At 40.2% G+C, this 127,919-nt stretch overlaps 2 protein-coding genes across 19 annotated transcripts; one reads left to right on the forward strand and one right to left on the reverse strand.

Moving 5' to 3' along the window:
- The first annotated feature begins 6,373 nt into the window (after positions 1-6,373).
- On the forward strand, positions 6,374-57,079 carry CEP162 (centrosomal protein 162). Of its 16 annotated transcripts, XM_074819638.1 has the most exons (32): positions 6,414-6,616; positions 7,131-7,210; positions 7,616-7,701; positions 8,518-8,621; positions 11,525-11,605; positions 13,523-13,658; positions 18,001-18,111; positions 20,148-20,297; positions 23,029-23,181; positions 23,473-23,659; positions 24,602-24,654; positions 26,773-26,888; positions 27,845-27,875; positions 28,255-28,377; positions 29,029-29,220; positions 29,391-29,472; positions 30,324-30,588; positions 31,773-32,040; positions 33,710-33,843; positions 34,644-34,871; positions 35,531-35,668; positions 36,604-36,716; positions 37,486-37,591; positions 39,174-39,300; positions 39,647-39,810; positions 41,321-41,425; positions 42,494-42,715; positions 43,860-44,530; positions 45,374-45,515; positions 48,250-48,348; positions 51,845-51,979; positions 54,721-57,079. In XM_074819638.1, exons 7-32 carry the CDS (start codon positions 18,045-18,047, stop codon positions 54,937-54,939), a joined length of 4,290 nt encoding a protein of 1,429 aa, XP_074675739.1. In that variant the 5' UTR covers positions 6,414-6,616; positions 7,131-7,210; positions 7,616-7,701; positions 8,518-8,621; positions 11,525-11,605; positions 13,523-13,658; positions 18,001-18,044; the 3' UTR covers positions 54,940-57,079. The 16 variants fall into 16 exon arrangements, with proteins under 16 accessions (XP_074675733.1, XP_074675739.1, XP_074675732.1 ...); XM_074819631.1 differs by lacking the exon at positions 11,525-11,605; XM_074819634.1 differs by lacking the exon at positions 11,525-11,605 and having other exon boundaries at positions 13,523-13,655.
- Positions 57,080-58,079: 1,000 nt separating this feature from the next.
- On the reverse strand, positions 58,080-86,559 carry MRAP2 (melanocortin 2 receptor accessory protein 2). 3 transcript variants are annotated; one of them, XM_074819651.1, is made up of 7 exons: positions 86,509-86,559; positions 80,763-80,860; positions 76,911-77,015; positions 75,590-75,745; positions 67,464-67,563; positions 61,913-62,324; positions 58,080-61,665 (listed from the first exon to the last, which is right to left on the reverse strand). In XM_074819651.1, the coding sequence occupies exons 4-6, from the start codon at positions 75,714-75,716 to the stop codon at positions 61,931-61,933; spliced, it is 621 nt and encodes a 206-aa protein (XP_074675752.1). In that variant the 5' UTR covers positions 75,717-75,745; positions 76,911-77,015; positions 80,763-80,860; positions 86,509-86,559; the 3' UTR covers positions 58,080-61,665; positions 61,913-61,930. The 3 variants fall into 3 exon arrangements, with proteins under 3 accessions (XP_074675752.1, XP_074675749.1, XP_074675750.1); XM_074819648.1 differs by having other exon boundaries at positions 58,080-62,324; XM_074819649.1 differs by lacking the exons at positions 80,763-80,860; positions 86,509-86,559 and having other exon boundaries at positions 58,080-62,324; positions 76,911-78,232.
- Positions 86,560-127,919: the final 41,360 nt, after the last annotated feature.

Here is a 127,919-nt window from a genome sequence, read left to right on the forward strand (position 1 = left end):
TCGACAAACACGTGAACTTGCTTCGCACAGAGAACAGACTTGAAATAGTCACCCTGTCCCCCTCCCCATCAATACTGATTAACACATCCCAGAGTTTTTGTTACTATGTGTGGACTTGAGTTCTGAGGGGTTTATTCCTTCACTGGCCAAAGACAAAAAAGGGTATATGCACTCATTTACCTTTTTTTCCATTCACTGGAGGAAAAGGTCTTCCTATGCATTCACCTGGGCAGTCCATGGATCAGCCAGTGGAACAGAACTTGTAAAGGCATGAATTCCTGGCAAGCAACTGATTTTGTACCCTCAGCTTTTAAGACCTGATGCTCAGTTCCATGTGCAGGAATGTCAGACTGAACCTCACAGCATGATTTCAAAGCAAATAAAAAGTGTGGAGCAGATTAGCTTAGGATAAAATTATAATGAGAAAAAAAGCTTCAGGAAAAAGGTAATTGGGATAAATTTCACACTTCAGCTCTCCTGTCCAAATGCTGACTATAACTATCTTTAGTCTGCTGAAAATGGAATAGAAATAACCACTGACAAGCCACTTGGTTCACAGGAATACTGTTCATAGCAGACATGAAGTCAGGAAAACTGTGGAATACATTACTGGTTAAAAAGTCAAATCAAACTCCTGGCAAATAAATTAATGATCATTCCAAATTTTCTTTCTAAAAATGTAAGCTAGTGTACAGCAAAGCAAGTGATCCATTAACAAAGTAATGACCTTTCAAACCAGAAGACAATCTTGTCCAGTAACTAGCTGCTTAATGAAATTATTACCTCAGCAGCATAATGACAACAAACCTTTTGCCAGAAGCCACAAAGAGTTGAGTAGACCCTGCACATCAAGCTTGAACTCTGGCGCTTACAGCTCCAACCACCCCACTTCAGTGCAAAGAGCCATGCAGGCGTGCCGAACACTCCCAGCCCGGTGGGGGGGGCTGAACCACTGGAGCAAGGCAAACTGGTATCGGATTGGCATTAGCTATCATACATGTATGCACCTGACGCTATGCCCCATGTCTTTCCTCGGGAAGACAGACCTAGTTACCAGAGAAATGCCACCAGTTACACACAGGTAAAGAACAGGCTGGAGGGACTGCTGTCATATGCCTCCATACGAGGAACAAACACCACGTTCCTCAGATGCAGCCATCACTGGTGTGGGGCACACTGAGCGGTGGGCTTCAAACAGATAATGCTCCCGGACTTTAACAGAGACAAATCTCAACATTGTGGATGCATGGCAGTTTGAGAATATTCTGACTGATTTTCCTGAGAAGGTGCACAAATCTTTCTTTCTACCTCTTCAGCAGAGACTCCAACCCAAAATAAGAATCCTAATAAGAATCCTGCACTGAAAGCAGGGAAGTATGATCCTTGGCCAAGTGGGTGTTCCAGGTTCCCACCACTCCAATAACAGATCGTTTTTAAATAAACCCCCAAAAAACCTGAAGACCTCCCAGTTGTACTAAACACAACAGTTTGATCCTTTTTTGGCCAGTAGCATAAAATGTGATGTTATGACTAGATGTTTTTTAGGGAGAAATCTCCTGTGACAATCCTAAAGCTACCTTACAGAGAAAAATGCTGAAAATTGCAAACCATCACTTAAGATCTTATGCTGTTTCTGTACCAACAAATGAAATTGCACTTGCCATACTGCGCTTTTTTGGATACTTATCTGCAGAGAAATTATGTTCCCCTAAATTAGCTTTTTAAGATAAACACACATGCATATGCTGTTTATTGTACTTTAAAAATAAAAAAAAAAAAAAGTTGAGGCCAGAGAAAATTCTTCAAACTGCATTTGGAGAGTGACCTAAGATGTGGGAAAGTTGTCTATTGCTTATGTTATTTTTTCACCCACTTTTGAGTGCTTTGAGGCTACATTTCCCCTGAGTTATGACAGATATTGCCACCCACCTTAGTTCTTCCTGCCTCTGCCCTAACAGAACCTCTTTGTTGTTTTATCTAATCAGATTCAGAGGCCCTGCTAGAGTTGGCTCTTTCAGACTGTTCAAAGCGGTTATATTTCTTATTTCCCAGGCTTCAGAAGAACTAAAAATAACTAAGTGAAAATCTGAAATGCAAAGCTAATATTCTTGCCAGTGTTAAGCAGATATGTTGTGAGGATTAACAAGGGATTTTACAGATTTGAAAAATTTGAATAAATCAGAACATTAATTTTTCTTTGCTGAGTTTTCTGAGTTTAATCTTTCTTAAGCCACTTAGAATTTTTAATGAAAATATTTACCTTATTTTTTTCTGAATTGAAGATATGTGGTGTGTCTTTGTGCAAAGAGAAAAATTTATTACAAAACTTTCTGTATACGAAAGAGAATATTCATGACAGATGAGGGTTTGCAGTTCAAATTACTTTGGGGTGAAAGTGACCCAAGTTCTTTTGCCAGTCCCCATGGAGAGTATGAGTCATAGGTGTTTTGCCTAGTCCCAAGTACCGAGAATTTTCACTGACAAAAGAGGACTTGCAGTAGGCATAGGGCAGGATCATTAGGCTATTTCAAACGTAGTATTGTTGGTCACTGCAGACATCTTTGTATCTATCTTTGCACAATAATTTTCCCAGGATTTCTCAAAAGCAAAAGCTCTCAACAGGAGGGATTCTGCTCCACTGGCTGGACTACACAGTAGAGCAATGTTTCCCAACAAGTTTATAGAGAATTGGGAAATGGTAGAAAAAGCAGTGTTAAATGTTGGCAGATGCACTTCTTTTAAGTTGAGAGAGTGAGAAGCAGCTATTATTACTGACTGCAAACATTCACCCTCTTGAAGGAACCTTTAACTGTTTACATTTGCTGGCAGTAGCATAGTTTTCCCTATGATGGGGAAGGGTTTACTCCTGCAGCCAGTAATTACATCAACTTTGCGCTCCCCTTCTTCCAGAGGAACCAAAAAGCTGGCAGCACAGGGCACAGCATTAAGGCAACTAAGCATTTACACAAATGAGCCTAAAGGGAGGATCCGTTTTGAAAAAGTCTGAAAAACGGTGCATGTCTGCTAGCTTCCAGAAACCGGGAAATGACCAGCAGTGTGACAGTCCAGCTTCTAAACCTGCAGCTCAGTTCAAGGGACACACACATGAAGAAGAAATAAGACTAGTGAGTGGTCTAAGCTCTGGAACAATTTGAAACATGATGCAGTATTTCTCAGACTGTGGAGAAACTGCATGATGGAAAAGAGGCGGCAGGTGAGATGTTAAGCTGAATTCAGGGTAGCTACCATAATGTCACTGACCATAAATCTGGCCCTTGGGATCTGAGGACTATGGTTAATCAGTGGCAGAACAAAATAAGACCTGCAGTGAAAAAAAAGTAATAAAAATAATTTTTTAAATTTAAATTATAGTTAGGTGAGCTACTTTGTAACTAATCCCAATTTAACAATGCCAGACTACTGTTTTCTCTTGCACAAAATACAGTTCCACATAATTTTTCCATTTTCTGTGCAACTTGTACTTTTATGGAAGGCTTTTCTTTTTCCTGATGCATATACGGGAAAGGGGTTTTATTGCATAGTCATGTAAGGAAGTATTATTGCAGTGGGCATGCACAGAGAATGCAGTTTTAACTTCTTAATTCACCACTGTTTGTTTGCTTTTCATTCAGTATGAAACTGTTAACCTTTAAAAAAACATAACCAAGAATATGGCTAAATATTTATTATCATAATCTCATATTTCACATATTTGCAAGTTCAGTACTGAAATACTATCTAATGCAATGCCTCAGCCAAAGTGGACGTGGCAGACGTTTTGTTTCTTTTTTATTTGATGTCTTTTTCCCCATTGACATTTATGTATGATACCAATCTGAAATTAGACGTGCAAAAACATAAGTACGGATATTTTATCCCTTTTAATTTTACCATTAATTGCTTGAAATTATTATACTAATACGTAAAGCCTTATATTTTAGCAATCTGGAGAAAAAAAATTCCGTTAAGTGTATATATGCCACACATTCAAATGAGAAGCCAGTGACTACAGAGGCAAAATCTGGTTCCACAGAAGTCAACAAAGGCTTCCCAACCATGTCAGCAGAGCCAGAATTTTACGTTATGATTTGGGGCTCTGTCCAGCAGGATCCATTTCAGAATTTGTGACCACCCTTCTGCTTTATTAGCATTGCTGCCCAAATTGCCACATTCCTGGCTGAAATTCATTGCTAGTCCTGCTCTCTGTTTTTTAAGCTCCACTGTTAAGAGCTCTTGAGAAAACTGCTCCAACTGGTTGGCATTAGAAGGAAATGAAAATCTTTTAAGTGGCTATTGTGCATGTTATTTGAATGCACTGGATGACATTTCAACACCAGGCAATGCCTCCTCTCCACCACAGTCATCAAGAGTGGTTTGGTTTTTTTCCCTTCCCATATGGGCACTGAGGTTTCCAAGAGCATTGATCCCTCTGCACATTTTTCTACACTTTGTACAGGCCTCTTTGAACATATTTCTGCAAACAGAAAGGCTTCAATGTGCAACAGTTTTTTAGCAGCTTGCAGGACTGAGCCCTTGATGTGATTATTTGATTATATATGAAGTAACTCTTATGATCAACGAATGATGTCACGGCTATCACTTTGAAGTTAACAGCAAAATTTGCATTGGCTTAAATCTGAGCAGGATCAAGGCATGCAGCATCAGACTGACATCCCTTAATTAACTTCCATATTTCTCTTTAAATGCTCATGCCTCACTCCATGCTTTTTCATAAGACAAGAGAAAAGAACAAACGCTGGAAACTGATGTTTTCACCAGCAGTAGGCTGTCACGCTTAACAAATTGTTCTAGTATATTAGTTTATGTGGGCATCCTGTCCTTGATCAGCTTCCACATTTCCCATAGACAGCAGCAGAAGTTGCACACAAAGACAAAATAAATGACCGATATTTTGCAAATGGAAATATAATATCCCATCTGCAGACAAAAGGCCTGATTTAAAGAAGTGCTGCAGCACCTTTAGCGAAATAATTCCTATAGACTGGGGTGGAAAATACAGAGCCCATACTTCTTTGCTTCTTTGAATTTAAACTATAATTTTTTATACTTGCATAAAAAAATCTGGGATACATAAAGGCCATATTGGAAGCACAGTCTTTACCTCTCAAGCTAACAGGAAATGAGAGACAGTAATGGGATTTTAACTAGTTTCTCACTTGCGATGAGTATCCAACACTCGCCGAAGAAAACTTCCTTTCAAAATCTTTTCATTCCAAGTCTGCTCAGCAGACAATCAAAACGTGTGTGTGTGAACAATGTTCATTTGTATTCTTAAGTGAGCTTGTTTTATTTTGCCATTTACTAAATGCTGGCGTGAAAATTCCTAAAGCAACGTGACTCTCACAACAAACACAACTGACAGACCCTAGCTGGAGAGCACATGCAAGCACAGACTGCAATTGTTCTGCGGTTATTTGAGAGACAGTGGCCAGGGAAACAGGGGTCATTAATTTCTCTGCATATTTTAAACATTTCCAGAGATGTGCTAAAATATATTAAAAGCACAGCAGCCGACATCTAAGGCTGAAACATTAGAAAAGCTTTAGAAGGGAATTTGTGTGTAAGAGCAAGAAGGGATGGTTTAGTTTTAACCTTTGCATTAGGGAAAGCAACACACTTTTAACTCTTTCCATCTTGCTTTTCCAAAAGATCAGCTGAACGACTTCAGGAGAAGTGCATCCCTTCGAAACTTGAGGAAGAGATCTTGGCTGCAGGTGGCAACAGCGTTAGCCCCACGCGCTTTGTGAGCGGGAACAAAGGCGGTCGTCCTCTGCACCGGCCTGGCATCGCCACCGAATGAAGAAATAAACTGAATCTCGGTTTAATTCCCCCGCTTTATCAGCAGGCTCCTGCGCAGCTCCTAGAGCGCAGAAAACTGAAACAACTTGAGCAGCAAGCTCAGAGGAACCGGCAGCCGAGGGCGGGGGGAGCAAAGCCACGTCCCGTATCTCGGCTCCCGCCGCCGGCAGCCCGGGGGTGGATGGCCAGAGGGCCCCGAGGCCGTCCCTGCGGCGGGGACGGAGCAGCCCCCGGGGCCGGCACCGGCCTCCCGCCGCCAAGCCCCCTCTCGCTCGCAGCCCCCGCTCGCCGGAGGCAGGTGCGCGGGCAGGCCTCGCCGGCTCGGCGGGCAGCGGCCGGGGGCTGCTGCGTTATCCTGGCGTGACCTCTCATGGTGGAAGCGGCGAGCGGCGGCGGCGCTGCCCGGCCCCTCTCTGTGCCCCGCGCCGGTCCCCACCGGCGCTGCCCTCCTGCCGCCCAGCAGGCGGCGCTGCTCCGCGCGCGCGCGCGCCGCCGCCGCCTCACGTCACCGCGCGGCGACTTCCGCCTCCAGCCGCGCGGGCCGGGCGGGGCCGCGGCGAGGCGGCCTTGCAACGGTAGTAATGGCTGCTGGGGACCGCGCTCTCCCGTCACGTGCCTCCCACGCGCGGCGGCGGCGGGGCGGGGGAGAGGAAAGCCGGCGGGTTTGGCGGGGTCACGTGACACGCCACCCCGCGGTCTCTTTTGGCGGGCGGTACGGTGGCCGGGAGGGTTTCCCAGGCAACTGCACCGCCGGCGAGAGAGACGACCTGGCCGGGAGGGGCCCGACGCGGCCCAGGTACGCTCCCGGCGCCGGGCAGCTGGCGGGCCGCCCGCCCTGGGGGCAGCGCTCGGCTCTGAGCCGTGTCCTCTCCTGTCCCCCTCCGCTCTCTGGAGCGCCCCTCGGGCGGCGGAGCTCAGCCCTGCCCGCCGGCTCAGCCTGGCGCTGCCCCATCGGGAGCTGCGCTTCTCCCTCATCCCGCCTAGCTCGGAGTCCCCGCGCTGCCGGGGGCTGTCGCACCCTTTCGCCAGCACTCGCTAGGCCCAGGGTGGGAGAGGCCGGGGCCGGAGGAGAGCCGCAGAGTTTCAGCTGGGGCTGGGAGGAGCACGGCCCGCCGGCCCCAGAGCTGCTGCCCGGCCGCCGCCGTGGGCCAGCTCTGCATGTGCTTTAGGGGAAGCTGGAGGAGGAGGATCAGGTCACGGCTGGTCCTAGTGTTGGGATGATTAAAAGGTCACGTGAAATGTGTTAGGCTGTTTAAGCTTTCCTTCATCCCTATGGTTTAGCAATACCTTCCCAAAACTTCTGCTTTCAGCACTGTGTTATAGCGTATATCCCAGGAAGTGACTTCTTTGTTTTATGTACGAAGTCATTTGTGAACCTGCAATTCTAAAGGTATGGCTGTAAAGTATATTTGCTAAGGGTAATGTTTGTCTGTAATCTTCTATGTCCTTTTGAAAAATAAAGTTTTATATTGTTTTTATAAAACCTGTAATTATAGGGTAGACAGAAGTAGAGAGAATGTCAGAAGAATCAGTTTGTTTTTCTGGCAAGGCTGGAATTAAGTATTTTTCACTTGCTGAAGTAGTTGGCACAGCTAGTAAACTACTAAAGCATCTAATGTTTAGCATCTTTGATGTAAAAGTGTAAAATAATACTTGGTTATGTGAGAGGTAACATTCTTAATCTTCTTACCATGTTTTCAGAGATACTGTCCAAGTGCTTACATAAGGATATTTTATTCAATTCAGAGTCTGGGCAGTCTGCTATAACTTTTTTTTTTTTTTTTAACTGTGAAAGCCAAAGTGTCGGGTGGTCTGTCAATGAATAAGGAGCGAAAGCAGGAAGCAGTTGTCACAACTCGCCTGTCAAAATCAATTTACTAGGTAGGTAACAGTCCTGTGTACTGAGAAGGCTCCATATTGGGAGAAGTTTTATTTAATGGTAAAAACATTTCTGCAAATATTTAGCCCTTTTATGTTTACATAGCACTTCTCAGCCTGGAAGATCCGAGGGTAGTTTAATGGTGCTATACATATGCAGTTTTTGAAGGTAGCCATATGTTTTGAGCAGTGGGGAACATTTTATACCTGAGAAGCCAACACAGACTTTTGGGAATGGGAGGGGGACAAGTGCCATTGGCTTTCTGTGTCAGGGCAGATCAAACCAAATGTCATCCTCTAGTCTTAGAAGACTTTCATGTATTTATTCTTTACTGAGTCCTAAGCACAGCAGAGACCATGAAACAAAACTTATAATGCCAGATGTCTCCAGTTTTGGAGAAGAGACATAGAAAGGAATTAAAAGCCCTTAAAATGGATGGGAAGTATTACTGCAGTGGATTCTTGTTTGATTATTGACAAAATGCTTAATTATGGGTAGCTAAGAGGTCTGCCTTTTGAAGAAAAATATAAAGAAGATGAAGAGAATCATATTTTATTTATCACTCAGAGTTTAAATGCTGAAACTGTTGCTTTGGAAATTAGTATTTTGATTATAAGGAATTTGGGTAATCCAGGCATGTTTGTATTGATTATCTTATTCAGTAAATAATTTAGATTTGGGGTGGGAGGAATGAGATTTGGCATCTCTCTTGAGATTTTTTTTTTTTTATTTTGCTTATAGCTCTCTATGAAAGCAGCAAATCACTACGCTACCTGTAATTTCAGAATGCTTTTAATTAACTTTATTTTAAATCTTAGTTTTTAAACTCAGTTGTTTGGAAGGTAACATCCAGTTGCACATTATGGCTCATCGATTTTCAAAAGAAGAATTAGATGAGCAGTTTGAAGAGTTTCTGAAAGAGGTATGTTTCAGAGCAAGGTCACATCCCTTTTTCTTTATTAAACTACAGGGGGAAAATTGAGCATGAAAGAATATGAAATGGAAGATACAGCTGTGCTTTTATCACCTAATTCACATAGCTGTCTCATGTGTGGGTCTTTGCAAGGTCTTAACTTCATTGCTAAACTTAATTCATGCTATTTTGCTGTATTGAAATCAAGAGAACAGTTTTGTGATTAAATAAATACTTTGTCACTGCTAGGTTGTGTCTTCAGAAAGAACCCTTATTTCTTTATTTTTGTTTCAATTTAATTCTGTTATTTAGTTGCAGAAGCTTCAAATTGATATGTAACTGAAAATGCAATAAAAAGCTTCTCCTGTATGTAGGCATAAACTACTTCTAAGAATTTACTTATTTTTCTGTGCAGTACCTAATTTCACTGAATTCTATTTAAAAATTCTTGTATTAATCCTAATAAAAAGAAGTATGTTGTAGTGATTAGAAAATTTTAATTTAATTCCTTTTATTCCTTGTGGTGCTTGTTGATTTTGAGTACAGGCAAAATCCTGCAAGACTGTGGGTTATGACTTAAGCTAACAATTATTGCACGTGGTCAAAATGCCCTAACTTGGTATGTTTTTTTCACTGCATATAGACCTGTAATTTAAGAATTTGCCCACTGGTCTATCAGACACACAGTGTGGTAACCCTAAGGTGTAAGTACCGCATATGTAAGGCCTTTACTAGATTCTGTTACTGTATATAAGTGTAGCTAATGATGGCAGAGAATATTCTTGGGGTCTCTGTTATATGTAATGTATGTTTAAAGTTTTTTTTGGTGTAGAGGCTGTGCTACAATTTCATTACTTGTGAAAAATGTAGGTGCTAGATTCTGTAAAAATTACACTTTGTACTGTGTAGTAAAGACTGTTGTAACCAGAGGCGTCTTTTTCAAGAAGATTTTAGCTTTCCCAGGTACGTCTGTAACTCTGCCTTGACCATGCAGCTTGTGAGATGTTTTTACAGATACGGAATAAATGTAACTTCACTGAGCAATACTAAACTGAGAGAATAGAAAACCAAAATGCCATCTGAAAATTAAGATTCACAAATAACTTAAAGGTAGATTTTGGCCTTTAATTTGATGATGTAATTGAGTTAACATTCTTGAATTCACTGAAATTATGAGTTAGTAAAAATAGAAAATTAGGATCTGCATTTCTGTCAAAAGTTCTTATTGTTATGAAGGGAGTTGCTCTGGGGAAGAGAAAGGAGGTTTGTTCTTTTATTTATTTTGCGCGTCTGTCAAAACTCTGCATATGATTGCTTCTAGTATTTTGTTCCTCATTCGACATGCTCTTCTTGCTCTTCAACTATTACCCGCACTGAGAATGCTGAAGTTAGAAAAAAATCAAAATAGATGTATTGAATTATTCCAAGTGGGATTTGGCATGTTCCAGAGAAAGTAACTTTTAACAACTCATGTCTTAATTGTATTTTATTGTTTCAAACTAAAACTGTTTGTAAAGTGTTTAAGCTTTCTTAAACACACATACTGCAAGTCCAGTCATTAAAATATGCATTGGTTTATGTTTTGCCAGCTAGATATAGATCCAAATAACAATGGCATTATCTACTCTGTTACTTTATACGCATGCATCTTCTGTTATGTCCCTCTCTTTGCTTTTGTTTTTTATAAAAAGTGTGCAGCCTTTTAACATTAGAAAGATGAGAAACTGGTGTGCTCCGTTGTTTGAAATCACCATGTAGGTGATGTTTGTGTTGACAGTATAAAGGCGGGGGGGGGAGGAAATAGCAAAAACTGTGTCTTAGTAGTTTGAGGAACACTTAATGTTGTTTAAGCAAATCTTTCGGAGAAGAAAGGGAGCAGGATGCTTTTCCCCTTTTAAATAACTCATAGTGAAGCTACCTTTGTTTAGGAGGGTTGTTACATGTATGTTTGAGATTAAAATATATAAGAAAGACTATACAGTTGGAAGAGTGAAGAGGATTTTCTAGGCTTTTATTGTTTTACAGAAGGAAACACAAATGTATAATAACAATTACTGCATGTAGGATAGGTCTTTTAATTAGTCCTCAGGCTGATCACGCTTATTACCAACCCCTTGCCAGAATGGCCTGTTATCATCCATGATTCTTTTCCTCCTCCTCCACTGTCTGTGTGCTTGTGATCCTTCCACTCCCCACTACCAGAATCTTCCTTTAGTGCGCTTCCCCTATTGTCACTTTAATTTCCGTTAAGCATCATCTGTCATATTGGTATAGCTCCTAGGTTTTCAGAGTGTTGGCTGTGAAGTTCACTTGGGACATGCAACATGAGAAGCTCTTTGTAATACACAGTGCTTCAGTTAATTGCTTTTTTTGATGACACTTCAAGCAAAGCAAAGTTATGAAAAAGCCATTGTCTGCTTCTAGTCTTCTAGGTTGACTTTTGTTCTGCTTGATATTCATGAACAGCTGAGAAGGAAGACTTTCAAAAGGAAAGGCTGTGCCACCTTTATTAGAAAATCTGTAGAATAGTACCTGGAAGATTAACACTACACATTAAATTATGTTTGAAAAACATTTTTAATTTTTATTAAAAGATCAAATATATTAAAATATTATTTTATACTAAAAATATAATTTGGAGTAGACTTGTTCTATTGAAAAAGACTTGTTTCGTGAAATAATTAGGACAACTAGTCATTTAAGTCTGAGTGTTTTAGATCCAATCCTGTATTACCTATCTACTTTATTATGTTCCTTCATGTGCATAGGAGGTGGTAAGCTGATTATGTGCCATGTTGTTGTCCCGGTTCTTAAAGCTGACTCTTGGCATTTACTGAAGTTGAGATTAAACAACTGTCACTTCTGTTTTCTTTATTTTAATTTTTTGTGTGTGTGTGTCTGTTTCTGAAAAGCTGAAGGCTGTTTTATAGAGGAGAGGAAAGAAGAAATCAGTGCCACTTACTGGCACCGAAAAGTGATTACTGGTCCAAAAAGTTAGTTTGTTTATTTATTTATTTGCTTATTTATTTATTTATTTTCAAAGGGAGGAAAAAAATCTCTAAGTTTCACTGTTGAGACAAGTTGGGAAAAATGCACTAGTGTTTTTGTGTCAGCATTTCTTTCCCAGCTGCTGCAACTTTACTGTCTGTAGTTGACAAGATGGCTGGACATAGAAAGTTTCCAGAACTTGAGAACCACCTGTGGGAGTTTCAGTTTCTTTAGTTACAGTACTCTAAGGAGTATGAGCATCACTGAAGTTCTACTTGCAGGGTAGAGGATACTGTTAGTCATAAAAGAAGCAGCAAGCAGTAACAGAGCTTGCATCAAGCACCTGTCAGTACTTCTAGGTAGCAGGAGGCAGTCCGACCTTTGGGGACAATGGCACTAGTACTTGTGACTAGTGTAAGGAAGTTGTTATTTATAGGACATTTATTAAGAATGTAAAGATGTTTTGCTCTATGTCACTGAGCCAACTTAAAGAAATTGCGGTACATCCTGTTGTCTAGCATTTTCATAATTCATTAAAATTGTGTTTTATTAAAGTGCAAGGCTCAGAGCACTTAAATTTTCTTTCTGAGATTTTATTGACAGGCAGAGATATAAGAATATTATTTTCTTACGTTTTTTTTTTCTTAAATGGTAGTTTTGGATAATTGGCATTTGATTTAGGGTTGTTCTTGTTAGGCCCATATGAATTGAGGCGTTAGATATATAGTAAAGGTGGGTTTTCATGGTGGTGCTTTTATGCAGCAGGAATCAGGCAGTGGACAGCAGAGGCTTGTTTTAATAAAACATCCTCTTGTGTTTTACATATTATAAGTACCCACAGTCCTGTTGCCTCTTCTGTTCTGTTTATACTATCACATTTTCTTACTTGTGACTATTACAAAAGTGAAGCTTTTGAAATTTTCCTCTATGATGCATTTCATATGTGAATGTTTCTTACAGTTTATGAATTTTGCTAACTATTCACTGTGTTCTTTAAGACACGTTAGGACAACAGGTTTCAACAATTATGGCTAAAAAGTTAGATAAAAATAAAAAGTATGCTACTCCCCTTAACCCCATGTTTACAAAGTTTAAGCACAAAGATTACATAGCGTGTAAGGTGGCAGTGCGCTAGCTTAATGAATATATTTCCTTGTTCAGTGTCTGGACAGCTGATTGTAGCTGCAGTAAGCCACAAAGAGCTTTATTAAAGGAAAAGAGTGGAGATTCAGGTTGGTTTTTTTGAAAAAAAGCTGCATCACATCAAAAAGGTGTTGTTGTCTGTAGGTCTTTTCCTTTTTGTTACTCTTCAGTAACTTAAATTCATAGGCTGTTCATACTCAGACTTTTTTTTCCATTGATTTAAGTTGTCAGTAAAATTCGACATGGATGGCTAACACATATGAAAGCTTAAAACACAAAGTTGTGTAGGAATGGCTCTGGCATGTCTATTAATTTCCATCAATACAGTATAAAATTAATTTCTGAAATCTGATTTGCTGGCAGCTAGAATGTTGCTTGTGAAACTTTTTTTTTTCAAATATTAATAATGTAAGGCCAAGGCAGAACTGTTTCTGCTCTGCTTCATTATCTTCATGGATGTAGTCAGAATTTTGTTTCTTATATGTTGTAACTAATTGAAAAAATGCTGATTATGCTGTTCATTTGAACATATACTTTACTAAGCAGTTAACTTTTAACATATCCAAATTTTGGCACTGGGGCTATAATACACAGTGTTATACCACATGAATATAGTTATTGTTTCTTACTCAACTTTGTCATGCATATACAAAAAAGACAGACAGTGGGGAGTAAAGAGAGGCATCCGAACTCAAAAGTTCGGAACTGAGTGGCTGAAAGACAGTTAAAAAATACGAAAATGTAAAAGCTGTCTTTAATCTTGTATGCAATCGACTCAGTCTCTTTCAGATGATTCACTTGGAAATTCAAACAAAAAATCCAGCATTCTTGAAACATTGGGACAGCCCAGGAAAAAAACGAAGAAAAAGGATTCAGTGCCGTGGTGGATATCTGAGGAAGATTTGGATGATGGTGGTAAATAATTTAGTTTTTCAATTTTTTGGCCACAGGGGGTCAGGCTAGTTCTTTCTCATACTTCGTGTAGGCCTGGTTTCAGGTTGAGTTGATGCCACTCAAGTGCTTTAAAACATTACAATACAAGTTTGTAAAATAAAAAACTCAAATGTAATTGTATTTTTTTTTTAAGGAACGTATTCAAGCTGTTTTTTCTGTAGCTTTCAAGTTATTAAAACTTTTAAGAGTAAACGCATTATCAATAGTAAGATAAATAGAAGATGTAACTTAATGAATTCTGCTGAAGTATTTGTAGGTGTGTTTTGTAACCGACCTCTTCCTTTATACTGACTTCTTATAGATTTCTGTTTTCAAAACTGGAGAGGAAAAAGACCAATATGGATAATCTTATGCTATTTGCAACATTTTTAATAGGTTGGGGAAGCACAGAAAAACTTCTCAACAGCAGCTGATTCAAAGATGTATGTCTGTCAGCATTCTCAACATTTCCTTTGCCAAGAACCATGGCTCAAGGGCAAAAGGGCTGTGATGACATGATTGCTAGTTCAGTATTGATTTGGTCACATAGTTCTGGTTGAAAATATATTATTGCTTGCGAGCTTTCCACCTCTAGTTTTCCATTTCTCCATTGTTTTCTTATTGGATAGTAAAGCCTACAAGTAGTTAGTTTCCACAGGGTGATTACTTCTTGTTCTTGTAGGAATTGGTGACTTCTTACTTTCATGATTTGTATAACTTACAACTGGAGCTTTACGGAAAGTTCCAGAAATCAGTTTTTCATATTACAGGGTGAAGATACTGCCAGTAGTCTCTGATTTTAAGCATAGCTCTATCCTGTCAGTGTTGTCATAGTTGGGAGTCAAATCTTAGGCAGCAGTTATGCCATTAGGCATAACCCTAATAGGAGTTGTCTGAAGTGCTTATCTGTCTCTGGCCTTTTAAGATGTTGCTGGAAAACTCAGATGGATATGAGAGACTTCCTATCAAGTAGTTATGAGATACTATGATTTACTTACAGCTTTTCAGAAAATGGAAGGACAGACTGTTCTTGCTGGACAAAGTGTGTGAATTAAGCAGTTAGTATGACCTCAGTTTTCTACATAATATCAGAGAAAATTTTCAGGTGACTTTATAAGCTCAGCATTCTTCCATGTTTTTTCTGAGATGCTTGAGGCAACCCATAAAGCACTTTGCTTCTCATGCTACTTAAACCAAAAAACACTGGAATAGGTACTTAAAAGTCAGATTGTTTACAAGTTTTAGAGAACAGTGCTTGTATGAGTTAAGTACAATACAAAGCAGAATCAGAAGAAATAATGTGATTATATCAGGTTGTTCCCATCCAAACCAATTCTACCACTTCTATTTTTTTAAATTAAGAATATCTTATCGGCTGTGTAGTTTAACTAGAGGTAAAGCTATTAGAACTGAAACATGCTTGACCTGCAGTTTATTGACATAAAAAGAGAGATCTGGTAAACTTTTTAAGGTCTCTCGTAAAAAAAAAAAAAAAAAAGCTTCTCCTTTAAAAGGAAAACATTCAGAAGGTGAGCCTACCCAGTTATGCCAGTATGGAATCCATTTACTTGCAAAGGAAGCTAGCCTGTTCATATTCATACTCTTGATGAATCACAGAATCTTCTAGGTTGGAAAAGACCTTGAAGATCACCTAGTCCAACCATTAACCTAACATTGACAGTTCCCAACTACACCATATCCCTCAGCGCTAAGTCAACCTGACTCTTAAACACCTCCAGGGATGGGGACTCCACCACTGCCCTGGGCAGCCCATTCACACACCTAACAACCCGTTCTGTAAAGAAATGCTTCCTAATATCCAGTCTAAACCTTCCCTGGCACAGCTTGAGGCCATTCATTCTTGTCCTATCACTTGTTACTTGGTTAAAGAGACTCATCCCCAGCTCTATGCAGCCTCCTTTCAGGTAGCTGTAGAGGGCGATGAGGTCTCCCCTCAGCCTCCTCTTCTCCAGACTAAACAACCCCAGTTCCCTCAGCCGCTCCTCATACGACATGTGCTCCAGACCCTTCACCAGCTTCGTTGCCCTTCTCTGGACACGCTCGAGTACTTCAATGTCCTTTTTGTAGTGAGGGGCCCAAAACTGAACACAGTAACTGAGGTGCAGCCTCACCAGTGCCGAGTACAGGGGTAAGATCACTTCCCTGTCCCTGCTGGCCACACTATTTCTGATACAAGCCAGGATGCCATTGGCCTTCTTGGCCACCTGGGCACACTGCTGGCTCATGTTCAGCTGGCTGTCAGTCAACAGCCCCAGGTCCCTCTCTGACTGGCAGCTCTCCAGCCACTCCTCCCCAAGCCTGTAGCGCTGCTGGGGATTGTTGTGGCCCAAGTGCAGCACCTGGCATTTGGTCTTATTGAAGCTCATACAGTTGGCCTTAGCCCATCGCTCCAGCCTGTCCAGATCTCTCTGTAGAGATGAGGGACTGGATTTTTTGGAGGGAGTTGGAAGTAAGCCATGTGTAATGCTTTCTGAATCAGGGGTTCAAGATGTCTTGGCAGTTGGACATAATAAAACTAAGCATACAAGAACTTGGGGCAAATATGTTAGATCTGTGCACTGAATTCTTACCCAAGCACCATTTTTGCCAGCCTGATTATTAGTTTTATTTCATCTACACCTCTGTCACCACTCTGCGTAGAATTCCACACTTGTGGGACATATGCAGTAAGCCATATCCCACATAGTACTTTAATACTACCAAACAGAGAGGCCTTTACATTTTTACTGAAGGGTTTTCTAGGTTCTGTCTTGGCAAGAAGAGGATATCTCTGTGGCATGAAGCAGACCTCCTGGTTGTATCATCCCATGAGGAAAAGACTATATTTATCACACTGGACACTTGCAAATGGTAGCAGTTGTATTAACTGTGACAGATTAGGAGCTGTGTAGCACAGAAGCGATCTATACTATGATGAATGCCATTCTAACTGCAGTCTAGTTGTAGGGCAATTAACTTAGAGTCAAAAGAGAGCCATTTGCAGTATAAACTGAGTTTTCCTCTACAGTTGCAAAAGTAGACAATTTTTATGTGGCTATAACGGAGAATAATGAATCCCACACATAAAGGGGGATTTAGACGTGTATGTACACACTACAAACTATGCTATGATTTTAGTTCATGTAGATATACTTGCAGTGTTTTAAAATGACAGGTCAGGTGACTCTAAGGAATTCAGCGTGGATAGGCTTCTAGAACTGCTCCTTTTTTCCTCTGTGTGTCTCTATCTTGCATGCTTCCGAGTACTTTGTCAAATACAATTTTGCCAGATCTAATATTCTTCAGCAGGTGTATGTTGTACAGTATGTTGCTCAGATGTATTAATAATGGATGACGGCACAGCAGCATTGCAATATAAGTTACTGCACAGGATGACTGAGAAGATTTATAGCTTTTTGTAAAATAATTGTCCTGCGAAAAAAAATAATAATATTGCTGTGATGGTAACAAATATGGAAATAAGCTGAATTTAATTTGAGAAGCATAATGTTGGCATGCTTTGAAATTTTGTGGAGATCCTTGTGTATTCTTCTAGCCTTGAATCTCCGTGTTGTTTGCAGATAGGACTTTATTAGCAGGCTGTCAGCTAATGGAATTATTATTTTTAAAGTGTTTTGTCATCATTAATCAAACTTATGTAAATGTACAAATCTTACCTCCACCCACAGTGCAACACTGCAGTAGAAATACATGCTCCATATGTATGAGTTGATGTGTTTGGGTGGCGCTGTATAGAGATATTGTTATATTAAGAGTCAGGCTAATTAGCTCGAGTAAAGCACCAAGCCGATAAATTGTTTCCAGTTTGAGGTTTTCATTTTGAGTTACATTGGTATCTATATCATGCTTTCTTGAAAGACAAAGAGAGATGCCTAGAAGACTAAATATATGCTTTACATTTATTTGTTGTCTGATTGTTTTTTCCAAGGCATCTTGTTACAGAAGTGCCAGGAAATAGGTAGAGATTTAAACTAATAGCCTGTTTTCACTTGGTTTTGTAGATTTATGGTAAACAGCATAGACTATTTCCGTTCACTTGGCTGAGAAGTATAAAGTACATTTTAAAATAACACAACTTGTTATTCCAAGCACGTTTGAACTCTTTGTTCTTCAGCTTTAAACTGAAATGTGCAAATTATGATTCAAGATACTGTCTTTCATATTTGACAGGTTAAAGACCTACCTCTAACTAATGTCCTTTCTACTTGCTTTTGTCGTTTAAATGATAAAAAGAAATTGGATAATAAGAATTCTTGTCCTGTCTTGCTTGCCTGTCTGTTCTTGCTTTGTCTTACTTTTCAAGATTTTCAAGCAAGATTTGTTAAACTGAGAAAAGAGAAGAACCTGATGGAAAATCATGCTGAAATAGTGGAAAACAGTGAACAAAAGAGTCCCCATTCAGATTGCCAGCCTGGTATTTGATTAAATATGTTTTGTTATATTTATTCAATATCAGCCTTGTATTACCAGTGCATTTCCTGTAGAAAATCCTTTGCAAATCATCCATTTGACCATAGTGTTCTCACTGAAAGCAAGCTGCCACTTACTTCATTTGTCATTTCAAGAAGAAACTCATAACTGTGTGAACTTTTGCTCAATTGTCATTACATCATGCATCACTACCTATAGTGATGTAGTAGGATAGACAGTATTTGAATGTAACCTGGTAGGGGTGGGGAATATCTTTGAAAATCTAAACAAAAATCTTCATATTTTAAATTCAAGAAATATTATTACATATAATATTATGTATTATATGTTGTTTAATTTCAAAGACTGTAGTCAGATAAGTACTCTGATTTTCTATTGATGTGATTCTTTTCCCTTTGCTGACCAGTTGGCTGCTGTTTGCATGCTACCCCTGGAATGGAAACAGTACAGTTAGTATAATAATGACAAGCTAAATTGTTTAATCTGCAGGATTATTTTAGTCAGTGTAACTTCAGATTCAACCTTTTATATGAAGTCACTTTTTATGCTCTCTGAAGAGAAACTCCAAAGAATAATTAAGAGTTATAAAAGTTGATCTATGAAATACTTCTGTGTAAATGGCCATAGCAATTAATTTATATGTACTAGTTTAAATGTGGCTTTGGTGTTAAAGTCAAGCAGATCAATAATAATTTGGAGAGCCATGGCAAAGAAATATTTGGCACTTGGTCTTTAGATCATGTCGGTGATCACTGTGTAGCCTATAGAACATTTCCTTGTGTTAGCTTTCTAGAGCATATGTGCTGCCCTGTTTTCGTAAGCCTCATTTGCATAGAATAGCTATAAAGCATCTCGGTCTGGGAGACAAACACTAAAACTGAATCTGTTTCTTGATTAGACTTAATATTTAAAATACGAGCAACAGGAGGACTTTGATAGTTATTTCAAATTACTGTTTTAAAAGGCATCAGATGTTTATATTATTTATAATGGAAGGCATGCTGTCAACACTTTCAGTTTCTCAGTAAATGTGGAAGAATATAAATCTAGAGAAGTGATGCCTTACTAGTGGACATCAGTTGGAGGAACAAAGGACCCATGCATTGTATCGGAATGGATTTCATACCGTTTCTCTTTTTGCACTGCACCTGCCATATGCTCACCAACTTCCTTTAGTGATCTTGGGTGTTTCTGAGTTGTGTTAGCTTCTGGTCACATATCCCCATAGTCCTGTTTTTAGATAGCAGAAGTATTTGGCCTGACCCCCTAGACTACTCTTGCTCTCTCTTGTGTCAGGGTAAAGACCTGTAACTAAGAGTTTTGTCTGAATTAGCCAATTTAGAAGCCCCCTCCACCCTGACAATTTGAACAAGGAAAAGGGCGTCTGTCTAGCCTAAGGTATATAAAGTGTGTAGTGTGGCTATTGTCTAAGTATCACGAGAGAGCATGGTTTTCAGCATAGCTACTGTTATTTAAAACTTAATTCTACTAATGTGAATGGAAGGTGTTTGATTGTATTTGCTGCTAAGCAAGTCCTCACAAGGGTTTGAGCAAACAACTAGCAGTTCTTGTACCTGACAGTGATAAAGACAGTAGTAATTCACATTCATGTACTTATGTTTTTCCACTTTTCTTTGAACCGATCTAGATGCTTGCTTTCAAAATTTGTAGTACAAAACTTCTTTTATTTTTGAAGTAGTTTTACTAGTTTTCTTTGTTTTCAGGTAATATATTGACCTCCTTGAACAGTGTATTTGAATACAAGGTATATGTGGAGCAAGAAGGAATTTGTCTTTTTCTCCTCTTTTTATTTTTAAAAAAGAGTTTTATTCTCAGAGGTTATAAGTATTAACTTTAATTTTTAGTTACAGCTAGAAGATTATAGATTATTCAATATACAAGAAACTGCACTGCATTACTTTTTCAGAAGTGTCAATTTGATTTCTCACATCTTATCTTTCTCTTTATTCCCTGTCCATTATGTATAAAAACTTATAAATGTTTCTGTACACTTAAAAGTAGTTCCCCCTAAACCTTCTTCCAGTGCATCTCGCAGCAAGGCTTTGTCTAAATTCAAAATGTTGGAAACATTTCATAAGGACAAGAAAGATTCATCCTTAAACAAAGAAGAAGGAAGCCTCACTTCTGACAGTCCAGACAATTCTGAGGGTAACAAATCTGTATTTTATGTGATATTAAAAAGGTAAAGTGGCTCAGTTCTGACAGTCCTGGTCAGATTAAGGAGAAAAGAAGTTACTTTTTAAATAGATGTTTGTCATTGTTTGAGGACTCAAGGTTTGAGTCCTTTGTATTTATGTTTTTAGACTCTTCTCTGCAAGTGTGGTGGTTAGAAATATTTTTCTAAGTGAAACTCAGGTTCTTATTTTAACTAATTTCAAGTGGCAGGACTTTAAAAAAGAATGCTGTATATCATTAGCCTTACAAAATACTGCATATGAAGATGTGGGTAGTGAAATATTTGGAGTTCAAGAAAGCTGCTGTTTCAAGAAGTTTTTATGAAAAGTAACAAATGCCCCCCCAAAATAAATCACTCTTGCAAGCCCCACAGAAATCAGTAGGACTGTTCAAAGAGCCAAAAAACACAGTGAAAAGAGACTTTGAAATCCATCCAAGTTGATATTTTTTCCAAGTTTGATAGGTTTCTCAAGATTCAGATTGTGTAGGGTGAGTAAAAAAGATGTTTTTGCCTTCATTAGCAACAGTAGTATCCTCTGTAATCTGGGCTGTGTGTCTGGGAGTTGGGAGTGGCTGAGTTGCAAAACTCAATGGCTGCAAAACGGTATTTGATTTTCAAATTGTTATGGGAGGTGCTTTTTAAAAAAAACTCTGGTCTGACTTGAACTGGCAAAATACTTAAAGAATATTAGCTGACATAAATCCCATGAAACCTTTAAGATCAGTGTAGGTCTGCTCAGAAAGTTCACTGAGTTTGAGATAATTTAAATAAAAAACTCAGGGAAACATTTTTCTCTAAACTGTTAAATGTTCTACTTGTCTTTTTACTGAAGTATATTCCCATCTTCTTTCTTGTAAATCTTACATAGGAGGACAGGGACAATTTATTTTTGATTCTGCTAACATATTCTCATTGAAAAAACAGGGTGTTTGAGGTCTGGTGAGATTATGGCTAGTCTAAAACTCTGCAAAAAACTTGTGATCTGGCTGTAGACTCCTGTTTGTTGTCTTGATAAGTAGAATACAGCACCATCTGGGTAAATTACTTTAAATTACTGCATTTAGCTGCCAGAGAAATGGACTGTTTCACTTCTGTTCAGCACTTTGAGCTTTCCATTTTATGCTTTTCAATGTAGTAGCAGAATGTATTTATTTAGGCATTAACTTTGTATACAGATGGAGCTTGACCTTTAGTCAATGTCTGACATTTACTTGTTGCATGCAAGGCAAGTCAGTCAGACCTCTGTATCGAGAATAGCGCTGGAGTTAAATACAAGAATGTGAAAGTCATTCCCGAGATGTAGAATCTTATGCACTTAGCTTTCTAATAAAACGTGCAAGGGACTTTATCATTGAACTCAAGGAAACAAACCGTTCTACTTCAGAACAGGGAGGCTCTTATAATCAGAATGCACATCCTAAGGGCTGCCCAGTATTGATGGAAAAGGCATTCCAGACTCTTCCTTTCCCCACCCTGCCTCACCCTGGGTACATTTTCAGTACTGAAGGGAGAGGTTTCTCCATTGTCATGATATAGGCAAGTATGGTGTTTCTTAAAGGGTTGGACCTCTACAGAGGACAGAGTAACAGCCCAGAGTTGAAGCACTTGATCAGAAAGTTGAAGACCGGTTTAGTGTTCTTGATGTGAAGGGTTATTGATGTATGCGTCTCCTGCAGTCTTCTGCCAGCAGGAAATGAGCTGTTGTCAGTGTCTTCACCTCCTGGTACATTCAGTACAAGGACGTGGCTACAGTCTAAACATCATTTGGCCAGACAGAACAAAAAATTCTGAGTTTGTTTTACCAACTTGAGATTCATGTTGGAAAAGACAGACATGGGTTTTGTTCCCTTCTGTGAGAACTGTTAAATCGTTTCATGTCCTTGACTAAAAGCAGCTTTTCTCCTATCCCTTCTCCTAAGAGAACCTCTAAAGAATCTAAGTGTAAGTGTGTGTTAGGGGCAGGCAGAAGGGACTTGGTACTGCTTTTTAACTAGTAATGTACTGCAATATTTGGCTTTAGTTTTCTGTAAGGAAGTAGATAAGGCAATGTTCTGTCTGAGGGTAGAATTCACACATCAAGTTGGTAAGGTGATGCTGAACCCTCACAAGAATGAAATTACAGTAAGGAGAGAAACTGCATGTTTGTTTGCATAAACATACAGAATGGAAGAACTGGGTGTGCATCAGTAACTTTGGTTACTATTTTTTTCCTTTAATTTGCAGCAGATTTGCATTTGTGTTTAATTTGCGACAGAGGAAATGTACCTGATAAGCCAACAGCTACAATTTCCAAAAATCTGTGGTGCTTTCTCTGGTGTAGTAGATCAAACAAAATGAACAGGCTTTTAACAAAGAAATGTTAATTTCGGTATCAGGTTTGTGTGTGTGATTGTCTTCCATAAGTGGTATGCTACAGTAAGTTAATTTTTACAGTTGTTATATTTGCCCCATGCTGAACTTTAGGTTTGTGTGCAAATATGAAGGATAGGAAGACAATGTATATAATAGCCTAATTAACTCTAATTAAACAAGATTTACATATCTCAGAAATGGAAGTTAGATGACTATGATTTGTGAGACTGTATATCTTTGCAGTTGCAACATGAGATTAAAATTGGTGGGTCTGGAAGATGACTAAAAGACTGAAGTGTCATACAAGTAGCTTTTAGATGATAGTCAAGAATATTACAACTTTTTTCCTAGGAACGCTTGGAGCCAATGGAAGCTTTGTCAAGATACAGAACACTTCACAACCTATGGGAGAAAATTATGAGAATATGCATGTGGAAAAGATGCAGCTTCAGAAAAGTAATGGGGTTGCTGTCTCCTTAAGTAGAGACAGCCTGGAGACAAATGGTGAGAAATGAGAGCGCAACCATTTCATTAGCTAGACCTAAATAAATAATAAATTAGCTAGACCTAAATAAATTACTATTATAAGCAGTTTACCTTAATTCAATGCGAGTTGGAATTCTTCACTTCTGTCAGCTGCATCTCATGAACTGAAGCCTCCTAGTACTAGTTTGTGATTATTTGAAACTGTTAATATTTTATGAGTCTGTCTATAGTTGTTGTTAAGTATTATGGCTATTCTTTGAGGATGTACAGCACAGACACAGTTAGTTTGTTCTTTGTTTTGAAATTTAGATTCAGTTTTAGCTTCTGGGCCTAATCAAAGTATCGTGGGAGTTGGATTGGATACCTTGGAAGAGCAAGAAGAAAAAGAGATCTTCTTTGCCAAACTTGAACGAGAAGCTTCCTCTACTATCGATTATTCAAGATTAAATAAAGAGCTGGATTCCAATGATTCTGTCATATTAGCACCATTTGTACGGTAATTTAGAAGGAAGAAAAGTTGTGTAAGTGGGCATATGTGACTTGGGTATGGCCACTGAGATTTTGTGAGACAACATCCAGTATGACTTCAGTCAGTTTGTTTGTTTGTTTGTTGTGGTTTGATTTTTTTTTTTTTTTTTTTTTTTTTTCTGAAGACAAGGGCAGAAATGAGCTTAATAAATAAAAGAAAGGAGTAAGGTGAGAGCATGACTTGGGGATGAGTGGACATATCTATAGAGTCTTGTGCACAACTCAATAGTGAGTTGATTTAATGTTTTTAATTATAAGGTGTAACTAAATGAAGAATTAACAACTGATAATAACAAGGAAGTAGATTAAGAAAGATTCTGTGTCCCCTTATAGATGATGTTACAAATGAATCTAGAGGAAAGATGCAAAATCTTCATAGACTAGGGCAATCCATTTATAATCAGTTACATGAAAATAAATTCAAACGTGAGAGAAAGGGATGAAGGGGCAATTCAGGCTGCTGTTGTGAAAAATGCTGAGTGCAGAGGAAACTTCCAATATGAAAACAGTTGGAGGATCAGAATTCTGGAGAGTTTCAGGTAAGGACAAAGGGGAAAGAAAGGAGAGACTTATATTTTTTGATTAATGCGGAATGAGAAGATCAGAACAGAAAGCAAACCTGATGATAAGAATTTCTTTGAGAAGCTAATGTAGATGGAGGGAATGCAGAAAGGGAGTGGTTTTTAAGAGTTGCATTGAGAATTTTAACTATAGACAGTTGTAAAAACTTCAATATTTATTTTAATAATTGCTGACATTTATCCACCTTTCTCACCTATGATTTGATATGATGGACAAATTCAGGTTTTTAATTGTATTGCTAATTGTGAGAAGCATCAAAGCTTGGAGTTAGGAAAATGTATTTATTTGCTGTTCAAGAAGAGAGCTAAATTTTCATTTTGTTTCTCAGAAATGAAGAAACTGAAAAAGGAGAAGAGGAATCTGCACATGAGGAGAAACCTGGTAATACCATCTTTCTAAATAATTCATTTGAGAATTCCTGCATTTTTTTGTTGGTTTTTTTTAATTGCTGTGTGTACATTAAAAATTGTGAGAACCTTATTAAGCAGAATAACAGATATGAAAGCTGTTGATTAGTACTCCAGTTCAAAGAGTCTTCAGAAAACGACACAGCAGGGTATCAGAGAATAGCGTAGGATCTTCATGTTTGTAGTGGGATGTAATTTAAAGGTCTGTAAAGAGGAAACTTGTACAGTCTTGTAGCTTGTTCTATACTCTGTGTTGCCTTTGGGGCTAGTCAGAAAACTTGACTCTTTCTAGGTTTCAGATTCACAAGACAGTCCAGCATCCTCCCTAAACTTTTTTCTTCTGAGTAATATGTAAACCAATTGACTTGGGTTTCCATATCACCCTGACTATTGTGGGTAAAGCTTTTATTTATCTGAAACCTAATGTCATTTTCTTATTAATGGTTTATATTTTTCTGTAGTTCTTACATCAGCCTTTTAGGCTGCCTTTGCATTATGACTGTGCAACTGTTATTCAGACAGAGGGTTTTAGGGGTTTGCTTTTGGTTTTCTGCCTTTAAGTGGATTTTTAATCTATTGTGACCTAAAAGACAAAGAAAAGAAAACACAAAAACCAAAACCCCAATTATCAATCAAAAAATGAAGAAAAAATGACAGTGATGTTGAAATATGTCTTAATGTTTGAGTTACTTAAGTGTCTTAACTGTTATCTGTACTTTTGTACCATCTTTTCATGCCTGAGTTTAATCTCTGCAATCTGTAGTATTACTCTTACCTGATTTTTTCCCCTGAATTTCCATGCTACACTCTTTTCATCTTGCTTATTTCTTTCACTTGTCATCTCTACTGCTAGCATATGATAAACAGTGTATTCCCATAATTTAATCAACAGATTGTATTTTCAAATTTATGTATTTAGCTGAACTTCTGAGAGGTCCTGTTGTCAGACCTCAATTTCCCAAACATAAAGAGTCTGTATTTGTAAACCTTAACCACAGGAAATCTTTTCTCCTTGAAAGCTTGATTGCTCTGTGGACTGCAACAGATCATGATAGTTGTAGCAGAAATACTACAACAATTTTGTAGCCTTTTCCCTAGCAAATCAGTTGAAATTACTGAATGTTCTGGTCAGTTTTGAAATTGACACTTCTGATTTTTAAGAAAACAGTTTCTATGGAATGCCTGGAAGGACCAATATGTGTGTGTGTGTATTGGTTTAGTCTTTATCAATCTGCTATTTCATTAAATAGAAAACGAAATAGTGGATAATATATGTACAGGAATAGTATTAAGTCAGTATGAGAAAGCTATTTTCAACTGATCAGACTTCTTATGGTCCAAAACCAAAGAGAATGCTGAAATAGTGATTTTTTCATAGAGTAGTTTTTGCATATGATTTGGACTCCGTGTCAGTTGTATCGGTGACAAAACACAGAAAGAACACATTATAAACCAGTGTTTTGCAATGCTTGTAGATTTAAACGTTACAGATAATGCAGGCACTGAAGCCGGTAACCACAGGATCTGAGTGGGGGGGGAGAGAGCAACAGGGAATCAGAACTTGTGGAACAATCTAGGTACCTGGAGGAAAAGCATTTGGCTTGCTTGTAAAATTCATTCTCTGACACACTTGTGTTTTTAAATAATGCTTACTCTTGAGAGTGGCTGTTGGGCCACCAAAGCAGGTCAGAGAAAGCAGAATTACAGGTTCTGAGCCTAAAAACTGCTGGAGTTGTCAAGGTGGTTGTGCAGTATACTTTGTCTACTAGGGGGGCAATTGCATCATTTCACCCCTAAGTGAGAGAAAATTATTGAATAAAAGGGGTCAATTCAAGTATGCCTTGAGGAGACAGAGGTAAAGTCTATCTGATTATAAGACAAACTTACTTTGAATTTAGAGGTACTATGTTTGACTTTTACTGTAGTTTTAGTACCACACCCAGTCTTGAAACCTTTCCGTTGCCTTTGTGAAAGGAGTAATAGTGGCAGTAGCTGTTCTGAGATGAGAGATTGGGGAAAAGGAAATAGCTTTCCCTTACTGCTTTATCTTCCTTGAATATTCATTCTATTTGACGTTTATTTTGCTCTTCAGGCAGCTACAGTGAAGATTTTGAAGAAGAAACACATGCTAATCCTGCTTTTAAAACTGAGGGAAGTCAGGTGAATCAAAACATCACGTCAGGAGTTGATTTAAGTCCTCAAGAACAGGTATAACTTACCAGATGTTTATATTACTTGCATGAATTGTAAAAACTCTTCAATGTGTAACTGTAAATATAGTAAACCTTTCTATAATATGTACTATCTGAAAGAAGATAATATAGTGGTCCTGGGACTATATTGTTCTATTAGGGATGTAAACTTTCCTGTGATAAATCACTGAAAGGGTTCTTGAAGTTCTTCACAGGGTTTCCTGCTTACTACTCCTTTGAATTAAGAACTCTGGATCGTCGTGCACAAATGATGAGCTCAGGTTGGAGCCTCAGAAGGGGTAGTGATTAATCTCTCTCTTGAAACTATTAAGGTGGCATCTACATGAACAAGTGGCACAGACTGAGGGAAGTAGTTCTGTACAGAGAAGCAGTTTGGACAGAGGACCCAAAATCTACGCTGTATGAGCTTTGGGGGTATTACTGTCAACTAGCTTAGTCAGGTCTTTTGATGTGGAGCATATTTGGCTGGAGCACATCAGGTGCATTCCTAGACCACATGTTCTAATTTGGTTTTTTATGAAAGGAGTCCATAGAGCATCACGTGTTCATCTATAATAGATGTTTTTTTTAAATTCTTTTTATTTGTAATATTTCTAATAAATGTTTGTAAAGAACAAATAGAATGGAAGTATAATGTACTTACTACTACATTATTTTCTTTTATCAAATTACAACATTAAAAAACTAGGGAGGTGCGAAAATATTATTCCATTTATGCAGAGTAGCGTTTAGTTTCTGGTCACTTGTGAGAGGGTTCATAGAGTACAGGATGTTGAAGACCTTTTGGCATCCTAAGGAGAGAGGTGCATATTCTTGGAGTGCCAAGAACTGCTTAGTTCTAATTTCTAAGAACTGTTCTTAGGTTTTGGACCAACTGTTAAAGTCCATCCAGATTTTTTTTTTTTTTCCTGAAATTCAAAAAGTAGTATTTTGTTTCTTTCTTTTTGTTAGGAAGAAGGAAACACTGGCATGCTGGCTAAAGGTAAAACATAAACTTTGATCAGTATGAGAATACTAAATGTAACTTTTTGAAACTTTCTTACCGGATTTTTACTATTTTGCTATTTTTCACCTGATTTTTTTATTGTCATCTACTGGAAGTCTGTTGGACTGAAATGCTTAAAAATTAATCTACATGGTAGCACTTCAAAGTGATCATCAATGTAATTTTTTACTACATCTAGTTAGTACTCAGATTTTGATGCTTACAATCAGAGTCAATCAGTTTATCATTAATGACATTAAAATAATCTCTGTAGCATTTTTTGCATGACAAGATTTGGTATACTTCTAATTCCAATGTAGACAGAGTATAAATAAGAGAATTGTGTTTTCTTTAACATTTATTTTCTTGGTTTTAGTTGTATTACTTGATTCACAAGATTCAACTACAGAACTTCAGAAGGCTGTTGAAACATCAGGAGTAGCTCTAGGTGAACATTATCTGCCTGAAGAAGTCAGTGGAATTGAAATGAATGAAGCAGGTAAGGGTTGCTTTAAAAAAAAACAACCACCAAAACACAGAACAAAACTCAAACCCCAAAATCTTACTTTAGTAGAATAGGTGGCTCTGATGTCTTCATTTGTTAATAGGTTATCAGTGACCATGAAACACTTGGCTTTTAGTAACACATCTTGATAGAAAGAGGAATTATTTCAGGAAAAAGTAATGTTTCTACTAAAAAGACACCTTTTTACAGTTGTTTATTGTAAAGTTGCTTTTGACATTGCAGTTTGTTTTTTAAATACCATCTCCTTTGGTTATTCATCATAACCAAAATTTGACAGCATTGTCTTATCAAACTGTACAGCAGTGTATGCCAGTGTATCCAGAGTATGGCTCTGATGGCATCTGTTAAAATAGTTATGTCACATAGGGTGTTAGTTTGAGTACTGATAAAATATTGAGGGAGAGGCATGCAAACTGTAGATGAGACTATTTAATATGTACTAATTAACTTGACAACTGTTTATTTTATAGGAAAAATGAGATTTTAAAATATTTTTTTCATAACTGAAATCACTGTTCTCACCACATAGTAGACCAAGCCAGTAACTTAAACACAGGCTCCAGTGGGATGCTTTCCAAACCAGAAAATCTTGTAGTGTCTCTTCTGAGCCTGCATTTTTCACAGGCACTTCCTATGGACAAACCACCAGCGACATTGAAGCGTTACACCAAGCATACCATCATATTGATCAGTCTTTGGGGGACACTGATGAGCAAAAACTGCACAATTCTGCAGTGGCAGACTCGGAATGCTTAGTGCAAGGTGTTTCACAAAATAATGACATCTATTCTAAAAACATGTCAACTATTGAATCAGGTAAATACCTCAAAGGAAGGCATGTATTGTTCAAGCATGTAAAATGAGTGAACTAGTAATATCTTTAATACTCCATTAATGAAACATTTTTAAATGTTGTGCTTTTTACAAAAATTTTTTCTAAGTTTTGGGGGGTTTTTAATTATTTTTTTTTATTTTACATTGATTAGATTTGCCTACTGTGGAAGAATTGATGAAACCAATTAAAGGACATTCATGTAATATCAGAAATTTTGATGTGGAGCCTGAAAGGTATTTATTTCATAATGCATTTTAAGAATTGTAATAACTTAAGTCTATTAACTATTTGTGAACAACAGCTTACTAAACTCAGCTATCTTTTTCCTTAATTAAATGCTGAAATTTCATTATGTCTTGCACTGGCATTATGGCATATGCAGTGAACTGTAAAATGAATATACAGGGTTAATTGGTTTAGACCAGGGGTTCCCAAACTTTGTTTGAGTGGTAAGCAGCAATGTTTGCCAAATCACTTGGAATGTTTCTTACTCTCACAGCTACCACAGCTAGGATCTCTGCTTTCCCAGTCTTCTGCTCTCTCCCCTCTACTGTACATGGATTTCAGCCCACATCCTATCCTAGCCTCCAATCTCCATAATCTAAGATCAAATCCTCTTATTCTGCTTACTCTCATGATTCTTCCTAACCTGCACTTCATACCTCCTTCTGGTTTGCTCCAGCTGTTGTGTCTGGAGCAGAACACACAGGCCTTGGAACTGTCAGAAATAGGTTAAACTTAGCAAATGAGTTTTGGGAGCCTATTGTAGCTGCACCCAGCAGAAAGTACCGTTCATTGTTTTATTAGCATCAATTGCATCCTTGCAGGTGTTCATCCTGTGGCCAAGTTTGGTACCTCTGCAAAAAGTCATTGCTGGGAAATGGCTCTTGTTCCACAGTGTGGGAGCGAATCTGTATAACTAAATCTGCAAGGTTGTTCTTAAAAGAAGCCTAGTGGCTCTTTCAAATTCAAGCAGTCTTTACAGCCAATACCTAAAGGAAAAATGGCCCACTTTTTCCTGAGTTGATAGAAAAGCAAAGGCCAAAAGTCTTATTATATATGACTTTATTTCTTTCTCTTGTAGTCCTGTGAAACTGGTAGGCAGCACAGCAAATGACCTCATCAGCCACTCACCCTTTAAAGAGCACCAGCATAATGCAGTTTGGGAGACAAACTTACTTGAAAAATTTAACAGACAAGATAGCGTCTTTCTGCAGACAGCTATGAATGACAATAACTTTCAGAGGGTGACTGAGAAAGAAATTCAGACAAGTGAAGTACAGCCTGATGTACTAAGAGAAAAAGTAGTACAAGACTCCCTGCTTTCACAAGGCAGCAAAACTAAACAAGTAAGTAATATCAACCAGATTTTTATTATATGGAAATACATTTAAACTTTGTATATTTTTAGACTGCCTGTCATTTGATTATGCTCTGATGCTTAAAAATTGAGAGACTCTTGCTGTTTTTCTTGAAACTCTCATGTTACCATTGCTGTTGGTAGAGGTAGCCAAATCCAGTGGACTTTGGCACCAGCAGGATTCTTCCTGTCCCAGCCCAATATGGCACTGCAGGGCTGCTGCAGTGCCATGTCCCCAGCTCAAGCTAGTAGCGAGTCTGAGCACGTTTCCATTGTGGGGAGACGTATAAATACACACAGGGTCAGAACAGAGACCATACCTACAGAGAGGACAGCTAGAAATACTGCTCAATGAGAATGTAGGAGAGACTGCCGTGATCAATGTAGGGCTTAGACAAGTGTACTGACCAGCAACCTGGTCATGTCACCAGCTGCTTTACTCTTATTATTTTCCCTCTATTTCCCACACTTGTTCCTAGTTGATCTACCTTAATCCCTTCCTTTACCTAGTTTTTGTCCTTTCCCTGAACATCCTGTAAGTTTTGCACATTCTCACAATCCTCTCAAACATTCCATAACAAGATTTACACAATCCCAAATCTTCTCCCTGCATCCCCAAATTCTCTTCTCTTTGCATCCCCTAAATGAGTCCTACATGCCTTTAGGCAATCACCTCTTCTGTCTGCAAGACATTGTGGGGAGAGAGGTTGGTTGGCTGATTGATCCTGGTGGATTTCCCATCAGGGCCCACAGGCTAAGCTTTCTCAATTGCTGGTCTTAGAAGTGTGTGCTCCATTTTTGATGATCAAGTTCATTAGCATTCCTCTGCCTGCCACTGTTCCTCTCTTCATCGCCGGGTTTCTGTGTTCACTGTGATTAGCCTTTAGTCACGAGCTACCTGCTTTGGTAAGCTAAAGATCCTGTAATGTAATACAGCTTCCTACAACAATTAAACAGAGCCGGTACAAAATACTTGCACTAGGTATACTTCTGAAGTAGTAAAATTCTGCAAAATTACATACTATTAATGTCCTTAAAAATAATGCTTCCTGCAGCCTCAAGTCTTAGATCTTGTAATTCTGGTAACTGGGTCTATGTTCTTTGAGCAGTGAAAGCTACTTCAGATCACACAAGAATCGAAAACTTGTTTTAAACAAATGTGTTCTATCACAGGCTCTTCAGTCTTGTTACTTGAAGAATGAAAGATCAGAATCAATGACAACTAAACCAATGTTATACAAGAATATCAGAAGTCCAGCATCTTCACATAAAAAGAAATCTTCATGTGGTCCTCATGGGGTGGTTAGAAGTTCTGGGTATGGGAAACCCAGTTCACCCTCAAAACAGTCTTTTCCAGTTAATGAAAAGAAAATGCCAAAAGAAACTTCCAAAAAGACCAGTGTGAAATCCAAAAGTCCTGCAGATAGAGCAAGATCTAAAGGTAATTTTACCATAAGAAGTCTGAGTTTTAAGAGCCAGAGAGCTTTGCTGTTCGTGGTTCATGTTAAGAAAAAAAATAAAAAATAAAAAAAATTAAAAAGTTGTAGAAGAAATCTAAACCCAAACAAAATTAAGTACTGAATTTTTTCTGTATTAGAATGAAGTTGCTGGAAGAGAGACTCTTAAATAAAGCTTTGCAATGTAATCTTGTTTCATTTCCACTCTCATATACCACCACTATGTTTGAGGCTTATCTGTTGTTCACCAGTAGGACCAAAACAGTAGAAAAAGCTGGTGTTCGAAAGTAAGTATCTATAGGTTACATTTTTCATTACAGTAAATGCAAAGATTTGCTGACACACTAACTTCTGTGTGTGATGCTGAATTTCCGTTCTCAGCTCCTATCTTTGCTTTCCTAGAGTACAAAGAAAGCACTAAAAAGAAATATTTTCTGTTCATGTCTCTTGTAACACTAAGGAAAGGGCAATACCAATGCAGTCCTGTGAAAGCTGAGTTACAAGTAAAGGTCTGAACTTTTTTCTTTTGGGGTGAAGCCTGAAGAGTTTCATGAGATAATTCAGCTTAGTGTCTTTGCAGACAATGTTTGCTATCTCTGAGGCATGGGAAAATAACTCTACATATGTGCAGGTTTTAGCACACTTCTAGCATGTAATGCTTTTAAAAACCCTGCAAGTAGTGTTGGGGAAAAGCAGTTAGGATTATGTTGCCCATCTTAGGGAGATGCTTCAGTGGCTGTCGCACTTCCTGGAGAAGAGGAGGGTGTACAGCCAGATGGAGGTGGTGAAGTGAAGGACGAGTCCTGAGAAAATGAGGCCACTAGCCTCATTCAAACATGTTCTTCCTTCTCGAGCTATAACCATTCTCCATAGCAATTTTGGGTGACTTCAGAAGTTAATCTCACCAGGATGCATTCTGCAGGGGCCTCTCAAGCTAGGAAGAAAATGGCATTGAATCAAACAATCCCCTGATCATCAGTGCTAAGGGAGCACCTTTGTGAGGGGCAGTGTGAGAAATGTGAAAAGTATTAAATTTGGACAATGATCATTGCCAGTTTTTTTTCAGGTATAACATTTCTAAGCAGGAGCTCTTACCTTAAATCACTGTAGGCTGAAATGAAATGACAGTTGTAGTTACCATCTGTATTTCAGAAGACTAAGATGTGAATAGTTCTATGCATGTTGGTTACTCTCTAGGGGGAACCTCCCCGATTTTTAATTTCCAGTCAAGTTGCTATTTGATGCACAAATAAATGTTACATGTCTTTGTATGCTGTCTGCGCTCCAAAGTTCATTTTGAAAATTGCTGTGTCTTATCTTCACCATAGCTTGAAATACATTGTGTGTCTGTATACTTAGATAACGGGCCACTTCTTGAGCAGAGAACTGAGGTTAAGCTTGTTCCATGAAGGATTTATTATCCAGCTACTGGTTCAGTTGTTACCTTGGGTTTTGTTTTATCTTGTCACCAGTTCCTTACTTTAAAAAAACCTACATTTTCCATAATGTTTCATTGCTCTCAAGTTTCTATATTTAATTCAAAATTTGAGTTGTAGAATACTTAATATATATGCCTAAGGGGTGGATTTTTTTTGAAAGAACATTAAATTCTGAATTTAATTTTGTTCTGTTTTACTTTCTGCCTAAATGAAGAAGCCCTATTTGCTACTAGGATAATAAGATCTGCAACAAATGAATCAACTTTGAAGGGAAGTATTAACAGAGTTATGCCTGGCCAATCAGTTGTTAATAATCTTGGACACCAGGCTGTGGATTATTGCAGGCATGTAAGTAATAATCTGATGCTCCTAGTTATAGTATGTGCAACTTGGGTTTGCAAGCCTTTTTTATCAAGACTTTTAATAATTATCACAAGATTGGCAAATACTGAAATACCGAATAAAGACTTTAGTCAAAAACTAGTTTTTGCTTTTAAAATATAAGTATAATCATAGTGCTTTTTAGTTGCTTGGATAATTCTATTGCTTGGGTGGTTCTGTATTCTTAAAATTGGAACACTTATTAATTTCTAAAAATTACTGTTTTGTGGTAGAAAAGGGGAAAATTTTAAATAAAACTTCTACTTAAAAGTATTGTTATGAATGTTAAATAGTACTACTGTTTGGGGTTTTTTTCAATTTTCATTACACTGAATATCTAATAGTATCTTCTGACTTCTCCAAGATGACTGAATTTGCAGTACCATGATGGAATTTCCTTCTTTCTTATAAACTGTATAAAAAATTAATCATTGAATACCTAAATCATTACAGCTTTTCAAAAAGTAAGATGCATAATAGAATAATTCTGGCAGCCGTGTAGTGGCTCTCATATGAGAGGTGTTTGTTTCTTGTTGGTTTTTTTGGCTTGTTTTCCTCATACGTATTTTGGAAATGAGAAAGTAGCTTATTAAAGTAAATGTAGGATGTTTTGCCATGAGAATGTTGGTGTTTTGTTTTTTTTTCTTTTCAAGTGCCTTTATGTGGTTGCTGAGAGCAGACAAGCCAGTTAAATAGAATCGATGAGCAGAATTTTTGGTAAACAATCAGCTCAGTGTAATGTTCCCCTGAACTTTTCTCTTCACTAGGACTTATCATTTTCTCCTATCAAAACTTGTGATAGGGAACTATATTTGCTAAAACGAGTACAAGTTGCAGAGGAGGACCTGAATACAGCTCGTGATTTGATCCAACAGCTAACCAGCACAGTTTCACAAAAAGAGAAAGAAATAGAGACAAAGATAGTAGAATTGAAAACACAGCATGAAAAAGAGCTTTCTCGGCTGGGTCAGGAAAACTATGTTCTTCAGAGTAAGGTACTTTATCATCTTGTATCCTATTACTATAGAACAGGAGAAATACTGCTTCTGAAAATTAAATTAAAATTATTTTACATGAGTTGTTAATGAGCAGAAAATCCAGATTTACACACACTGCTAGCTTGTAAATACATACCCGCTGCTGGGTTTATTGCCCATAAGACATGATCTTTTTTTTCTACAGAGATAAACTAAGTTATCCTGAGATCCTTTAGATATTTTGAGAGCTCTGCAGCAGTGTTTTTTTTAAAAGATTTAACTCACTCTTAGGTTAAAAAAAAATGAATAAGAGATTAACAGATACCACTGGTTATAGATAAGTACTATATGTTAGGATACTGGGGGGTTTTTGATGGATTTTTCAATGTTGTGTTCTGTCTATATGGCATATTCCCAGGGTTATTCCACTATACCCTCCTGTCTAGATACATAAGAACAGAAGAGGGAGGGTAAAATTTTAACTTTTCCCAAACTTTTTATACTTTGTTCTGTTCTGTAATGCTTCTGTAAAACTCCAATAATAAGATTGGCTCATGGGTCTGCTTTCATATCTTAATGAAACAATTGACCTATTTATATTATAAAAGTGTAGTCTTGTAGAGAATTCCATATTGTTAACAGAACTTTCTTATTGTGTGTCTTTTTCTTTCTGAAAGTTAAGAAGTATGGAAGAGCTGACTCAAGAAAAGAGATGGACCCATCATACAGCAACAATTCCTGTCACTGAAGAAAAACTAGCACAAATACAAAAAGAAATTGAAGATCAGGAGGTCATTATTCAAGGTTATCAGCAGGTATACCACACAGCATATTGAGCTGTTTTCTACCCAGTTTCAGAAACAAAATTACGTAATGGTTACTTCTTTCCTATGGAAAACAGTTATCATGCTGTCTGAAAACTGCATGAAATTTAGGTGTGAAGAGCAAACATGTATTGCACGTTTAAAAAAGTATTTCACACTTGTCTAGTTTGAACTAAATTCTTCCACGATTCCATGTAACTCTTCTAAATTGTAAAAATATGCTGACTTGTCAGTTGAGAACAGGGAAGATACTTTATGGCCAATAAAGAACCACAAACTTTTTGCCGCAAATGTAGTAGAAAGCTAGTATTTTTAAGGAATATTAGAAATCTGAAGGGATCTGTTTTTAAGATGTTTTTCACAGGATGTGTGGAAACCTTATTAGTGTGCCTGATTTTTTTTTTTTTTTTTTTTTAATTACTTAATCAAGTGTAGAAATAGATAATGCAAGCCTAATAATCCTTTTGAATACTTGCAGCTGTAAAATCAAATAGGTTAGTTTAACCAGCTTCCAGCTGGTGCTCAGCAGCATTTCTTGGTATGGGCACAATGTCTTGCCAGTATGGCTGTGAGCATCCCAAATTGGTGATGGTTTGTGTCTGCAGGATTGGAGCATGGGCAGGCTGAGCTCTGATCTATCAGCACCCATCCATGTATGTGCTTTATGAATATAGTTGGGATAGCTTTGCAGAGGAACTGGCCTAGGTTCTCCAGAGTGAGCAGACACTTGGACAAGATTGTAGAGGTCACTGTATATTACTTTAGCATAACGATAATGAAAGTAGATATTTTAGAAACTTAGTAATAAAACATTTAGTGTTTGCTTCCACTGTTTCAGTAGGCAAACTATAGAAATCATAGAAAATTGGTTTTGAACTGAATAAAACAGTAATTTATGAACATTCTTTAACTTTGTCTCAACTTAGGAAAATGAGAAGTTATACAAACAGATGAAAGAGCTACAAATCCAAAACAAAAAAAATGAGGAACAAATGTTTAAGGAGAATCAGTGTTTAATGTCTGAATTAATAGTCCTAAGGTAGGCTCATTTAAATATCTGACCTAAAATCTCTGGAATTCTCAGCTGTGTTTATTATTCTATTTATGAAGAATCACTGCAGAGTCTGTCAGGTGCATGTTTTCCAGTGTTTCTTGGGTTTGTGGTTTTGTTTTTACTTTTGAGAATTGATTTGTGTTGATTATGGGCACTTAATTCTTAGTCTTCTTGCTGATGTTGGAGAAGTGGGAAGACTCGAGTCTTCCATTTGAAGAATATTTCAATGCTAAAATTCAAATACTCTTAATCATATCACAATGTGTAATACATATACTACACTTGATCTGGTATGCTCTGCTCGTGTCAAAATGTTTTTGACAAGATACACAGTAGACCAGGGGCCACAGGAGATCCTGGTAGTGGAGGAACCATTAGATTCATAGCTCTGTAGGTCCTGTAAGATTTGCATCCTGTGCTAGTAATGAGGAAAAAACCCAGCAATTGCATGTACTCTTAATTTACAAATCTTTGCTTGGGAGGCCTGTGAATGAGTTCCACTGATGCTGAATAGGTTTGTTTCCCTCCTTTGTGTAGTCCCAACAAACAAGTTTGTACAAGGTGAGAAGATTTCACCTTAAAGGTGAGATTTTTTTTTGGTATGAAGGAGTACTGCACAGTTGCTTCTTTCTTTGTTTTGAGCCTGCATGAACTGACTTTGTGGTACCATTTGGGGGGAGGTTGGTTTTTAGTACACCACTGTTAGTATGCCAGGTCACCACATTGCATAACTGTTTTTGCTGTTGCTGTTTAGAGAAAAGATAGAGAAGACTAATACCCAGTCACAAATTGTGCAGGATTCTGAGCCAGCCAGAAATCAGAGTTTCACAGAATTGATTTCAGAGCTTCGAGCAGCACAGGTAGGTATATATCAAGCCTGTTTTTCATGTGTTCTCACGAAAAATGCATAACCATCCATATTTTAAACTAATAATGTAAATTAAGTATCAGAGCATGCTACTTTTCTATAGTGTTAATTACTTGTCACATTTGTATATCACAAATATCTCATCAAATGAACTTTCAGAAATAATCCCCTAAGCCATAGATTCACTGAAAGAGGTGCAGTGTTGTCGTGTTTAGTGGCAATTCTGAAATACCTTGTCAGAGCTTGCAGGAAGTAGTGATAGCTTTCCCACATAAGACAAATCATGAAGAATGTTTATCCCTGCTTGTACCAAGTACGTTCTAGAAAAGAATATCAGAGTGAAAAGAATCTGTTGTTATTCAGTCGTGTAACTTTTTCTCTAGTCCTACAGATGCTTGTGGTTTTGAGGGAGGGTGTTTAGTAAGCTTCTTGTTAAAATTAAAGGTTTTCAGGAACTTCTGTTCGCAGCTTACTGTAAGTGGGGCACTGTTCTGTTACACACTTCCTCTGATAGTTAGACAAAAAATTAAAAGCTGCTTCTTCCATTTTTGTTTTGGTTTACAGTGGGTTTTTTTAAAAACAAAAAGAAAAAACCCCAAAAAAAACAACAACTGGTTAGGTAGGTAATAAAAGGATCTGGATCCAGTGAGCTTCAGGACCAGTGGAGGCATTCCTGGTCTGATAGAGCTGACTTTGAGCTCTTAAGACTCCAGAGACTCCCCTAGTTCCAACCTCATAGGTGCTGCTGCTACACTTCCCTGTCCCTAGGTCCAGCCTGTAATGAGACCAAACACAAGATCCAAAGATGGAGAGAGTCACACAGACTAACATGGTCAGGCACACAGACAGCACGGAGAGTAGTGTCTTTGCTCACACCACAGAAATACAAGCAATACTGTTGGAAACACAAAGAGCACATATGGCCTGATCCTGTTCAGCAGATCAGGACAGGAGTTCACTAGCAGTACCACACCACAGTGTATGCATATACACTGGCCCTTGCTGGCCCTAGACACTTGGTCTATTTACTGGCTTGCCCCAAAATCTCAGTCCTGCAGTTGCTGCTTCCTGCACCTACGGATCCCTAGGACCAAGGGCCTCCATCTCCTGAAGTGATACTGGCACCGAGACCTTTTGTCCTACATAGTTTGAAGTTTGCTAGTGATCATGCACAAACAAACAGAGAGTGCATGCAGAAAATGGCAAGAAATAGAACATAGCAAGATGAACTGTTGGACAGTACATCTGTCCATTTAAGCTAGAGTCTTAAGTCTTAGAAATAAGTAAAGCCATTTTCTTTACTGACTCTCTCAAAGGGCAGATATTTTCTACTTCAAAGACAGTTATGTAGTACTTATTTTTAAATTTTTTTTTTTTTTTTTAAATCTAGCTTAAGCTTTCCCATGCTCTGCTATAGCAAGGCCTGAAAAGAACATCCAAACTGGAAAACTTTATTGCTGCTGTGGTCTAATGCATCTGCTGTGATTTAATCATTTTATGGTGAAAAAGCTTGCTCAGGTTTTTTTAAGACAATGTGGGTTTAGTTTTTCTTGTCTTATTGTTTTCTCTAAAAGAAGGAAGAAGCTAAATTACAAGAAGAGATAAGACGTCTCAAACAAGATAAGCAAGCTCTTGAGGTAGACTTGGGACAAGCAAAGAAGGAGAGAGATTTAGCGAAAGTCGAGATTGCATCCTCATCAGGTAAAACACCTTCATTTTGTTGAATAATTTTGACTCCTCTGTGCCTCACTAAATAAATATGTGACTAAAACTTGTTTCTTATTAAAATATTTAGTCAAATGCATCTAGACCATTTCCAAATATTGTCTAAACTTATAGGAAAAGCATACAGTGAAGGACATGCTACAGCACAAATACTGTTGCATTTAAAATCCTAATTAGGGTCTGGTTTTAAAGCGTCACTGCAGTAACAGGACTGTCAAAAGAGTAAATGTATGAAACGGGCTGAGAAGGATAGTGTTGACTAATTACTTCTTCAATATATAATTACTATTAAAAAAATACCAAGGATGTCTTATTCTTGTAGGTGAGAAGTCTTATGAATTTAAAGTTATGGAAGAATCATACAAACAGGAAATTACTCATTTAAAAAGACGACTTCAGTGGTATGCAGAAAATCAAGATCTTCTGGATAAAGATGCAGCCCGTCTTAAAGATGCAAGAGAAGAAATTGAGAAGCTAAAACTAGAGGTGATAATATCTACCTTTATCTAAGAAGTTGGAATGTTAAATTATTTCTTCTCTAGTGATGAGTATAATGTAATTCTGTCCTTCATAATCCCATTTTTCTCAAGAAAAAATGTTAACCTTTAAATCAAATGTGGAGTCTTTATATGCAAAATTGATATTACTGCATATGCAGTGAGACTTGCAAGTGCAGAATGCTTAAAAACCTGGTTTTGCTCCTATTGGACATCTTGATGATGATGCTGCTGGAAACAAAAGTAATGTGTTTCCTTAAAACCTGCAAATTTCTTGACTAAGAAAAGGTAGTACATTGATACATTAACAACTTGAAACATCCCTCTTGTCATTCTCTTTTCTTCCTTTTTACTCCACGGTAGCAGAGGCAACGCTTAAATTTTTTTTTTCTCTTAAATGCAGGTCCTAAATTCTTTCTTAGACAAATTCTCTCGTTGCTGTAATGGGGAGAAAAATGCCAAAACACTCACAATTTAGAGCAAGCAAAACTAATATGCATATCTTGAATAGTACTGAGATTTGCATTGCCTGCTTGTCAGTAGGTTTGACTTAGGATTCACAGAAATAAAGAACTTTAACAGTGATGAAATATAATTGATCACGGAATTTTTTCATGGTGTTTTATTAGAGAGATCAGAGATGAAAGGACGTGCTTCTCAATGAGCATCCAGGAAACAAGATCCCTTAAACACCACCATATCAAACTTTGATCAACATATCATTGCTGTGAAAGAAAATATTTTTATTTGCATTTTCTCCAGGATGGACTGGTGTTTAATAACAATGCAGGGCTTTGACTTCATAGAAACTATCAAATTAGTCAAACTATGTTGGCATAAAAGCATTACTTATGCCAACATTGCCAATGTGAGAAAGAAATCAAGATAGGAACACTTCCAACTATACAAGGTGTAATATCCCTGTACAGTGATTGTGGTGGTTAGTAAAGGTAGGAAATACCATTTTAGATTAAAGCTTTGAGTCTTCGAGGTCAGACTTTATGGGAGTGCAGAAGTGTTAGCTATCCAGTTCCTTCCCCTGATCCTGGGAGTCAGCAGTCATTTAGGCACAACATAACATTCCTTTTTGGCTGTTTCTATATCTCATCCCGGAGCATAGACTTGCAAATCTATTGCGAAACTATTTTCTTAACTCACCCTGAGTACATGTAATTCACTGTAGTGCTTTATATCATAGCTTATTAACCAAGCCTGCAAACTGGAAGTATGGGAGAAAGAAGCTGATTTACTGGTCTGAAGACAAGAAGGTCCCAGAGCTGAAGTTCTTTTCTAGATTTCCGTAGCTAGTTTCAGCTCCTTTGATCTTAAGTGGCTTGAAGAAGCCACTGAAGAATCAGTTAGCACAGAAATCACTATTACCAGTTTTTAAGTTGCAGAATACTTCCATTATATTGTGTGTGCTTGAAATGCTTACTTTTATACTACAGGACAGTATCTCTGAATATATATTTCAATTTATTTTCTCATAAATTGGATAGGTTGAGAAGCTCAGAACTGAAGCTGGCAATCAGTGTGTGCAACAGAAGAAACGCTTGCAAGACAGAGCAGCAGATGCTAAAAGAATTCAGGATCTTGAACGACAAGTATGCAATAATAGAACTGTGTTTTGTATTTATTTCAGATAATGTCTCTTAAAACACTTATCAGCCCTTTCATAAGGATAAAGCATTGAATGAAGCCCTATGATAAAGTAACTTGTGCTGTGGAACACAACACAAAAAGCTACAATTATTTACTTACAAAGGGCTCTTCTGCTACTATATTCTAATAAGCTATTTACTGATATCCCTTTTAAAATCCTTTAACATTAAAATACTGTTTTGAGTTTCTTCGAAAGGGGCAAGAGGGAAAAAGCACACAGAAGCTTGCTGTTTATCTTCTAAGACTCCTTTGGCCTATGTTCAGTAATCCCTTAATGCTATGACGAATTTCAGCCAAGTTGATTCAAGAGTAGCAGTTTAAATTTTATTGATCCTACAAGGTTCATGAAAATGAGGAGTGGAGACCTTAAAAATCTACATTTCTACTGAGGAAAAGTCAGGTGGAAGTGGGCTTTTCTGAATTTTAGGAGATGGCAGCTGCATTTGGTAGGGAAGTGGGACAAATGGTAAAGAGCCTCTGCAGTGTTCTAATGTGAAGAATGTCTTATCCATAGATAAAAGAGGGGCTTGTTATTAGTCTTGCATGCAAGGTGTTAGTTTTATTGCAGCCTCCAAAATAAAAGGCATGTAATCTGTTATTGGGAGAATAATTTCAGTGCTGTTATGAAATATCTCTGTAAAAGTTGGAAACGTAGAATGTGAATGTAAGTCCAGAAAAAAAGCAAATAATTTAACAGCATTAAGAGCCATATACAAGTGCTAAGAAAGTAAATAAAAGGTCCATTTGACGTAAGACAATCTGAAGACCAGAGCAGTATTTTGTTTAAGATGATATATGTCAATCACAAAGAGATGTTGAGTCTTGCTTTTCTGTAAACAATAACATAAATGTAAACAATGTAAAAAAATTCTCAACACATGCATCTCTAGTTTTCATTCTTCACCCAGCTTAAATGGGTGACATTTGTTAACATTCTGTCACTTACTTCAGTTCACTTTTCATTAGAACATTCTTTTTGACTTCATTCTGACTTAATTTTCTTTTGATAGATCAGAGAAATGGAAGGAATTCTAAAAAGACGGTATCCAAATTCTTTGCCTGCTTTGATTTATGCTGCTGCTGCTGAGAAAACTAATGATCTTTCAGCTAAAACAAACACAGTTGATTTTTTGGAGAGAAGAATAAAAAAGTTAGAAACAGAACTTGAAGGTAAAGATGATGAAGCTAAAAAAAGCCTCCGTGCTATGGAACAACAATTTCAAAAAATAAAGGTAAAAGTCAGCGGATTGTTGAGTAGTCTACTCTGTGAATAACAGTCACAAGGGGTCTAACACAGGGTAGTGGTGAAAACTGAAGGCAAAGACCACATTCAAGGGAAAAAATATTGAAAGAATTTATAACCAGAATTTCAGTAGCTTCAGCACCTAAGATAAAAAGAGCATTGAAATTGTTAGAGTAGTATTAAAACTGAGAGGACAAGTTCTTGAGGCATAATAATTTAATTCTTACAGTTAAGATAAGTGGGTTTCATCCTGTGGGTCAGAGTAGCTGCTTACCTAATTCCTTGCTCTACCAAAGGCTGTGGTTTCAAAGGCCTGCTGACCGAGCATTTCTGCGGGGAATGTTTGGGAACACTAAACATTCTATCCAAAAATTATATGATAGCGAGTCTTAAGACTTGTGTTAGGAAACATGGAAGTCTGGCTTATTATTTGAAGGAAAAGGTGAACTGCACAGGTGCTTGATGAGCAGGAAAGGAAAGCATTGGACAGTTGTTCTTCCTTTTCTTCATGTGAATAACTCATCATGCTTTCCTCAGAGGCTATCCAGGCTATTAAGAAGAGTTAGGTTTTCCTCAGCTCATTAGGAAGAAAGATTCTGTGTCTCTCTGAATTCATACTTATATATTCATACTTATAAATAAATAAAAATAAAAAACTGTCCTGTTAAAATTTAAGGCATTTTTTAAAATGTGAAGTAAAACTTTGAGGCATGTGACAGTACTGTTTGCAAACTGATACGTGACATTTTTAAAAAAATAAAGACTTCTTGCTATATTAAAATAAGATGTTACTTTGCCATCTGCGCTGGTAACATCTGAAGAGGACTCAATTATAGAAAAATGAAAGAGTTTCTTGTAAATTTAATTTTCTTTCCTATAGTCACTGCATTAATTGTGAGTAAAGGGTTATTTTGTAGTAAATGTTTTGAGTAATTCTGACTTAAATTTGCTTCATGTAATTTTTTTCACTCACTAATTTCTGAACTGATTGAGTACTGTTGTTAGTAATACTTATGTGTATCCTGTCTTATGAAATCTTGCTTCAGATGTGCAGTAACTTTAAAGAATAATAATAAGAACTAATAATAAAAGTACACTTGAAGAAACTGCTTTTTCTTCCCTCCCTCCCTTAGATACAGTATGAGCAAAGACTTGTAGAGCTTGAGCAACTACTAGCCTACAAATCTATGAGTGAATCACCAAAACTAAATGGTGATAAAGCCAGTTCTACAGAACTTGAACAGGAGCTTCAGAATCTAAAGACGACCCATCAGATCACCATTAAAAACCTCCAGACAGAAATTGAAAACCTTAAAAGTCAAAATTCCCAATTAAAGCTCAAAAGTAAAAAGGATAATAAAGACTTAGAGTCCACAAACTCTCAAATGAAAGAAGGTAACACAAAAGACAGACTGTTAAAACTGAATGAAGAACTGGTCACCAAAAATAAAGAAATACAAGACCTTACAAAAACTGTAGAGAAACTTCAAAAAGAAAGGATGGTGATGTTGTCTGATAATAATTTGAGAAACAAACCTGATAATAAGGAAAACTCTACAGAGATCTTGAAAAAGAATACCTCAGCAACAGATAAAAGGAATTCCAGCAACAGTGAGCCCTTTCTAAGCATTTTCAATGATGACAAAATATACCACCCGCATACCTTTTCTGATTCTAATCTCTCGGAAGTTCTGCAAGAAAATGCACAGCTGAAAGAGGAGTTAGAAAGATTGTCTCTAGAAATGAACCAGCAGAGGGTGAAGTCTCAAGCAACACTGGCTTATTCTGAAAATAACATACGAAGGTAAATGCTCAATGTGTTCCTTTAAAAACCTTGTTGAAATGTTGGCTTATACGCGATTGAAGTGACACATTAACTTTTCAGCCATGTGTGAAGCTATCTTATACTTGGCCGATGTTCTCAGTAAACTTCTTTTTTACTGGGGGGGGGCGGCGTTGTTTTTTTGTTGGGTTTTTTTTTTTTGAGTGGTGCATTGTCACAATTATTTCTGCGGGCAAACCTATATTAATCCTTCTTATTAATACTAGAGTTTGTCATGGTTTTGAGTAAAAAGATCTCAGTGTAAATTGTTAAATCTTAGGTGCTTTGTATTTGTGTTGTATAGCATTAATATTCAGTACACATACTTTCCTTCAAACCGTGGTATGCTTTCAGTGGGATTTACCTGACCAACTGTAGAAACTTTACACTTCACCTAGTCTCCCTTAGACCCCTGCATAGTCAAAGTAGAGGAAATTGGCATATTTAGATTGCAACACGTTCTGTTCTGAAACAGATACCTGAAATAGGACAGCTGCATTATGATTTAAAAGCACCTATTTTCTGTGCTTTTTTTTTTTGTAAGAACAGCCAAAAAAGATGATTGACCGAGTTTTCTGTATTCTAGCTGCCTCTAGTTAAATGAGGCACACATTCAGCATTGTAGGCTTCCCACCCTGTCATCCCTCCAGAACAGTAGAAGGTAACGGTGGTGCTATCTTGCAAGGTTCTGTTATGAAATTTCAAAGACAAGCCACCTTTAACATTTTTGATATTTGATATGTTCAACTGAGAAACTTTGCCACGTTTTTGAAGAACTGTCTGTAGCTGCTTTACTATATCTTATTTTCCTCTCACTCTGTTCAGGATACAGGAGGAGACAGCAGAATACATTGCATCTCTGAAAGCTTCCCATCAGAGGGAAGTGGAGAAGATTCTTTGCCAGCATGCAAAGGAGCATTCTACTTCTAAAGTAGCTGAACTAAACAGCAGAATTTCAACACAAGAGGTAAGATACAGTAGATATATTCATTACACATAAATATCTGTTAAAGTTACTACTTTCTATATTACTATAAAGTTTATCTTTCTTTGAAGTAGGATCTATTGTTTTAAAAAGGGGCCTGTGCCACTGTATTCACAGAATCACAGAATGGCTGAGGTTGGAAGGGACCTCTGGAGGTCATCTCATCCAACCCCCCTACTCAAGCAAGGTCATCTAGAGCCAGTTGCTCAGGACCATGTCCAGACAGTTTTTGAATATCTCCAAGGAGGGAGATTCCACAACCTCTCTCGGCTTAGAGACCCAAACAAGTGCTTGGTCACCCTAACAGTAAAGCTTTCCTTATGGTCAGACAGAACCTCCTGTACTTCATTTTGTGCCCTTTGCTGCTCCTCCTGCTGCTGGAATCCACTGGAAGAGCTTGGCTCTGTTGGCTCTGTAAACATCGTTGAGATCCCCCTGAGCCTTCTCTCCTCCAGGCTAAACAGTCCCAGCTCTCTCAGCCTTTACTCGTATGAGAGATGCTTCACTCTGTCATCATCTTAGTGGCCCTTTGCAGACTCTCTCCAGTAGCTCCACTTCTCTTGCAGTGGGGAACCCAGAACTGGACACTCTACTCCCAAGTGTGGCTTTATGAGAGCTGAGGGAAAGGATGACCTTCCTCGACCAGCTGGCAGCTCTCATACTAATGCAGCCCAGGGTACTGTTAGCCTTTTGTTCAACTTGGTGTCCACCAGGACAACCAAGTCCTTTTCTGCAAAGTTGCTTTCTGGCTGGGTGGCCCCCAGCCTGTCCTGGTGCCTGGGTTGTTCATCCCCAGGAGCAGGACTTTGCACTTCCCTTTGTTTAAGTTCATGAGGTTCCTGTCAGCCCATTTCTCCAGCCTGTTAAGGACCCTCTGAATGGCAGCACAACCCTCCAGTGTATCAGTCACTCCTCCCAATTTTATGTGATCAGCAAACTTGCTGAGGGTATGCTCTGCCCCATCATCCAGATCATTAATGAAGATGTTGAACAGGATTGGACCCAGAACTGACAATTCTACACACTACCCCTCTGAGTTACTGGCCTTCAACTAGACGTTGTTAACACTCATCACGACTCTCTGGCCCAGCCATTTAAGTCAGTTTGCAATCCACCTCACTCTCTGCTCATCCAACCCATACTGTATCAGCTTCTCTGTGAGTATCTTACAGGAGATGGTGTTGAAGGCCTTGCTGCTGAAATCCAGGTAGGCAATATCCACTGCTCTCCCCTCATCTGCCAAGCCAGTCATTTCATCATAGAGTGAATCCATGCTTGCTACTCCTGATCACCTTGTCCTTCATGTGCCTGCCAGGTTTTCAGGATTAGTTGCCCTATCACCTTCCCAGGGATCAGGGTGAGGCTGAGTAGCCTGTACTTCCCTGCGTACTTCTTGCCCTTCTTGAAGGTAGTGACATTTGCCCTCAGCACACATGGTTGCATCCTGTTATGGCCATGTGCAGCTTGCATAAGTATTCCCTGACCAGACCCTCTTCCACCAACGGTGTATCTTGCTCATTCCAGACTTGCCCCCTAGTCTCTGGGGCCTTGGATTCCTGAAGGGCAGTCTTGCTAGTAAAGACTGAGGTGAAGAAGGCATTCAGTACCTCAGCCTCTTCTATGTCCTGGGTCACCAGGACCCCTGCCCCATTCAGCAGCAGACCCACATTTTCTCCAGTCTCCTGTTTGCCACTTAAGTGCTTACAGAAGTCCTTCTTGTTGCCTTTGCCAGTCTCGCCAGATTCAATTCCAAGTGGGTTTCCTAACCACATCTCTGCATGCTCTGACAGTGTCTCTATATTCCTTCCAGATTACCTGTCCTTGTTCCCACTGTCTGTAGGCTTCCTTTTCATATTTGAGCTTTGCCAGGAGTTCCTTGTTCATCCATGCAGACTTCCTGGCGTTTTTGCCTGACTTTCTGCTTGTTGGGATGGACTGCTCTTGAACTTGGAGGAGGTGATCCTTGAATGTCAGACAGCTTTCTTGAGCCCCTCTTCCCTCCCAGGGCCCTATCCCAAGGGACTCTTTCAGGCAGATCTTTAAGAGGCCAAAGTCTGCTCTTCTGAAGTCCGGGGCTGTGATCATGCTTTTCAGCCTGCTCCCTCCTCTCAGGATCCTGAACTCCACCATCTCATGGTCAGTGCAGCCAAGGCTGTCTTTGACGTTCACACCCACAACAAACCCTTCCTTGTTTCTGAGTTTAAGGCCAGCAGAGCACCTCTCCTCCCTGACTCCTCTGTCACTTGAGTTAGGAAGTTGTCATCAATAATTTCCAGGAACCTCCTGGATTGCTTATGCCCTGATGTGTTGTTCCTCCAGCAAGTATTAGGGTGGCTGAAGTCTCCCATGAGGACTTGGGCCTGTGATTTTATTTGTGCATTAAAATTTTGGTAGAAGTTTTACACACAGTGTGAAGGTAGAACTATTGCATTCAGATTATTTCAGAACTTTTTTTAACTGAAGAAAGTAACTTGAAGATTGAGACTTGTTTTTGTATACTATATATGTACATGTGTGCTATTTAACCATCCACGTAGAGGATGGTTAAATAGCACACGTGCACACATGTTGGAGGTAGTATTGTTAATACGTGCATCACTTATAGCTGCAGTACTACAATACTGATTATATTTCTGATGTTTTTTTCCTGCATAGGTTTTTACATGTTGTCATGGGTATTTATGTTAATGACAAACTATTTGTAATGTTTTTGTAGATATTAATAAAACATCTCCAGGAACAAATCAGTGAACAACAGAGACATCAGGAAGCTCTTTTAGTTTCACAGATGCGAGAGGAACTCCTACAAAAAGAGGTATATTTAAATTGGGGTTGGGGGCTCCTTATTCTAATAAAGTTTTCACTGTCATCCTTGTAAAGCCTCAAATAATATATAGTAAAATAAGTCTTAGAAACAGTGTCTTTGTCAGTTGCTTCTAGAGAATTATAACTGAGAAAGCAATACATTTCTCTAACGTGAACAAGAGAACAATACAGAAGGTGGAACTTTAACCTCCTTTTTTTTTTTTTTTTTAATTAGTTAGAAATGTGTGACATCTGTATGAAAATTGATCAGCAGGTTAATTCAAGCATTCATAGCCTCTTCTTTGAGAGTTGTGATAGGTAGTATAATAGACCACAGGGCTTTTTTGTTATTAAGAGGATATCTTATTACCATTTTCAAATTCTTTGTTCAGATAAAGCCTTCCCTTTTTCATCCTTCATTGCCATAAAACTGACTCAGGCAATTATATTCTTGGTTTTCTCCTTTGATATTTGTGAAATTTAAGGTCTCTTAAGAAGAGAAGGTTAGTTGTAATAGTTCTTCTGAAATTTGTTGTTTTTTGATGGAGGTATCTAGTTTTTTCCTAATCTTCTACTCTACTAATAGCATATAATATAAAAATTACACTTGTTCATGTTTTCATTTTGGGGTTAATACTGTTTTAAATTGCTGTCTGTCTTTTAGCTAAAGCTTTTTGAACTATTGGCTATGCTTTTGTTGTTCTTGAAGTGCTGTCAATCCTTTTTTCTTTTTTTAATCACCCCCTGTTCAGGAGGAGGATATAGTCTGTTTTACCTTTGTGCCTATGCTTAATTCACCATCTCCTTGATGTATGAACATTGCTGATTTTGACTTCATTTTGATAATACAGTAATTAATAACCCTTGCAGGTTAAAAAGAATTCTATTCTGTAAGGGACTGAGATCTCTAGACATTTAATCTTGTTTGCTGCCCTTATTTAGAAGAAATGAGAGAAGTATCAATATGTGTTTAGTACATACTTAATATAATTAATCTTAATCTCACTAAACTCATTCAATATTTATCTTACTGAATAGGTTGTGAAATATTTATAGAAAACTGAGGGTTTGTAGGGAGAGAAGAAAGATCTCCTATTAAGCTCTGTATTTGCAGAATAAAGGCTGAGACTTTTGGTTCATATTATGAATCTGATGATACATGTTGCCTTTCCATACAAAGCTTGTTTTTCTCCAGTGATCTCAGTGTATGTAATACTTCCTCCTGGGAAAACAGGGCAAGAGTATAATGGGACAAATGTTATTAATTTGTTTCTTCTGTGACTGCTTTACAGATTATTGACAGTGGTGGTTCAGAGAATGATCTGACCCACGTGTTACGGGCTGAGTTCAAGGGTCTGGCATTTAAGAAAATGTAATGGAGTGCCTTTGTTACAAAAGTCATTGCAAGACTGGACAGAGAGAAATGTCAAAGTAAAGCCTTGCTTTTGTCCTCTAGCAGGACTGCTGCGCTGTTTATAAAATACATTTTAAGCATTAAATGGTTAAATCAGTTGAGCTGAAAAAAGAAGACAACCAAACCTGCTAACGGAATCAGTCATGATAGGGAAAAGCACTACCATTTGTAATAGGATTGAGTCCTCTTTTTAAAATGGTGGTACCTCAAAAAAGGAAAACCTTTTTTTCTGAGGCTCCCTGGAAGATTGTTATTTGAACATGAATTTCAGACATGCTGCTTACGGATGTTTTCCATTAACAATATACTTTTCTTGCACAACAGCTTGCACGTAGCACACCTTTGTATTTAACAAAGTTCTGTTGCTACCAAAATATATGGAGCCCATTTTCTCCTGGGGCTTTTTTCTCCTCATAACACCTTTCCTGCATGAATTTTTCTTGTATTTAATTATGTACTTGAGATCACACATCAGCCCTTCCCTTCAGTGGGGCAACTTAGCAGCCAAGCAGCAGACACTCAGTTTCACAGACCTTATGAAACTAAGTCTTCTGTTCCTCTGACAGATGTGGCTGAAATTGGCCCACAGCTTCAAAGCTGCTAGAGTAATGGACAGGCAAAAATACAGTAACGTAGGCCTTGTTATTTGTCGCAGAGGCTTACAAAGTGAAATTATGCAGGTGACAAACTCAAAGGAAATTTATTCTAACCAAAATCGTTTAACAGGTGATAAACTAGGAATGAAGTTTGTTCTAATCAAAATTATTTATCACTCCAACAAACATTAGTAAATTACAGGTTCAAGATGCCAAACAAAATTAATACTACACAACCGACTTAAGAATTCTTAAGCTTTCACAATGATGATCCAAAATGTGCGTATCCCTATAAGATGAGGGCTCTCAACCTCGAGGAGTTACCTTGGGTGGCATCCTGACCCAAGGGGAGAGTCCCTGCCTGCGGACCCGCTGCTCTGGGGAGGACTGGCTCCACTTGCCCTCTGGCAGGACTCCATTTATACCCTTAGTCAGATCTGATCTGTGGTTGTATATGGTCAGCGGTCTAGAAACTTCTCTCGACAGAAGTGTTTCATTGGCTGAGGGTCTTGCCTATCAAGCAAAGCACGTACGTGACAGTCGTCACTAGGGAGAGCTGTGATTCATGGGTCGAGAGGTTTCTAGTGTTGTCGGGGAGGGTGCACCTGCCACATTATTTTAGAAAACCACAAGAAAAATGGCAATAATAGTAAGCCATCTTGGAGTCACTTCTCAGTAAGAGTGACAACACCTTATGAAGGTGCAATGCTACTTGAATTCAACAGCAGAGCCCCAAGGATGGCTGAGTGCTTGAAGAGGGTTAGCAGTTCTCAGATATATTGGGTAAGGGGAGCCAAGGGTTGTAATAAAGGATAAAGACTTCAAAGCTTTCACTTTAGTTTACTTATACACATTAAGTGGCCAAAAAAAAGACTTAGGATGTTAAATGAAGAAATATCAAGTTACTTAAAATAGGCAAAGAATGAGAATAAAGCAGTAGGGCTTTATAAGAAAACTTACCTGGATTCCTGGAAGATTAGGAAATTAGTTGTAAGTCATTGGTAGAGTTGATTTGACCTGGCAATTATTAGACCAAAGAGGGGGTTGTATTCATGTCAGTTAGCAGTGTGTCTTTTCTTAATTTATTCCTTAGAAATACACTGGCACATTTTCTATTTGATCTTTATCCAGGGTGTGAGAAGGGATTGTGTAAGAACATCAAATCATAATATTCTCTATTAATTTTTTAGTACGTTTAGAAGTATTAAAATTGACTGTGAATAGTCACTTCATAACATATTTTGAGCAGGCTTGGATTTATCAAAAAGGACTAGATTTTCATATCCTCAAGCCACTTCTTACAAATGAAAGATCCTAATCTAAGTCCCTGAGCGCTTGTTTAAGCTTTTGAATAAAGGTGATTTCTCTTTTATGTCTTCCTTTCTGCAGCTTTTGAATAGAATGATTAAACAATGCAAATACACTTGGAAAGGAATCTGCTTTATACTCTGCTTAACACAATGATAACAATTTTCATCAATTCTCTCAAACTGTAGGTGACAAAATTGTTGGAAGAACTGAGAGAAGCTAAGGAGTGCCAGAGTCCTGAAATGAAACACTTTTTGTGCCTGGAAAAGAAAATCAAGCATATAGAGACCAGACATGCAGAAAGAGAACAAGAAATTCAAAAGGTACACCAGAGTATATCTGCGTTTACTTCCCAAGAGCAATATATCAGTTTAACTGTAATTTTGGTACTTGCACAAGCTCATTCTGTTCCCCTGCAGTGTGAGCTAGTACTTTTTGGTACAGCCATGGTTTTGCCTTTGGTGCCTGCTGATACGAGTGAATGTAGATGCAGTCCTAGTCAGCACGTCCTTGCCGTGGTAGTTAAGATTACTTGTGCATGACGCACATATCGGGTGCGTAACCTCCTCGCTACCTGATCTAAGGAGGCCTTGCTTTTGCAGAGGGTTGGACCACATGACCTCTGGAATTCCCTTGTATCATTTGGTTACTTCATGTTTCAAATACACGACAAAAGCTATCTATTGAAACATTGACGAGTTTGTAATGTGGGGTTTGTTAAGCAATATTTCTCAGCTGAACTCTAATTTTTGTTTTCTAGTCCTAAAATACCCATTCAGAAAAGCTGCATTAAAAGTATAGACAAATCTTCTAGCAGCCTACCACATACTGGGTTTAATACCGGAAAATGACAAAAAAAAAGCCTTTACCCTCCACAAACTAAAAATTTGGTATTTTGAAGGTTTGGATCTTTGTGATACAAACGTCAGCTACAAGAAGCTGTATCCCTTGAATGAGTGAAACAACTTTGCACTGATTTTTTTCATCTTATTTTACGTCATGGCTTCCATCCTAATTTTTCATCTGTCGAGGGAGCTTCTATCATCTGGAAACAGTTTTCTAGTTCATACAGATTTTTTTTCTCAACACTTTCATCACTTAAATATATGACTGTGTCTTTCTTTAATGTTTTAACTTTGACTTTATGTATTTAAGTAAAACCTAAGAAGGGGATTTGGACTGGAAGATCATCAGACCCATAGTAGTTCCTAGCTTGTAGAGCTTGTTCTATAGTTTTGAAACCAGATCTCAAGGAATACACTTTTATGTACAGAACTGTTCATGGTAGAAGGTTTTATTCTCATACATTTCTACATCAGATATTTAATTTTCTTTACAAAAAGAGCTGTGTATAAAACAAGTCACTGGATTAAGAACAAACCCTGCCAACACTGATCATGTTTTAGTTCCCATTCTGTCCTGCTAATGGCAGCTGTAGTAGTTACTTTTTTGCTATTCATTTGCTTTCATATTGTACCAGGTCTGGCTGAGCCAGAATTGGTTTTCCCCTGTAGCAGCCCTCATGGTGCTGTGTTTTATGCTGGGAGCTGGCAGGGTGTTGGTAGCACACTGGTGTTGTGGCTACTGCTGAGTAGTGCTTACACAGCACCAAGGCTCTTTCTGACATTTCCCCCCCACAGTGGGACGGGGTGGGCAAGATCTTGGGAGGGGACACAACCAGGACAGCTGACCCGAACTGACCAAAGGGATATTCCATACCATATGACGTCTGCTCAGTATAAAGCTGGGAGAAAGGAGGAAGGGGGGGGGGGCACCCTTGGTCCTCCGAGGCAACCACTACGTGTATTGGAGCCCTGCTTCTGAGAAGGCCCGACATCGCCTGTTCATGGGAAGTAGAGAATAAATCTGTTTTCTTTTTTTTGCTTCCGCATGCGGACCTTTGCTTCACTTTGCTTATATTAAAACTGCTGTTGTTTTACCCACAAGGGTTGTTTTTTTTTCCTATCTTATTTTCTTTCCCCTCTTTGCCCTGTTGAGAAAGAAAGGGGAAGGGGGGGAAGTGATAGAGCGACTTGGTGGGTACCTGGCATTTAGCCAAGGTCAAACCACCACACATATGAAGTGAGAATTTCTTTATCATTTCTGTAAAGTGTCTGCTGCTGCCTAGTCCATGATCTGTCTCCACTGAATTCATTACCTGACCTATAGTATTTACTAAGATGTTTTGTAATGAATTGTAAAAAACCAGAAATAGTAGTATATATAATAATTACTTCTAAGTAATTTCATCTTTCCTGGTGCTACTAGCCTTGTTATGTATTAAGCTTTGGGTTTTGTTTTGCACCTTTAATCATCTGCAGTGGGGCATCAAACAGTCCCCCAAGTGAAGGACAATGAAATGAACTAATTACTGAACAAGGAAATAACAGATTAGTATCAAACTACAAATACAATACATTAAGTGATAGAGCTTTCCTTAAGGAATCTGTTACAATTAATAGTGGTGTGGAGATTTTGATACCTTGTGACACTTTATTTTTGGGTAATTTAATAGAATTATGCCCTGGATTCATGTCAAAATTAATTTGAATTTTTATCTGCAGCAGCCTCAGATCTTTGTGACTAAAGCATATTTTCTGATAATTCATAGAACTTGTGGTTTTTAAAAGTACAGTAGTAGCCCAGAACATGTCATTCAGATTTGGTATGTTTCTCTTGCAGAGTATTCTTTTAATTAACACATTGAAATGGCAATTTAAAAGGTTCGCTTTGATTATAGAGGGTTTTATGTTGTATGCTCAGCTTTGTCATAAATATTCAAAACCTTCAATTGCTGCTTTCGAGACAGTAAGTTAAATTCTCTCGAGGCTCATTAGTCAATAATGGATTCTACCCTTCTGTCATTAATGTGACTATTTAAAGGAATTCATTGCTATCAGAATGATTTTTGTAATATTCATAATAAATCGTTTCCACTTAACGTGGGCACTGGGCTTTGAGACTGAGCATCAAATACAATGAAGTGGTGTATTTTTGCAAAGGGGCAGCACTGGCTGAGTATTTGACTAGGAAGTCACAATGCTGACTTGCTTATAATTCGCAGGCAACCCAACTAACACAACATATTACTGAAGCAAGGCAAACCCGTGAGGCTGAGCGGTGGCGAAGACTGGCACAGTGGAAGACTCAAGAGCTGGAGAAATTTCGAGTGGAATTGGATTCAATATTAGATGTTTTACGTGAACTACAGAAGCAAGGGGTGGTTATTCCTGCACCTAATTGCAATGGAATCAGCATAACAGACAGCTGTTGGAAGACATGATTACGTAGGACTCGATTACAGAAGCAGAATTTTAATATTCAAAGCTATATACAGAAAATATTAAAAATCATTAATGTAACACTCATAAATTGAATTACATTCTGATCTTATCTGGAATCTTGCTTGTCCAAAGGTAGATTTGCATTGAGCAACACCACAGTCGTATATTTTGCTAGTAATAAAGTTACATGCAACTTTTTAAAAATATTGGGAATATTGAGGTTGTTCCATAAATTCGATTGCCATTGAAAAGTTGTATTTGATGCTTTTTCAAATAGTGCAGAACATGCCTGAATACTTTTAACTTTTTTTTTATAACTTGTCTTCTAGTGATTCCTCTGTGAACAATTTGAGTAATATGCTGTTTGGCTTGTATTTTTAGTGTATAGAGATTATTTTTCATTCAGTAGGGCATGAAAATCCTCTTTTTCCAACATTTTTTTTCTCCCTCTAATTCATAAAATGTTTCTTCCCTTTCTTTTAAGAACCCTTTTAACTTTGTGAACGATTGGAGGGCTGGAGCAGAGCAGGCGTTCTCTGGTGATGCTGAAATTCAAACTAGACCTTCCTTTGCAGATATTTCCAGCTGTGCTGGTAAGAATGATGGCGGAGTGGTCTAGCTAAATTGTTATGGGGCAGAGATGAAAAAAGCCTATAAAGTACAGTGTGAGAATAGTTATTAGGATTCCCTTTAAAAGGGAAGGCTGCATTGAGTAAGATTTTTACACTAGGCTATTCTGGATCTGACATAGCAGTATCTTTATAGATGATCTTGACAGAACAAAGAGTCCAATCAAATGTGAAGACAATGTACTATTGCTCAGACTGCAAGGATATGGTAGCGGGCAAATTTAGAGTTAAAATACTGAGCAAGCTGGAAAAGAGGCCAAAAAAAAAAAACCAAACACCTGTAGTCCTCAGGAGTGACAAAGAAGACGAGTATGCTTAAGCAGGAATAATCCATTACCCAAGTACCAAATGGGGATGTAACTTTCAGCTCAACTGCCAGGCACCATAGTGGGTATCAAGCTGAATGTTAGAGACCATTGCCTTCTCCTGCTCCTCTTATGCCCTGCTAGAGTTACACACCTAAGTGTAGAGCCTGTAAGATACTAGGTAGCATAGAAGCAATTCCTCCTGCATCACTAACATGTGACCTAGTGTGCTAAGCTTTTGGTCCCTTGTTGCAAGGAAGAGATGACTAACTGGAGGGAAAAGAATGATCAGCACTCTAGAAAATGTAGCCTTAACGAACCACTGAACCCCCTGAGGTTGCCCTGCTCCAGTGAGGAGGCTGGGGAGGGAAGATGAGGATGGCTATATTACACTGGTCTTGTATGAAAAACCTGCTGCTAAAAGGATAGAAAAAGGAGAAGCAGTAAGTCAAATTAAAGATAATTCCAGATAGAGAGCAATTTGGGGGCTGGAAGGACAGGTTTTTCAAACAAATCAGTAAATCATTACTTTGAAGTCTCAACACTGCAAGTCCTTAAGAATTCCATAGCACATATTAAGGTTGTAGCTTAATCAACTGTACTTATTTAGGGCAAAGAGAAGATAAAAGCCAGAATGTATCGCTGTAGTAGTGGTTGAAGCTAGCATTTAAGTCAAATGTGAAATAGTTCAGGCCAGTGTGTATGTATCTACGTCTTCTGGCTTCTTCAGGGGCCAGCAGTAAATGTGCATTTTGTCTTATACAAGCATGTGACTGAGCATGCATAAAGAACAAAATAGTAAAACAAATTATAATGTATAGGCACAGAGTAACTAAGTGCAGGGATTATTTTTTTTTTGAGCACACAAAAACACTGAGTGAGAGTGTATACACATATATAGAGATATAAAAAAAGGATGGTCAGTTGGTAATTAATATGGTAATCTTGATTGTTTCATATGCAGATATTTTCAGTATGGATGTTTTGTCCCCCAGTAATGAAGTATTGGTCTGTATTCATAAAATATATAAACACAATAATGCTTTGTATATAAAATATCAGCTGTGTGTAAATATGTTGTATTTTCTTGATTTGGGACTGTTTTGCAAATGAAAAAGATAAACAGTAAGTTGAAATTACTGAATTTTATTTCCTGTACAACTTGCTATATGTGTAACACTGTAGTAAAGTGTGTGTTACCTGAAGTGAGATTTTTTTAAATTACAGCAACCTGTGTGTTCCCAGAAAGTTGCCCAGGATGGGAAGGCCTAGGGAAAGCATTTCTGGTTGCTAGAAACTCTCCCTCTTAGGTCTTCAGGAAGGGGTTGCCTTAGTGTTCGTGTGATTCATTCAAACTCCTTTTAAAACTCTTATATTCACTTCTCAGCAAATGCTGGTATCTTACACAGTTTGAATCAAATTTCAAATTAAATTCTCTGAGTCTATTTTACTGACCAGGGATGGTATTATTTACCAGTACTGTAAGCTATAATTTGGTTTATACTGCGTTCTCATGTGTATTTATGTAGTTGTACACTCACTGAAGCACAGTCTTTAGTTTTTAGGCATTTACCATAAAGTGGGCAGCCCACACCGTAACAGACTTACCTCTGGTCTTGAATGGCTGCAGTAATGGTGTTCTTTTGAGGGAACTAAGGTCCAAGTTTTAACTTCTCTGCTAAGTTACTAGTTCTTGACTTTCCAGCAGTCTTAACAGCACAGAAAGGGGAAAATACCCTGGAATGGAACAAAGGCTAATAAAGAGGTCAGTAGCTTTTACTGTATTCCACTGAAGATTTTAGTGGGATCTTTCAGAGTATTAGAATTATATACTCCTTGTATATTTTTTCCTCTTATACTAGTTCAACATGTATTTCCAGGAGGCATTACAATGGATTAAAACAATCTTAAACATCCTTTCTTTGAATCATTGCTGTATGTTTAGCTGGAATTCGTTTACAGCAAAGCAGCTGGAGTGTAATAATTTGAATTGTCAATGTTGGAAGCTTTTAGGAAATCAAGTGAGCAGCTGGCTGGGTGACTCAGTGACCTACATTACAGAGAAGACATTTGCTTCAAGAGAGGAAAACAGGGTGTGCAGAAGAGTATCAAGTCTCATCATGGCACTTGTGGCAGACATAAGCAGTGTGTTCTCTTTCAAGTTCTCCAAAAAACATGTCAAAATTGTTCATGTAACAAATTAAATAGGTTATCATGGATAAAGACTTTATTTGATAGTATGTAATACATTTTGAAGTCTACCACTCTATCCAGTATTTAACCTATTCTGGAAAAAAGAAGGAAAACCTATCTGTATATTAGCAGTAGCTGTGCAAATCCAGTTCTGCAGGGAAGGGCGGGGGAGGGGTGGGCATGCATCAAGCACTGACCTGACTCTTTTGAACAGAAACTCCTCTGATAGCTTTAAACATTACCATTCAGCCTTTCATACCGCTACCTACATACCTTTTATCCAAAAACCAGGAAAGCACAGGCCTCCAACTCTTGCTCTTGTTGAAGAATATGTGGTAAAAGGCTGAGGCTCTGTGCTGTCCTTGCTACCCGTCAGTACCTGAGGCTATGGAGTAAGTTCAGGCCAGCTCTGCAGCATCCCCAGTTGATGTATTTAGCTTTGTCATCTTTCACTGCCAGGAGGACAGGGCAGAGTAAAAGGGGGAAAGCACAGTTGAATCCCTCCTTTGCCAGTGACTTGTGAAAGGGTTTGTGGGGTTCTTTTAAGCAGAGGGGCAAAAACAGTCAGTATTAAAGTATTTAAGATCTACAGGCTCAGGTGCATAAATACTAAAATGCATGATAAATACACATTATTTACCTCACCTTTTAGCCGCAGTGACCATATATCACTGGATTTTAGTAAAGTCATGGTTTTTACCTTTCCCTTTCTTTTCTCTATGAGCAGGCCATTTTCTGATTTTATATTGTAGGTTTGTGGTTTGGGTTTTTTTTTTTAAAAGGTACACAACTGAAACTTGTTTACACAGAAGAACATTTCACAAATATTCACCTTTGAAAACTGGAACACGTAACTCAACCTAGTAAGTTCTTACAGAATACATTACATGTTTATGCAAACATACATACATAATTATCTTAAGGGAATTTTCAGTGAAATCTACCACAGGTGATGCATTTATAGTGAGTTTTGAGAAGAGGCTCTGAAACAGACAGCCCAAGCAGTAAGAAAACTTGCAATAATTCCATTTTCAAACACCATTCAATTCCAAGTACTCCTTTGGAAGGATTACCCCATTCAAAACACTCTATTCACTTCACAGTGAACCAACTCGTGGTGGTTTTCTGGGAAAAGATGAATTTTTTAAACATTTATACAAAGTTGATTATTATACCAATCACCTTTCCCTGAGGAAAAACATTGTGTCTATGAGTTCTTAAAAAGGAAAAAGAACAGCTTTAAAATAACTGCTTTTGAAGACTGCAGAAAGTTTCTGCATTTCCCTTTCATTCTGCTCTAATGCAGAGGGCAGAGCAAAAATCTGAACCGGACTATTGCTGCCACAGGGCATCTGAAGTCATGCGAGAGCTGTGCAGTGGGCACTGCCAGGTTATTTTTCTGTAAAATGTAGCATGAAAGTCTTTAAAGTTAGAAGATGAAAAAGTAGAACCACCATCAGGGAAGAACAGAAGCAGGAACCAAACCCTTAAATACCTTTACAGGATTAATACATGCTTCAGAAGGAAACTAAGAATACAATTCAAATGTTTTGTAAGTTAAGTTGGTATTATCCCTTAATCACTTCATTAAATACTTTTCATCTAGGCATTCAGTGTCACCAGCATCCATACACATGAATACTCCTTTTTCCCAAAAGTAGCAGTTATACACCCAAAAAGTCACAAAGATTTAAGCTAGCAGAAGAAAAGCTTAGATTAGCCCACTGGGTATAGCAAGCTTTTCTTTTTCTAAAACCAGACCTGCATTATTTTGAAATGTAGTTTTAAATGCTTTAAAAATAAGCTTCATTTCTCCATTGCAGGAGATGGATTCTACAGATTTTTCCCCTCATTTAAGCAGCATTTCTCTTTTTCAGGCATAGCAAAGGAAAAAAAATAAAAAAGAATAGCTCAAACATCACTGAAGTCAGCTCACTCATCCAGAAATGGGCTATAAAAGCCACAGTTAGTAGAAGTCCCAGAGCTTGTTAACAAGAACTGTATTGAGCTTCAGTTCACACAAAGCTCAATCATCAGAGCGCTAGCAGTTGCTAGAGGTGCCTCAGCAGGAAGCAGTTGCCATATTCAGAAGGCAGATATCCCAAATTTGTTAATTTGGGAAAAGTTCATGACTACAGCCTTCATACTTCATCCAGGAGGCCTACATTGCAACCCAGGCAGCTATGGTCATTTGTAACAGGGTTCACTTCAGTCTTCTCTTGGGAACTATTTTCAGCAGTAATCTGCCAGTTTTAAACAGTCTGTTTTGCTTTAAGTATAATCCCATGACTTTAAAAGCTAGGAAGTAGTGCAAGAATTACATTTAAAAACAGGAAATTTAGATATAAGTGTTTTATAATAAGGGCACGGGAGATAAAAACAAGAGGTTTCCCCCTCTGTATTCTTTAAATGCACAACCCATCCACTATTTTTTCTATTTGTCAGGTGAAGAAAGAATGAATTAATCAGCATTTAGGTGTCTGAAGAATGTATCAGCAGGCCATTGCTACATTGCCACTGACACAAATAGTTGTATACAAAGCAGGTTAGTTTCAAGAAAACCCAGTTAAGCACAGTATCTTGAATCTACTAGATTCATTTAAGAACTTCCTACAGAGCACTCTTATTCAAAATCCAGCAAAGGATTTGAACCTGGTTCCTCTGCATCCTTTGTGCTTGCTCTAAAACCATTTGGCCATAAGTTACCATCTTTTGAAGAAAGCTGAAATGTACTTTAAGTACTAGCTAAGGTTCAGAACCTTATTCCTTCTCTAAAAAATAAAACTTGGAGATTGAAATTACACCTATTCAATTCTTTTAACAAACCCTTCCCTGGAAGAACAGTTGTGTGTTCTCCCAAGTGAGTAAAAAAGATGGAGTGAGTGCAGCTCAGCTATGCTTTTGGAGCTGGTCCTCCAACAACTAAAAGCCTGCTAGCCCATCACTGGCCCACTAGTCAAGAAAGGGCCATTTATAGAGCCAAAAAGCATAAGAAGGTTCAGCCTATAAGCCAAGCATACAACCACCATTTGCGTATAGTAACTATTGGCAAAAGCAGCATAGTTTTTAATCTGATTTCCTGTAATTTAGCTACTGAATTCCACACTTGCCAAACTGGAAGTTTGCATCAGCAATAAAAAGTCAAATTACTGTTTGTGTGTAGAATACTAATTCCAGGTCATCACTGGGCAGCTGTCAGAATGTCACTCTAAAGTACTATAATTACAGGCACCCATTTGCTTTTACTCAGCAGCAGGTGGTGGTAGCATTTTGTAAACACTGTAACCAAACAATTTAATATGCAAGGTGTATTCCCTCTGGAAGCTTCGTAAGTTGTGTTTAACCTGCACCAAAAAGCAGTTAGGAATCAGAAATTGAAGTTAATGCCAAGCAGATATCCATTGTGCTGCTCAGTTTCATGTGTCCTTTTTGGGAGTGGCAGAAGCTGCAGAACCTCCCCAGGGGCTGCCTGTTTATTCTTTGCTTCAGTCTTAATTTGAGGTTTACACTTGTCTTGGCCAAGGAGTTTTCATACACCTCCCAATGCCAGGCTCCAGCCTTCACGGTCCTCTCAAATTATTATGGTATCCTTCAGAAGCTGGACATAAGCAGTCATTTAAAAACAAAAGAACAAAACAAGAAAAGAAATCAGGAAGCAAAAATAATGCTGGGCAAAAGGTTTAGACCACAGAAGGTATCAGAATAAAGCATTCAATATTTTACTTCTTGTCTAAACTACGTTCTGTCAGCACAGCCAGTCTTACATACAATAGGTCTGAAATACCTTCTATCAAAATAGAAGAAGGCCAAGAAAGGCTTCAAACAACAGTAATGGGAACGTTTACCTTAAAGTGAAAGACTTTTCAGTCAAGGATCCGATGGGAAGATTGCATGACCGATTTGCTTTCTAAAATGATTGGTGGCTCTGAGATGAGGAGATCATCCTCACCTAGCGAAGAGTTCTGCTCAGTGTTCACAAAATTAGGAATGTTAAATTTTGTAAGACAATTTAGGTCCTCTTCAAACATTGCACTGCTCCTGGGAACTTCCTGGAAGTGGATATTACTTTCCAGACCCAGACCTTTCCGACTTTGTTTTGCTTTGTCCAAATGTTCTACTTCATTAATACAGAAATGGAAAAGGGACTGGGATTCTTCAGCTATTTGACGAGAAAAGACCCTCTCCGACTCCAAAGGTCTTCCAAAATCTGCCACAAAGCTATTCATGCGAAATCTTTTTTCAGAAGGTTCTGAATTGCTAGGGAGGAAAAAGAAAAATACAGTAAACACAAAAGTAGAACTATTCATGCCTTAACAGCAAATTTGCTTTCAGCAGTCAATACGATCAAGAAGAATGGAAACCCTACAGTTTATCTACAACAGACTTTAAAATCCAGCACTATTTATTACTGAAGCTGTTTTATGTCTTGATTTGTCATGATAATTTTCCATGAGAATAAGTTATCAATGCCAGCACTCTGAAATGGCACTTCTAGTAATCCATATACCGTAACAATCAGCTCACTGAATAAGCTTAGAAATTTCCTCTTGATATCAAGTAGTAGTAAGTTTTTTAAAATGGCTTATAGAACACTTTGAGAAAAATCCTTGATAAGAGAAAAATCTGAGACATAGGCAGCACTGCTGTCACTAAAGGCATAATTTGGGTGCTTGACTGTCCAGACATCAAACCACCTTTTCCACTGACTTTGGTCAATGACATTCAGATTTCCAAATTAGGAGAGCTGGAACTAACGACTGCTATAAAGACTGACAGTCTTAACAGTTCAGACACATAGCCCAGGAAGGACACGTTAACATCTTTCCTGGAGTTTTCTGGAAGTGTTAGCTCAAACCAGCTCCAATCTGCATGGACTTGTAAAGGAGCCATGAACAGCTGGGGGTGAGAAAAGTTCAAACTAGATGGAAGTTTTACAGATAGTAATACATTCTTTGTCAGGCTGAATTTATATGCTAGCATCACAACATGAAAGTTACTTGCACCTGAAAGGCAGTACAGGTATGCAGAGGATGAGTAGTGAAAAATCTAAACATATTCTCAGAATATAAATTTTATTAGGTAAGAATTAAATCTTACTGTTTACATGTGAATATGTAGCAAGTGACAGTGGAGCCAGATAGCTGGATGCCTCAAGGTGCACATGGCACTTAGTGTTTCTCTGAAAATCTCTCTAATTCCCTCAAGCCTGCAGTAGGAGGTAAGTGCCTACATGCTTTTGAAAGCCTCCGATGGCACCTTCAGAAACAAGTTCACAGGATACCTACCATTAGTCTTTCAGTCATAGCTAAAGAACCCTGCTTCTCCAATGCTAATTTACTTCCATTACATGATACAGGAATTCTATCCTAACAAAATCAGTTACACTAGCCTTCGAATCAAAGCAGTCCTCCAGTTTGTCAAAACTATTGGCTCATTCTGTATTTTGAAGTGAAGCATGTAGAAGCATAAAGTTTAAACTGATGCAAGTGATAATCCACCACGTACACACCAGGAGGCAGACTGGAATAACGCTATTGTAGGCTTCAAAACTGACGACTGACATTTACGTATTTATAATGCAACAGAAAGCACCACTCTGAATATAAGTTGCATATATAGTTTTGCAAATCTGTCACCAAGATGTAGTATTGTGACATGGACAGTGGAGATAGCAAATAAGCACAGAAAGAAGGGCAAGTGCTATAAGCCTAGGAAGAAGTGACTTCAGAAGAAAGCTTAAAATGCATCCATTAAAGAAGCAAAACTAGTTCATAGGTGTGGAAAGTGCTTTACAATCCAGTGAGCTATGAAGGAGCAAAGGGGCACACAAGACTGGCAATGGCAAGCTAATCTAAATGGAAGAATAGAAGATGCAAAGAAATTTTACGACCCATAATATTGAGGACTTACGATAAATAATAATCCTGTGATCATGAGTAGGGAACACAAGATCTAATACACAGTAATATTTTTGGATTCTGAAATTCACAAACACTATCTTTCTGTATTTTGGGGAGGAGGTTTGTTGGCTTTTTTTTAAACTAGACTAGAAACTTGCAGTCTTGCTCATTACAGCATGCAAGTATAACTCAGTGTATATCTTTTCAGAACACTCAAATTAAGAAAAGCACCCTCAGAAATCCCAGTTTCACTGTGGAAGGGAGCACAGCCACCTGGACAATCAAATCCCTTTTGCAATATTTGGGCCAACGGGACCCTCCGAGTCCCAGAAGCTGCCAACAAGAGAGCAGGAAGGTGAATGCCAGACACCTTGAGCATCATACATACTGAAAACCACTCAAAACAAGCAGTTGCAATGAACTAATCCAAGCTCCCTCTTCTGGGAATCTTCCAGCCTACGTGCTGGGTTCTGGTCCACTGGATTCAGTATTAATCTCTGGACTCTGCCCACTGGACTTGAGTCCACTGTCAGGGTACAAACCATTTGGCCCAGTATACCCTTCTAACAGGGGCATACTGGTTTGGGATTGACACTTGTGATTCCTCTATAGCTTAAGCACCCCTTCTCTCAACACTCATGAAGTGACCTGGGGGTACTTGGCAAACCATGGAAAGGAATAAGTAGCCAATCCTCCAAAATAGCAGGGTTTGGCATCCCAAAGGGAATTTGGGGGATCTAAACAGATCCTTAGTACCAACCCAGAAATGCTGCCCTGAACCTGAGAAATCTTCCTGAATAAGTTTTCAGCAAACACATACATATATCTATAGAAGGGGTTTTTTTTCAGTGTATGTACCTTTCTCAGTGGATTTCACCCCAGAATCCTTAACCAAAACCAATTGATTTCTTAAAAAAAAAAAAAAATCAGTCATTTCACCTTTACTGCAATTAGTTGACAGCCTGCCTCAATAGCTGCATGAAGCTTTGAGATTACATCAGCCAATATTTTGTGCAGTTAGGTTACATGAACACATGCATTTGTTTTTTTAAGGATATTTTTAAATGCAGAAACAAACACAGTGTGCTACCTTCTCTTGAGTGATGAACAAGAGTACTTTTCAGGCAGAAATTCAGAAAGATTGTCCACAATTTTTTTGTCACACAAGCTAATGTTCTACACATACTAATATGCAAGCAAACAAAAAGTGCAACATACATCATTTCCATAGCAAATTAAATTTCTACTCTCTCCATCCATATCCTGACCCTTTTCTTCTGGTCTGAGAATGTACCCAATTCTGAGCATCTTGTACAATTTTGATAAGTACATGCTATCACACCCCTTTATATTGAGCCAAGAAAAGCATGCTACTAGAAAAATCAGAGTATTCTACTTTAGATCCATCCATCTGAACCCAGTTACACTTATCCTTCACATTAATGGTACTTTAAAGAACAGCCAAATTGACTTACTGAAGTCAGAGACACGTCCATCAATCAGGCTGGCTTTCTCCCAAGACCTAGGAATCCCATTAACATCTATTTCTAAAGAAGGGCTGCAAGACAGCCCAATAATGAAACGATGAGTTATGAAGAATCCAGTCAGGTATAAAGACAGAAGATGCAGGCAAACTAAAACCAGTGCAGACTGGTTTTACAGTAGGTATTTATGTTCTCCAGTTTTTATATACACGTATCAAAAAATAAGAGGAAACAACAGTATTTACTGGCCTTAGCATATTCCTGGATGATCTATTTCCAGTACCGTACACATTTGATTATCAAATCTCAAAAAAAAAATAGTGCTCAAATTCGTTAAAGGTGCCAACTCAGCACACTTTGTAAGTGGGCAAGCATTCAAATGCACAGCTCCCAGAGCTGCAAAGTTTAAAACAAATACAGAAAGAAGTAATTGGGCTCTCTTCAGCAACTGAAGAAAAAAATTATATTAAGAGTTAGATTGGAAGGGACTTCTGGAGGTCTCTAGTCCAATGCTCTGATGAACACAAGGCCAACTCTGAATTCAGATGAAGTTATCTGGGTGTAGAAGGTGACCAAAGATGGAGGTTTCACAAATGTTCCAGACAACCCGTTCCAGGAAAATTGATGAAGAAAGCAGAAAAACAGTGGGAGATATCAAGCAGGCCTCTGCTACCTGAAAGTACATTTTTACAAGTGTACAAACTTTGGACAAATATCCATATTAAATTCTCCTTGTTGTATATTTGACTTCATCAGTTCTTCCCCTCTCATGTTATTCATGTAGGATACAGACTCAGATGCTCAGCTAAGAAACAAGATCTCCAGGAAAAAGAGACAGCAGTTAGGAGGACTTCAAATATATTTGGAAGCAAGGTCTGGCTACTCTGTAAGGGAGGCAAAACTACCAGCAAGTCAGTGTGGGGAAGCTGAATTCTTCTGTCTCTATTTCCTTCTCACAGAAGAGGCTTACGATACACGCATGTCCTCTCTAACACAGCCCTGTCTCTAGAGATGTGTTATTACATAAAGTTTCAGAGCCAGTCTACATATGACTAAATAGCAAAGGGCCTTCGGTAGGCAGAGACAGGCAGGCTGCTTTAGGAAGCGATAAGCACTAACCATTGCCTTTCACAATCAGCTTATCATCATTGCTACCTGCCTGCAAGCGATCTCTCTCTCTCCAGAGAGGCTTTTTGTTTCTACTTTATAGCACACAAGACTGAGAGGAGATGTGAGTTCAAACTTCTTCAGAGGAAGGGACAATAACAGCCTGCGTGCTGTGCAAATGCAGATGAATGGCTGAGGCAAGACATGGTCTGCACATACTTATGAGCCAGAAAGAACAAGAAAAATGGTTAGTTTGTGACTTTCAGGGGACCCTGGTGTTTAACTAATGTCGAGCTGATCTGTACTTCAGCACCTGCTGGAATTTCTCAGCCGGAACTACAACATTCAGAGTAGGGGAGCTACAGGGTTAAGGGAAGATTTTTAAAATACTACTGATATCTACATTTTGGACTTGAACACACAAATGTGAAAACTTGCCAGACTTCAACTACCTTAATTTAACATCTGCACTGCATTTTATTTGTATATACTCTGTCAGTATTCACATTTCTCTGTTCCACTCCATCATAATGTGAGCCTACCTAGAATGACCCCATTTATTTGAAGAACAGTAATCTAAAGCCACCCGTTTGGCAGCCTACCCACCAACTTCCTTCTAGCATGAAAACACATACATGCAGCTATTCCCTTCTCTTACTGCATGCCTACTGACTATTTGCTAAATAGAGAACACATTAACAACTATTCTGCAGAACCGGTCTCCTAAAAGTGCTTGGAACAAAGACTATTTGAAACAAAGATGTACTGCACCCTTTCATAAGGACAGACTAGAGCAAGATGGTGCTGAGCCAGCGCAATGTCAGCACTGTCACTGTTTGGGGGCTGCAAAAAAACAGACCCGCCATTTGGCAGGCTGGATTTGTTATTCCAGTTTTCAGACTCACTCTTGATGTGGTGCTCCTGTCTTCGTCAGCAGGGTCAGGACAAAAAACATGAAGATGACAAAAACTGCAAGACCAACCCAAAATCCAATCACAATGGAATCTGGTGAAAAAGGAAAAACAAGATGATCAGTATTTCACCTGCATTTGCACAAAGTTTCCTTCCGCGTGACTGCAAATTCCAAGAGACTTTGCAGCTTATTCCTGGGTGGCAAGGAAAAAGGACGATCAGATTTATCATTATCTATTTTTAAACAGAAAGCTGCCATTGAAGCTGTCATTTCCAGCCTGAATTTTGCTGATGTCTGTACAAACCAGAAACAAACTGAAAGAGGGAAGACACTGAATTCTCTTGGTTAGTAAAATAACAGCAGCTCCCTTTATGATGCCTGGCCCATTTCCAAGCACTACTTTGGAAATTATTTCAGTACTAGAACTCAGAAGAGAGGATTATTTGATTTTCAGCAAAAACCTCTATCCCTGTATAGCTAAACTCCTGCTATTTTAAATTATTTCTGCCCCAGACCATTAGATTTCTGGGGTTTGATGGATTTCTTTGACACAATAAGTTTAGGAAGATCTAGCTTTCTTTCAGTGCTAAGATAGAGGGTTCTGAAATAAATGGAACCACAGATAAAACTATTTGCTACCTCAACAAATACCAGTAATCAACATATACCAGATATTTTTAAATAATTTCTAATTTGGGTTTCCAACTTGCATACAGAAAACTGCAATACAATATCAGAAAAGCCAAATGGATTTGGATAAGTCAAATCACCAGTTAATTGAAAGAAAAACACCAATGCAATAGCCAAATATAGAAGCAATTAGGAAGAGCATGGCTTTTTGTCTGCATGCGTAAAACGTACCTACTGTTCTCATTTGTAGCAAATGGACCCATAGATAAATCGCCAGTCTTACTTAAAACAAATCTATGTCCACTCATGACTTCAAAGTTGATCCACAGTTGCTCCTGAAGAATCACAGAATCACCCCATTGTCTGGGTTGGAAAAGACCTTGAAGATCATCCAGTCCAACCATCAACCCAACATTGACAGTTCCCAACTACACCATATCCCTCAGCACTAAGTCGACTCGACTCTTAAACACCTCCAGGGATGGGGACTCCACCACCTCCCTGGGCAGCCCATTCCAACGCCTAACAACCCGTTCTGTAAAGAAATGCTTCCTGACATCCAGACTAAACCTTCCCTGGCGCAACTTGAGGCCATTACCTCTTGTCCTATCGCTTGTTACTTGGTTAGAGAGACTCATCCCCAGCTCTCTGCAACCTCCTTTCAGGTAGCTGTAGAGGGCAATGAGGTCTCCCCTCAGCCTCCTCTTCTCCAGACTAAACAACCCCAGTTCCCTCAGTCGCTCCTCGTACGACATGTGCTCCAGACCCTTCACCAGCTTCGTTGCCCTTCTTTGGACACGCTCGAGTAATTCAATGTCCTTTTTGTAGTGAGGGGCCCAAAACTGAACACAATAATCGAGGTGCAGCCTCACCAGTGTCGAGTACAGGGGTAAGATCACTTCCCTGTCCCTGCTGGCCATGCTATTTCTGATACAAGCCAGGATGCCATTGGCCTTCTTGGCCACCTGGGCACACTGCTGGCTCATGTTCAGCTGGCTGTCAATCAACAGCCCCAGGTCCCTCTCTGACTGGCAGCTCTCCAGCCACTCCTCCCCAAGCTCCTGTAGCGCTGCTGGGGGTTGTTGTGGCCAAAGTGCAGCACCCGACATTTGGCCTTATTGAAGCTCATACAGTTGGCCTTAGCCCATCGCTCCAGCCTGTCCAGATCTCTCTGCAGAGCCTCCCTACCCTCGAGCAGAACAACACTCCCACCCAACCTGGTGTTGTCTGCAACCTTACTGAGGGTGCACTCAATCCCCCCACAGGAGTGGCCCCAAAACCGAGCCCTGGGGGACACCACTCATGACCGGCTGCCAACCAGATTTAACTCCATTAACCACAACTGTTTGGGCCTGGCCATCCAGCCAGTTTTTTACCCAGCGAAGCTTGTGATCATCCAAGCCTCAAGCAGCCAGTTTCACCAGGAGAATGCTGTGGAAAACTGTGTCAAAGGCCTTACTGAAGTAAAGGTAAACAACATCCACAGTCTTTCCCTCATCCAATAAGCATGTCGCCCTGTCGTAGAAGGAGATCAGGTTTGTCAAGCAGGACCTGCCTTTCATAAACCCCTGCTGACTGGGCCTGATCATCTGGTTGTCCCGCATGTGTTGTATGATGGTACTCAGGATGAGCTGCTCCATCAGCTTCCCAGGCACCAAAGTCAAGCTGACAGGCCTGTAATTTCCCGGATCATCCTTCCGACCCTTCTTATATATGGGCGTCACATTGGCCAGTTTCCAATCTGTCGGGACCTCCCCAGTCAGCCAGGACTGCTGGTAAATGATGGAAAGTGTCTTGGTGAGCACCCCAGCCAGCTCCTTCAGCACCCTCGGGTGTATCCCATCTGGTCCCATAGACTTGTGTATGTCTATGTGATGCAGTAGGTCACTGACTATCTCCTCCTGGATTTCAGGGGGGTCGTTCTCCCAGTCTCTGTATTCTGGCTGAGGAGGCTGGATTCCCTCAGTACAACTGGTCTTGTTATTAAAGACTGAGGCAAAGAAGGCATTAAGCACCTCAGCCTTTTCCTCATCACTTGTTACCATGTTTCCTCCTGCGTCTAGCAGGGGATGGAGGCTCTCTCTGGTCTTTCTTTTTCTGCTCACATACTTATAGAAACATTTCTTGTTGTCCTTGATTGCAGAAGCCAAATTAATTTCCAGCTGGGCTTTAGACCTCCTGATTTCCACCCTGCATAGCCTCACAGCATCGTTGTAATCATTGTGAGTGGCTAGCCCTTTCTTCCAGAAGTCAAACTCTCCTTTTCTCCCTCAGTTGCAACCAAAGCTCCCTGTTTAGCCAGGGTGGTCTTCTCTGTTGCCAGCTTCTCTTACAGCCTGTTCCTGTGCCATTAAGACTTTCTTCTTAAAAAATGTCCAGCCTTCCTGGACCCCTATACCCTTCAGGACCATCTCCCAAGGGATCCTGTCAAGCAGGTGTCCAAACAAGACAAAGTCATCCCTTTGGAAGTCCAGGATGTCAGTTCTGCTTCCCCCTCTCCTGGCCTCCCTAACAATAGAGAACTCTATTATTTCATGATCGCTGTGCCCTAGTCGGCCTCCAACTGCCACATCATCCACCAGTCCTTCTCTGTTCACAAAGAGGAGATCCAGCAGGGCACCTTCTTTGGTCTGTTCACTCACCAGCTGCATCAGGAAGTTATCTGCCACACATTCCAGGAATCTCCGGGACTGGTCCCACTCTGCTGTGTTGTATTTCCAGCAGATGTCTGGGAAGTTAAAGTCTCCCACAAGAACAAGGGCAAGCGATTGTGAGATTTCACATAAATGCCTATAGAATATGTCATCCACACCTCTGTCCTGGATAGGTGGCCTACAGCAGATTCTTACTACAGTATCTGCCCTGTTGGCCTTCCCCCTGATTCTAACACAAAGACACTTCACTCTGTCTTCACTACACTTGTACTCAAAGCAATCATAACAGTCCCTAACATACAGCGCCACCCCACCGCCTCTCCTTCCTTGTCTATCCCTCCTAAAGAGCTTGTAGCCATCAACAGGCACACTCCAATCATGGGAGACATCCCACCATGTTTCTGAGAGCCACTACAGAAAGCTCAAAGCTTCCAGGAACTTGATTAAGAGAGGTCCAAGTGGGACAACCATTCCAGACAACAATCAATTGATAAGCATAGCCCAAAGTTGCAGACCACCAACCCAAAATACGACCTGGTCAAGGACCCACACTATACAAGTACTTTTTTATCTATCATTTCAGTTACTTTTTGTTTATGAAAATATTCAAGCTTCCACTGTAAAAGTTCAAAAAAATTAACATACAAACATGCAAGAGGGAAGTCTTGGTCAGGGCAAGTTTCCTATCTACTCTTAACCTCTCATTACACAGCTGCTACTGAACCTCAAAGGTCATCACTGGCTGTAGAGCTACGCGATGATCTGTTCTGACCCAGCACTGCAGGCACAACACAGAACTTTAGCCAGCCTGTTATCTCCTACAGGAACTAACTAAAGACACCAGAAAACAAGGAATCAGCTAAACTATCCTGCCTGGTGCTTGACCCAAACAGTTAATCACACTCCCACTGTGAAGTATCTTCCACCCTAAAAGGCAGATCTGGAAACCAAAAATCAATTCAAACCATTTGTTCTTTCTCTGCGAAGTCAAAGTGCCTGCTGCAACGTGAGATCTTCTCCCTGTAAAAATACTTTATCACAATCAAGTCACTACTTAACCCTTTTTTCTGGTAAGCTAGGGAGGTTAAGTTTCAAGTCTCCCACTGCAATGTTTACTCCATCTCTCCTCTGTCAGATCTCCTCCTCTCAACACCCTTTGTAAAATAACTAGAGGGCAGTTCAAGTATAGGTCTCCACAATGCGGGGGGGGCTGGTGGTGGTGTTTATAATACTTTTACCCCTTTTTGCTTAAAGCACACTGGTATGAGTTTATTTTCAGTAATTACATGCATTATGAGCCCTGAATTACTTTCAGAATAATTTTATAAGTATAGCCTGTAGTCAGTGGTTCAGGATGCATCTTGTCTTTGGCCTTATTAATACACAATAGCTCATGGTTATCTACCATCCTAACGGACTTTATAGTACCCAAAAATTTCATCTAAAAAGAAATACTCCCATTAAGAAATTTACCATTTAACCATTTACAGCTAACAGTACCTACCAATCAGTCAGACATGCTTCAATGATATGCAACTGCACTGATAACCAGAGTGTAAAGTCTGGCCAAGTAAGATGTCTAAAAAATATGCACATACATTATATTGATCAAGCTGCAAAACTTTAACTCATCAACTAAGGGGAAAAAAATAAAGAAAAAATGAAAAAATATCAAGGCTCTATAAATTACTGCTCCCCACAAAAAAAAACCACACACCTGCTAGCATTGTGTGCTGAATAACAAGCCTGTCTTGTTGTTTGTTTGGTGTTCCCGTCAACAGAATTCCTACTGAGCTTAAAGCTACATCTTCATTGCTTTATTGTGGCTCCTGGTGCACCTTCAACCCTCTGTTGTATCAACTAAATTCTTTGGATTTCTTTAATTTTAAAGTAGGTGGCCCAAGTTCTCTTCAGTATTTCACTTAGGTCTCATTCATTTAAGTGCAAATTACCCAAACCTACAAACTTCTAAACATTTGTTCAAAATAAACAGCATGTAACACAACATTTATTCAAAAAAAAAAGGTACATAGGACTACAGTTATAATACTGTCCCAAGTTACAAATAGATTGGGAAAGTATCCCATGACTTTTAAGTTGCAGTATCACCCTTCCTTGCCTTCCTAACAGAGTCACTACATCCTGGGAGCAGTTCCAACTCCCCTGATCATTCTTACCTATTTTACCTTGTGCTACTGTTACTGAGGTTTCTTATGTTCAAAGGCACAAAAAAGGATTTTGTTCTTATCTCTGCCAGTCACAGATATCTCCCGGCTATCTTTGTCTATTTACTTTCTAAAGCTTTAATTTACAAAACATCTGGTGCCTACTTTTCTAGATTTTCTGATTTCTAGTTCCTGCCTTCACTCCTTCACTTCTCCTCAAGCAGAACACATCTTTTGCTTTTCAAACAGCTATTTTTTCAGTCATATTTGAAAAGTCACTGTGGCATTTGAACAGTTCATCTTCTCCCCACCTCCACTTTTTCTTTTTTTAAGAAACATTTTTGTGTATTAGACTGTTTTGTCAATATTTCTTCTTCACAGGTCACTTTGCATAAATTTTTCTGTGCTTTTCTGAAACAGGCCTCTGAATTCCTTTGTATATACATTAAATTATTAGGAACCTCCCCTTACCTACAATTAATTAAACCAACATTAATCTGAAAGTGGCCTCCAACTTTCTCTTGTGGTATTCATCTTATGTTACGGTTCAAAAGAGTGCTCTCATTTTGGGTGAAATACCTTGTGTATCAGAAATAAATATATAATAATTTAAAAAAAAAAATCACACACCTCTAATTTTAAGAAGGGCCAGTGATGTTTTACAGCTGGCCAAGTGTCACTGCCAGTCTGCATCACCTAAACTCCACTACCCTCTAAGCTCTCCAACATAAGTTACAGGCATTCATTAACACCCCTTTTTTGCCAGTATTCAAGGTCTCCCTCCTAATACAATCCCAGTGTAATCTCCTCTCCTCCTTCCTCTCCAGTTTAGGATTTCAGTGAAGTGTCTGATCACATTGCCTCCACATTCCTCCAGTCTCAACTCAGCTGGAAATAGCTAGAAGAAACATACCAAGAACATACCATGTCAAGAAATACCATGCCATACACAACACAGACTGTTCCTTTACTAAATAAAACTCAGCCCTCAGAATGCATGCAGTAACACCAAAGTAAACAGAGCCAACTCCAATCTATCAGTTAAAAAACCCAAAGAACTGAAAAAAATATCCAGAAGGAACTTCCTAGATCACTGATTCAATACTCCTGTTAACCTCTTTCATAAATACATCAGACTTCATCTGAAAACAGTTGTTACTTCTGTCCCATTCTCCAGTAAGAGCTGTCCAGATCCCTCCTGCTCTATGAACAGCACTGCCAGACAGTGAAGCTGAGCTGCCACTCTCAGCATGGCAATCATTCAATGGCAATCCAAGATCTGTTTTGCCACTGTATCTTCACAATCCAGACATAACTATCGTTTATGTTTTTCTCCAGTTGCACTCTAACATACCGAGCTAAAAAGAAGGCGTGTATGTAACACTGCAACTAATCTTTGTAATCAGTAATTTTTGTAATCAGGTTTGGCCTCTGATTAAGTGGAAGAAAGGAATATAAATTAGAAACATAATAAAAGCTAACCTACATTTTTCAAGTACCTAACATTTGTAAAAATGCAGACAGTAATCAGCAGACTTTTTTGGAGAAAAAAAAGGTAAAGTACAATTCAGGCTAAAAAGCAAATGCTGCTCTAGTTTTTTCAAAAGTGTTAATAACTTCCAAGTTTCTTCTGTCCTTTACAGAAACCTCCTGACTGCAGAGCCAAGGGAGATCAGCCTTTCCGGGCTGCTGTTTGCCACTACAGGCACTCCTCCTTCCCACTCTGAATCCTCATCATGACAAACGAGGCAGAAAGTACGTATCCCATGCCAGAGCATGCTCCAGCACCCTTCCCCAATATTTTGAAGACTGGTGCTCAAACCTTCTCACAGTGTATCCAGCTCAGAAACAAAGAAACAAGATGGTTTGCTTCTCTTTTGTAGAGTGCTTGCAAAACACATCCACTAGTTCCCAGTTAGTCTGTTACTTTTTGTTTTGTTTTTCCCCACCCCCAAACCATTTCCCCCCTAAAAATAAAAGGAAATTTCATAAAAGCCAAAGCCGTTGTCTACATTTCAGATAAGTGTTGGTCCAGCTGTACTAGCTTGTCCTAGCTGAATTTCCTCTCAATTCCTACCCATTTTTCATCTCTCTGATCCCTGTCCTCCACTTGTTACTTCTACTGTAAAACAGCTCCAGTATCAGCAGAGTGCTGAATTTAGCACGCTCCTCCTATGAATAAAGTCCCAATGATAAAAGTTTCTTCAGAAGAAGTTGTTTGTTCGCATGTTTTAAATCTTTTAAAAGCCTTAAATTTATTTTCTATGAAGAAAAACAAAAGCAGTAAGACTGCCCACCAATGCCTTTTTAGCATTAACAGAAACAAGAACAAAGCAACAAGGGTCATACCAAGTAGTCACCAGAAGCAGCAGTGGCTGTATTTGCTGTTACAAACTGTTCCTGATAGTCTGACATTCCTCAGTATTGACAAATTTCTACAGCAGCCAAGAAATTCACAGTTCTCTCATGCACAAGAAAAGCAGTCAACAAAAAGACACAGAATAATAAACAATTATTATATCTAACAATTAGAGTAATACCTCTAATATCTGAGAAGCCAAAAAATGAGGACAGAGATATTTTTGTACAATAATCAGTTACAAATGAAGAGCAGGAACATCAAGATGGGAAAGCTCAGCTGCAATAAAGTATGTCTCTACTGAACTTACATTTATGAGCCTTCAGACCTTCAAATGACACTGGTCCGTACTCATAGTACTCGTACTCCCAGGTGTAATCAGAGTTAGACAAGGCCTGCTGGGAGGTTCTGTTAGAAATCATCTGCAGGGCAGACATCTTGTACCTCAATAAATATATATACACACCTGTGGATACAAAATGTGTTAGAGACTACATACTTCTAGTACATCTTTTCATTTTAGAGAATCCTTTCCTATTTATGGGACCTCCTCCTCATCACTGTTCCCAAGAGCAGCCACTCACAATTACAAAGGCTCTCTCTCTTACCTGTTCCTTTAAAATCCAGTATCACACCCCCTCCCATTCCTTACCCACTCACAGCTGGCCAACCACCAGCCAACACAGAGCTTCTCTTCAATGGAAAGAAGAGAACCTATGTTCACCTCCACAGAGATGCCTGCAAGTGTACAAAGTATCAGAACCAGGCTCCTCAGATTGCATACAGTTTTTATAGCTCAAAAATAGTAAATACCAAAGACTGCAGCTTAGGATGAATGCTGTCATGAAAATGTGGGTGGCGAACTGGCCAGACTACCAGCTTAAAGGGTTATATTATCCATAAAAAGTCCAGCTGGCAGCTGGTTATCAGTGGTACCCCTCATGAACTGATACTATGATGAAATAGAGTGCACTTGTAGTGGATTATGTGGTGTACAGGCAAGAGGCTGGAGGGCAGACTGCTGCTCAGAGGGACCAGGACAAGCTGGAGAAAGGAACCTCATGAAGACCACCAGTGCAAATGCAAAGTCCTATATCTGGGAGGGAATAATTCCATGCCATAGCTCAGGCTGGGGGTTGACTGCTGGGGAGCAGCTCTGCAGAGAAGGACCTGCAATGGACAAGCTGAACATGAGCCACCAATATGCCTTGTGGCAAAGGCAGCCAAGTGTGTACCAGGCTGAATTAACAAGAGGGCAGCCAGCAGGTCAAGAGAAGTGTTTATTCTTCTCTGCTCACCACTGGTAAGACTGTATCTGGGGTATTGTATCTGGTTTTGGTATCCCCAATACTAGAAAGACACAGACACGCTGGGGCAAGTCCAGTGGAAGGCCACCAAGATGGTCGGGAAGCCGAAGTTCAGGATGCACGAGAGCCTAAGGCAACTGGGTTTGTTCAGCCTGGAGAAGAGAAGGTTCCAGGGAGCCCTTAGTGCTGTCTACAGTTACAGTCAGAGAGTGCAGAGATGATGGAGCCAGATTCTTCTCATAAGTGCAGAGTAAAAGAACAAGAGGCAATGGACACAAACCAGGAAACAGGAAATTTAAGTTAGATACAAGGAAAAAAACTTACCTGATCTAGTTGAACATGCTTTGAGCAGGTAAAAAGATCAGATGACCACCAGAGGTCCCTTCCAACCTAAATTTCTCTGCACTAATAAACAGCTTCAGTATGTCACTACAGAAGGAAAATAAAACAGGAGTGATTTTCCTCACAGATTAACAAAAACTGCAGTGCAACATCAAGCATCATTAAATTGTCTTGATCGATATTTCTGTCATTACCACAACACTGCACCAGGGATTTGCATTTTGCAGAGTAATTTTTTCAGAATATTAGACAGTTTTATGCACACCAAAAGAGAGCACATCTCTGCACAAAACATCTGCTGCAGCAGCTGGAGTCAGGACATTCAACTTGAAACATATTACAAAATACATTTTGTAAAACAAGTTGAGCTTTGGGTAATTTTGCATTCAATTATAACCCAGCAGGGTGAAGACTTCATGCAGTTCATAAAACTGCTGCAATCACTTGTTCTGTGAACAATGAAACTTCTCAGAGCACAAAGTCAAATCCAGATAAAATTTCTTGAAAAGGGCCCTAAATAGCCACGTCACTCAAAATAACTGAAACTTCAATCCTTCCTAAGGATAATGTGATTGACTAAGGCTGTGCAAGTAAAGCACATTGTTCCAAGTGCTAGGAGGGCCATACATAAAGAACAAGAATCAGGCACAAAATGAGGAACACAAATTCACCCAGGGAATATGAACAGCACTCCAAATTTGTAAAAAAGTTTTTTCTGCAACTATTTTACCATGAACAAATGCTGGCAGGAATGCCTCCAAACAATTTTAAATAAATAGTGAAGTATGCCTGAAAAAGTAAATTTCATATCCAGTTACGATGTTCAGAAATGGATCTATTTTTCAACTCAAACCAGCTTAGTTTTCACAACAAGCAACTTGTCAACAGGACTGGGGGCCTGGGGTGGGCAGGGAGAGATGTGACCAACCCCATTCTTGGGTCAGGATAAGGAGCTTCACATTACCCTCATCCTCCTTTAGCCACTCAGAAAGCTCCCAGTGAGACTAAATAACCCGAAGCACAGAGAAGGAAGAAAAAAAGATGCCTGTAACAGACAACCCAGTTCATGGCTGAGGATGTTTCCCATCTTCTACTTCCAATCCTTTAAGAGGGGTTCAAAGACAGAGGTAAGACAGAAAAGAAAGATAAGTCTAACTTTAAGTGCTGTGTTGACAGTAAAGTTCTTCCTTTGGTTTCCCAGTGACTAGAAAACATTTCCTGGAATCAAAAAGAGAATGTCTAATTAAGCTTTAGACAGTTTTCCTTGGTTTTAATCAGCTAAAGTAACTGCTGCCTCTGGGAAAAGCAAATGACACAGAGAAAAACCTAAGATTCTTGTCCTAGTTTGCTCCCATCTCAGCTGTCAGTTGTCTCTTAAAAGACTTTGTGTTTCATTTTGTGACTGGATCCTGAGACTATATGGTGCTGCACAGGGTTCCCACCTCTTTTTTCCCCTTCTCCTCAATATTTTGTTGATGATGTGCCTGTTGATCTGTTTTATTAGCACATTCTTGTTTAAGGGCTGCTCTTCTCTTTTATAGCCTTCCAGAGAAGTCTTTCATTTAAATATTTCTCATATGGCATCACCAGTGTTCATTGTCACCTCCTCGCTTCTAGTATTATAGAAAGAGCTGAACAGGAATCTGCAGGCAGAGACTTCAGAATAGGTTATATGAACCATCCAAAAAATGTTTCTTCTTCCACCTCAAATGCAGGCAGATGGGATTAATTGGGCCACATGCAGATCTCTCTCCTGATCTAGTCGCTAGTGTTCAGTTATGATTTATGGGGGGAATAACCACTTTTAGGACACAAAGAATCTGTCCTGGTTTAGTCTTGGGTCAGCACTAGAAGCTCCAGTGTTTCACCACTGACTACAAGCATTTCTAGACTTTCACTGTAGACAAGCCACTGTCAGAGGGAGAGGTACTAACTGAAACGTGGATCACCAGCTCACAGGCTAACATGTGTCTCAGACTTTGTGGAACATATAAAATACGCCTCTAAATCATCCAGCACAGCTAAGCATAAGCATTGTCCCAAACTATCTTACAGTTCACTTGTAAGCTTTGTCTGTCCAAATGCCTCCAATACTTCACCCTGAAACATGCTAAAACAAACCTTTTACTCTACTTCAAAAACCAGCCTAGCATGGTGGAACAAGGACCAGCACAGCAAAAGTAGTGAACGATAAGACCTTGCATCTCCTGAGGAAGAGCAAAGCAGGGTGAGCTGGCGTGCTAGCAGCCTGTCAGGTGCATTTGTCAGGCTGCAGCAGGTCATGGAGGGACTGCAGGTGCCAGCTAAGGGCTTCAGGGAAGGAATTCCCCCAGGAGATGCACTCAAGCACTCCTTCTGCCAGGAACTGACAGCAGTGATTCATCCCACAGCCCTGAGGCATGACAGGAAGCTCCTCTAATTGACCTTGCTGAGGGTTTTTTGGCAGGGCACAGAAGTTGTTTAAGGCAAACATGAAAGTTCCTCTGTTGACCTTGATGTGTATGGTTGCAGACAGCCTTTCCTTACTTATTTCTTTCAGGAGCAAGTAAGCAAATAACAAAAAGCTTCACTTCGATCACTCAAGAAATCCCAAAGCAGGGCTGTGTTCAGTGCTGCCAACCAGGAGACTCAGGCAGGTCAGTCTCCTGGAAATTAAAAAGGAGAAGTGCTCAGGGCCTTCTTCTGGAGCAGTGGGTTGCTCTCTGCAGATAAAGGATGTCAACAGGTGCCCTGACACTCCCCATGGAGACATGACTGCAACTCCTGGAGTTGAATTATACCTTCATGAGTACTTATTTGTAACCTGTGTGAAAATCTGTAAGGTCACAACTTGTCTGACAGTGATACCTGAGCAAGCCAGTTTGATCGCTGGGCTGTATTTGCACAAAAAACACATCTCTGAACTGCAGCAGCTGGGCATCAAATACTGCTGCAGTTGGACTATTTGCTTCAACCTGGACATCATCAACACATTGCACAAAGCTCACAGCCACTTACCTTTCAAAGTAAGTCACTGTAAAGACAAAACTGGACACACACCATATCTGAAGCACAATTTCATGGCTTACACCGCCTCTGGGGCCACAAAGGCAAATCTAGTTTTGCATACATCTGAAACTGGCTTGGTATGTAACCAGCAACAACTACCTCCAGACCTGACCTGCATGCACAAGAATAAATCCATATGGACCAGTCAAGGTATTGTTCATTTCTGGAGCAAAGGAAACTACCAATATGGTATACGCAAGCAACCTGGCAAATTTTCAGTCAAAAAATACATTTATTTTCCACATACTTCCATTCTGCTTACTGCCATAGAGTTGAAGCACTTTATAGTCTTCATAGAATAAATGAACAAACTGTTGGCCCCTTGCAAAGTGTGAAGATCCCAAAAGGTAGGCAGGAAAAAAACAAGAGTAGCAACATTTCAAACTGTGAGAAATCCTAGCCTGAGAAAGCTTAGCACTACACCCTGCTGCATCAGCTCTGCAGTACAACTAACCCAGTTGTTGGCTATGAGAAATTAACAACTTGGGCTGTTTCTATATTCCTGAAGTCCCCATACCAGCAACAATATTCTACATGGGGTGAGAAAAGGGAACCAGTCACCACCACATTCCTTTTTACTCCATCCCACAGACTAAGAGGGAAGTCAGAGGAAAAAGAAGTCAATAAAAAAAAAGGAAAAAAACAAGCACAAACTTATTCACTCTGCATTGCATCAGCTGAAAGGTAATAGAGACCCCATCTTTCCACAACCCTACCACATGGCTGTTGCTTTGAACAAGCTGTGCCACCCCCAAGCACTGATGAGAAATGCAGGAAATACTTAACCAAATGGTCCTTGTTTCTTGATAATTCTTAAGATCCTAGACAGGCAAGATTTAAGATCAAACGTGTGGTCTTTTCAGGGGAATACCCAATCTTCCCATCTGCAATAAAAGAGAGGAAAGTAAGCTATATAAAACAAGTGAAATTTAGCAAGAAAAATAGAAAGATACCTGAAAACTGACTGTACAATTAAAAATCAGTCATATACACCAACTTTGAGTACATGATACCTGGGACTTTTCTTAGAGAGAAAAAAAAGTACCAATGTTAACACTGGTTATGCTTGTGATTGATGCTCACAAACAGCATCATCTGCACGAGCTGTTGTGCTAAAATAACAAGAATTATGTTGGATTCATCACAAAAGAACTTTAAAACAATAGTAAGGAAAAATGCTCGTTTAGTCATTGCTTATTCTGGGAACCACAGATGAGAAAGGACAGTTACAGACATCTGTGCCTCATACTATTGTATTACACATCATATAACATACATTTTACTACCCTTATAATTGTGCAACGTAAGCTAGACTCCAACAATAAGCTACTTATACCCCACATGAAAATTCTCATGAAAATGTCTTATTTTCCATGTACTAATGCTTAATATCTTGAGCTGTGTAAAAGGAGGTCTCCAGGCCATTATATACAATTTACATGCTAACTGTATAGCTACTGTTTGTACTTAGTTTAAAAGCTGTAACATTATGAATTTCAAGTAAAATTTAACAAATACAAGACCAAAACAGTTTGCCAAGTATTTTCCTAAAGATAATAATGATATATGCAAACACGAATGCCCACTTAAGAGTTCAACTCAGTAGGGGCCACCTGGAAATTAGGCAGAAAGTAATATGAAATCATACTGTACTATGAATTCAGACAACTATATGGATCTGAAAATAGAGTAAATACTATATAAGCTCACTCATCAGCCTTGTCTGAGAAGACAGCTGAATTATACCTAACATAGCATGACAGAAGCTATGTATTCTTTTGCTCTCAAAAAGTTTCAGTCCTGCACTGACAGCAAAAGGACATGGCACAGTTAGTATAGAGCTGGTGGGACTTGCTCCCAAAACACACTGAAGCAAATAGCTTAGCTTAACTCCACTACCAAAAGCCTTAAAAATTACAGCCAGAATATACAGTCTTAAGAGACAGTATTATCTACAAATAATAAAGATATGCTATCCATAATTCCATTTACTTCCTGCAGCTAGGGCAGAATTACACAATCAATCCATCATCCAGCTTCAATGTACGAAGTTGAGCTTCAGTTGAGCTCAGAAAACACTTCATTGTGACATTCAGGATTGCAAAAACTGATATATTACAAGAATTCACCCTTCCACCCAAATAAGACATCTCTATACACAAAAAAACCAAACAACATGACAGTTGTTACAGTCACAGTAGAAAACACTTTTAAGCAAAGAAAAGTCTATTTTTCTAAAGAGAAAATAACAGGTTTAAATTTCTGAGCATTTTTTAGAGGGGGAAGATTAGCCTTTCAATAGCTTTTCCCCAGACATACCTCAGGTGAACCTCGTTCTGGACATGGCTCATGGACACAGCTGCAGACGCAGCAAGGCTGTGGTCAGAAGAGAGGTCTGGGTATGGCTGAGCCCATTTTCCTCTCCCCACTAAAAGTCAACCTCCTCTTAGATGTGCAGGTATGGCAGCTTCAAAGCTCAAGGTCCCTCAAGACTAGAAGAAGCCCTATCAGCCCTAAAGTACTGAGACTTTTTCAGTCCTATAATGTTACAAACGGTAACATCAGTAGCATATGTGAGCTTATTCAACACTTTCCAAAAGAAAGGCTGCCTTTCCCTTAGCTGTTTATAGCACTGCCATTTTTAACCTTTCATATTACAAATTTTTAACCTTTCAGTAAATACCACAGATAGAGGTCCCAGGCTGATTTGTTATAAAAAAAAAAAACAAACCCTGAGGTGAAAGAGCTCTGGCATATCCACGAATGAGGTAAGAGTAAACCATAAAGCAAGTTTGCAATTGGCCTGCCCTGAATGCCTCTGTCTTGGGCTGCACTATTTTCCTGAATTTTCCTGGCTTGGCAAAGTTTTTTGTTTTTTTTTATTAAATGCCTCTTTTTATTAGCTTTATTCCCACAGAAAGCTCAGTGCTGAAATGGGGATGTTTTGAATTCCTTGCTAACCCTGAAGTCTGTTAATCCAGTGCCTTATTCTGAGCAGAGAGAAAGGAAAGCTTACCCCCCACACCCCTTCACACTCTCAATGATCAGCCCACTGCCACTCAACTGGAATGGCTCCATCAGAAGATGAGTTAGTTATAAGAGTTGTTTTTAATACACCTTCTATTTGTGTTATCACATAAGAACCTATAAAAAAAAGCAGCCACCATAAAAGCGACAAACATTACAATTTTGTATTGTACATTAACTGTATATTGTACATTAAATTTGAAAGAAAAAATCTCACTGTGAAGAGAACTTATGTCAATGAATGTAACCCCATGCACAGAGTTACTAGACTAGATTTACTCAAATTGGCTAGTCTGCAAGTCATGAAGAAACACTGGAAGCATAGTGCTCAGTGCGGCCAAAGAACAACTGAATCCAAGAACAGAGGCACCTGGGAGTATTTCAGATAACCACACCTAAACTGACCATGTGTAACAGAGTCAAGGCTGAAAGGAGGAACCACTATTATACAATCGCTTCTGGGAAACTCAGTACTGATTAACAGTTGAAATTCCCCGGGGTTCCCTCTGCGTCAGTTACCTGGGCCTGAAGACACCCTGTGCCACCCTCACCAACCCTGCAGGGCACCCCATTGCCATATGCCAGCCCCAGGATTTAAATGCAGAGCAGCTGTTCATAGGGCTGCACAGCCCAGAAAATGGATGAGTGCATTCAGGCCTCATTTCATAGCTCTGTTTTGGCTTTGCAGCAGTGAAAAAAACACCAGGGCTCTGACGCTGACAAGCAGAGTGGAGTACACTCCCCCTCTCCCATTACTAAAAAGACTCTAATCTTCACGTAATGTCCATCTGGTCTGAAGTACAGGCCACAGCACACCTCTTCACTTGTCAGCAGCTCTCCCCACACAAATAATTTTGTTGCTAGTCTACGCTGAAGCCAGCAGAAGATAAACTGGTGGAGATGAAAAAAAAAACAGGTATGATAGACCATTTGTTCAGAACTACTCCCACACTTGGGTATCTCGCAACCGTGGTTTGACTGTGCTATGGTGGAAAAATCTTCAGTGTATGCTCTCACGCACACAGGGTCTGTAAAACCATAATCTCTCTGACACAAAGTAATGCTTGAGCTTTTCAGTTTGAAAAGTCAGTTATGCATTAAGTTTCCTCAAGAACTAATAAAAAATAAAAAGATACAGCTTTTCATGAAAACTTCCACACTTGAATGACCAAACATTTTCTGAACTTTTGTAGTTAGCCTACAATATGATGCAGAAATTTCACCTTAATCGGTTCAGTGCAAATTTCAGTCACTGAAATGGAGCTGTTTATTAAAAGTCAAACTGGTTTGGGATCTTTCCAAACCAGAACTGGGCTTTTTTCTGCCTTTAGATCTAATTCTTCCCTCTGGTGCTGCTGAAGAAGCAAACAATTTATTGTGCCTCAAATACAAATTTCTTTTCAGGTAAATCAGACAGCAGCACACGACTCGCAAGCACGCATCTGAATTCTCTCATTCTTCATTCCTACCACATCTCTCTGCTACACGAGGCTATAAAGTAGTAACTAGAGATCAAGGAAACATCATTAAAACAGTACAACCAAGGCCCACTGCAGTGAGTATGCAGAATAAAGCCTTCATTTATTTTGTCAGTAATAGCTTGTATTATTGGTTCAAAGACTGCAAATTTGATTTCAACTGTTGAACAAGCTGCAAGAGTATCATCTGTGCTTCACCTTAAAACCTCTTCCACCACAAAGTATACGTGGACAACTAGCAGAAGAATAGGCAGTAAATATCTTTGTCCAGGTTTTAATATTCTGGATTTTTTTTCTTAAAGAAAAGGTATTCTCTTGCAATAACTTATTTCATACATTTTTGCTCGCAACCGATATACCCAGAACGTCTCATTATTTTCTGCAAGAATGGAGTCAGACTGTCCTTAGTCAATGGAGAGTTGCCATTTCCCTGGCATCTTTCCAGGTATTTTACTCCTGTGGTAAAAAGTTATCTTGACTCTCTGATTAGGAGCCTGAAAAGGAAACCACAAATGGACAAGAAAAAACAAGCAGTATTTGAGACTATTACCTGATTATCTCCAAACAGAAGCCAAAACATCTATTTATTTCCACAGCGATTATGCAAATCCGCATCCCTGGGTATACAGCCTCCAGGGAGCTCAAGTGAGAATAACAGATAATACCAGAGGGAGCAGCTCCTAAACAGAGCAGTAGGCTGGGAAACACACCTGGAAATAGAAATGCCTCAATGTTCTTGCAAACAAACCCCAACAAGCCTGGCCAAGGCAGTTTAAGACAGCGTTGTCATTGCTATCCCATCCCTCTACCTGCTCTGCCTGTCACAGGAGAAGTGGCAAACTAACGGTGTGCCCACGTTTGCAGTCACTGTCCAGCACTGTACACCAGGACGAGCAAGGGAAATGTCAGGAAACAGAGACTCTTTGGAAGGAAGTTTTCCTGGCTTGTCATTGAGGTGAGCATCTCCCGCAAAAGGAGGGGCAGACAGCTCACGGAGGACTTAACTGCTGCTCAACAGAGGAAGAGACTGCTAAGAAGACAACTGTTAAGAAAGAGACTGTTAAGGGAGAAGGGAGGTGAAAATAGGGTATGAGAATCAGCAGGAGACTAGGGAAGAGCACATGGGAGAACAGGAAGAGGGCAAGAGTTAGAATGGGAGAAGTAATCTAAGGCTACACGAAGGAGAGATGTTCATCCTTTCAGTCTGAAAATACAAAGGGAAATGTCATCTGGAAAACAACAAAAAACAAACAAAAGCAAAACAAACAAACACACACACCCCCAAATTACCTTGGGGGTTTTTTTGCAAACATTTTACATTAAACTTTTAAGTTCATCCAAATTCAGCAGCCAAAGCAGAACACAACATACAATTTGGGAGGACTAAAAATAATTTCCATGTATTCCAAGCAAGCTACGTGCTTTCTAGCTGTTTTGCTTTTGAATACACAGACTTTATAACACCTGAAGGAATCACTCTGCTACAAACTCAGAAATGTGACTCAAGCTTTCTGCAGGTGGCATTTTCCACATTACCCAAATGAAGAGTGCCACCTCAAGCTTTTTTTATTATTTTAAATAAAATAAAAATTAGAGGAATACTTCAGGCTTGTGAAAGCGGACAGGTCTCGGTTTCGAGACCACCCAGCCGCCTGTTAACGCGGGCTGAACTCCAGGCACTCGGGGCACCGGCACCCCGCCCGGGGCTTTCCACACCGCCCAGCCAGGGGCACCCACCCACCCGCGGCGGCGGGCCCTACCGCGGGGCGGCGCGGAGCGGGCAAGGCGAGGCAGGGCCGGGCCGCCCCGTCCCTCCCTCCCGCCCGCCCGCCACAGCACCGTCCCCTCACCGCGCTTACCCGCACCGGGCACGGCCGCCCGCGCCCCCGCCGCGTCACTTCGTCCCGGGCGAAAGACGCACCCCCTCAGCAACACGCCGCCCCGGGACGAGCCAGCGCCGAGGGGGAGCCGGGCAGGATGAAGCCGCCGAGGGGCGACGCCCTCTCGCCCACTTCCTCCCTCCTTACCTGACTGCGCGGCGGCAACGACCGCACCACCCGACGCCGAGCCAAGCCCAGCCGGACCGGACCACGCCCCGCCCCGCCCCGCCCGGCCACAGCCAATGAATCAGCAGCAGCCGCGGCGGCCCCACCCGCCCGGGCGGCATGGCACGGCCACGTGACGCGTCCGGGCCAATGGACAGCGCGGGCGGGAGCGGCCCCGCGGGCGGCCGCAGGTGCGGGCAGCGGGGCGGGCAACGCTCCTCGCCTTGAGGCGGCCCGGCCGGTGGGAACCCCTAGGGACATGGACCGGGACCGGGACCGGGACCGCTGCCCGCCCCGGGCTAGCGTGCGCGTCTGTAGGTGTCGAGGGGAGGGGCAGAGCACCAGTTGGGAGTAACTCCCTGGTGCCGCCTGCCTCGCAGGAGCACACACAACTCAAGGGGGAACATTAATTTTGGAGGGTGAGGAGAGCCAAGGAGGATGGCCTTTCCCCGCTGGGAGTGGAGGGGCCAGCGCGTTTGCACGTGGGTAGGCCCAAGGTCCCCCCGTGGGGAGACACTGTGAGTGGAGCCCATGGCCCTGGGCAGCCAGGCCTGCTGGCACCAGGCCTGCTCCTGGCCTGGGAGAGCAAGGGTTGTGAGAGGTGCTGTCTCAGCTGCCAGGAGGTGAAGAACAGTGCCTTAAAACCACTGGGATTGTACGGCCTCTCACACCATTGCCATCCCTATGAACTGCAGCTTCTTAAAAGGAAGAGACCTTTGAGAGCATATGAAATCAGTACCTCACTCTGCTGCTTGCAATTAGCAAAGCACAGGAAATGGCGGAATCACTGAGGGTCGGTAGGACATCTGGAGATCACCTAGGCCTGCTGAAGCAGGGTCGGCTAGAGCATGTTGCTCTGGACATGATTGGGTCCTCAGTATCTCCCAGGATGGAGACTCCACAACCTCTCTGGGCAAACTGTCGTGGTGTTTGATCACCCTCACTGCAAAAAAACAGGGTTTCTCATGTTTAATGGAAGGTCCTGTTGCTTCAGTTTGTGCCCACTGCTTCTTGTGCTGTCATTGGACACCACTGAGAAGAACCTTACTCCACCTTCTTTACTCCCACCATCAGTCATTCATACACACTGATAAGAGCATCCTGAGCCTTCTCGAGACTACGCAATCAATCACAGCTCCCTTAGTCTCTTCTCATATGTCGCAGGCTTCAGTCCCTTCACTGTCTTTGTGGCTTTTAATCATCTTTGTGGCAATCAAGTGCTATAATGACTGATGTTACTTAATTTTTCAATCCAGTACTAGGAAACAAGACCCACATACCTATCCAATGAAGCCACTGGCCTGCTGCAATACCCACCCTCAAATATTACAGTGAATCCTTGCTAGTGCTCTGGTGCTTACTCTTTAGCATCAGCCTCTCTGCATGGTTCATATCTTTGTCTGCTTGCACTTGAATGCAGGTTGTGTGCAAGTAAGGGCATCTGTGAAACCAATGGTTTTCATATATTTCTTTCCAAGTAGGACTGTGATCTTGGACAGTGCCAACTCTCTCCAGCAATGGTCATAAAAGCTATCAGTGCTATCATCTTCATCTCGAAAATATAGAACTGAAGCTTATGCATGGTCACGATTATGATCAGAAAAGTGAATAAGCACAATGGCAAGTCGGGAGCCTCCCATCTGCTAATTCCACTGCTGTTGAAAAGGCGGAATGACTCAGGCTTTTGTTCATTTTCCTAGCCTTAAAAAAAGAATTGGCATTCAAATTCCCTCTAAAAGAAAGAAGCCTCGCGTACCCAATATCCCCCTTCCACCACATCTCCTGTGCTTTGTCCTCTAAAGAAAGATTTTAGAGCTTTTATACCAAATGCAGAAGAGGCCGAACAAACCACAGCTAGACCAATGAAACAGAATTGTAGCATTTTCTCAAGATTCTTAATTTCATTTCCAACACTTAGTGAAACTACAGAATTAATGACTATTCAGTAACAGCAACGTGGCTGAGATTGCAGTGGAAGAAATACAGTGTTCTTTTCTGATGAGATGTGGAACTGCAGGTGCACAAACTCCAAGTGTAGATAAGGGTGGTGCACAATCTTTTTTTCCATTCCTCCTGTCATTTCAGTTTTTGTCTCTTCATGCACATTGTTAGCAGTGGGAATTTTTAAAAGGCAAAGGAATTCAGCTGAGGGAAGAGGAAAGGCAGCACAGGCATTCACATTGTGGCTGACCAGAATGAAGATGGAGCTTCATCTGCAGCAGCTGCCCTCTTACACCTCAGCAGCTGCGGCATCAGCCCAGGATTTAGTGACACACAGCTAGAGACCGCATTTACAGTTTGTCATGACTCAACCCCAGCCGACAACTAAGCCTCACCCAGCCACTCAACTAAGCCTCACCCAGCCACTCACTCACTCCCCCCCCCCAGTGGGATGGGAATAAAAATTGAAGGGGCAAAAGTGAGAAAATTTGTGGGTTGAGATAAATACAGTTTAATAGGTAAAGCAAGTGGGTGTTCAGCCATCTCCAGGAAAGCAGGGCTCCATCACACATAATGGTTACTTGGGAAGACAAACACCATAAATCCAAATGTCCCCCCCTTCCTTCTTCTTCCCCCAGCTTTCTATGATGAGCATGACATCATATGGTATGGAATATCCCTTTGGTCAGTTGGGGTCAGCTGTCCCAGCTGTGTCCCCTCCCAACTTCTTGTGCACTCCCAGCCCACTTGCTGATGGGGCAGCATGAGAAGCAGAAAAGACCTGGATGCTGTGTAAGCACTGCTCAGCAATAGTTAAAACATTCCTGTGTTATCAACACTGTTTTCATCACAAATCTAAAACATAGCTCATACTAGCTACTATGAAGAAAATTAACTATCCCAGCCAAAACCAGCATGCAATTAAAGCACAAATTCTGCAGAAATTCATTTTGCCAGTCCTTCTCACTTGCCAAATATTTAAATTCATGTATAGTTAGTAGCTGCCTGGGGTTTAGCAGCCATCTAGAAAGCTATAGCAAATTAAACCAAAACCCTCTTCACTGTAGCTTAGTTAGAATTGACCAAAAAAAAAAAAAAAAAAAAGAAAATTCTAGAAAAGGAACATTATTACAGAGTTAAGAGCTTTGCAGTTCTTCCAGATCTGTGGTGGTTTAAATGGAAGGCAACAGAGGGACTTTCCTGCACCACTTATGACATCTAGGACTATGTTACAAGAATAAAGTTTGGTTGCATTTTTATGTTAATAAAAATGGTAGAAAGAAACAAACTTCAAGCACATTTTTTTGTACTACACTCTCAAAAAAACATCTCAAGGTTGGAGATCTACAAACAGGCTGCCCTAGTCCCAGTGCTGTTGATAGACAAACATACTTACAAATTCAGGGTTCAAAGTTGCCAAAAATTGATTTTGATTCTCTCTCAACTCTGTTGAGTTCCTCTGTTTGTCATGGTTTGAAATAAATAATACTATAGGGGAAAGCATATTTTATGTACCTTACAACATAAAACTAAATTAAAAGCTAAAACTAAAACATCCATTAATGGAGAGTGAAGTTTTAACAGGAGCCACTCATGCAGGTTAGATGCAAATCTATAGATATGCATGACAGTAATACAAAGCAGGTGAGTAATGAACTATGTTCATATCTTGTAGCCATATTACTTTCACAAGTGATAATTTTTAGGACAGAATTAATATTAAGTTGAGGTTGCAGAAAAACTGTGGGGAAACTGCACGTTGTGCAAGCAGAATAGCTTCTGAGAGACCCTCCTTGCCCACAGTAGCAGTAGGAGAATCCACCTTCCTCCACTGGACCATCTTTCAGTGCTCTTACGCTCAACTACTGAAGATGCTGTCTGTTTCCGGATGAAGGTCTTAGTACCATTTCTGTGTTAAAAAGGAAGTTGTTCCCTGGTATATTCTTATGGTAATTGTGTAATTATAATTAACATTCTTTGGATAAAGTTCATAGTCTTGAACACTCCATCGCTTAGAGTGATTTTTTTTTTCCTTTTGGTAACCCACTTCAATTTTTCAATAAAGATAGATCAGAACATTATTCCAGCATCAGCCACACAAGAGGTAAATATCACCTCTCTGCTGATCCTGAGTATTCCCCTTTTAAGTAAGGCACAGAGCTGACATAACTCCTTCATAAGAGCAGTTATGTCCTTTTCTCACAGTTTTGTCCTTTAAAACTTCTTCAGAAACACAAATTTCTAGCATATACTCCTTTTTATGTGTGACTTTCAGTCTGCATTCCTCTCTCTACAGACTGAATGTTCTGAAGTACTTTTTAATAATTAAAAAAAAAAAATCCAACTAAGCTCATGCCTATGCTGACTTGCCACTGATAGCTGTTGAAATCTGCACCAGCACTGACCCCATCTGATATGTGCTGATTGGCATTTTAATGTGATTAGTTTTCTTATCTGAACGTAGTGCTGATGTTACATGTAATATGAGCCAATCTTGTAATCTAATTTAAAAACTGATTTATAATTGTCAGATATACCCTAATTCCCTTAAAAATACTAAGTCATACTTAGACTTTGAATAAATCCATGCCTCTTTTTACTGTCTGTGGTTAAAACAAAGAGCTTGCTCTGACAGCCAGCAAATATCAGTAATCAGATTACTGGACAACCACCCCCCCAAAAAAAATTGTAGTTACCTCTCAGTCAATTAACTTCCGAAAAGAAATAAATTGCCCACAACACTTGTAGCCCATGCTTTAATTTATTAGATTAATCCTGTGCCGGTCTTTATGCTCTTTTGCCAATCTGTGGCAAGTTGTGTGGGCTGTGCCTGTACAGATCCTCTCATCTAGTGCTTTTGTTAATACACTAGCACAGCATCCCTTTTTCTTGGTATTTTGATCACAGAATAAAATCTTTTCAGCTATTATGTTTCACCCTAATTCACGGAGCATCTTTTCTTGTTCCTGGAACAGCTCCTATTTCTGGGAATAGAGGGGAAGAAAACCCTCAAAGGTTTCCAGTTCATTCTTGTATGCAGAACAATGAGAGAAGGACAGGCAGACTTCATTCCAATAAATTCCGGGTATTGTTTTCTAAATACTATGGATATGAAGCAGATTTATGCCAACAAAACTACTCATGAGTCACAAGCATTACATCCTAGTTTATTTTACAGATTACGATTCTGTTAGACTTTAGCAAAATAATCTGCAGTGCCTGCCAAGCCCAACATTAGTAAGCAATTGCACAGAAATGTGGTCCATGTCACTGAAATTCGGTAAGCTATGGCATGTAGTTCAAAGCTTCTGTATTTGATAAGCCATGGCAACTGGTCAAAATCACAAGTATGCCTAACTGCCCTAAGCAATAGCTCTTCCAGGTTATGTATACTTTATTTTGCAGACTGAGAAACAGGTAAACCTAATGTGGTTTTACAGCATAGATTCTGCTGTGCTGTGCAGAGGAGCAGTTCTGCAGTGGAAGCCAAGGCAGTTGTGTCTTTCCAGGGACTCTGTACTGAAAGAGAAGGAGGGAGCCTAAATTCATTTCTGCCTTGAGACATCAGGCTCACAAGTGCTCATAGATCCTTGCACTGAAATTCAAGTGTCTCTGAAGTTGTCTGTAAGGAACTGGATGCTCTGAGGCTGGAGAAGAGGAAGTCTTTCCATTGGAAGTATCCCCAGACTTCCTAGCAAGGGCAGCTCTCTCTGCAGCTCTTCTGGTCTCTTTTCAAAGATTCATATTTTTCCCTAGGCAGGGATGACCTGCCTAGCATATTAATATTGGTGTGCCTTGCAGATATTGACACAGAAGTTTAGATTGTCGTAGACTTTACTTCACCCACTGCCTTGCTCAGTCCATGTTCTCCCTCTTGTAGCTCAAGTTGTAGCTCAGGTGGGCCTGAGTGTGGTCCATTATCCCCTGTGGACCACTTGGAGACCGCAAAGGCAGGACATGAAAATAATTCCTCATTTCCTTAGACATGAGAGACATGACGTTCAGATATTCATTCTCTGGTACTACACAAAGGCTGTCATCTTACGCTCAACCCTTAGAGCATGTTGTGAAGCTTCAGTTTAGCCTAGAATTTGTACTATTTTCCTTCCTGCTGGCTCCTCCTTAGTAGAGGAAAGCACGTAACCTACAGTGGGTATCAGTCTCTGCCAGAAATGTGTTTGCTCTTAGAAGATTCACAATCACCTATTCACTGCTGTAGAGAGGATCTTGATCAACTGGGGCTGCATCTCTTGAGAAATAGCATCATTGAACCACCACACAACTCACCATAAAAAATTATTACAGTACTTTCTGTGAGACATCATTTGGTGTGAGAGACAATTTCTTTTATTAGATAAATCAACATAATCAGACAGGCAAACTAATATGCACGCAGCCCTTCTTCTGGTCTGAAGGAGAAGCTACATCCTCAAAGCTAAGTACAATTTAAATGAGATTTTAACTTGATTTATGTTAATCTATTAAATGGTTTGAAAGAAAAGGTGGCTGATACCTGTAAAGCAAAGATGGATACTAGAAAGACATAAGGCTGTAAGGGTGGTAGCTCCAAAAACAGAGAAAGAAGCCATTTATTCCTTACAGAGTAGATCTATAAGGGCTAAACTAAGGGTGGGAAGTAGGCAGAAGCAGAATGTACCACAAAAAAACCTTTCTTTTCGGTCTGTTGTTTTCAGTATGCAAAAGGGTTATGAACTATACTTGCCAGACTCTTCTGGTTAAGGTAAATACCTTGAGGGAAATGAGAGAGGTGAAAGGATCACTTCTCTGAAAATGTTGACAGTATGACAGTAAGGAGGTGTTTGTTCTGTTCTGACTGCACAGAGGCAATTCGGTTTCTTCAAAATTCATATACCAACACACCCACTTCTACAAAAACAGCAACTGTCCAGTATAACCAGTACAGATACTGAACAGTCACTGTAACAACATTCATTTAAGAAGGATGTTCCTCTAGGGTAACACATCATGTTTTTGGGGAGCCCCTTAAACAGAGCCTACTATATTACAAAAACAAACCCTGTTTATTATATATGCGCAGTTGTCACATAGCATCAGTACTGGTGGGTGTATGGAAGAATTATGCAATCAAAAGTGAATCACCATCTATAGTGAAAGAAAGATCCTTGGTGGGAGGGAATTGCCTCCTTCAAACAAGGTGATCAATAGAGACCCCTAAAATTTTAACAGTTTCCATTTCTGCTAGGCACTTACAATACCAAACATAACTTTAGAACTCATCTATCATTTAACCTTCAATGAAAAATTTGCTCTTTAATAGGTTTGCTGTTTTAAAAAAAAATCATTTTTGATCGTCACTTGGTATAAAATCACAGCTCACTGAAACCTACATGTAACATACTGGCTTTAAACCACCTTCAGCTTTGAAAAGTTTCCTTTGATGAAACTAGATATACTTCCACTATGATCAGGTTTTTTAACTTCTAATCTTTCTGAGTCATGTTTCTTCAAAGACATAATCTTTCTGCTTAGACTAGGATAGGGCTCAGAAATAGCAATTAATATTTCAGTAAGCACTATCTGAATAGCAGAGTACCTTTCACCTGAAGGCCTCAGACTTCTGGACAGCTTCAAATCTGACTCTTCAGTTCAACAGAGTGCATTCGAGCTGCCTACTGTGTCAGAGAGAAGACCACACACTGTTTTATCTTCTGCATGATAACTAAAGTGCTCCAGAGGCCAAACAATCTCAGCAGCTGGAAAGCATGGAGAACAAGGATGATCGATACAGGAATCTTGCTGGCTAGCACAAGTACAGGAGATCAGAACTTTTTACCAGCAACTAAGTGAGGAGTATTCATTCCTGCTTCTTTGAATGAGGCTGCCCCATCACAGAGGGCTTGCTAGTAAATCAAAAAGGCTGAACTTGCTAACCTGCAGACCTTTCTTCACTGAGGGTCTGGCACTTGGATCATCCAAAGATTATTTCATAGTATGGAAAAGTTTTGCTCTGCAGCGTTGATAACCTCAACAGGTAGCATGCAGCCTTACTTCAGTGAAAGTCTCTTATGTCGGATGCTATAGAAGTATGGAGTTTATAAGCCTCTACTGAATAAGAAGTTTTTGTAGCCATCCAAGATCTCTCTTTGGTAGGGAATAAACATCTCTTCAGCTCACTTAGGTCAAAAACTCAGTCTAGTGACTCTGCTGGACCTAATACAAGCAACACTGTGTTTCCAAGTCAGCCCTTTTCCTGAGATCCTCATTGGCAACTTGTTCTCAAATGGAACTTAATGGGACAGAAGAGCAAAGGACAGAGGTGAGTGCCATCCGGTTTGAGCACCGTTCAGCCCTCTGTGTACTCTGGACAAACACATGCACGACCATTCCCAAGAAAGAGTAAAACAAAAACCATTGCCACAAGAACATACTATAGTCAAGCATATGGTTTAGAAAGCTAAGCTAAAAGTTGAATACCAGCTATGTTTAAACCGTCAAATATGAAAAAGCCCTTCAGTGACAATAGGCCTGATATGCTAGTTCTTGTGCTAGGGTGGTCTTTGAGAAGAGAGTGAAATTCAAACAGCTCAATAATATAAATAATAGGCAGCTTTATGGAATCATACTATACACCTCATAAGAAAACTAACAGGCCTTATCTGTATTCATTAGAAGAAAATACGATTTTAGTATTTAAGAAGAACACAACAGTCATAAATTGGTATCAGCTTGACAGGGATATAACTGTGAAACAATTCACAGTACTGGTTTTATGATTAGTGTGGGTGGAAGTGATATGCCTGAAGTCTTCTCATGAGAGACACAATTAATGCTGAGGTGCTTCTCTCCAGCAAGAGCTGATTATTAACTTCTTGCCACTTTTGCATATCTTCAAATTTTGGATTACATGGGAGGAAATGAAAACAAAAATTATAATATCCCTACAGCTTTCTTATAAGTCAAGTTCCCGGTAAACAAGTTATCACCTTTTATAAGTCCCTTATGATAATGAAAAGTGATCGATGTCCTCTGAGCTTGTAGAGTACAACATTGTACTGGGTCTGGCTGAGCCGGAATTGGTTTTCCCCTGTAGCAGCCCTCATGGTGCTGTGTTTTATATTGGGAGCTGGCAGGGTGTTGGTAGCACACTGGTGTTGTGGCTACTGCTGAGTAGTGCTTACACAGCACCAAGGCTCTTTCTGACATTTCCCCCCCACAGTGGGACGGGGTGGGCAAGATCTTGGGAGGGGACACAACCAGGACAGCTGACCCGAACTGACCAAAGGGATATTCCAGACCATATGACGTCTGCTCAGTATAAAGCTGGGAGAAAGGAGGAAGGGGGTGGGGTCACCCTTGGTCCTCCGAGGCAACCACTACGCGTATTGGAGCCCTGCTTCCTGAGAAGGCCCGACATCGCCTGTTCATGGGAAGTAGAGAATAAATCTGTTTTCTTTTTTGCTTCCACACACGGACCTTTGCTTCACTTTGCTTATATTAAAACTGCTTTTTTTTTTACCCACAAGGGTTGGTTTTTTTCCTATCTTATTTTCTTTCCCCTCTTTGCCCTGCTGAGAAAAAAGGGGGAAGAGGGGGGGAAGTGATAGAGCAACTTGGTGGGTACCTGGCATTTAGCCAAGGTCAAACCACCACAAATATCCAGAAAAAAATCTTGACAAGAAAAGAACACTAAGGAACTCCAAATGAAGTTGAAGAACTTCAGTTCTTCATTCCCTTTTTTTTTAAACATAAGCCTTGGCAGTAGCTTCAGATGTTGAAGTTTCATTGTAGGAAGCATAGTACAAGTCCATATAATGGGGGAGGCCCTGTCCTGAAGCATGTGAGAGGGGGGATGTTATAACAAGATGCCCAAACAGAGAATTGAGAAGCCCAAAGTAGAAAAATATAGTCACACTTTGTGTCCAGGAAAGATACTCCAGATACCAATCCCAAGGGGGGAGTATAAAAATGCACTAGAAAGTCTGTTCCCAAATCTTACCTTGTGAGTATGATCAAATCCTCCATCATTAACAATGAGAAAGTAAACTCTGGTGAATTGCTGATGGATGTATCCTGTCACTGTGCTACACTGATTGTTTTCAGCAGGTATAAAATATTTCTGTGACTTTCCAGGAGAAAAAAACAAGTCAAATATAGGAATACAATATATTTAAACTTCTTTTTCCTACCATCTTTAGAGAAGCAACAAGGGCACAAAAACAAGGTATGCTGGGAGAACATAAGGCTGAAGATACCAGCACAACCCCATGGTTAAGAACACCTCTCTTGGATTTTGGGGGCAGACAGGCCAACTTTTCTTTCTCTCATCTAAATGATGACACACAAAGCTGTCTTTGCTGCAAGCCAAACCTGACTACCTCAAACCTGAGATCACTGACCTTTACACTCCAAGTCTGAAGCATAGTCTCAAGCTCGCTTTTCAGTCTCTTTGGACCAAGAAAGCTTTGTCTAGCCTATCAAGTGCTCACTTGAAATTTCACTGCCCACATGTTTTGGGTTAGCCCTGGTAGGCAGCTGAGTCCCACACAGCCGCTCACTCACTCCCTCTCAGTGGGATTGGGAAGAGAATGGAAAGAGTAAAAGTGAGAAAACCATGGGTTGAGATAAAGACAGTTTAAAAGGGAAAGCAAAAGTTGCGAACACGAGTGAGGCAAAATAAGGAATTCATTCACTACTTCTCATCAGCAGACAGATGCTTAGCCATTTCCAAGAAAGCAGAGCTTCATCACATAACAGTTACTTGCAAAGATAAACGTTGTAACTCTGAACATTTCCATCTTCCTCCTTTTTGCTGAGTGTGACATCATATGAGATGGAACATCCTTCTGGTCAGCTGGGGTCAGCTGTCCCAGCCGTGTCCCCTCCCAACTTCTTGTGCACCCCCCACCCACTTGCAGATGGGGCAGCATGAGAAGTAGAAAAGACCTGGACACTGTGTAAGCACTGCGTGTTATCAACACTGTTTTGGTCACAAATTCAAAACATAGAATCATATGAGCTGCTGTGAAGAAAAATAACTCTATGTTACGGAGGCTTCCAAATAAGCAACCCACCACCAATTTAAAAAAATAAATAGATTTATTTTTTCCATAAAACCACCAGTCAGCTCTCCGTAGATTACAGATCCGGATGTCCACAAGAGGAGAACAGAATAACTTTCTGGGGTTTGACAGTAACCCGAAATACTTTACAAAGCCCCACTCCCCGGGGGTTTAACGACAACCCCAAACGAAAACTTCACTTCCTAGGGTTTAACGGGAACCCGAAACGTAAAACAAAGCCTCACACCCCAGGGGTTTAACGACAACCCCAAACGAAAACTTCACTTCGTGGGTTTAACGAGAACCCAAAACGAAAAACAAAGCTTCACAGCCTAGGGGTTTAACGGGAACCCCAAACGTAAACTTCACTTCGTGGGTTTAACGAGAACCCAAAACGAAAAACAAAGCTTCACAGCCTAGGGTTTAACGACAACCCAAAACGCTCTATCACTCACCTAGAAAGTGAGGGCTCTCAACCTCGAGGACCTGCTCAGGGCAGCGTCCCGACCCAAAGTACCTCGAGGAGTTTCCTTGGGCAGCGTCCTGACCCAAGGGGAGAGTCCTCTGACCGCAGCGTGCAGCTCCAGGGGACAAGCTCAAAATGGCTCCCCCAGGGGACTCCATTTATACCCAGGCCGAATCTGACCTGTAGTCAATAGCGGCTCCCATTGGTCAAAGGTCTCAGCTACCGCGAGACCCTGAAAACAAAGACAGCCAAAAGCTGCCACGTTTCAACAGCCAGGAAGCTCTGTTTTCACTGGGCGGATGCACCTGCCACAATCCACCCCGTGACTACAGTCATGATTCGGCTGGTTTCCTTGGAGTGGTGGTGCAGTCACCTCTTGCCTCCAAGGTTAAAAGGGAGCGCGGTCCGGTGAGTCTCCATGCTCATTGTGGATTGTCATCCCTAGGTAATTATACAGTCAAAATTGAAAAGGCTGATTAACCATTCTAACAAAACAAACAATCAATGCCCAATATAACAACACCAAGTCCAATCATATTCTTCTGAGGGCTGTCAATTTCACAAGACTCCTTCACCACCCCGTTGTCATCAGGATCTTGATTGTCCATATGGATCCCCACAGCCAGGCAAGATGTCGACATCATCCATTCCTCCGAGGTCCTAATAAAAACAAAACTAGGCCTCGGATCAAAACCCGGGCATCAAGTTAAAAATCAGAGATTATCCATTGGACACTAATTCGGTGGGTTTCCTCACCTTTATCTAAAGCCTCCCAGGCATATAAACCCCTAGATTTTACCAGGACCATAGACACAATGCCAACTAGGAGCAACTTCACCATGACAGGTTGGCATACATATCGCTCCACCATGCCATTGGCTTGAGGGTAATATGGTGTATAAAACACCCACTCAATACCTTCCCCTCGTGCCCAGTCTTGCACCACTGCAGCTGTAAAATGTGACCCATTATCACTCTGAATACATTCAGAAATGGGCAAAATTGAAAACCATCCTTTTAAAACTTGGACTGTTTGGCCTCCAGTAGTTACATTAACAGCTGTAGCCATAGTTAGTCCCGATACCACCCCTACTCCCACCAAGATGTACCTTCTTCCATGAGATGGTTTTAAAGGACCAACATAATCAACTTGCCAGGTGCTCCAAAGTCCCTTACCTTCTTTAATATGTTGGGCTGGTGCTTGATTTGGATGGTTAATCTTAAGCCTCACTTGACATTGTGGACAAGCCATAAGAATTGCTTCACACATCTTCATTGGCACAGGCCATCCCCAGGACCAACACCCACAACAGAGATCTATTTTCCCTGAGTGACCTCTCTTAATATGTAGCCACTCAACCAGCCGATCCCAATCTCCTTTGTCACTATTAACTACCCTGATTTGGGCCAAATGATCTACTTGTTGATTCCATTTTGGAGCAGGGGTTCCATCTCTTACATGGCCCTTTACCCACTCTATATACCGCCGTTCAGCCTCCTTAAATGAAGTGAAAGAAAATAACAAAGGTCTAACTGGTCCTTGTGGTCCCTTCTGAAACACGCCACAATAAGAGGCATGTTCTGCAAATCCCCACTTCACTCTCAACGGGTCCTGTGGATGTAAGGGCCCCAACTTCTGATAAGTTTTAAGTTCATCCTTTAAAACATTCAGGGCCTCTGTATGCTGTAACATCCAGTCCCATGCTCTATCTTTCCGCAGCAAACCATATAAAGGGCAGGCAATTACTGAAGACCCTGGTATATGCTTCCTCCAATAACCCAACAGTTGCTGCAGTTCTACCTTATTACCTGGTATCTGTCCCTTCTCAATAACTGATAAAATATCATCAGATACTACAATTGCTCCAGCCACCCACCAAGCTCCTAAAAATTTAATTTCTTGTCCTACCTGTTCTTTAATATTTCCTATATACTGATATATATGAACACCCAACAGCATCTCCACCATATTAAGAAGCTTGGCCAAAGTATTATGAGCAATAGTGGGAAAATGTTTATACCCTTGTGGGAGTCGATTGAAAGCATATTGAATCCCCTCCCAGGTAAAAGCAAACTGAGGCTTATCTTCATCCCTCAGAGGAATCATAGGAAACATATCTTTAACATCTAAAGCAGCCATCCATAAATAAGCAGCTACCTGTATTGCTGCTACTACTGGTGATATATTTGGGACAGCAGCTGTTAAAGGTAGAATATTGCTATTCAATCTCCAATAATCAATTGTTAACCACCAATGCTCATCTAACTTACAGACTGGCCAAACTAGAGAATTACAAGAGAAATGTGTTCTCACTAGGGGACATTTTTCTATTGCCCCCATCACACCTACTATATTTGTAAATTTCCTTGATGGTTTAAATCCTAACTCAGTGACTTGTCTATTTAAAACACTAACTCGAGCCCCTATGTCAATTGAAAACTCCAAACTTATCCGTTTAGGACCCACAGGAATATATATATAAGGTTCCTTATCAGCGGACCATTGGCAGGAATTCACCGTGCGGAGTGGGCGGCCCGATCCTCAAACCGCAGCTACTAGTTTTTTTAACTCTCTCAACTCCCCCCTCGATGCCACAAAAGGGTTAATTTTCCCTTCCTGAGGGAGTAGAGTTACCTGTGTTTCCCTTTGTTTTCGAGTTTTCCCCTCCAGCAATTCCACCAACTTTAAGATATTATCAGTAGACCGCCCATGCAACCCGGCCCGGGGCACCCCCAGTGCCAGTGCCTTCTGCCAAAGATCATTCCTTCCTGACTCATAAAATCGGCCTAACTTATCTCGGGGCAATTCAAACTCTCTACGAGCAGGCTGTTCAGCGGGGGAAGCTGTTCGACTAACTTGTCGAACCCTCCGATTTTCACCCCCACCCCCACTCAAATCAATCCAGCCCATCTCTCTAAGGGACTGGATATGTGTCTTTAAGGCATCCGGGAGCCCTCTGATGAGAGGTTTAAGGTGGCTGGGATCCACCGGCGCCGCAAGCGGAATTCTACACCGCCCCCTCTTATTCATCGCCTGAATGCCAGCCGCCTTTTGTACTCCTTCTGCCAGCTCCACTGCTGCAAAGTAGTCCTGCGCCTGAGTCAAGCAAGCACCTAATATGGCGCACATTTTTTCTTCATTTCTGCTTATCCACCAACTTCCCCGGCTCTGTTTCAACTTTCTCACAACTTCTACCGGGTCAAGCCGCCTCTCTTTTGCCCACTGTATCTCTAAAGGGGAAGGGGCACAGCTATATTTCTGTAACAACTCCTCTATTGACATCCTGCCGACTACGCCAATTGTTACGGAGGCTTCCAAATAAGCAACCCACCACCAATTTAAAAAAATAAATAGATTTATTTTTTCCATAAAACCACCAGTCAGCTCTCCGTAGATTACAGATCCGGATGTCCACAAGAGGAGAACAGAATAACTTTCTGGGGTTTGACAGTAACCCGAAATACTTTACAAAGCCCCACTCCCCGGGGGTTTAACGACAACCCCAAACGAAAACTTCACTTCCTAGGGTTTAACGGGAACCCGAAACGTAAAACAAAGCCTCACACCCCAGGGGTTTAACGACAACCCCAAACGAAAACTTCACTTCGTGGGTTTAACGAGAACCCAAAACGAAAAACAAAGCTTCACAGCCTAGGGGTTTAACGGGAACCCCAAACGTAAACTTCACTTCGTGGGTTTAACGAGAACCCAAAACGAAAAACAAAGCTTCACAGCCTAGGGTTTAACGACAACCCAAAACGCTCTATCACTCACCTAGAAAGTGAGGGCTCTCAACCTCGAGGACCTGCTCAGGGCAGCGTCCCGACCCAAAGTACCTCGAGGAGTTTCCTTGGGCAGCGTCCTGACCCAAGGGGAGAGTCCTCTGACCGCAGCGTGCAGCTCCAGGGGACAAGCTCAAAATGGCTCCCCCAGGGGACTCCATTTATACCCAGGCCGAATCTGACCTGTAGTCAATAGCGGCTCCCATTGGTCAAAGGTCTCAGCTACCGCGAGACCCTGAAAACAAAGACAGCCAAAAGCTGCCACGTTTCAACAGCCAGGAAGCTCTGTTTTCACTGGGCGGATGCACCTGCCACACTCTATCCCAGTCAAAACCAGCATGGGAAGAAGGTTGGGCCAGTTAAACACAGGTCCACATGCTTTTTACTTGCAAAAAGGCTGTATTCTGCCTACTCAATAAGTCAACCAGAAGTTATTTGACCATGATAGTAATATCAGTGAACATGAGCTAGTATCTCTTAGGAACTACATAGAGCTGAAGTGAGTAGTAGTTCACATGTAGTCTACAGGATAACGTATCTATCAGTAAGAAGATATAGATGAAGCTCCATGTCTTGAATTGCAAGAGCAGAGAATTTTCACAGTTCTCAAGATGTTGCCAGACATTGTGTGTATTTGGCAAGGGTTCAGCAAGTTACAGAATCCACTGAAATGTTCTTGCACTGAGATAATAATTTGGCCTTACTCTTATTTTCCTTACTTTGTGAACAGTCTTTTCAAATCTTGCATTTGCTGTCAGAAAAAAACCAAATGTGGCTGAACTAGTCATGACAGTACTAGCCAGTCCTGAAAACTGTGGGGGTGGTGGCACAAAGTATGTTTCTTGGCTGAGAAGCTGACTCAAAGGTTTCTAACACTGATGGATGACACTGGGAAGAATTTATGTCATGAAAACTATTCATAAGCAAATTACTGGACAGCATCCAAGAAAGATGGAGAAAGGATTGCTAAAGCTGGGAAGCACAACATGTACTAAGTATTAAATAGTAGCAGAGTGAGGGGAGCAAGCAAGTCAGACAATAAACAAGCGATAGGTGGAGCCCTGAATAAATTTAATCAGACAGTAGAAGTCTTGTCAAATCTTGAAGAAGAAAAGAGTGAAAGGAAAATGCCAAGAGGCTGGAAATGAAATAAAGGTGCAGAGAGAGAGCAATGGATTAAAATTGCCTTAATTTAAAAATTAAACCATAGGGGGAAAATTTATCATTGGACTGGGGAAAAGAGATAAAGAGCTCTATCCTCCTTCATTCAGCATGCAATTTGGGCAAGTCAGCTTCAAAGCACAGGAGAAAACTATTTGTAGCCACAATGTGTATGGCTATTTGACCCTGGTACTAAGGTTTTCTGTGGCACCCTTCCATTGCCACAGCACTGGAGCAAATGATGTGGAGCTGAGGCACAGGTTTGAAGGGTCTTGCCCAAGCAGTCCATGTCTAAGCCAGGAGCCAAAACTAGCTGGTAGTTGAGACCATTCTTTCTTGCTCCTGCATGACTCTGGCCTAAATATTGGCATGACTAGACTGGTCATCCCAAAGCACTAGAAGACGACCAGGGCTTTGTAAATCCTTGTTTACAGCTATGGATAGGACACAGATCCATGCATATGTGCCTAGATGCTCGTGCCTGTTTATTTTCAGAAGCTCTATGACTTTCACCAAAGACAGCTGCTTAGTGTTTGCACTGGTAGGATCCATCCTGTAAGAGTTGGCTGGCTTCAGTGGCTTCAAAGATCCGATATAAACATGTTGAGGATTACTATACCATCCAGTGCTGTTGAGAACATATACTGTTAGGTGTGGAATGAGTTACCTCTTGGTGGTGAAGACATTGCAGCCATGCTGGTGTGGCTCTGTGTTAAGAATAATGAGCCTTAGTAAGAGACATAGCTAATGAGTCAGCCTCAGGGCCATGCAGACACAGCTTTGGTGATATAAACTAGTGCTCTGTGTACTTACCTGCTCAGCTGGTGCTAGCTGAAATATGCTTAGTATGGGCAGCAGAGACATGGTGATGGAGGGCTTGTAACTTGGGATCAACATTGTTAGCTTCTTTTTTTATTTTTACTCATTTCAGTCCTTGAATAGGCGTGTACAACCAGGGGTTCAGAAACTCACACAGCTTGATTTGAAGTGGAAACTGTCTTCTCAATGCAGTAATGTTGCATTGTGTGTTAACCCCGGTAGGCATCTAAGCACCACACAACTGCTCACTTGCTTCCCCCCTCATCCCCAGTGGGGCAGGGGAAGAGGAAAGGAAGAGTAAAAGCAAGATAAAAATTGTTTAATAAGCAAAGGAGAATTGGAAGAAGAGACAAAGAAAACAAAACAAAACAAGTGATGCGAAAGAAATCACTCAACGCCTCCCATGGGTGGACCAATGCCCAGCCATGAGCAAAAGAAAGATTGCTCAACTCCCTAAACCCCCTCCTGTCTGTTTTGTTGTGGAGCATGGTGTTATATGGCATGGAATATCTCTTTGGTTGGTTCAGGTCATCTGCCTGGTTGTGTCCCCTTCCCATCCCCAATCTATTCACTGGTAGGAGGGATATGCAGAGTGAGAAACCAAGAAGGCCTTGATGCTGTGCAAACACTGTTCGGCAGTAGCTAAAACATTAGTGTGTTATCAATGCTGTTTTGGTCACAAACACAAAACAAAGCATTGTATGAGCTGCTATGAAGAAAATGAAGTCCATTCCATCCAGACCCAGTACACCATGCGAGATGAGTGTTACTTTGAGGGGTCTATGTTGGAAAGATGTTGTTTAATGTTAGTCTTCCAGAAGAGCTCCTATGCCAGGTCTGTTCAGCTCACCACACTCCATACTCTATCTCTGACCTTTGTTTCCCCATTGTGTCCTAAAAAGGATGTAAGAAGACAACAAAATTCTGAAGAAAATCTAAATGTAAAACTTATTGTCCTGGTTTAACCAGGATAGGGTTAAGTTTCCCCAGCAGTGGGGGGGGAGCTCTAGCCGGGTTATTCAGATACCATGCAGAGGTCACATCCTGGCAGGTCACATTTTTTCCTGGCGCGGAGCGCGGTGCACTCGTGGTTTTGTACATCGTGCTTCCCACTGCTGTATTTGGTAGCTATTTTGCTCTGTTCGTTGCTATCACTATTACTGTTATTGTTGTTGTTGGTTGTGTTGCTATTGCATTGTTGTATTAAACCTTTCCTTATTTCAGTCTTGGGGCTTTGTATTTCACTCCCTTTGTGGGGGAGGGGCAGCGGCCGCGTGGTCTCAGACCCCGGCAGGGGCTAAACCATCACACTTATTTTTTGAAGCATAGAGTTATCTAAGTTTCTGAAACACTGGTACAATCTCAGCAAATGCTACTACTTCTGTATTCTGGAAGGGGTTAATCTAAATCGTACATTTAGGCAACTAGTTGAACAGTTGATCTAGGTTTGCCATACAGGGAAAAGGGAGGGAAAGATGGGACTCATTGCCCAGTGGAAACACGTCTGTCTGCAATTAGGCGAAACATGCTCTGCAGGTGCCCTTTCCCACCTTTCTCCCCTTGACTATAAGCAGTGGTGAACTGAACACCCTAGACTTGGCTTCTGGATAGTTAAGGAAGATGAATCATGCCTCTCACCTTTCTGTCACCCCAAGCTGCATATAAAGATAGAATACCTTTCTGTTCATTGATGGTTTTGTTTGAAGGCAGATCAACAATGGCAATTACCGAAGAAACAGATGCATAGGGTGAGAGAAATGGCATTTCCTACAACATGCTTAAAATGAGGATTGTCCCAGTTTTGGCTACTTGTAATCAGAAGTTGAATGAAAAACTCAGGCTCACACACCATGTGATAACAAGCAGATTACATTGCTATGCAACTGATGAAGACATGTTTAAGTTCAAATCTTACCCTCCTAGAAGGGGAGAATAATATTAGATGAGCCTTCATCTAATATTAGATGAGACTTCTGGATGAGCCTTTTTTTTTCCTCCTGCTGTTAGGGAACACTTAAAAAGAAACAGGGTATGTTGTAGAGCTTACAATTTTCCCATCCCAAAGGGAGGAAAAATTTTTCTCCTTGTGATGTAAAGAATAAGAAGACGCAGTTCTGTTAAATCATTGCTTTATTACAGCAAAAGCATATTTTTTGCCTATCAATCATTTGCCTATCAATCATTAACATACAGATAGTTAAATCTTACCGTTTGGACGTTTCAGCTACTAGATTCATACCCAAAGTTTTCTATCCAGTTTAGTATCAAACAGCAGTTGTCCACTCATTTGCTCGCTGAATATGATAATTTATCAACCAAGTTAATGTACAGTGTCTGGGTACAGCCTAACATATAGCAACAGCAGATTTACAGATGTTAGCTGTCAGAAACTGACAGTAAATAAGAAAAGTCTTGAAGATGTTAAAAATAGCTGATAAAAAGGTAGTGTGTGTCCTGGCACATTTTTGCTACTTCAGCCTTTTCTTGCCCACATCCCATCTCCTTGTCCAGACTGGTCTGTCCTCTACTTACCCTTTTCACTCTGGTGAGGACTGTTAAAATTACAGCTGGGAAGGGAACATGGAAATCAGAAGCAATAGCAGTAAACTCCAGGAAAACCCTGACAGTTGAAGATCTATCCCAAACTAAGGTTCACCTTGTCACTGAAGGCTTACTGGGGAACAGAATTCTAGAACAGTTAGGTCCTGGTCATCAAGACTCAATAGAGACTTTTTCAATAGTCCACACTACAGGGCAATGATCACTTTGGAAAAAAATATTTTGTCTTGAAAGAGGACAGAAAAAAAAATAACTAAAAGGAAACTTCTTGCAGATGTCACTCTTCAGCAGCAATCTACTAGAGTCTGGTTTGCAAGAGTATCATGCTGCATAGCAGATAAAATAGCAATTTAAATATAATTATCAAGATGGTGTTTCTTGAACAGAACTAATGGCAATACCAGCCAAGTAGTTTTATTTACCAGATGTTTCAGAAAGTGACTTGCACAGCCAGTGAGAATAGGTGCATAGTGTCAGCAATAACTTCAACGGTAGGTTGTAGAAGCAAAGAGCATCGTAAACACAGTCTTGACACATTTGCTCTGTTATGCTAAGTACCTTACCAAGAGTGAGGAGCATACGAGAGACACATAGAGTAATTGGAATAAATATAAGACGGCTTTCCAGGAGGTTGTAATGGTTTAGCCCCTGCCGCGGTCTGAGACCACGCGGCCGCTGCCCCTCCCCCACAAAGGGAGTGAAATACAAAGCCCTGAAACTGAGAGAAGGAAAGGTTTAATACAACAGAGCAACAGCAACACAACAAACAACAACAATAAGAATAACAGTGATAACAATGAACAGAGCAAAGTATATCTACCAATACAGGAGTGAGAGGAGCAGATGTATAAAACCACGCAGGATTGACGTCCGCATGGTATCTGAATAACCCGGCTAGAGCTCCCCCCCCACTGCTGGGGAAACTTAACCCTATCCTGGTTAAACCAGGACAGAGGTGTAGCCACAAGGCAGAATAAAGAAGTTTTGGATCTAGCCCCTTGCAGATCCACAGGGGCCAATGACCAACAGTAGGCAAGCAGGCAAGACACACAAGATGCTCACCTCTAAGGCCCTTTGAACAGGTCAGAGTTTCTTGACAGCAGCAATAAAATAAAATAGCTAAGAACAGATCTGAAGGGAAGATGGAACATACTACACAAAGAAATCTTCCATCTTTCAGCCCAAACATGCCTTGCCAGTGGCTATGGCCCGAAACTGCCTACGGCCACTGCTTCAGGAGAACATGGTTTATTGTGATCTCAGAGCACTAACAGAGACTTCACTTTAGAAGACAATGTACACAGAGCCTGTTTTCTGCAAATACTCTATATACATTTAGATCCCTGCACTTACCTGCAACAGAAGCTGAAATGAAGGCCCTGCATCTGCATCTCCCTGGGGTTCACACACAAATGAGTATGTGTATGCTTTGCAATGCTCCTTGGGATGAGGTCAGTCACTTGCCACAAAGAACTGAATTTGTTTTAAGAAGTCTGCACTTCCTAAATAATGGGAATGCTTGTAATCGTTAGTTCCTTTTCTTCCATGAGATAAAGGACTTAAATTATGCAATTCCAACAATGTCTGTAGTAAATATACCTCTGCAATACAGAACAGATTATTTTCAAAGACAAGGTAGTTTTTATTAAAAAACAGTTTCAGGGTTTGTTTTCAACAGCAACCTAGACTTGAAAAAAGCCACCATGCTTACAAAAGCAGCAGGGGAGATCTGAAACAAATTAGCAGTTTGATTAAATTCTGTCATGTCAAATATATTTTTGCCCAATGGGAAGAGGAGAAGACATACATTTATTGCTTACGTTCATCAAAAGAGTCCCCTGCAGGCCCAGATGACAGTGGGAGAATATGCATTCAGAGCCTGACCTCGGGCTCACTGAAACCAAAGGAAAAAAGAAGGTAATGTTTTACACCTTGGCATCACCCCTGGATTTCTGCAGCCACATTAGAGAATTTCATGCCGGTTCCATTTTCTTTTTCAAACACTTCTTAGAGCATCACATTCCCATCTCTAAACACCCTTGTGAACATGTCAGCAAAATACCACCTGCCGGTCAAAACATTTACATTTAGCTCAGCTCTTTTCCCTGGTTATTTAGCTTGGCATTTTTTCAAGCAATGCTCTGAGGCACTGTGAAATTGGGGGTTGTGTCAAGTTCATGTTTTCCTCAACACCTGTATTTCTCTATTACGCTGCCATTCCTTCTCTTCAGTGAAGGTTGCGGGGGGCAGGGAGGGAGAGAGAGTAAAGTGTTTGCTGCCCTTCACCTCCACCAACACATGAAATCATCCCAAGCTTGTCATAAGACAGAGGGCACTATTTTCAAGTCCATGTTTTCATAAGTGACAGCTACTGAAGAGCCCAAGTCAATTTCAGATAAGGGCACTGCAGCTCTCATTGTTGTTTCATTCTAGTTTTAACTACCACCCAGGCTGGGTAGTACATTCAGACCCAGCACAGACATCTCTACAGTCAGTTGTGTTTCTCCAAAAAGGATTCACCAAAATCAGTGTGCTCAGCAGGAAACAAAAACGAACTGGCTGATGATCCCATAGATGCACATGAAGCCAGCCTCTCACAAAAAGGCACTAAATGAGGGAACACCGCATCCGTGAAGGAGTCACAGCCATGGTGCCTCACTTGAACATAGCTCTCCACGTCTAAGCTAGCACAGTCCCAGGACAGAAGCCACACTTGGACTGTTTTAAGGTCACAGGTTAGTCACTGCTGCCCTACAGCTCAGTGGCCAGGACTGCTTTGAGAAGGTCATGCTGATCCTGTTCCTCCACAAGTAGAAAGGGCTGAAGATCTCCCGCATTTAAGTATGCTGCCCTGCTCACTAGTGGCTAATAGGTTTCTTACCCCAAAGAATGAGCGTTTTTCAAACTAAGCAGTTTAACAAGTGCTAAGATAGACACTATCACAGCGTCAGCCAAGAGTAGCTTTTTCCAGTCCCTAGGAGTTCACATTCTAGTTGCTGGTGCCACCATTGCTAAAACTATTTTCACCACCTTGCAACACACAAACCTGGGTTGGAAAGAAGAGTTCACTCACTAAACCTTACAATCAGGAGCATCTTTTAGTTCCAAAGGGATGGATGTCTAGTGGACATAGAAGAATTGGCTAAGCCAATTGTACCTCAGTTTGCTTTTCCAAAAGTCTGAAGCCAAAGCACCTGCTGAGGTGCACAACACATAGGCTGCATCCATATTTGGTCAGGACCATCCCTTTCTGAAAACAGTGCCAAAGAAGAAGTGTGGGCCAGCCTTACCTTCCATCATATAGTGCAATGAGTACAACAGCTGCTCTACAAAAGTATTGAGTAATATTTATTTCCAGCAGAAATAGGACAGGCAGCTTTGCTGAGCAACAGCATTAACTACTATCTTTGGGCTAACGGAAGTGGTTTTCAACAAGCCTAGTGGAAAGGCCTTCTCTGAAACAGGGCTGTGTCTTTGAGGACCTTCTTCCCAAGGGACTACCCATTTTGTTTTTAATAAAATCTTTGCATGGGGCTTGGTTCCCAAGATGTTTGTGTAAGTTCACTGGCAGGATGAAGGTCCCACCCTTCATGACTAGCAGACATAGAAGTAGGCTAAGCCAATTGTACCCTGCATACTGTCACAGGGCTCTTACATTCTTGGTATCCTGGCAAAGCTCCCCAGTACCTGCTGGGCAAGCAAGGGCCAGCAGTTTTACCTTTTGTGAGGAACAAGTAGCTGATTTGATGAGGGAAGTGTGAGAAGACTGAAGCATCTTCATTAAATCAAGTTCTCAACCTAGCTTTAAATCTGAGATATGAGAAGAAGGTCAGGACTGAGGATGAAAGAGGAATGTCCTGCTGATGTTGTGGCTTCACAAAAGACCAGCAAGGCCAGGAAACCCCAACAGAATGGGGATAACCCTTGCTTCCTAGATTCAATGTGCATTGAACTGAATGTGCATAGCACCATGCATTAAGAGATACTCCCAGATAACTCCACTTCTCTGGGTCTTGGTCTGTCGGCTCCTTTTTCTAGCGTTCAGGTTGTGTGAGCATCCCAATACACAATTCACAAGTGTTGCCGTTGTGCTTAGAATTAGATTAACTCTTAATAGCTTTACCAAAAGGAGATTCCACTGCATTAAAAAATGTATATAATAATTATTTATTGAGTAAAAATTCTGAACCTGCCTCAAACTCATACTCTCTGGAGTACAGAAAATTTATTTGCAAACACTGCCATGATAGCAGTCTATTTGAAAGAGAAAATAAAAGTAAACATGCTTTCACTTAGGAAGCTGTCTGGACTACCAGAAATGCTGCATGCCATTAGCAATACAACTGGGTGTGGAATACAGACCAAAATTGTATTTTGTGCCTCTTGCTGTAGGATTTTGCCCACCGGAGACATACTCTGGTCTTGTCAGTGTCCTGTTTTATTAAACATAACCTTCTTCTGTTGGCTTTATTCTCAGAGAGGGGAATCTGAACTAAGTGTTGTTCCAAACCACCCTATGAATGGTCCAGCTATTTTCTCTCTTATGCTGAACCACACTTTCATTATTATGGTAACTATCCAGTTGTTAGAGGATTAGGGTAGCTAATAACTTTTGGTAATTATTTTTTAATTTCCACAAATCCAAGGGAACTCTTATACAGCTATATCTACATATGTTCTGGGGAATATAGATATTCACTAATTACTGAACCTCTATATAGCCATGCCTGCAAAAGTAAAAAAAAACCCTGTAACTGGCAAGAAACCCACATCAAATGCCATATGCAGAGGCAAGGCTATGTGCATTTTCCAGGTTCATGTCATAAACTTGGTTTCAGAGTTGGACTACAGAAACTAATACTGAGAATCAAAGCCAGACACCTTAAAAAAAACCTCTGGTGTGTACAGCTTGCCTGTCAGAACAGGACACTTCACTGTCTTGCTCTGATACACTGCTTGGCTTTTTAATAGATTAAACTGTTCTAGCACAATCCAAATGGTACATCAGTCTCCGTTTATGGCTTCTGGTGTAATAAGTATGGCTCAATGACACCACAAAATCAACCACTATGACACAGCACAGACAAAACTAGGAGCATTAAATCTGTTGCCCGATTTTGCTGGAGGACATATAGGGATATTGAAGTAGAGTTCACCATAAGTTCTCTCAATGGCAACTGATGGGTTGACGAAGCTGAAACAGGTGTCTTTGTAGTACTAGTAGTCATTAAAAGGTTAATAATTGATGAAAATGTATTTCAAGCAGTTCAGTTATTTTTAATCATCCTTAGCTTGTCTTTATTTTTTCTGCTACCTTGAAGAATAGACAAAATTAGAATTTCTAATTGAAAAATAAGCAACTATGCACAGGATTCGTGGACATTCTTCACTTCTGGCAAAGGATGAAAAGGGAAAGGAGCCACACTCAGTTTTTCATTGCAGTCATTTTGAAGTAGTCATAGTAATAATCAGGAAGAGACTACATAAAAGTTCAGCCTCTACTCACAAGTTTTGTTGCCAGATCTTTATTAGCTATGAATGTTTAAGAAATTATTTTCCAAAGTATTTATTTTCTGGGCTGGGAAAAGCTCTTTAGTAGCCGTAGATACACTGACACATTTTATTACAAAATTATTCTTATTTTACTAAGAGAATGCCAGGGAACGCTACACAGATTTAAGTGTTCACCAAGATAAGTTACATCTTCATTACAAGGCATTATCAAGAGAGATATTGGGAAATCTCTCCCTTATGTAGGCAAGACACCATGTTCTAACATCCTCAACATGTGCTAAAGGGTTGATAAAGAGTTTTTTTAAATCCTAACAAGATGTGGTTTGCTGGGAGATGCTATTTCTTCTCTTAGACAAACCGAAATAAGAAAAAAAAAAAAAAAAATGACAGCACACCAGCTTTATGTCTGAAACAGAAAGAGGAGACTTCAAGCTGAAATTTGAGATGATTGATCTGAGTTTAACTGATTCTGTTCATCAGTTACTCAGCTTAAGGGGAAAGGAAGTAGAGCAGCGTGGAGCAGAGAAGAGTGGTGTCAAGGGGAACGGTGAGCACAGTGTTAGTCACAGGGGACAGACACACACACAAGTCATTAGTGCCATGGAGCATATAAGCTACTTTCATATATATAAGGTGGTTGGAGCCTTTAAATTGGAGGGAGTAGGTGCAGAGAGACATTTTGAGACAACAGCACTGATGAGGTAAGCTAAGCTAGAGATTAGTCTCACTGGACAAAGTGGTATATAAACAACAAGTCAGAAAAACAGTTCACCAAACCTCCTGTATAAGCAGAAACTGATATGTTATCATTACAGAATACCCTTCCTTGCCCTTGTTCACTGACCATTTGTGGTTCTGCAGGACACTGTTGTGAAGACCTGATCAAAGGTCCTCTTGAGTGGAGTTTTTGAGAGGCTACGTCTGAAATATAAATAAAGAACCTCTTTCCATCCAAACTAAAGCTTAAAGAAGATCCTAATTGCCTTCAATGTAGTGCTACTGTCCTGCAAAAAGAGGAGAAGCAAGGTAAACAATTTCATTTTGAAAGAGGAAACCATGCTGGACTGCCCAGCCAGTCCAGTCTGCCTCCTCTCCCACATAGCAGATAAAGGCCTTTCAGCAACTCTTGCCTACCCCAGTGGGCTTTAGCCAGTTAAGAGGATTCAGTCCTGTATATGCAAGGAGACAAGAAAGCCTACTACTGAAATTCCCCAGATTTAGTCACTTAATATTAGGTAAACAGTATAATTTTTAAAACATCTCTCAAATTGTTCTTGTAAGAGTCTAGGAGATGAGCTCAAAAATCAACTAAAACCTCACAGGTTCACCTTTAAAACAACTGATTTTTTTTTTTTTTTTAATATGAATAAAACACCTGATGAGGCCTTGGTAGCTGCTTGCATCATCAATTAAGAGAAATGCAAGAACAAGCTGACTCCAACTAGGGGAAAACCAAAGTTATACAACTGAAAATCCACTAGGTCTGCTCTTTTGGAGGGGTGAGTGGTTTTCTTAAACCAGAGCATATGGTGCACCAAACACCTGCTCTACAAACTGGCTTTCTGTGGGAGTTGGCACACTCCACGTGTTCTCCAGTATGCATCAGTCCATAGCCCCCGAGGTCTGCAAGACAAGCCCTGCACTTGTCCTTACACAATTGACCATTCTTCAGTAGGTGTAAGAGGAGGTGCAAGGTTTGTAAAAGCATTTTGGCAGGGTCCAACGTTACTGTATTCACAAAGTCCAAAGTTAGTGGAGTACTAGTCCTATAGTACCAGTGTCCCTCACATTAAGAGTCTGAACAGAGCCAAAGCAGCCTCCACAGAGCTGTGCGGTTTCCTAGATGCAAGCTTGGGAGGGCTGGTCAAATCCCTGGGTGTTTCTCAAGAAGACGACATAGCAGTAATTCAGCATGTAAACTCTGAAGGCAAGTTTTCTACGGTTTGTGAAAAAATAATAGGGAAGATATTAAATTATTAAACTTGTTTCATTAATTCCAAAATACACAGAGGAATCTCTGCATATAAGTCCTACTACCCAGGAAATCTATTATTTAAGATTTCGATATTCAGTATTCTTTACAGGAAAATAATTTCACAGGATTTTCTGCACCAAAAAAGAATGCTGTTCATTTAGCAAGTGTAGTGGAGTCCTGATAATAGACTTATTTTTCCTAGGAGGAATGGTGTAGAATCTTGAAGGGACAGTAGATGGATTTAGGATCGTTATTGAAACACTTTTCTTGGACTTAAACATGCCACCATACAGAATCTACTCTGCTTTTATTCATTCATGTTGTTGAATGGCTAAGGACAGAGGGTAGGTGAAGACCACCTTACTTCAAACTGGCAGTGACTGTGGCATTTAGGAGCAAACTCCACTGCTCCAAACAGTTTGAGCTATCAGAGGTATTGGGTACACTTTTGAACAGCAGTTCAGCCTGCTGCAGAGGAGATAGCTCTTCTGTAAGACAGACGTGTCAATTGCTCAAGCTGGTGGGCACTGAGATGCTCAGCTGCACTTTGTGCCTCTTAGAGTTGGCTTTCCTGCCCTTAGGTACCTACTTTCAGTTTCCTAGTTTTTAGAAGTCTTGCCCCAAAATTTTAACAGTTACATTTTATGTATCCTCCTTTCTCCTCCCAGTGGTCTAAGAGCATTTGTGGAGGCCTTTCATCATTCAGAGCATTAACAACTGTATGGAACATCCAACACAGTAAAGGCTTTTTTTTCATTTTATAGTTCACAGAAACCCCTAGATTATAACCTTCCTGGCCATAATTTCTTTCCCTTAATCTCCCAAACAGCTGACACTTAGAGCTGTCACTCATATCTCCCTTATTATCAGCTTGGAGCATGCATTGGTGGATCTGCCTTCTCCTGCACACTTTTCCTTGCAATGATTACTATTTGGGGTGTAGTTTTCACAACTTTAACTGAAGCAGATGACTCCTGCCTAAAAGAGTTTGTCTCCCCTTCACCTTTTTTGGAGCTGATGCTCAAAATTTTGCTTTGTGTTCTGCACTGACCTACATTTGATTGAGAGGGACATAGTTCAAAGCAGAGATGAACAAGGCCAGAAGGGGAAGCAAGACAACTCCCTTCTCCCCATTCTGAGCTGGTCAATCTGTTTTGCAACTTTTTTGCATCCTTACTGGGAATGAGCCAGGCATTTCTTCTGACTTAGTGAGGAGAAAATTCATATCATACTGTGCTTTAACTAACATACCTGGCTTTAAATATACTTTGGCAAAAGCTTCTCTTGCATGACTAACAGTTTAGTCAATTTGAGCAGCATTCTTTTGCCACATAATGGCAAGTCTCTTCCCCCCCTCCCATTTTCTGTCAGGTGGATATATACATATCTGTGTATCTTCCACAAAGATTCAAACTTCTTGTTTTACATGCTTTTAAATTCAGAATTACTAGATCTTCCTCATCTCAGTGCATTTTAAATGGGTTCTTTATTTCAAATAGGAAAAAAGACTTCCAATAGGACTTTGTTTTCTACCTGCAGATACAGACAGGATTGCTAGCATGTACATTTCAATTAGAAACATTTGCAAGTGATGACAAAAACCAGACATTACTCTTTGACCTCTACAAGCCCAATCATCAATAGCAGAATCTATAAATCCCTCAGGAAGCTACAAAGCACACCAGAGGACCACACTCCTCATGGTTAAATGTAAAAGGATGTGCTAGCTGGGAGGAATATTTAAGGTTTAATACCATTATCTGCATCCTAGGGAACTCTTTACTCCCTGCTGGGGCATCCAGCAGCAGCTCCTGGCAGATGCCAGATGCTCAGATTTAGCAGCCAGCACAGGCTTGACACTTTTCTGCACCTACTCGAATTTCTTACCTGTGTTACCACAGCAACTCAGCATGCCCAGTTTCTGTGAAGACAGTCATCTGTTTCCATAGGAACAAAGCATCCAGGCCTGCGCTGAAACTTCAGACTGGGAAAACATGAAATTTGGCCAATAAAAGGAAAATCAAAGAATGAAAGGCGGGTAGTTAACTACAAGGATAATCTGTATTGCATAGGCAGAGGACTGTATGGAGCAACAGCCAGGGAATATTTACTCTGGCCCAGGACTTAAATAAATTTGGACTCTGACTAGAATGTTAAGTCACTGATCACACACACTAAGAAAGCTCTATAAAAACATGAATTGAGGTTTTTTCTCTGAGTGATTGACAACATTAATATTTACAATATCTGCTCAAGAAGTTGAAATGTGGGACTGGGGTATGGAGAGTCTGGGTTTATTTCAGTCCACATTTCTCCACATCTATGCTGCTAGCCTAGGAAAATCACATAGCCCCTGCTTTGAGCGGATTTAGATACCTGTAGAAAGGAATAAAAGGAAGAAAGATTATTGTTGCTAATGACTGTGTGAAAACAGGTATGTTAATAAGACCATTTAAAGTAAGATCAGGAAAATCATAAAACTGTTAATGTTTTAGTAGTATATAATTAAAAAAAAAAAAAAAACAGAAAAATCTCCATTGAAGACAGTTACAAAACCACCCCAAACAAACCAAGAAGAAAACCTAAACCTGATTTCACAGCAGTTCGTAAGTATTGTCACAGAAAGACTCCAAAAGATACATCCAGACTACAGCTACACTTGGAAAAATCTCTGCTTCAGTTCTAATCAGATATTACTACTTTACATCACTAGTGATCATGATACCGTAAAAGTCGGTCGGAGAAGAACTCTCTAAAACTCAGAAGTCAGAGTATTAGAAAGCAGGCATTCTTTATTTCAGCGCTGGGTGCATGGGGGATCTCTCCACCAAACATGCACACCTTAAGCCAGTGAAACCCCGACCTAAATGCAGGTATCTCATACATATTCACAAGGTCTCACAATACAAACATACGTATTCATAATGATGTGTAATTAGTCCTGGAATTTCTGTATCAACAGTCTCTTCCGTAGGCCATAAATGTACCAACACTGTTATGCTTTCCTCCATCTTATCGAAATGTGATATGATACGCATCCTTGATCGGTGCCATCTTCCTTGGTTCTCGGTTTGCTGTGTGATGCATATCCTTGAATGGGGAGTCATCCTTTGGGTTGCAAATCACAGGTGTCCCTCATCTGCGGGGGGGTGGGTGCAGGTGTAGGTGTCTTCCATCTCTGGGTATGCAGATCTCCTCCATCTCCAGGTGTCAGAGGCCCCAGTCCTTTGTCCTTGTTTTACAATTCAGAAATGCCTTGCTTTTACAGCTCAGAGATGCCTTGCTTTTACAGCTTAAAGGAATTTTAGTTTAAAGTATAATTTAAGTTTACTATAGCTAACTATTTTACAGTTATGCTTAACTTTCTTAATATACCTATATCAATCAAAGACCTAAATAACAAGACAGGAAATTTAGGCAGCCAACTGGGCTTCAGATGTGTAGAAAACATTGTCTGACAGGCATGAACTGAAGGAAAGAAAGAAAGAAAAAGACCCTGTATATAGGTCTGCCTTGCCACTGAACATCTCAAATGGCACTGGGCACCCTGAGTCCCACACCCAGCTCATCTGAACCAACTCTTGGACCTGTGCAGGCAGTGTCAATTTGAGCTCTAGTGATTACAAAGGGAGTTCAGAAACTTAGCTCAGCTGCAGGCACCTCATTTTAGGCATCTCAGTTTCAAGCTAAATCCTGCTCTGGGGAAATTCTTAAAATAGACAGCCAAAACTGAACTGTAAGGTGTTTAAATTTTTTTAATTTTTTTTTTTCTGTCATTTCCCCCCACACCCCATAACTTTTAAACATGTAACAATGTGTATGGATGAAAGAATGGGAAAACATCTCAACTTGACAAAAATAGTCATGGTACTTTCAACATCATCCTACAAAGAAAAAAAAAAAAGCTACAAGTTAGTGCTTATATGAGCAGAGATAATTGTTTTATGTATAAAACACATGCTGATATTCATCTAACTGCAGAACATGTCGCACACACACACAAAAGTGCCATCAATTAGAGCACAACTGAATAGCAGAACATGCATTGCATTTGCCTGCCTGCTGCTAGTTTTCCTGTCCTTACTCTTTGGAATTCCACTCTTCCTGGGCTCATGATGAACCAATCTGACTTTGACCATGGATCCTTGGGCTGGGAAAGGCCTCAAATGAGCTTGGCGATGGGACCATCTTGCCTAAAACTTGGCTGCTGCCAGAACGACAGGTTCTGCCTGACCAGGGAGTGGCAAGAGCCACAGCACATCAGTTCTAAGCATGAAAATTAAATTAACTTTTAAATTACAGTTGTGGTATAGCAGGTTATCACACCCAGTGCTCTTGAACCTCTGTAAGTGACCTGTCACAATTAATTGATTCATTGTTACAGGAGCTCAGTGGATGGGAATTAGGGACAGTTCTTGAAATTTCTCCAGGCAGCTCCCACTGTATCTCATCCAGTTTGTGTGCTTAAATGTGTTGATTAACATCAGGGGTGGTCCCTGTGTCACATCCCACTCAGATGAGGGAGACAAGTGACTCAGATTCACAAATCCCCAACAGAGAGGACAACAGTGAGACAAGTCTCAAAGTCCAGACATTTATTAACTTCCCACAATGTCTAATTGGACATACGATAATTGGCTAAGTATATAACGAGTTGTGGCAAGCACTACAGTATGCCTTGCATTCCTTAATGGTAGTGAAGGAAAAAGGGGAAAAAGGAGGGAGATAGAGGGAATAGGGGAATAGAGATCACCAGTCTGGGTTCCTGTGTCGATCCCGCCAGTGAGGGTTCCAGGAGGCATCTGTCTTCTTCACTTCACTGCACTCTCCGGGCCCACCCTCCCCCTTCTTTCCTCCCCCTTCTTTCCTCCCCCTTCTTTCCTCCCCCTCAATTTATACATACTTTCCTCGGGTCCATCCCCTAGGTCGACCCACATACCTACGTATCCCATGTACGGGGAGGGGTAAGGTATTTCATGGGATGATGTAATTAGCATGATTATGTTAGTCTTCATTAGCATATTGGTGGGTGTTAACTTTACTATGTATTTCGTGGATAATGAAGCAAAGGTCCTTCACCGGACAGACGGCCCTTGAAATTTGTCCAGGTGCACCAGAGCAGAGCCGTCCTGTCTCCACAGGGTTCCCTCCTCCAGCTGCATCCTGTGTTATTCAGGCAGCTTTGTCAGCTTTGACCTCTACACCATCCACCCCGTGACTATAGTTTCGTCTTGCAAGTGTTTGAGGCATTCCTTAGCTCAGAGGGCCTCAACTTTTATCTCTTTCTCAGGCTGCTTTTCTCAGTCTGTGTTTCTCGCAGGCCTGGTTTTTCGTCTCTCACACCCTGCTATAGAATTGATCAACTGGTACATAGATAAGATGTTTGTAAATAGTTAATAGAAATTAATCCTGCAGAAACAGTAATGTTAAGACCAAGGAGAGTCTTTTCTGCATAGTTAAGACATTTAAGAGATGTTTTGTCTGTACAGAAGACAATCAATAGCAATGCGTCATGCACGTTGTGGAGTGTTTATGAAGGATGACGGGTTACAAGAACTGAGCAGAACTGGTTTCAAGAGTCTCACCTGCTTTGTGGCAGCTGATAACGCTGCCACAAAGCCCATTCCAACAGACACTCTTGTTGCCATCCAGCAAGCAAGTGACTGTCCTTGTTGGGAAATCAGAGTCCCCACTGTGAGCCAAGTTCCCACTAAATTACATTTTCCTTTTTAACAAACACTGTTTATAAGTATCTGAGCAACCCCAGCTACATACTTTGCCCTTCCCCTTGTGTCAGCCTTGATGTTCATCTCACTCCTCTTGGCAAGCTGAATCAACTCAAGGTGGTAAAGAACTTATCCAGAAGAAGAAACAGTGAAAAAGCACTAGTTTAAGGAGCTAGATGACCTCCTCAAGGTGTTACACTGAGCAGAGTTGTCCACAGCTTGCCAGAGAGGCTGTGGGTGACAGCACCACCCCTTTCCCTAGCACCAACTATGGGCTCAGCACAGCCACATGAGTGAATACAGGCAGCCTTTCCCTGCTGCAGCTAATTGACATGGCTTCCCACTAATGATTATCTTTGCTTTCACCTACACATTAAAGGTGCACATGATTTATCCTTCACTGTTTTATCAAAGGAAAACTGTTCAGCTGAGTCTGGTGGCTTCACTGATAATGCTTTTCCCCCCCTTATTTGTAACAGATGAGTATAATTTCATATAAACTAACACATTGCTTTCCAGCTATATTATTTGATTATTACTGTCTCTGCAGGCTTTCACCTGTAAACTCTAATCATCCAGTTCTGGTCTATTAGGATTTCCTTTTGTAATGACCTTTCATCAGTATACATAAACAGTACCTATGTTCTATTACTTTCAGCAAAGAGAAAAAATTACTTGAATTGTGAAGTAATTTTTTTTTAATTTCCCTAAAGAATACTTCTCCACCTTCTAGTAACTATTTCTACCTCTAAAACCATCAAACATGATACATAGTCTTAATCTGATTTGCAGGTATTAAAAAAGAGTAGACAAGCCAGACACAGCCACTGAATATCCCTACAACTCTAAATCACAAGAATTCCTCCTTTTTAAACAATATAACTTTTCCTAAGTAGACTAGCTGCCATACCATAAACAAAGGGATGGTATGGCAAAAACTGCTGGATACTTAAGTATTTAAATTTTAAAATCTTGTCCAGTAATCCAATACTGTAGGCAAAGTTGCTTGTTATTTATTTACAAAACCACACATATGGCTGCAACACTCCAATGGCTGTATGCTTCAAGGAAAAAAACAGCTACTGCTGCTGTTGTCCTTACTGCAAAACAACAAGTTAAGAGAATACACATGTGAAAAATTATGATAAACAGAGGAGGTATGTGATCTTCAGAATGTGATGGGTGGGTTATGCTCTTCAGCAACAATCTGCATGAAACTGAACTATAGATTAACAGGAATTGTTACCATGAAAAAGTAAGTTTACACACACATTCATAGAATCAAAGGATAATTTGGGTGTGAAGCAACCTCAGGAAGTCTAGTCCAGGCCACGCTGCTCAGGGCTGTATCCAGTCAGGTCTGGAAAGCCCCCGAGGGCAGAGTCTGCACCACGTCTCCAGCAGGCTCTTCCAGCACAAGTTTCTACAGAATCCTATGCAAGAACTGTGCTGGAAGCATTCCTCTTAAGATTTGAAGTACTTTATTTCTCTGGCTTGTTTTATAAGTCACAGAAGCTGCTTTGCAATATACCTTATAATCACCAGCTCACACAGGAACGCAGAACAGTTGCTGGAATGTGCCTGTTTGATCACATCATCAGCAATAAAGATTAATTACAGGAGAAAACCACACTGTCAGCAGTTCCATTTTAACAGCCACATAAGGCTGTGATGCTACCTAATGCAAACAGGCAGACCATGAGCATCACTACCTTCAAAAAAACGTTTTCACTTGTTAATATAAAGTAGCCTTGATTTTAGATGTTCAGTCTAATGTCCATCACTTTAGGAATTTATTATAAAATTTATAATCTGCAACAAGTCTTTCAAGTATTAGAGCAATATAAGTAAAAAAAGTTACACTTCAGCCACTTCCTACAAACAGTATCATATCTAGATAAGAAAGTGGAAATAATGTCAAATGGCCATTTGTTGCTAAGCTACTCATGCAAAGCAAGTTATGAGTAATAACAATTCTATTCAAAACTTCCAAGGAAATCAGAGGCTTTTAGAAGTATGACAATTCATCCTAAATTACATCTTAAAAATCCTCAAAGTACCTGAAGTTTTGTGAGCCTATCTTGGGGGAAACAAGCAACTCTGCTCATCTCACCAGAAAGTCCACTTCAGAACTTGGAAACAAGTGTCCCTCCACTTATCTCCACTACAGATGTCAAATTATGACTGCTCTCAACTACACACTTAGATGGGATCTGGATTTCAACTGTTGCAAAAGGATGCTTAAATAGGTGTTTTCCCAATTGGAAATGCAGTATGCCATGCTTAAAGAGCTCCTCCTCAAGTGGTCTAGAAGGAATCACTGTAGGGATATCAGCCTTGACAAGGTCAGAGCAATGAAGACTGTAGGTGGAATCAAAACATTTGGGGACTACTCCTGTTTTTCCAAAACATGCAGCTTGAAGAGCCACATTACAGACCTATCTGCAAGAGAAGAATGAGAGAGGGGAAATGCATCAGTTGTCTTCAACAGCATTTTATGAGATACTGAGTTCATAAAACATAGTTTGTTTCTGAAAATTCTCATTCAAATTGTGGTTTAATGTGAAGATTTTGTGGTGTAACTTCCACAAATCCGTGTGGTGAGTTTTAGTTTGGTTTTGGTTGGTTGGTTTTTAAAACTTCAAAATCAGGATGCAGCAGTCTGATGTAAAAGTCAGAAGATGTATTTCCAAGATACTGACAATATACCTTCTTGCAAGGGAGGAGAAGAAACTGTTTATTTCAACTGCATGTAGCGTAAGCCACTGATGTTAAGAGGTCACTGATGCATAAAGTTTATGACTTGTCTTTTAAAATAAGGTGGGTGTTCCAGTTTTGTAAGCAGGAATCTTTCTAGAAAAGCAGCTAAGGGTTAGTATAATAAAAGATACACATACATGGAGGTTTCTGTGGCTTCCTCAAAAAATCAATCTCATTCAGAAAAAAAAATGCATGGGAAGAGACAATAGAGCAATTTTTTCCACCTTACTATGTAATGAATCTCCTCCAGACGTCTAGGAACAACTGATGCAGTGAAATAGGAAACACTGTGTAAACAAAACATTAGAATGTTTTTTTGGTTAATGAAAACCTACTGAATGATAGCATTCTTCAACTTCCTTATATTTACTGGGTGGCTTTATTAAGGATGCTTTTCTATAAGCAATTCTCTCTTAATGAACATACGAACATCTCCTTGAGCGGCAGAGAAACGATCAACTACGCCACTTCACATTGGGTCCTCTGACCTTGTTTTAATCAATCTTTGAACATGTAAGAATTTCAGAACTAGAATCAATATATTTGCAAATTGAATCTTCCCATAAGTAATTGTCTTCCTCACATTTACTAAAGGCAACAAAACCCAAGAAGCTGAGTTTTTAAAAATACAACTGGCAAATAATTGTTATAATTTATCATCCCTTTCCACTATCAGCAGCATGCAGCAGCTAGCTATAAAGCAGTCTTACTAATGGATTACAATATGTAATTGGGATTTCAATCTGTATGTCTTCAACAGCAAAATGCAATATAAACACTGTATTAACTATTGTATTTTTCATGTTTCTCATGTGTAGACAAATAGTTTATGAATAGTCTCTGGGCGGACATTATTAATATACTGTACTCAAGTATTTACTTCTTCAAGTTACTCTTTTAGTTACACAACATATGTATCTACAGCTGTAAACATAACAAATTACTTGAAGAGTTTATCCAAGAATGTGTTCCAAACAAAGAGCTGGGAGAATGCAGGTGTAGCTTTTCCCCATAAATGATTTTCCATACAAGTTCCCTGTTTGACCCTGACAACGCAGTAATTAAGCCACTGCCTTTTGATGAATGTTTCAAAATTCCTTTCAGAAAGCTAAAGTTTGTTTCTTGGTGAACTACCATCCGGAGATGGCATAGAATGTCAATTCAGTAGAGTGTTTATCTGACATTAACCAGGTAACAGAATATTCTGATGTCATCTTCTACTCCTAGTCTTATTTCCCAGGAAAATGTGGCTCTTTTCTGGCCCATCTGGGCACAGCACAGGAGAGACTATTCCCTCTCTCCTCATCCAGTAACTGAACCTGCAGGCTAGCTTCAGCAGAAGCTGGGTAACATATAATTTTGCCAAGCACAAACTTACTGTAAAAGTCACTTTAACCAACTGAAATCTTACAGGAAGATCCATTCAATTTCAGCAAGGCAAGTCACTGAATCAGTGCTAAAGAACTGAAAGTTGTACCAGTACAGGACCAAAAAAAAAGTCATTTTTTAAAAATTAACATGTTGCATCCCCAAAGATGTGCAAATTCTTAAAAACTCACACCATGGGCTGACAATCTAGCTAGGGAAACATCAGTTACATATATTGGGTAGGTATTTTTTTTTTTAACTTCCAGAAAGTACTGATCTCTTCCTCTGTAACAAAACCCCACAGAATATAATCACCAGAAGTTGCAAGATAACCTTAGGTACTTGTTGAGAACTAGATACCATGACAACACAATTGTAGCAGATACATTAAAAAATAAACACTTCAAAAAAAAAAAGAGAATAAATTAAGTTACCCACACTAATTGATTACAATTTGTGACAGTCAAAATACCAAAGTATGTAGCTCTGCATAAGAATACTAGTTCTGTATTACTTAAAACAGACAATTTGACAAGTCTATTTGACCTCATGAAGTTCAAGAAGGCCAAGTGCAAGGTCTTGCACATGGGTTGGGGCAATCCCGAGCACACATACAGGATAGGTGATGAGCGGACGAAGAGCAGCCCTAAGGAGAAGGACTTGGGGGTGTTGGTTGACGAGAAGCTCAATGTGACCCAGCAATGTGCGCTTGCAGTCCAGAAAGCCAACTGTATCCTGGGCTGCACCAAGAAAAGTGTGGCCAATGGGTCAAGGGAGGTGATTCTCCCCCTCTACTTGACCTGGAGTACTGTGTCCAGCTCTGGAGACTTCAGCACAGTAAACATATGGACCTGTTGGAGCAGGTCCAGAGGAGGCCACAAAGATGATCAGGGGGCTGGAGAACCTCGCCTGCAAGGACAGGCTGAGAGAGTTGGGGTTGTTCAGCCTGGAGAAGAGAAGGATCCAGGGAGACCTTATAGCAGCCTTCCAGTACTTAAAGGGGGCTACAGGAAAGATGGGGAGGGACTCATTATCAGGGAGGCTAGCAATAGGACGAGGGGTAACAGTTTTAACCTGAAAGAGGGCAGATTTAGATTAGATATAAGGAAGAAATTCTTCACTGTGAGGGTGGTGAGGCTCTGGGCAACCTGTTCCAGTGCAGTGGATGCCCCCTCCCTGGAAGTGTTCAAGGCCAGGTTGGACGGGGCTTTGAGCAACCTGGTCTAGTGGAAGGTGTCCCTGCCCATGGCAGGGGGGTTGGAACTAGGCCATCTTTAAGGTCCCTTCCACCCCAAACCATTCTATGATTCTATGATCATCCCAAAAGAAAGCAGAAACACTTGCTCACCATTTAATGCTCAACATGTTGCACTTCAGGATCATCAGTCTTCTCCTCTCACCCAGTGCAATGGGATCCCCACAGCACACTGGTCTGAATGATAACTTCATGTTGATTCATGCATGATCTCATGCAGGAATCTTCAGCCTCTCCTCTTTACTGAGCCAGATTTAGATATTCCATTTTTATTATGAACAGAAACACTTCTGAATTCAGTGCTTGATAGTGACTGACAATGAATGAATCATCAACTAACTACCAACAACAACCATTCAAAAGCTTTCAAAGGTAAAACTTTTGCATATTGAGCCTCCAAGGATGCCTCTTTTGCATGTCACAGTCTTCTTTTGCTCCTCATCAGTAACACCAGCATCTCAGTATTACTGTTTTTGATTGAGTATTAATATTTCCAGGAAAAATACCTGTTAGGTACCATTCCAACAAGTCCTGAAAATAGACTCCTCTCTTCCCTGCAGACAGATGCAGCCCAAGATCCAGAAAATTTACTCCAACCCCATGAAGATCTGACCTGGAAGAACGACCACAGCTGAACATCTCTGCACTCAATGTCTTGTTGGACTTGCAAGGACAGCTATCATTTCATTGTTTTCCTTGCTTCATATTTAAGGCATTTAAGATCCACATGCCTTACAACACTGAACATAACCAATTGTGTCAAGGTCTTCCTTGCTTCAGGATGACAGTCTTAAAGTCTTCAAGAGCACAACTTCTTTCAAGCGGCAACTGTAAACAGCAATTACTAATAGTACACCAGGTTGGAAACAAACTTTCAGAAAGCAAAGGGGATGCACACTAACTGCAGACTTCACAAGCTTCTAGACCTACTCTGAAGTAGTTCCACATCCATGATCACCACCTGGACTGCATGAAGCCTTCAAGAAGTCATTATCTATTGAAAAGTATGGCCTATGTCCTAAGGCAAAGAATAAAGTACTGATGTACCCAGCCAAGTTCAAACCACAACATGTGTCACAACAGCTACTTATCCAAAACACTTTCTTTTGTCCTGGATAAAGGCAGATAAGGATAATTGAAGCACAAAAGGGAAAGTAACCCGTTGAAACCAAAAAGCCTGAGAGGGAGGCAATTAATGAAATTCTTTCACACAGCAGACCATCCTATCAGATCTTGGGTGATGGAACATGAGAAATTCCTCAGAATCCTATGGAAGATGTAGGGTTTAGTTACTAACACCAAAATGTAATTTTTTAAGTCACGACAGTAATCTTGTGTTTGTGACAGAAAAAATAATAAAATTCAATTAGTGTTTTGCTTTTCCAGCACAGCACTCATGTTTCTGCTCAGCAGAAGAGAAACCTGTTCAGACCTTTGTAGTACAAATCGCCATAAATAATGCATTGCAAAATTGTAACTGAAAACATTTAGATTCTTCTAGATGACAAAATGATGATACTACCACTGTCTCTTCTGAAATAACTTGTGACCTATGGTCAGTGACTGACAACCAGCTCCTTTGCTAACTTCAAGTCCAATAAGCAAGAGGGCACTGAAGAGCTGACAGCTCCGTTTAGCACAGCCAGTCACTGTCAGATAGCAATTTAACCTTTTTAAAGGGTATTATTAAAACATTTCTCATGAATGCTGAAGTAGTAATGCCACAACTGCAAATCTGGCTTCTTCGGAGGAAGAAATATCCATTCAACACAACAGGAGGATGTAAACAGTAATAGATGGCATATGAAACAATGCCTACAGATATTACTGACAAAATCTAGAACGGGGGTTTTAGCTTTGCTGCTTTTTTCTCCAAACTACTATTAGATAGCAGATTGTTGCCTCATGATAACACTCTTTTAATAATGGGGTAAAACAACCCCACTGATTCTAATAACTTCATTTAATGCTACTGCAACCTGTGAAATATTTTTAGGTACTTTTGTCGTCCTTACCCTGGTATCTGCAGGCCATAACTGTCATGTTTTTACCCTCAGAATGTCTGATGACAAGGGATGCCTGGTATCAGTGAGGTCACACAGAAAGTTTTGTGGGAGACCAAAACTTTGTGCCTCTGTTCTGATTATGGGTTTATGAAAGGCAGGTCCTGCTTGACAAACCTGATCTCCTTCTAAGACAGGGTGACCTGCTTATTGGATGAGGGAAAGGCTGTGGATGTTGTTTACCTTGACTTTAGTAAGGCCTTTGACACCGTTTCCCACAGCATTCTCCTGGCGAAACTGGCTGCTCGAGGCTTGGATGGGCACATGCTTCGCTGGGTAAAAAACTGGCTGGATGGCCGGGCCCAAAGAGTTGTGGTGAACGGAGTTAAATCCAGTTGGCGGCCGGTCATGAGTGGTGTCCCCCAGGGCTCGGTTTTGGGGCCACTCCTGTTTAACATCTTTATTGATGATCTAGACGAGGGGATCGAGTGCACCCTCAGTAAGTTTGCAGATGACACCAAGCTGGGTGGGAGTGTTGATCTGCTCGAGGGTAGGGAGGCTCTGCAGAGAGACCTGGACAGGCTGGAGCGATGGGCTAAGGCCAACTGTATCAGTTTCAATAAGGCCAAATGCCGGGTGCTGCACTTTGGCCACAACAACCCCCAGCAGCGCTACAGGCTTGGGGAGGAGTGGCTGGAGAGCTGCCAGTCAGAGAGGGACCTGGGGGTGTTGATTGACAGCCGGCTGAACATGAGCCAGCAGTGTGCCCAGGTGGCCAAGAAGGCCAATGGCATCCTGGCTTGTATCAGAAATAGCGTGGCCAGCAGGGACAGGGAAGTGATCTTACCCCTGTACTCGGCACTGGTGAGGCTGTACCTCGATTACTGTGTTCAGTTTTGGGCCCCTCACTACAAAAAGGACATTGAATTACTCGAGCGTGTCCAGAGAAGGGCAACGAAGCTGGTGAAGGGTCTGGAGCACATGTCGTACGAGGAGCGACTGAGGGAACTGGGGTTGTTTAG

This window comes from Strix aluco, chromosome 3 (assembly GCF_031877795.1).
Source record: "Strix aluco isolate bStrAlu1 chromosome 3, bStrAlu1.hap1, whole genome shotgun sequence".
NCBI lineage: Eukaryota > Metazoa > Chordata > Aves > Strigiformes > Strigidae > Strix > Strix aluco.

What these genes read in the sequence shown, in the direction of transcription:
- MRAP2 (XM_074819651.1), bottom strand. Translation starts at nt 75,716, where the DNA reads ATGTCTGCCCTGCAGATGATTTCTAACAGAACCTCCCAGCAGGCCTTG. An exon ending in AGGTCTGAAGGCTCATAAAT is followed by an intron (nt 67,564 to 75,589) that starts GTAAGTTCAGTA and finishes CTTTTTCACCAG; the next exon opens with ATTCCATTGTGATTGGATTT. An exon ending in ACAGGAGCACCACATCAAGA is followed by an intron (nt 62,325 to 67,463) that starts GTGAGTCTGAAA and finishes TTTCCTCCCTAG; the next exon opens with CAATTCAGAACCTTCTGAAA.
- CEP162 (XM_074819632.1), top strand. Translation starts at nt 8,562, where the DNA reads ATGGCTCATCGATTTTCAAAAGAAGAATTAGATGAGCAGTTTGAAGAG. An exon ending in AATTGAAATGAATGAAGCAG is followed by an intron (nt 28,378 to 29,028) that starts GTAAGGGTTGCT and finishes CATTTTTCACAG; the next exon opens with GCACTTCCTATGGACAAACC. An exon ending in TTCAGGATCTTGAACGACAA is followed by an intron (nt 41,426 to 42,493) that starts GTATGCAATAAT and finishes TTCTTTTGATAG; the next exon opens with ATCAGAGAAATGGAAGGAAT.